Source organism: Balaenoptera musculus, chromosome 16 (assembly GCF_009873245.2).
Source record: "Balaenoptera musculus isolate JJ_BM4_2016_0621 chromosome 16, mBalMus1.pri.v3, whole genome shotgun sequence".
In the NCBI taxonomy this organism is placed as follows: domain Eukaryota; kingdom Metazoa; phylum Chordata; class Mammalia; order Artiodactyla; family Balaenopteridae; genus Balaenoptera; species Balaenoptera musculus.
Genome location: NC_045800.1, coordinates 75,322,363 through 75,463,923, shown reverse-complemented (window position 1 = coordinate 75,463,923; position 141,561 = coordinate 75,322,363). Strand labels below are relative to the sequence as shown.

The 141,561-nt window shown below is 54.2% G+C and overlaps 1 protein-coding gene and 1 long non-coding RNA gene across 2 annotated transcripts; both read left to right on the top strand.

Annotated features, from left to right (window-relative positions):
• Positions 1-56,367: 56,367 nt before the first annotated feature.
• Positions 56,368-72,985, top strand: LOC118882838. Its single transcript, XR_005016876.1, has 3 exons — positions 56,368-56,470; positions 61,993-62,116; positions 72,518-72,985. It is a non-coding gene; the product is annotated as an uncharacterized LOC118882838 (long non-coding RNA).
• Positions 72,986-77,050: 4,065 nt separating this feature from the next.
• On the top strand, positions 77,051-138,116 carry RET (ret proto-oncogene). Its single transcript, XM_036829601.1, has 20 exons — positions 77,051-77,306; positions 107,301-107,564; positions 109,691-109,978; positions 112,211-112,452; positions 113,572-113,767; positions 115,097-115,296; positions 117,403-117,661; positions 118,419-118,544; positions 120,533-120,643; positions 121,219-121,341; positions 122,997-123,253; positions 125,898-126,045; positions 127,518-127,625; positions 128,734-128,948; positions 129,032-129,154; positions 131,376-131,446; positions 132,755-132,892; positions 133,969-134,068; positions 136,135-136,282; positions 137,611-138,116. Exons 1-20 carry the CDS (start codon positions 77,240-77,242, stop codon positions 137,766-137,768), a joined length of 3,342 nt encoding a protein of 1,113 aa, XP_036685496.1. The 5' UTR covers positions 77,051-77,239; the 3' UTR covers positions 137,769-138,116.
• The last annotated feature ends 3,445 nt before the right edge of the window (positions 138,117-141,561 follow it).

Sequence of the window (141,561 nt, the reverse complement as noted above, 5' to 3'; positions counted from 1 at the left end):
GGGTATTTTCTGCAGATTGGCTGTTGGATCCACGGGCCACAGGACTTTTACGCCTATCACAGTGTGTGCTTCTAATTCATGGGGCTGGTGAACTTTTCCTTGAAGGGACAGGCAGTAAATATTTTCAGCTTTGTGGGCCATGGGGTCTCTGTTACAACTACTCAAGCAAAAGCAGCCACAGACAATGTACAAACAAATGAGACTTTAGTTATACAGACTGGTAACCCCCTGGACAAGGCCCATGGGTTGCAGTTTGCTAGCCCTTGACCATGGAGCACAACAGCAGGAAAAGCCCCCTTGACTCTGCCCGATGTGGGCCCATGCCTACTGGGAATGACGTCCAGTAGGAGGACACGAGGGCAGCATAGAGGGCAAGTGGAATCCTTACCGTGCTTCCCATTTCTTACATGAATCTGATGTCTGCCTGCTAGAAGGATCCCCAGGAAAAAAAGACTTCTTCCTCTGAATACATTCCAAGGGCAAAGCTAATGGCCTGGGCAAGGGGCTCTCTCTTGAGCAAGCTGGCGACGGTGACGGGAACAAGAGACGGATTCCCTGGCCTTGTCACCTGCCTCTAGCTGCCACACAATCACTACTACAGCCCTGGCCTTCCCAGGGCCATCCTGCCAGTCCCAGGTGCCCAGGCCGAGGCAGCGTACCCCAGGGATGCTTGGGGTGCTGCCTCTTTGGGGCAGTGGTAAGCAGCTCCTCTGCTGGCTTAGTGGGACCTCTCCAGGTATCCTTCTCGGTATGGGGTCCTGCTTTCCTACCACCTGTCTTTTAGGCTCCGCCCCCTCCACCAGCTGACAGGCCACCCAGAGAGCCTACCTCTCCTTCCTCTGCAACCTGGACCCCTACAGTCAGCATGGATGGTGGGGAGGTCTAGCTGCTCCGAGAGGCCCAAGGAGAGTCCCAGAGAGGCCACGGTGACGCTTCCAGTGAGTTGACCTCGGCAGGCCCCAGGGTGTTCCTGGGGTGGACCTGTCCAGGTGCAGAGGTTGACGAGGACCAGCAGGGTCCAGGTGGACACATGGTGGGCAGGCATCCACAGAGAAGCCAGGTCCAGAGGTGCTGGATGGGAAAAGCCAACCCATGTACTCGTCCACGCCCTGTACCCCTGCAACCTCTGGGGTCCCAAGGTGAGCGAGGCAGAGCTGGCTTCTAGGGAGCCCTGGCCCCTCTTTGCTGGCACACAGGGCTGTGGAGTGGACAAAGGGGAGCAACTCGGAGGCCAGGGGGACCCCAGGAGCCCCACTCACCTGGGGCTGGCAAATGTCCTCCAGACGTCCCATCTCAGACAGCTCAGTGCGCAGGTAGAGGCTTTGAGCTTCACTTGTGAAGGCCTGGGAATCCTGAACCCTGTTCTCGGAGGACATGGACGGTATCGCAGTCAGGTGCCATATACACATCCACACATACACACACACTACATCCACACACCACACACACTGCATACACATATGTATATACACACCATATGCATACCCATACCACACATCACACATACACACATATACACCCGCTAAATACTTATGGCACATACACACATTTATACATACTACATACACCGTACACTTATACATATATCACATGTGCCATACACACCACACATGCCACATACAGACATGTACACACCACACACATGCACACATATACACATGCCACATGCACATACATGTACCACACACTACACATGCCACACACACATACATACACCACATACACCACACCTACCACATACACACAGAAATTACACACACACCACACACACATATGTATACACACACCCCATACATACATACGTACATACATATACACACACTACATGCACACAGCACACACAGCACATACACACATCTATGTACATACCACATACATACACATACCGCACACACACATACACACCACACACACACACCAAAAAATGCACACACACACACACACACCCCATGCATATACCTACCACATACCACACATACTTGCACACCCCGAGAGGGAAGTGAGGACATCCCAGCACCACGGTCCCTCATGAGAATAGGCCAGGCCGAGCAACGGGAGTCCTGGGGTCAGAGTTCCTGAGGTGATGCCTCACATCTCAGACCTGAGTCTTTTTTAAAAAATTTTATTGAACTATAGTTGATTTACAATTGTTGTGTTAATTTCTGCTGTACAGCAAAGTGACTCAGTTTTATATATATATATATATATTCTTTTTCGTTCTCTTTTCCATTATGGTTTATCACAGGATATTGAATATAGTTCCCTGTGCTATATAGTAGGACCTTGTGGTTTATCCATCCCATATATAATAGTTTACATCTGCTAACCCCAAACTCCCAGTCCTTCCCTTCCCCACCCACCCTCCCCCTTGGCAACCACCAGTCTGTTCTCTATATCCATGATTCTGTTTCTGTTTCAGAGATAGGTTCACTCGTGTCATATTTTAGATTCCACATATAAGTGATATCATCGATATTTGTCTTTCTCTTTCTGACTTAACTTCGCTTAGTATGATAATCTCTAGGTTCATCCATGTTGCTGCAAATGGCATTATTTCATTCTTTTTTATGGCTGAGTAATATTCCATTTTCTATATATAGCACATCTTCTTTATTCATTCCTCTGTTGATGGACATTTAGGTTGCTTCCACGTCCTGGCTATTGTAAATAGTACTGCTATGAACATAGGGGTGTGTGTATCTTTTCGAATTATAGTTTTGTCTGGATACATGCCCAGGAGTGGGATTGTTGGACCGTATGGTAACTGTATTTTTAGTTTATTAAGGAACATCCATGCTGTTCTCCATAGTGGCTGCACCAATTTACATTCCCACCAACAGTGTAGGAGGATTCCCTTTTCTCCACACTCTCTCCAGTCTATTTGTAGACTTTTTAATGATGACCATTCTGACCAGTGTGAGGTGGTACCTCACTGTAGTTTTGATTTGCATTTCTCTAATAATTAGTGATGATGAGCATCTTTTCATGTGCCTATTGGCCATCCGTATATCTTCTTTGGAGAAATGTCTATATAGGTCTCCTGCCCATTTTTTGATTCGGTTGTTTGTTTTTGATTATTGAGTCATATGAGCTGTTTGTATATTTTGGAAATTAAGCCCTGTCGGTTGCATCATTTGCAAATATTTTCTCCCAGTCCATAGGTTGCCTTTTCATTTTGTTTATGATTTCCTTTGCTGTGCAAAAGCTTATAAGTTAGATTGATCCCATTTGTTATTTTTGCTTTTATTTCTAAGAAATAAAACTGACCTAAGAAAACATTCCTATGATTTATGTCAGAGAATGTTTTGCCTATGTTCTCCTCTAGGAGTTTTATGGTGTCATGTCTTATATTTAAGTCTTTAAGCCACTTTGAGTTTATTTCTGTATATGGTGTGAGGGAGTCTTCTAAATTCACTGATTTATATGCAGCTGTCCAACTTTCCCAACACCACTTGCTGAAGGGACTGTCTTTTCCCCATTGTATATTCTTGCCTCCTTTGCCGAAGATTAATTGACCATAGGTGTGTGGGTTTATTTCTGGGCTCTCCATTCTGTTCCATTGATCCATGTGTCAGACCTGAGTCTTTTACCTCTCCAAACCTCAGTTCCTTCACCTGTGAACTGGAGAGTGTCTGTCTTTGCCCCAAAGCCGTCATAGGGTGAGTAGAGTGGAAGTGTGCATGGTGACACTTCCTACCACGCATAACCACCCCCCTTCCAGGATGGACCAGGGAACGAGAGGCCCCAATCCTGGGTGAGCCTGTGCCACTCAGCCTTCAACATAGGAGGGAAGTGCTTCTCCAGAGAGGGGGACTGGCCCCAAGGTAAGGCCCAGCATGGTGTGAGCCTCTTCCCTTTTGTCAGAGGCCTGGATTCAAGTGGCCTTGACCCCACTGTCACTGCTGGGCCCAACGGCAACCTGTGTAGGGAGAGTTCCAGACTCGGGGGTCAGAGCCCATCATACGGCAATTTTGCCGTGTTTCTGCAGGTCCAGGGTTGGGGCTCAGCTCCAAGTGTGCCCAAAGGGAGGAGGTGGCCCTGTGCGGCTCAGGCCTGGGGTCCCCTCCAGGGACAGCTGGGTGGGCAGTCAGGGGACCCAGACCACGGGCTGCCACACCGGGGTCTGCTCTGCTGAGATCTGGATGTCGAGGTGGGTGCCCAGTGCCCCCAGCAGCTCACGCCCTTCTCTCTGGCAGGGCCCGCAGTTCTGGGTGGGCCTTTCGGGGGCTCCTGTGTCCCACGTGAGCCCTGGTGGGTCACTCTCTCACCTGGGGTGCGCTGTGCCGGGTGCTGGGTGCAGCCCTCTTCAGCCAACCCTCCTGAAAACCTACAGAAGCAATAAACGGGAGACAGAGGCTCAGGGAGGTCTCTTGGGGTGATCGTAAACTGGGGTTCCCTCACCCTCACCTTGAGGAAGGGAGGGGTCAGGGGCATCTTTCTGGCTCACCAGGAAACCAGGAAGCCTGCGCTTGGTGGTCTGTGTCCCTGCCAGGAAACGCAGCACCTCTGACTTTCTGTGCTGCCTGGAGGCCAGACTTTCCTCTTGGCCAAGGGGAAGCCCAGGGAGGCCGACGAGCTGCAAATGTGCCTGTGAATCAGGGTGAATGCTGACCCTGGAGAGGTGTGAGGCCCCGGGGCTCGGCATCCTCGGGTCTCAGGCTGGATGTGACTGGGGAGGGCTCGGCCAGGTTGCATGGGCCCTGCAGCAGACCACACACAGGCTGAGGAGCTGGTCGGGCAGTTCAGCGCCCGGATCTGGAACTCTCATTCCTTTATCAGAAGATTGCCACGTTCCCTATTAGGAAGGACTGGACATTATCAAATTTAGTTCTATTGACTTCTTTTCAGAACATATTTAATTTGTGCCAAATGAAAAATATCCTTGAACGGGGTGCTGTGTCATGTGGAGCTGCTCTTGGGCCCTCCCAGGTGCTTTGCAGGGAAAGGAGCCGCAGCCCCAGGGAGCCCACCTTTCACCTCCTTGGCCACAAGGAGCCCCACCCTGGCAAGGGAGGAGGGGACAGCCTAGGTGGGCGTGTCCAGAGCCTAGAGGAACTGGGCTTTGCTGGCTCCAGGACACACCAAGGAAGCTTCATCGAGGTGTGACCCAAGCAGGCTGGGGCTTGGTCTTTAGAGCAGCATGGGAAGCATATGACCCAGGGTGGGAAATGAGTGATGCCCACGGTGTGCTGGGGTTGCCCGGACCAAGCCTGACCCAGGTCAGTGCAGTCACATCGGTGTGGGGAAAGGACTGAAGCTAGCGAGAGGGAATGGCCCCGTGGCTGGTGTTGGCTGCCCAGCACAGCGTCCCCAGTCTCCCTTGGACCTCATCGCCGCCGTCAGTGGTCCCCAGTCATCAGATCCTGGCCTGGCAGAGAGCATCCCAGTCACTCTGGCTTGATAAAGGCGACATCAAATGAGAAAGGACAGGACCATGTCACGGGGCTGTGCCCACAGTGCCTAGCAGCCGGGAAGGGCCCCCTGGTGAAGGGATGCTTACAGGCATGAAGGGTGGAGTGGGGTTGAGGGAGGAGGGCTCCAGGCAGGGAAGAGCAGGGATGGGACTCCAAGGCCAAAGGCCCCTGCTGCCTAGGGCAGGACTGACAGGCCCGGCACGGCGGGAGGGGACGTGAGAAGAGAGCAGACAAGCAGGGCCACCTGGCTTCGGCTGGAAGAAGAATGCCACCCAGGAACGGTGGCCAGAGGCACGTGTCCTTGGAGGGAGAGCTTTATGTCTGGCGGGGCTGGCCCACATGGCACTTTTGTACCCCACGTTTTATTCTGAAAAGTATCAAACACAGATGTTGGAAGAGTTGAAAGAGTAGCACAAGCCCACCTGGACTGAGCAGCTGTGAATACTGTTAATGTTTACCATGTTGGCTTTTTCTCTCCTATCTCTCTCCCTCCCTCTCTCTCCTTGCACACACACGCATACACACCTGTACACACAGATGCACAGATAATTTTACTAAATGATTTGAAATTAAGTTGCAAATATCCTGACACTTCATGCCTAGATATTGATATTTCAGCCTGCATCACACAAAAGTGAGGATATTTTCTTATATTCCATTATGATACCTTAGAAAATTAAGAATGACTCCAAAATATCATGCAATCTCCACTCTATGCTCAGATTTCCCAAACTGATCTAAGAATCTGTTTATGTCCTTTTTAAGAAGTCCAAATCAATCTGGGACCATGCTGCCATTTGGTTTTGCCCCTGTGGTCTTTCTAGTTGAGAAGAGCCCTTTTTATGATGTTGTCTTTCCAAAGAATCCAGGGCCCATTGTCTCATGGAAGACCCACGTCCAGGATCTGCCTGTTTCCTCATGGTGTTATTGAACTTGTTCCTCTGTCCCCTATATTGCCTGTAAACTAGAAGTTAGGCCTGGTAGCTTGATTAGATACTTCTTAGCCCATCTGAGGGAGACTGTCCTGCAGGCAGGGCTTCCTTGGTGTGGACGAGGGGTCCCCAGTGAGGTCACCCACCGCCGGTCCCATTGCACGGTGAGGTGCTGACTGCCAGGCCTCCTCATTGTAAGGGCTCAGTTTCCTTGAAGGGACATTTTCTGTCCCATCTCTTGGATCGACAGAGCTGGGGCCCCGTAGGAGCTTCCAGCTTGGGACGCCAGCCTGCCTGCCTGGACCAGAGAGTCAGGGCCTCCATTTACAACTGCTCAAGATACCCCGCCAAGGGACAAGTAGAGGCTGAAATCCAGCCAGGTGCTGCTCTCCAAGTGGGCACCTGGCTGAAGACTGGCTTGATCTAGGTAGGGTCGAGTCAGGAGGGAATGTCCTGTCTACTGTGGGCCATACCACTGGCTCTGACACCCTGGGGTCAGGAGAGTGGTGTCCCGAGTCCCCACCCCCACTTGCCAGGTCTCTTACACCATCCAGTGGACCCACTACCACCCTGAGTCCATGCTCAAAAGGTAGATGCCTTCCTCTGGGGTAGAGTGGAGGGGCAGGCAGCAGGGAGTCAGCATTTATTACTGCTCCAAATCACCCCCTAATTTCCTGGAGGCTCCTGCACGGATGCACGCAGAGCTGGGCCGGGTGAACAGAGGGTGGGCTGGGTGGGAGCAGCAGGGGAAATCGAGGAAACAGGCCCTAGGCTGGGACACCCAGAGAAAAGGAGAGGTGGGTGGAGTCGGCAGTTTGCGTGGGGTCTTCCCTTTCTTGTTTCTACGCCCTCCCCAACCCGTGTAAGAGCGGGAGTTGGCCACCAAGACCATGACTCTCCGTCTCTCTGTCTCTGTCCTTGACACACACAAACTCACACAAACAATACACCCATGTTCGTGGGGACTTTCATCACTGGGAAGGCGGGTGTTTCTTGGCAGGGGTCGGGGGCACAGAGCAGGTGGCGAGAGGTGAGAGGGTCTCCCTGGGGCCCTGGAGAGAGGGGGCTACAGGCAGCAGCTGGTGAACTGGGAGCAAATGAGGCCCTGCAGCTTCGGGTCGGGGCTGCTGGGGCCCCAGAAATGACTGCGGAGCCCTGTGGAGAGGCTAAGAGCACGTCATCGAAGGCTTTGGTGCCTCAAGACAGCCCATTCTGAGGGTCTTTGCTGTTCAGAATTGCCCCTCCAGGACGGCTCTAGTCCCGCTTTACAGAAGAGCCCGAGCTTCAGGGGAAGGAGCCTCCTCGTGGCTCTGCCGTCTCTGAGTTCCAAAGCCCATGGCCTTCCCCTCGGCCTCCCTCAGGCCTTTCCAGAGGCCTTGCCCAAGGCCAGGACGCTGGGGCTCAGCCCGCACTCCTGAACGAGCGAAAGAGAAAGCTGAACACTGAGGGCCCAGTCCCCCATCCTCTCTGGGCTCTGAGTGCCTGGGGGTGAGGCGGACACCCCGGGAGGAGGGGGCTAGGCCCTGGCGCACCTGCGACGGTGGGCAGCCTGCAATGGCCGCTGGACCCCCCCCCCCCCCACCATGGTGAGACCAGGCCTGAGAGGCCGTGTGGGACGGGGAGGGGAGGCTGCTTCTCCAGCAGCGGTGCCGGCCTTCCTCCAAGCTGCCCTGGGCCGACCCTGAGCGATTTGAAAGGACCCCTGAGATTTCCCGCCAGCACGTGCCCTGGAGCTGAGCACAGCCCAGAGTAATCAAACAGGCCGTCAGTCTCAGGAGCCTGGAACCTCCCCTGCAGGCAACCCGACCCTGCAGAGCCCCAGACACCCCCATGTCTCCTCCCTGAGGCTCTGCACCTCCCAGAACCTCCAACACCAGCTCAGAGCCACTCTGGAGGGGACAGGCGTGGGGCAAACAGGGAGAGGGACGGTCCTGGGGGCAGAGGGCAGAGGGAGGCAAAGGTAGGGAAGTGCCCTGACCTGCAGTGGGAGTCAAAGGTGTTTCCCACCCACCCTGGGCCCAGTGAGCCACCCGCACGATCTACTTCCCCAGCCAGTAACCCCCGGAGGGAACTGGAAGCATCAGGGCCTGCGAGAGACAGACCGGCAGCCCTCGTCCCTCTGAAGTTCAGAGAAGAGACCACAGAGTCAGGAGCAGGATTTAAAGCCAGGACGCCCCCTGCCCCCGCCCCAGTGCCAGTGGGCACGGGCTGATCCATCCCTGGGGACACGCACAGGGCCACCATTGACACATCAGTGCCCGCAGTCCCAGCGTGAGCAGAGCAGAGGCGCTGACCAGATGTGAGCTGGTAACTGCCCAAGAGGGAGCTCAGGCGTGCGGGACACAGGGTTCCTGGGCAGAGGTACACTCCGCGGACCAAATATCCCGTCTTCCGGAAGGACAAGGAACACGACACCTCCAATGAGTATAAGAAGACCGTTTTACCAGGCTGTGCGTTATGGATGGGGTCGCAGATTGGACCTACTGATAAACACTCGCCTTGGGGACACATCATGGGCAGATGAGAAATTCCCGATGGCTTGATGGTCAGGGTCCCTGTGCCCCCGTATATCAAGGGGAGGGAGATGGATTCCCCCACCAACCACTCGCCCACCCAAGGCCTGTGTGTCGACAGCCGACAGTGTATCAGCCCCTGCTGAGGGCGATTGATGGGGTCTGTGACTCTGACTGCAGCCGCTTCCTGAGAACAGGGAGCATTTCAGGCGGGCTCTGGGGTTAATGCAGCCCTCCTTATCTGCAACTCCACTGGGAGAGGATGCTTTTCTGTGATTCAGCTGCCAGCTCTCCCTCCTGCTGGCAGATAAGACTGATAGAGGGAGGCTGTGCCCCTGAGAAGCAGAGCTTGTGGGGGTAGCTCTGAAGGGGACAGAGGCTGGGCCCCGGGCAAGGGCTGCCTCGCTGTCTGGAGGGAGGGCCAGGGGCAGGCTGGGGCCAGCGTGTGAGGGTGGAGGCTGGGAGGCAGGGTGCCCCATTCAAACCCGCACTCCATCTTCCTGCACTGGGCTCCTGGACAGGTTATTTATCTTCTCTGAGCCTTAGTTCTCTCATCCATGAAGTGAGGGTGGTGATGCTGATAGTATCTCATGGGGATGGGTAAGGAGGAAAGTATTGGGTAAAGAGGAAAGTATTTGGCAAGGAGCTAGCAGCAGGGTGACGTTTTGTGGAAGCGCTTGTTATTAGGAGGCCTGAGGAAAGACCAGGGCATTTGGCTCTGTTCCTGAGAAGACCCCAAGAGGGCAGACAGTGGAGCTTGGGGGTAGCGCCTCCCTGATTCAGATCCTTTGGTGGGAACTTCTGCTTCCTGCAGACCCCTGGAATCAGAGCGCCTAGATGGACACTAGACGGGGCTGAAGGCCACAGCAGGACATCACCCTGTCCTCTGAGCCCTCTATCTTGTGGGGAAGCACACTCCCCACTGGGGCTCTTCTTCACATTTGGGGAGGTGGGAGTGCAAACTCCAGGTTCCACTTCCCTCTGTTTTTAATTTTAAAACTTTAGAACAAGTTGAGTGAATAAAGAGCTGGGCAAGTGCTCACTTGCATTAAACTTCTTACATGCTACTTCATGTTGATTCTCATACGTTACCTAGAGTTTTATGGTTGACCAAGAGCTTGGTCATCCTCAACTCCCCTTTGCTTGCTTACCCTGGGAAGAAGACAAGGCAGAGACAGGCAAAATTACTTGCCACTGTTTTACAGAACACAGGCTGTCCAAACCACAAGGCCTTAGAGAGTACCTAGGTGCCCTGAGAACTAGAGGAGAAAACTCCACCAGGGCCAGAGATCAGACCCGGAGGGACAGGGGAGGTGGGGGGCACCCAGGTGCCTGGGTTCTTAAAACAGGGTTTCTTCCTTCCTCATCAATTTCATTAGTATTTTAAAAAACAGAAATAGCGTTCAGCCTTATTTGTGCTTGTTTCTTCTTAATTTTTTTAAATTAATCTCTGCCTTGTAGCACTGCTTTACTTGCTTTTTCTGTTTTTTTAATTTAAAAACTTTAAAATCTTTCTTGCTGTTCAATTAATGTATTCAAGGCTATACATTTTCCTCTAAATACCAATTTAACCACATTCCACAAGTTTTAATATATAGTAGTTTATATATTATATCCTGCACTACTATGCTAAATCGTTTGAAATTTCATCTTGAATTCAGTCATTTAGGAGTACATTTCTAAATTTCCAAGAACACTTTTATGTAAGTACTTCTTAGTTTTTGATTTCCAACTTATTGCACTGTGGTCAGAGTGCGGGCTGTATGATATCATTCTTTGGACGTTCATGAGACTTTCTTTCCTTTTACTTACTAATTTTTTGTCTCCTTGAGCTATCCATTTCTGATTTTAAAGTATTTTAAAGCTTCCACTGAGGGGTGAATTTGTTAGTTTTATGCAAATCTTGCAAATTTGCAAGATTGTATTGCTAAGTGCACACAAGTTCATGGTCAGTGAGTCATATTGGTGGACATAACTGTAGTGTCTTTCTTTATCCTCATTAATGCTTTCTGCCTTGCGTTCTGTTGTGTCTGAAATTACTATTGCCATGTGAACTTTTTTTGACATTTTGGTCTAGGACTTTCAGGGTATATATTTTATCCCTTTACCTTTTTCTGTGATCTGATTTTAGGTGCATTCATGGGAACCAAGTTCTGCTCTGATGTAGGGACCTTAACTGGTCCTGAACCCTCAGGAATAAGGAGCCTAGAAGTGTCTGTGCTTCAGTTTGTGCTACACGCACACTCCTGCACATACACGCCTCACACACATCTACACTCTTATACAACACACACACACACACTCGAAGCAGTTTTAATTAACAGAAAATTTCCATTTAAAAATAGCTACTGGTTCCTACCTGGGCATTATAGACCCTGGAGGAGATGAAGGAGATAACTGTAATTAGCACAATTCATTATACAGAGAAGGAGCTTTGGTGTGACCCTTCTCTCTGGGGCCTTTGTTTTCCCTTCACTAAATGAGGCCCATCGGAGGGCATTTCCTGCTGAGCCGCTTCTAGCCACCCTGCTGGGGCCTGCTGGGAGGGGAAGTGCTCCCTGGGGGCTTTGGTTAGAAGGATGTTAACTGCGGGAGGAGGGGTGGGAGGGACTTTGGAGCAAGTGGCCAGTGAGGTCTGTGGCCCCCTTATCAGTCAGCCACTGGCCAGTGGGGTCTGTGGCCCCCTTATCAGTCAGTCAGACACACACTGTGGATGCATGGACACAGGGTTCTGCCTCCAGGTGTCAGACCAGGCAATTTAGTTAAACAGAAATTAAGCAGCCAGCAATGTGACATCATGGTTCCTGGAAACTGAATTGTAGCCATAACTCTAGCAACTTTTTATGTCCTTTAAGTGTTCTAAAAATTTTTTTTTTAACGTGTCTCTTTTCGGTGCTCTGGGCTTTGTTTGGTTACCTTCACAGGGGCTGGCCTTCATGGGTGAGGCCCACCTGCTTGTTGGCAGCCTCTCTCTGGCCTCACTGTGGTCCCACCAGTAATTAAGCCTTTTAAGAGATGTGGGAGCTTCAATATCAGTAATTCAATCTTCCCTGTTTACTGATCTCTGCCATTAGTAGAGTTGAAAGCAAAATGTTTTAATTAAAAAGATTGGCAATAAGTTGGTGTAATGCCATAATTTGCACAGGGCCCTCTAGAAAATGACTTCGTCCTGTCTGGGTTGCTATGACAACTAATGGACGTGATCGTTCCAGTGTGAGAAGCAGCGGGGTGCGGTGGGGACAGGGAGTGGGAAGAGGGCCTTCTGAGGGGGACAGAGCCACAAGGTGAAAAGGCCAGGCCTCTCCATGAGCTCCAAGGGAGTCTTTTTACTCAGAAATTCCTTCTGGCATCTTTGCTGCCATCCCGTTTGGCTTGGAGAGCCATGCCCCTGGCTGGGTGACTCACCAGAGTCTCTAGGTACCTTGGCTAATGCTGTCACTGGCCAGTGCCATCCGGGCTGGACAGCCTAGCCCAGAGTGGAGGGTGAGACCCGAAGCAGCTCATCTTGGAACAAGCTGGGGGAGCCTCCCTGCCTCCAAGCTGGGGAAATCCACAGAAGGGCAATGGCAGTTTCAGGTAAAGGCACTGTGTGCTGACCCCTCCCACACCCCTCTCCCACACAGGGGAAGGCCACGGCCACGTAAAGGGACACTGGTACTGGTACCTGGCCTCAGTTGCTGAATGGCAGCCGGGACAGCTGGGACAGCCAGGGCGCAGACACGGGAAGACAACATACTGCAGGTCTCCCTCAGATGCTTGGCGAGCTGGACAGGAGACGCTCAGTGTCTAACTATGGGGGCAAAGCCCCTTGTGGGAGCAAAGGAGGAGAGGCCTCATGGAAAGGGACCAGGAGGGTCTGGATCTTAATTCCTCATCTGTGAAATGGGAATAACTGTATCTCTCAGCGTCACTCTAAGGATTGACCAAGACCCCACGTTGAGTTCTACAGCTCTGCTGGTGCATGCATGGGGGTCGGGGGAGGGACCAGGGCCTCTGCCAGTCACACTCTAAGGTCCCTGTCCTCCACTCAGCTCCGGTCTGCATCGAGGGCCACAGGGAAGAGTGGGGGGCTCTGAGACAGCAGATGCAAACCGTTGGAAGTCTTGGCTTGAGCACCAGGAGAGGGGCTCACAACCTGTCCATCAGGAGCAAAGAGGGTGGGGGAAGTGAAGGGTACACAGGTGAGATAGAGAACAGAAAGGGCTGGTCCTCGATGCCTTGAGCTACAGCTGAGAGGGGAGCAGGCACTGCTCTTTTCCAGGCACCCTGAGTTCGCGCTGTGCCACACCTCCCCCTACCCTGCCGGGGCGGGGTGGGAGTGGGACGCTATTCTGACGGGTCCAGGCCAGGCAACACTCGCCAAGGGGCGGCCCTGAGCATGGTGAGGTCGTGATCTTGCACAATGGGGGGATGACCCGTGGGCAGAGGCTGGGCCGTTTCTGCGTGGTAAGCTTAGGTGTGGGCCCCAACGGTGGTGGGCTTCATGTGAGGGCAAGTGGCTCTCACTCAGGTGGCCTACGGTTGTCAGGCACCCCAGCGTCCTCCACCCCGACCAGGGCCACTTCATTCGCAGACCAGCCCCAAATCAGATGCCAGGGACTGCTGTGTCCCCACCCTGTGTTGCCCACCATAGGTGCTCATGCACATTCACCTCCACTCCCTTCTGAGTCATCCCAGACTGGAGGGCAGGCCGGCAGAGGGCAGGGCTTTCTGGAGCTGGGGAGGTGGGGAGTCAAGGAGGCCGGGGTCCTCAGCTCCGGCGCCTGAAGCCTCGTCTGACCGAGCGGAGAGCCCTCCTTATCAGCAGCCAGGAAGGCGATCGATCACGCTCCGCCGTGCTGGTGTGGAAGGACAATAAAACAGATATTGACCGCGATCCTAATCTGGCACGCGTGCGCCCCACAGAATAGAGCGCGCTGAATGATGGGCCCAGATGCAAGTGAAGGCAAGCCCACTTCTGAGCAGGAATGAGATAAGAAAATGCCCTGGTTTATTCAATTTAATGGAATAGCATTCAGAGGGTCTACTCTTTGCTAAGTGCTATGGGGGTACAGAGACAAATGAGATAAAGTCCAGCTTTTTCTGTCCTGACAGGCAGGCACAGGGCCCCATCCTGGTGGGAGTCAGAGGAGGCAGGGTGACTTATGCTCTGGGGCCCCCCTGGGGTCCAGACGCAAGGCAGGTGTAGGAAGGGCAGCGTGTGTGTGGGGCGGGGGAGAGCTGTGTGCAGCTGTGTGAACTGGCGGATCCCAGGTGGAGCCAGGCGGGTGAGCCAGAGCTGGCTGCAGACTCCGCCTTTCTCTCCATCGCTCACATCACATAAGTCGGACACTTCGATTCCATCCCCGTCCCCTTGCCCTGCTATGGTCTCATTCAGCACCTCCACTCCATTGCCACCTTGTGCTGGCCATCGGACTCGTGCCCTGGGCCCTCCTCTCCCTGGGCCCTGCCTCTCTTCAGCTGGAGACTCACCTGCCAGCTGCACGCTTTGCATCCCCTACAGCATCTGGTACCCAGGGCCCAGAACCAGACTAAGGTCCACCCCAGATCTCCCTGCCTGAATTGACCCATCCCTGCTACTCAGGTCAAAACCCCTTTGAGTCCCCTCACCACTGTTCCCTCACCCCTACATCCAATCCAAGGAAGCTCTGTTGCCAACCTCCAGAATACCTGATCACAGCCACCCTCACCTGGACGCACCTCCCTTGAACCCTTCTTTCACGTGGACTCGTCTACCCTGTCACCTCAGCGGCTACCCTGAGTCCAGTCCAGCCAGACTCTGCACACCCCCCTCCCACCCCCAACACCTGCAACACCAGGATCTTCCCAAGTGCATGTTGGTCCCGTTGCTTCTGGGCTTCACCCCATCAGCAGCTGCCGATGCAGCCAAGACAAACCCACCCACCTCGCTCCTGCACAACCCTCCACCAGCTCTCGCTCACCTTCCAATTCCATCTCCTCTCCCACCTCTGCACCTGCATCAGATGCTCCAGCCGCTGCTGCCCTTGTCAACCTCACCATGTCCGTCCAGCCTCTGGGTTTTGCTTGGCTGGACCTTCTGTTTGGAACTCTTTATCTCGTATCTCCGCAGGCCAGCTCCTTCCCTCCACTCAGATGTCCCCTCGGGGGCTTTCTCTCCAGCCCAGCCAGAACCCCTCCCTGGGGCCCCCTCTGCACACTCTTACCACCGCCTGAGCCGAGCTGGCTCGTGTATTCGTTTACACACCGATGGCGGGTCTCCCCTTTCACCCTGACGTGTCAGCTGTTTGACTCTTTATCTCATTCGCCGTGATGCCCAGAGCAGGACCGTGAAGGTGCTCAGTGCCCCAGATATGCTGACTGAATGGCCTCCTGTGCTTCTGTTTCCTCATCTGTAAAACGGGGGCAATTATAGTCATGGGGATTAAATGAGGGATGCATCTAGGGCTGTAGGCCAGTGTTTGGTCTGATTACTATTAATGCCATTAATGTTGAGTCGCTTAATCTGTTTGGGGCAGTGCAGTCAGGGAGCACAGGGAGAGCAGACAGCACAGGGCCATGAGGCCACCGTAGACTTGGCTTCACTCAGAGCAGAATGCACCTTAAACAGAGTCCCTCTTTTTCGTGTTTCTTGTGTCTGCCTGCCATTTCCTCCCTCACTCAGCAGTGTTCTTGGTCAGCCTGCCCCACCCCACCTCTACTGGCTGGGGCTCCGATCTCTTTGGTTTGGGGCTGGGGGAATAACACGGGTGGCACAGTTGAGGGTCCCGACGGTCCCCACGTACATATGTGCCACGCGGACCCCAGTGCCAGACTCATCTCCAAAGAACCAGGTCCCTGATTTGATTTGGCTCTGGCCTCCCAGCACCTCTCGCCCGTAGCCCGGGGCCTGTCTTTTTAGAGGATAATTGTAGGAAGTAATTCTATTTGAGGAACAATCACTCCAGCAGTATGATGGTGTACTCAAAGCTAATGGATCCAGTGTCCTTGCATACTAAGGACATGTTTCCACTGAGCACAGGGTGTTCTTCGAGAGAAAGGTCTCATTATCCATCAAGGCTCTGCCCTCTGAGCTATCAGCAGGCAGGCTGAGGACAGGAGCGTCAATGGGAGGCCGGGGCTCAGAGGGGCTGTGTGCACTCAGCCCCTTCCAGGGTCCGGGGCAGCCTGGGGCAGAAGCTCAACCTGCAGGGGCCTGGGCTGTGGGCAGGTGCTCTGCGCACCTACCTCATCTAACTTCATTCTGCCCTTGAGAGATTCCCACTGTTAGCCCGTTTTACAGGTGAGGACATTGAGGATGGGAAAATAAAGGAACATACCCAAGTCCACGCAGCTGGTGAACGGGGAAGCTGCGAACCCTCTAGAAAATTGCTCACACACCTCCCCCACCCCCCGCCGCCCCGCTCCATCTCCTTTGGCCGACTCAGTTTCCCCCTTCCTGCCTGGCTCATGATACTGGCCCCTCACTGTTCTCCCTGCATTTTCTCTCCCCTCCAATCTGTCCTGCCCACCACCAGCTTAAACCTCTAAATGCAAAATGTTCTCACTCCCTTCTTTTTTGGTGTCTTTTTAAAATTTATTTATTTTTATTGACGTATAGTTGATTTACGTGTTAAGTACTGCTGTACAGCAAAGTGATTCAGTTAAACATACATACACATTCTTTTTTCTTAATATATATTCTTTTCCATTATGGTTTATCATAGGATATTGAATATAGCTCTCTGTGCTGTACACTAGGACCTTGTTGTTTATCCATTCTACAATATTTATAAAAGCTTATATCCGCTAATCCCAACCTCCCCCTCCATCCCTCCCCCAACCCCCTCCCCCTTGGCAACCACAAGTCTGTTTTCCATGTCCGTGATTCTGTTTCTGTTTCAGAGATAGGTTCATTTGTGTCATAGTTTAGATTCCACATATAAGTGATATCATATGGTATTTGTCTTTGTCTGTCTGGCTTACTTCGCTTAGTATGATCATCTCTAGTTTCATCCATGTTGCTGCAAATGGCATTATTTCGTTCTTTTTTGTGGCTGAGTAGTATTCCATTGTATATATGTACCATATCTTCTTTATCCATTCCTCTGTCGATGGCCATTTAGGTTGCTTCCATGTCTTGGCTATTGTGAATAGCGCTGCTATGAACATACGTAGGCATGTATCTTTTTGAATTATAGTTTTGTCCGGATATATGCCCACTCACTCCCCCTGTTAAAATTCTTCCCTGCAATTCAAGAGGTGTTGGAGCTCCACGATGCTGTGCTTGCACCCCTGGGACTAGTCCCTGCCTGTCTTGAGCTCACATTCGCCAGCCCTCTCCTGGCCACACTGCACCCCAGGCAGCGTCCTATTCAGGCCTGGACACTTTCATTCGACAGTCGTTGATTGAGGGACCACTGTGTGTCAAGCCCGGCTCTGGGCACTCGGACACCGCAGTGACAAAACAAACAAGAATCCTGCCCAAAGGGCTGCAGTGTTCACCGAGGACAGCCCTCATTGAGGCACCAAGCAGGAGAAGCACCGGAGCCAGGGCCCTGGCCAGGCGCGGCCTGGAGGATTAGAGATGAGCACGGGGCCAGCGGAGCACAGGACCTGGAGGATGAGCAGGGCAAGGTCAAAGAAGTTGCTGTGGGGAGGAGGGCGGCCACTGCTGGGTTCTGACTTAAGCCTAGAAGGACTACTGTGGCTTCTGGGAGAGGACAGACTGTAGGGCAGGGAGGCACAGAAGAACAGGCATTGGCTAGTGCAGGAACTGAGTAAGAGATGTTAGGGCTTTGGTGGGGTGGGCAGGGAGGTGAGCAGAAGTGAGATTCTGGTGTATTTGGAAGGTACAGGCCGCAGGATCTGCTGGAAGATGCACCGTGGGGGATGCGAGGAAAAGGCGCTGGGAGACACCAGGACTTGTAACTTAAGAAACTGGAAGGTCGGAGCTGCCATCAGCTGGGGTGGGGGGAGGGGGATGCTTGCTGGGGAGGGAGACCAGGCAGGTGCCTTTTGAAAACCTACTGGACACCCCAGTGGAAGTGTGTGTGACTGGACATTGGATCTGTGAGCCCGCCGTGACATCCCCGCTCTGGGCCCTTGTCCCTCGCCTCCCACAGGGTCAGCACAGCATCAGTGCAGCAAATCCCCTAGGGACCCTGGCAGATGTGATGGGACCTGGGTACCACACATGGGCCTGACACGCAGGGGTGCCTAGTGCCTGTATTGTCCCCGAGGGCTGTCCCTGCCTTAGTGGACATTCTCTGGGAGCCAGTGCCCTGACGGTGGTGAGGTGAGGGACAGATCTGTGCCTTGGACTGGAGCAGGGGGAGGGCAGCCTGGAAGCCATGGCCCTCAGACACCTGCTGACCCCTGTGCATCCAAGCCCTCCACTCCCAGGATTGCTGCTGCATGCCTTCCCTGGGACCAGGCCCCTGGAGGTTGAACTGTCACTATTGAGGGATGACTTTTCTTCTCTTCACAAGTGGGCAAATTAATTCATACCATCTATTTTCCCGACTCAGATCAAAGGTTGTCAAATTCCTTTACCCACTTAATGATCTGTAATATACCTTTCTATTTCCTGACCAGGCTATTAGATGAATTAGAATTCATAATAGCCTCCCGACAGCATCTGTGCACCTGTGTACATGTGCAGGGTCAGGCAGGACCCTAGGAGGCCCCTCAGCCAGGATACAGCCTTTTTCAAGAGATTCTTCAAACCAGGTCTCAAGCCATGTGGTATTCTTGGTACCAAACAGATTCTGTGGTTCACTGAAGCTAAAAATATATGACATATATTTTTATGTTCCACCACTGCCTACTCCATGCCCATGGCAGACATTATTAATCAGTTATAGGCACTCTTCACCCCAGAGTTCAGACATGGCTCCCCTACACAGCCATCAACAGATGATATTAGTGAGCCTGGACAAGGAAACCTCTTGACCATCTAGACAAGAGAAGTTAATTAATGGCTCTTACCACCCTTCCTTCCTCCCTCCCCCCTTACTTCCTTCCTTCCCTTCCTTCCCTCCTTCCTTCCTTCCTTCATTATGACTTCTGAGCATGGATAACATTAGGTGACTGGGGTCCTCCAGCTGAACTTCCTCCAGGCTGTTAAAGTGGGCCCAGCCCAGGACTGTATTCCAGGGTCAGGAAAGAGCAGCCCCAAGCCTGCCTACCTCTCATCCTACAGGGCTGTTGTGTAGACCACCCCAGATCCTTGGTAAACAAGGCCGGGATTATTGGCAGTCACCAGCAAACAAGCCGTGCTCCGTTGGTTTTATGATATTGAAGAGTGAACATCAAGGCTGACAGTCAAAGCTGAGGGAAGCCTATGGCCACCTGTGCTGCCTTCTTCCCTGCGGGGAGGGCTTGCTCTCAGCCTGAGTGTGACAGCGGGTTAGGGCACAGATTCCCCACCAGCTCGCTGGTTGTTTGAGAACCGTGTCAGCACTGGCCCCTCTGCTGGCCTTGGCCCACTTGGGCCTGCCCGCTCCCTCCCTTCTGTCCGGCTCACAGGGCACGCCTCCTCTCCCAGCTCTTCTCAGCTGGGCCCGAGGGACGGGCTGTTGGGAAGAGTAGAGGAGGCCAGGACGGGCGCCTGCGAGTGGGTGAAGCGTTGCCTCCAGAGGAAGCCAGGACCTCACTGTCAGCCCGGCTCCTAGAGAAGGGCTTCAAGAAGAAGAGGGGAGGACGGAGTTAGAGGGAAGTTTGGGGAATGGAGGCGACCCTGAACTGGCTGCCAGCTTGCTACATGTCCCTTTGTCACCAGCCCCTTCTGGACCCTGGTGGTTTCCGTCGACCACAGCGTGGTCTTCCTGGACCTGCAGCCATGCTCTCTGGAGCCGTGAGGCCCGCTTCCCTCACCCCTGCCTCGACCTGAGCCTTTTAAGCAAATCAGCAATGTAATTATTGATCCGTAAGAGAAAAGGAATTAATACGGCCGCCCACATCCTTTGTACAGAAGAGTATTTAACAATGAACTCTGCTTAAACTTCATAAAAGCCTCTTCAGCAAATCAGCACACAAGTATTGATCTGGAAGCCCGCCTGTGAATCCTAGCTATCTGCCTCTCCCACCGAAGGGCCATTAGTTTGTCCTGCTGGACTCCTTTTTATGTTTATGGCCTGGTGCTTACCTCCCGGGACGTTTCTGCTGCCTCTCAGCGAGGGCTGCGCTGCCCTGTTTTGCTGACCCTCCCTTTTCCTAGAGTCCGGGCTATCGACTCAGGAGCGCCGGGCGGGTGCTCTCAGGCCGGGAGTCCTGCAGGCTCGTGCTGGGTCCACACCCAGAGGCTCACCCCCGCCCCTCCCGCCCCACAGCTGGGGCACCTGAGCCCCTCTTCTCACTCAGCGTCCCATCAACCCCAGGCATTCCGGTCTCCACCTTGCAGAGCAGAAAACCAAGGCTCGAGGTGTCCCCACCCTCCCAGGATTAAACAGATGGTGAGGGCCGGGCGCCGGAATTCAAGCCAATAGCCTGAGCAACTTTCTTCTCGGAAATGGGAGTCCAGGGTTGGCATTGCCTACAGTAGAGCAAATTGGGCCAACTGTCCATGATACCACGGGCTGTAGAGCAGACATGTCCCTCCCCATGCAGGCCAAGGAGTCCAGCAGGGCTCAGCCTGGGCACCTGCTGAACCTGCCTCCAACAAGATGGCTTTTTTTTTTTTTGGCTCAGGAAAGAATCTTTAATTGATGCTAAATCTAGAAGAAATTTTGATAAAGATCAGGATGTTTTTATCATCTTAAATTGTTCTCTCATTGTTTTTCAATATTTTCTTTGTTTTAATTGAAATATAGTTGTTTTGCAATGTTATATTAATTACTGCTGTACAGCAAAGTGATTCAGTTATACATATATATACCTTCTTTTTTTTTTAACTGTATTCTTTTCCATCATGGTTTATCATAGGATATTGAATATAGCTCTCTGTGCTATACGGTAGGACCTTGTTGTTTATCCATTCTATATGTAAAAGCTTACATCTGCTAACACCAACCTCCCACTCCATCCCTCCTCCAACCCCTTTCCCCTTGGCAACCACCAGTCTGTTTTGTATGTCTATGAGTCTGTTTCTGTTTCACAGATAGGTTCATTTGGGTCATATGTTAGATTCCACGTATAAGTGACATCATATGGTATTTGTCTTTCCCTTTCTGACGTACTTCACTAAGTATGATAATCTCTAGTTGCATGCATGTTGCTGCAGATGGCATTATTTTGTTCTTTTTTACAGCTGAGTAGTATTCCACTGTATATATATGTACCACATTTTCTTTATCCATTCCTCTGTTGATGGCCATTTAGGTAGCTTCCATGTCTTGTCTATTGTGAATAGTGCTGCTATGAACATAGGGGTGCATGTATCTTTCTGAATTATAGTTTTGTCCAGGTGTATGCCCAGGGGTGAGATTCCAGCAGGATGACTTTGACCCTTGACACTTTCCTGACCACCCTGGACACTTTCCTGTCCATCCTGGACCCAGCCTATCAGCCCACCCATATGCCTATCACTGCATATTCATGGCCAGGGGGCCCCGTCCTGTCTAACTGGGGAGTGGCAAGGGCCACCTGTGGGGAGGGTCAGTCCTTCCCTCCATGGCAGTGCTCTGAGCCCCTCGTCTGCCCAGCCCCGGGAGCCAGGCCACCTGTGCCTCTTGGCCTTTTCATGTCCACCCTCTTAGCTTAGGCTTTGATTTGAGTGGGGTGCCAGCGGGAGCCTGGGTGAGGAGTCAGGGTCTCTGGGTCTGGCCCAGCTCAGGGCTGACTTCAGGGGGGTCCAAAACCCATGCTTCTCTGGCCGCAGTGGCTGCCTCAGTGAAAGGGGCTCAGGCTGTGGTCTCTAAGACCCCTCCAGCCCTGGCACTCTGCACGGCAGGAGAGCAGGGGCCCAGAGAGCCCCACACTAGGACCCCAAGTCACTGGTCCAGTCCCTCAGAAATGCCCAGCGCCTAAGTGTGCAGCCCTGGGAACTGGCTGCAGGATCGTCCACCCCCTCCTCTCCACGAGACACCCGCTCCCTCCTGCCCTTGTCCTGGCTTCAGCCTCAGTGCCTCTCTTCCTTCTCTGGTCTCCCTCACACCGTCCTCTCTGTCTCTCTTTCTTCTGTCTCTGCCTCCCTGTCTGTCATTCTTTTTCCTTTCTCTTAGTCTCTTTCTTATTTTTCTCTGCTTCTCCTTCTGACGTCCTGTCTGTCTGTCCAACCCATCCCCACGATGGCCCATGTCCAGTTTTCCCTGGACCAGGATTGGTGATGTTCACGGCCAGGTCTCGGGAAGGCCCTCGGTGCCGGGATGCCGGAGCCTGGACCGGGTGGTGGGCTGCCCTGCACGGGGGCCTCTGCCCCAGCGGCTCGGAGAAAGCTCCTCCTGCCGGGAGGCTCCTGCCCTGCCGCGGCCTCACGGGGAACCACGCTGGGTAGGCGCCCCCGAGGTGAACTCACATGGTGCCCTCCCTGCCCCTGCTGGCCTCACTGCTCCCACCCACGTTTGCTGTGCCTTACAGGCCTGAACAGCCTGGAGGCATGGGTCTGGATTCTGGAGAATCTCCCCAGCATTCAGTGGATACCATGTTTCACAGCACCCCTTCCTCACCCCCCTCCACTCCTGGCTGCTGCTGGCAGGGAGAGGCAAGGTCAGATTTGAGGGGTGACCAGGACCCTGCCCCTGTGTGGACCATCAGGGGCTGAGCGTCACTGCCAACTGCGGGCCAGGCTGGGTGAGGTGCCGTCCTCAGGCTCAGACAGCTTCTGTAGAACGCCGGTTCCCAAAGGCATAAGCTTTGGTGAGAGAACATTTAGAGGCCCTTGACATGTGGGTACTGCACCCTACTGGGAAGGGGGCCCTACTGGGCCATGGGCTGGGTGCTCAGGCCTTAGTGGCCTGCACCCCTCTGGGAAAACTGGGGTGAGCCAGGCAGGGGCGGCCTGGGTGCCAGGCTTCATACGTGTCTGCAGTTGCGGGAGAAGGGGTGCCATGCCTCAGAGCACCCTGCCAGCTCAGAGGCTGGGACCCCAAGCTTCGTCAGGCCGCCTTTAGGGCCTTCCTTAAATTCAGGCTGCACTAGGAGGGTGTTCAGACCTCGGCACAGGGGATCGGGGTAGCATCAGGTCCTCAGATTTCTCAAGAAAGAAGCTGAGGTGTGGGCAGCTGAGGGGGTCTCTGCTGGCGGGGACAGGTGGCCCAGAGGGGCCGTGCAGGAAGCATTTTGATGAGCCGCAGTGCAGCTTGTTCCGTTCAGCCTGTCTCCTGAAGGTTGTAACTGCTGCAAGGGCAGGGAGAGTTCCAAGAGGGGCTCTGGAAAATGATCGGCCCCCCCCTCCCGGAGCTGCCAGCCCTCGTGGTTGGCCAAGGAATACTGGGGCCCGCTGAGCTCGCTCTGGACACCCTCCCCGGACCTCCCTAGGCTGGGCCCTTCCTCTGTGGACAGTTCCATCTAGGTCAGGGGCCTGCCCCCCAGAGCCCCGCCCTCCCGTCCCCTCTCCTGCCACCCCCAGGTCCAGGAAACTCAGAGAGCCGGTCAACAATGGTGTGTGTCAGGAAGGGGAGCCCCCCTTCTTGACTCCTCTGTATCCTGCCGCCCTGAGATCAAAGGGTGTCTCCTGGGTGGCAGTTCCTGTCATCGGCCTTAATGGAAGCTCTCCCTATTAGCACACGGGCCGGAACGAGAGGCAGCCAGGAGGCAAGTGCAAGCCTCAGAGCTGGGCCCTGGCCTGGGAAGGAGAGAAGGGGAAGGCTCAACCCCCGCCGCCCCAGGTCCCGCACAGGATTTAAGAGCGCTTACGCCCTGGGCCTTTCCAGAACACGGTCTGCAGGCGGGACTGCCCTGGGCCCCTGGTGTCTCAGAGCCGCCTACGTGGAGGGGACGTGGGGTGACGGGGTAGGGGACAGGTATATCCTGCCTCTGCTTTTCAAAATTTCAAAAGGGTGGCCATTCCCCACAGCGACCCTCATGAGTGTGCAAGAGCATGGTGGGGCAACAGCCTGGGCCCGGGCCTGGGTCCTCTCTGCGGCCCGAGGCCTGAGGTCCCACCTTCCTTAACCCATCTCCCCATGGGTGTAGCAAGGATGGGTCTCATGGCTGTCTTTGCCCTTGTCCTTCTGTGAGCCCCATGCTCAGGCAGGCACAGCGTGTCACAGACAGCGGTCGAGGCCCTGCCCGGAAAAGCTTGTTGGGGGCCCACACCCGCATCCCTGGCAGAGTTCGATCTGGGCTGTGTCCTAGGCAGGGCACTTGGGGACAGCTCCCAGGAGGGCTGTGAAGACCTGACAGGTAGCCACGGGGAGAAGTGAGGACCCCTGACATTTCTGCTGCACTCCAAAGGCCTCAGGGCCCGTGGTGCATAAGATAAAGGACAGGAGGGACGAAGGCTGGTAAGGAGGGTCTCTGGCCAGGCCCGGAAGGGCCCTGCATGCCCACTCTGAGACGAAGTGTCCTCAGTGGTCTTGGAGGTGAGGGACGGCCACACAGCACTGCCCCTCAGCCCTCACTTGACTCTCCTAAGTGGGCCTCCAGCAGGATGCTGTCATCATTCCCACAGAAGCACCTGCTAACAGCAGCATCCAGCAGAGAAACTGGTCCCCTTGTGGCCAGTGCAGGGCTTGGGCGATAAGCCCGCCCTCATGGCACCACCATAACCAGCACCCCGCTGGCTCCAGGCTGTGAAGCTGGAGGGCCGCCAGGCTGGCCCAAGGGCGCTAGAAGGCCCGCGAGACACACAAGCACCTGGACGTTGAGTCCGACCAGGGAGTGGAGCCCAGGGCGGGCAGCAGGCGGACAGCTGGCTCACGACTCAGGGATCCGCAGCCTGGCCAGGCCCAGCTGGCTGTGTGGCCTTGAGCAGGCCCCTCCCTAGCAGTCAGGGCCTGAGGGTCGCGGCACAACCCCATCCTTTGGACACACTGTGGGCTCACTGGGGCCAGGGGCCCTTTGTCCCTCGTCCCTCCTGGGCTGGGTCTGCTGTCTGGGCCTTGGAGCCTCGCCAGTCCGGGAGGATCGTGTCTGTCAGCTCCTAGCATTTAGCTGCCTCTAGCCAGGACCCCTCTGTAATTCAGTGCAGTGATATGTGGAGACACTTTTACTGACAACAGGCCTATCGGGAGAGAGACGGGGGAGGGTGCTGACCAGCTGCACCTTCCTCCATGTTGCCTGGCCAGGGGCTGGCATCCCGTTTTCACAGATGGGATGTGGTAACTCCAAAGACAGGGGGTTGATAGAAACCCATGTGATTATTGCGTGTGACCTCCTTTCATTCCTTGGGAGTGGGGGGTGGCACAGGGGCAGTGGCTGGCCTCTGGGACTCCTGATTCCAGAATGTCTGGGTCCCTGCACTGGCCAGGCTGGAGGCTCAGGCCAAGGGGCCGTGGGTAGGCTGCACCCTGGCACCCAGGGCCAGACCAGGCCAAGGAGCCAGAGGGCTTGTGCAAGGTGGTGAGGCAGCCGCTGTTAGGGCTTCGCTGTAGCGGGGAGGGGGCGCCGGGGGGTCCGGTCAGCCCCTTGGAGGAGGAGCCCACATCTCAGCCACACAAGCGGGTACCTTAGCTGTGGACCTCCTTCCCGCATCCCCAGCTCGCACCACTACCTGCTCTGGGCCGCAGGGCGAACCCCGCGTGATTCAGAGGCCAACGTCACTTCCCCTGAAACACCAGCTTGAGAGCTTAACCCCCAAACTTTCAGCTCAGGAGGACGTGAACACTCCGGGGTGGACCCGAGAACGTCGTGAGGACCCCTTGTCACCTCTAGGCAGGGGCAGGCACAGAGGGGCTCACCGTGGGGGGCAGATGCAGATCCACAAGGAGGAAGGAACTCCTGCTCGACAGCAGGCCCATCACACCCAGTGGTCAGCCCGCCCAGACCAGCTCGCGGTGAGGTGTCCCCTCGGGGCCTGCTCTGCAGCCCTGCAGATTGCTCTCCGGCCTGCGTGGGACATGCACCCAGGGCCACCCATGTCCACCGCCTACGCTGGGGGCTGCTCCACAGAGATGACCGAAGGGCAGGCCTGAGGGGCAGCAGGTGGCCAGGGACCCCCAGAACTGCCCGCGTCACCACCAGGAACCAAGCCCCACCTTGTCTCTTCATCCACACGGGTCCAGGTAAAGGCGGTTTCCGTCACGGGAAATGTGGCTGGTCAGGAGGCAGGAGAGAGCCTGCACGGTCCTGCAGGCCACAGAGACCAACTGTGGTCAGCTCTGGACGGGACGAAGCCTGCAGGCCAGCACTCCCGTGAGAGCTCCCCTTCCACAGGTGGGATCTGCCTGGCGTGTCAGCCACCCATGAGGACAGCCTGTGACACGTGTCACCTGAGCTTGCTCAGGGTGAAGGTGAGCTTCAGTGACTAAAAGATCAGCCGATTGCAACAGCCAAGCCTGAGGCTGGGGGGTGGCACAGATGGGGGGTGCAGTCCCAGGCAGGGGAGGGTGAGGTGAGGCAGGTCAGAGAAGGTCATGGCGGCCTGTGGCCGCCAGTCGGGGGGGCGGGGACTCAGAGCCAGCCCCCCACGTTCACCTGGCTCTGGGCTGCCAGCTGGGCACAGCTGTGCCCAGGGGTGGGAGGGAAACCTGCTCCTCCAATGCAAAGCGGTCAGGGAGGAACTCAGGCCCGGCCCAGCCTTTCCAAGGTGCGATCGACCCGACGACCAAGCTACTGGGACCCTCTGGGCATTGAGCTCAGGGGCGGGTTGCCTGTAAGCAAGAGTCCCGCGTGCTTCATCAGCAGGCTGCCCCGTGCAATAGGTAATAGCTCATCAACCCGCGCTCCCCGGACGGAGCCCGAAGAGGCACAAGAGCAGGCCTGGGCGGGTCCACGGTGCGCCAGGCTGGGGAGAGGTCTGCGCCCCACGGCAGAGCCTGCGGGCCCTCTCCTTCTTGCTGCCCTTCCATCGCTGCCAGGCCTGGAGTCGAGGTGGGCAGCAAAGCTGGCACCAGCACCAGCACTGGGGGTCACTTACAGCCCCCCCTTCCTTCTGAGCCCAGATGAGTCCTCAGGATCTTTCTCAACTGGGGGCCCTGGGGGCCTTGGGGGGCTCTCAGCCCCTCCTCCTCAAAGCCACTTTGTGAACCTTGACGAGGACTTGAATATTCAACAGAAGATCCTTCACCGTCCGTTGAAGAGGCAGCAGGAGGCAGAGCCAGGATCAAATCTCAACTCCACCCCTGTCTCTTTGCGACTGTTGTAGGGCGGGTCTCCTGCCGCGGGCCTCAGCTTCCCTGTCGCCAGAAAGGGCACAGCAAGCTCCGTTCCAGCAATCCTGGAGACCTTGGAAATCCTCTCCCTTTACCCCACCCCCTCCACACAGGGCTTAGAAAACCTGGGCAACATATAACAAACAACATTTAAACGCACAACTGAGCTTTCGAGGCAGCGAGGGGCATTTCCAAGGACAGAGATGAAGAGCGAGAAAGCACTACATGTGAACCCAGGCACTGATCTGATGCTGTGCCAATGAGAGCAGGGCTGGGGGACGGCTGCCTCGCCCAGGACTGGGGCTTGAAGATACACACAGAAGACCGACTGCACCCCACGACCTCAGCATCCAGCTAGCTGGACCTGCCTTAGAGGGCTGCCAGCAGGCTAAACAACCGCCAGCTAAACGTTCACAGAAAGCTTTAGAAACTGTTAACAACTCTATCACCCAATAGCTGCACACTTCATTTTCATCAAGGAAACAAATGTTTCTTAAATTGGTAAGTTTGCCATATTGGTCAGCTGGCAAAGTCTGTCTTCAGCAAATTGATTTTTTGAAAAATCGACTTTCAGCAGATTGATTTTCCACGAATTAGCCCTTTGGTGAATGTAGCGTCTTGGCCTGCTTCCAGTTTTAAAGGTCCTCACAGGAGAGGAGTCGAGAGGTTGGGCCCCTGAGAGAAAGTGGGAATGGATATACTGAGGAGCAAAGTCCAGCACCCTCGCGAGGAGCAGGGCAGAGATGCTGACTGTGTCTAAGAAGAGTCTGCATGTTCTAGAAGACAGGGAAAGAATTCCAGGGCAACTTATTAAAGTAGTAGAAGTAGAAAATATGACCTCTGTGTTAGTTTCCTGTGACTGCTATGACAAGTTACCACAAAAATTGGTGGTTGACAGCAACAGAAACTTCTTCGTCTACAGTTCTGGAGGCCAGAAGACAGAAACCAAGTGTCAAGAAGGCAGCGTAGCGCTCCCTCCTGGGGATTTATGGGAGAATCTTTCCTTGCCTCTTCCAGCTTCTGGTGGCTGCCCTAGCTTTCCTGGGCTTGTGGCCGCATCACTGCCGTCTCTGCCAGTCCTTACAAAGCCTTCTCGTCTGTGTAGGTCTGTGTAAAATCTCCCGCTGCTTCTCTCTTATAAGGATATATGTGATTGCATTTAGGGCTCACCCAGAGAACCCAGGATAAACTCCTACTCTCGAGAGCGTTAATTTAAGGACATCTTTTGCATATAAGGTAATATTCACAGGTTCTGGGAATTAGTGCGCGGTTGTGTCTTTGGGAACTATTATCAGCCAACCACGACTTCCAAACCATTAGGAAGAGGAAAAGGGAAGACAGAAAATTTAGTCACTCTGATAGGAGTTAGGAAGGAGAGGGAAAATAGAAGTCTAGAAAAATCCAGGACAAAAATTAAGAGCTGGAATGAAGTTCTCATAGATCAGTAAAAACAATAACCACAAATGTACTCCACAGAGAGTGTCAGATTGGACACAAAAGCAAAATCTAGGCTTCTGTTGCTGACAAGTGTCACACTGAAGCATAAAAAGGTAGAAGGCAAGAGGTTAGGGGAATCCTGTCACGTGAATACTAAATGTGAATGTGTTCATCCCCAAACAATATGGACTTTCAGACACCAAGTGTCATGGGGGTAAATATGGCCACTCAGAGAAGACACAGGAGAAAGTGAAGCTCGCTTTCCTCTACTGAACCCTCACACCTACGAGGTCAAGTCAGTCATGGCATGTGGCCTGGCTTTGCAAAGAAAAAGGCATTTCCTTGAAGGTTGTGGTGTCATGGTCAAGATCAGCTCAGGACAGCCTGGCTCCCAGAGAACAGCCCGACCAACCCCGTCCTTCTGGGGACGGGGCCGCCCAATGAGAGGCTGCAGAGCAAAGCTTGACTCCTTAAGTCAGGAGCTGCCTGAACCATCTTCATCTCTATGAGTCATCTTCATCGAGACAGTGTATGGAGGGAAAAGAAACCCAAGTACGTTGAAAGACTGTTTGAAGGCTGACGTTGCTTAGGATGAGACTAGGTTAAAAAGTGAGTTGATTTACAGGAAGTGATAACAAAGCTAAAGTGATATGTGGACAAGGCAGAAAGGGAGAAGGAGGGGCTGACCCCTGGGGTCCAGTGTGGGGCAGTGACCAAGCACCTGGCTGGTCTTGGCATGCGGGGCCTGGCAGGAACCTGCTCCTTTCCCTCAGGGGCCTCACCTGGAAGACAGAGGATGGGTGTGCGGGTCTCTGAGGCCTGGAGGGCGTGAACTGTGTGGACCTGGGTCTCGCTGTGAGCAGCCGTAGGCCAGAGTTTTCCCTGCCGGGGATGCTCGTTGTTTTTCTCAACAGCCTCCATCTCTGGGTCCTGAGCCCTCAAGGACCCTGTCAAAAGTGTGCCAGCCTTAAGCGGAACCCTGGATCCACCCTCCAGGACCTCGAAGTCCATCCTCTGTGGTTGGAAGCCTGCTTAGGGCCACACTCATCCCCGCCACACACACACACACACACACACACACACACACACACACACACACCAGGACTTTGGACTCAGTTCTACAAATCTCAGCATGTACCAGAATTACTTCAGTATGTAATGGCCCGTACTGATTTTTAGAAGGAGCCGTTCTTAAACTGCATGTGAAGATCATTCTGTCTGGAATCTTATGGCAAGTCTAGGGGTTGCCATGTGGGGGTCATCTCACCACGGCATTGGGAGACTTGCCCCCTTCGAGGACATCCAGCCTGCCTCTGACTGCGTCTCCTGGACAATCCCCTGCGAGGCCAGCCCCTGGTGGGTACAAGGGAGAGACATGGTCCTCTCTCGGCAGGAGAGAGTCGTCCTCTTCACCCTCAGGGTCCCCCACTCTGCATCAGCTTCCTCTTCACATCCCAGACTGTTCCAGGGACCCTAGGCTGGCAGGCCGCCCAACTTCAGAAACAGCCGTGAACCCGGTGAGAGTGGGGAAAGCACACCACCCCCTAGCGGGAGGCAGGCAGCAGAATATTCTGGGGCTGGGAGCCAGAGCACCTGGGTTCAGATCCCGGCAGCACCTCTGACTGACTGTGGGACCTCTCCGAATCCCAGTGCCCTGGTCTACACTGCATGGGTCACTGGTCATGGACAGTACACCCATGTACGGAGGAGGAAGGAGGCCCAGAGTGTGGAGGGCATGCCCAGGGGACGTGCTGTTAAGTGATCTCATCCACATCCAGGCCATACAGCCAAAGCCTGTCCCAGAGCAAGGTGTACGGCTGGGAGCTGGCGCACACTCGGGGCTCCTGGGCCTGGAGTCTCAGAACCTGTGATAGTGAGTTCTATGTGTCAGCCTGACTAGGTCAGTGGGGTGCCGGGATATTTGCTCAAGCAGTATTCTGAGTGTTTCTGTGAGGGTGTTTCTGGATGACATTAGCATCTTTTAAATTGAAGTATAGTTGATTTACAATGTTGTGTTAGTGACATTAGCATTGAATCAGAAGACGATATAAAGCAGATTTCCCTCCCTGATGCAGGTGGGCCTCATCCAGTCAGCTGAAGACCTGAATAGCACAAAAGGCTGACCCTCTCCAGAACAAAAGAGAACTCCTCCTGCCTGACAGTTGAACTGGGACATTGATCTTTTCTGACCTTGAGATTTGAACTGAAATACTGGGTCTCAAGCCTATCAGACTAGAATCCCATCAGCATTCCTGGGTCTCCAGCTGCAAACTGCAAACCTTGGGACTTCTCAGCCTCCACAACCAGGTGAGCCAATTCTTTATAATAAATCTCCCTAGATAGATGCATAGATAGATAGATGATAGATAGATAAATAGATAGATAGATAGATAATAGATAGATGATAGATAGATAGATGATAGATAGATAATAGATGATAGATAGATAGATAGATAGATAGATAGATAGATAGATAGGTATAAAGGGTATCTTACTGGTTCTGTTTCTCTGGAAAACCCTAACACAGAGCCCAAGAGTGGGGGATGACCCTGGGCCCACTGTACCCAGAAAGGATCTGCTCTTCTGTGCGTCCTCAAGTAGGGCAGGACCACACTGCCTAGGCCAGCACTTCCGGGGTCTGTGAGGTCAGAAGCCATGGGCTGAGGGAACCACCCCCAAGGTCAATGCTTCTGTGAAGAGAGGCAGCCTGGGATGTGAAGTTCAGCGGGTTGAGGTGTAAACCTGACTCAGACCCTCAACCAGCTGTGGCCTGGGGCAAGCTACCTACCCTCAGTTACCTCTCTGTGAAATAGGGATGTGAGAGCTCTTGCCTCACGGGGTTATAAATACCCAGTGTAGTGCTTGGCACACAGCTGACACTGGATAAGTATTAGCTGGTGGCAGAAAACCTGGAACGCAAACAGCTGGCCCCCATAAAAGGGCCAGACTTGTCCCATATCTAGCCATGGACAGAGGGTTAAGCCCCATTGCTGAAGAGCCCAGGACTGCATGCCAAGAGGCACCTGGCCCAGGACACCTGCAACTGTCCATCAGATGCATCTACTGGGAGTGGGAGCCCCAGGGGAGACAGAAGGTGCAGCCTCCAAGACCCCGACCTTGAAATCCTTGTTCCTCTGCGGTTTGTGTGCCCAGCACCTCTGGGAGTGCCCAGGAGGGTAAGTGCCTCCCCACTGGGAGGCATCCAGGGCCTGCATCTGTGCCATGGGTCATACCCTGGAGGTTGGACCTCATGGAAACCTCAGGTCCCCAACCAAGAGTAACACCCGCAATATGCCTGTCCCATGACAGCTGGCCCAAGAGCTAACTTCCAGGGATGTGTTGGTCACCTTGCACTTTCAACCCTCAATGCCAATCTTGTCATCAGCTTGTCATCAGTGGTCTCAGACACCTTTGAGGACTGCTCAGCACCACGACCCAGCTCCACAATGGGCCCAGTATGTCCCTGGCTTCAGAGGGGTTCTCCAGGGGAGGGGTCCTGCAAGCCCCAGTCCATATATGCCCCACTTCCAGGCACCTGTGCTGTCTGTGCCTCTCGCTGATCATACCCCTGCTGCCCCAGACTCACAGCCCAGAGCATCTTTCTATGTACAACATTCCTACTGGGGCCATTGTATCAGTCAGCTAAGGCTGCGAAACAACAGAAATTTATTTCTCACAGTTCTGAAGGCAGGGTTGGTTTCTGGTGAGGCCTCTCTTCCCAGATTGTCGGCAGCCACCTCCTCCCGTGTCCTCACATGGCCTGTCCTCCATGCATGCGGAAAGAGGGAGAGAGAGAGGTGGAGAGCTCTCTGAGGTCTCTTCCTCTTCTTATAAGGACACCAGTCCTGGGACTTCCCTGGCGGTCCAGTGGTTAAGACTTTGCCTTCCAATGCAGGGTGTGCGGGTTCGATCCCAGGTGGGGCAGCTAAGATCCCACATGCCTTGCGGCCAAAAAACCAAAACATAAAACTGAAGCAATATCGTAACAAACTCAATAAAGACTTTAAAAATGGTCCACATCAAAAAAAAAATCTTAAAAAAAAAAAAATAAGGACACCAGTCCTATCAGATTAGGGCCCCACACTCATGACCCCATTTAACCTTAATTACCTCCCTTTAGGCCTGGTCTCCCAGTACAGTCACTATAGGGGCTAGGGCTTCAACATATGCATTTGAGGAGGACACAGTTTAATTCATAACTGCTCTCACGGCATGTCCCCTGCCCAACTGTGTGCTGGTGACCCCCAGGGGATCCAAGGCCCTCAGACAGAGCCGGGACAAGTCCAGGGCACCCCCAGGGGTCCTGCCTGCCCTCCCTGGAATCCAGAAACCCTGAGCCAGCCTCCCTTTAGAGGGATGGAGGTCATCAGGCACCGAGGGCCGTTAGTCCCCAGTTCTCCTCTCCCTGCTGATCCCACCAATGCTGTGCTGACCCCATGCCTGTGAGCCCACCTGGTGACCCCGACAGGAGCTGGTGTTTCCATGAGACACGTGGGACTTGCCATGTCCTGGAGAAGGCAAGGCCCCGAAAGAAAGAGGGCCTGGGAATCTGCATCCCAACTCCGATGCTCCAGAGCAGGTCCAGGAGCCCCATGCAGTCCATCCCCAGACCTCTGGCCTTAGGCCCTCTCCTGAGAGCTCCTTTCTGCGCTCTGCAGCTTTGGGGCCTCACCCAGGAGCTCCTCAGGGCTCCCCCAAGCGGCGGTGCTCAGCTCTCACCCCTCCCTAGACTAGACTCCAGGCTTTCTGGCCCAGTACGGACGTTCCTCAGGGGCTCCTGCTTGCAGCTGCAGGCTGAGGTGGGGGTGTGGGGTTGAGGGTGGCAGGGCCTGAGACCCAGAGCACCCCGTACCTCCCAGGCCCCTGAGCCCTCATCCTGCTGGTGCTCTGCACCCTAGGATCCCTTTGGGGGAGGACACCCATACCGTGCTCTCCTCAGCTGGGCATCCCTGATTGATTCACTTATGGGGGTGCAGATGAGAGAGCCCCATGGAAGGCCAGGTTGCAGAGCCATGGCCCTCTGTGTCCCACAAGGCTCCTGCCTGGGCAGAGACCATTACTTCCTTTTAGAGAGAGCTCTTTGAAGAGGGAGGGCTTTAGAAGGAGCGTTTCCCAGCAGAGATCTCAAATCAGGCCCTGGTGTGGGATTCGTATCATTGATTTTATTGATACACAGAAAACACAGCTTGACAACAAACAAGAAAGGGCTATTATAAATACATGAAGATGGAGCAGAGCCTATTTTCTGGAGGGAGTGGGGCTGTCAGACTGGCCCTGAGATGCACTTGACTGCTGCCTGCCTGCCTGGATCTGGCCCCTGCCTGGGGAGAGGCAGTGAGAGGCACTGCGGCCCCTGACATTTGGTGGTGACCTCCTCGGGTGGCCTCACCTGCCTCCCTGTGAGGCCCCCCAGGTCTGCTGCTCTGAGCTCTGTCCTCAGGGGTCTCCTTCCCCGTGCGGGCAGCACCTGGCAGGGGTGATGGGTCTAGAGATGATGTCAGGGCTGGAATGCAGCGAGAAGGGCTGCGTTTAGGGGGTGGTGCCGGGGCCCCGGCAGGAGGGGGCACGCAGCAGAGGGGACGCTGAGGTCGGTCCCAGGAGGGCAGGGTGAGGGGTGGGTGCTCGGGGGACCTCCCCACCACCACAGGAGCCAAGCCTCGGTGGAGACACGGCTACTCACCCCTAGGAGGGGGCTGGGACCCCCACCCATCTCCAGGTAAATGGGCCCGACCAGGTTGGCTGGAGGAGGCTTCGCTGGACTCTAGGGAGTGAGTTAGACTGTGAGCAGGAGGGAACGTCCCGGGTACGCCAAGGCCTGCCTCAGCCTCCCAGCAGGGCTCCCAGGGCCGCAGAGCCAGGGGAGAGCAGTGCAGATGATGCCCACTTCCGTGCGGGCTGGAGGAGAAATGATGCCGTCCAGCTGCCAGGAGGTGAGAGCACCACCTGGTCATGGCATTTTCCAGGCTGTGAGATTGCTGGGAGGGGAAGGCCTTTCAGAAGGACATTCAGCCCAGCAGGGAAGGGACACTGCCTCAGACAGGCTCCCTGTATGGCAGGGGCAGGTCTCAGGCCAGCATCTCCTGGCCTGGTTGTCACCCCGAGTAAAACGAGGTGACACCAAGGCTGGTGGGCAGCTGGGAGCAGAACCCCACACAGCAACCTCCTGGCTCCAGGGAAAGACAGAGCCCTGAGTAGCAGACTTCTAGAGGCAGCCTCTTAAGTTCTCTCCTGAAGCTTCTCACCTCATGTTCAGGCTACTTTGGCCTGAGTGACGGTATTTAGCTTTCTTTTTGTGAGGAAAAAACCCGTGGAATTGGGTTTTTTATATTTTTTTTTATATTTCCACTGGGGCTGCAGCCTACACCTTAAATGTGAGTATGTCAGGATAACAGGGGGTCAGGGGACTTGCTGAGTGACCCCTTCTCTGAATTGTCCATCAGGGCAATGGGAGCATGCCCGAGCTCTGCTGGCCTACTTGGGGATGGAACAGCGTGCTGGCTGACTTCATGATGGTGACTCAGGCTCTGTTGAGAGGCTCCTGTGGGCCCCGGTGAGATCAGAGCTGCCACGGAATTCCCGAGCCACAAGGCAGAAGCTGCCACCTACCCAGACAAGCTGACGCTCGGAGAAGCTCACCTGTATGGCCATATTTCCTTCGAGGTAATGAGGTTGTTTGTTTCTAAGGGAATCTGGGGTTTTAGGGAGATGGGGATTCTGACTTTGATCTTTCAGCTCAGATATTTTATCTGCCCCTTTTCTGATTAGTTTTTGTCTGACAGGAGCCTCAGGGCCAGCACTCAGTCCCAGGATCTTAGGGTAGGAAATGTCATGCCCCAATTTTCCTACAGAATATTTGATCATGGTGGAGGAACCATAAAACTTTCAGTTAAACTTGGCTGATTGAGCATCTCATTTATTTTCGCTCTCTCCCCAAATCCTACCAAAGTGACCATAAATAAAAAGAGAAGTTTGAAACCTACAAAGACAAATAAACAACAAGTCGATCAAAACACAGGGGAAGAGACAACCGAACAACTGATAGCAACACACTGTGGGAACATGGAAAGCAGGTGATTTGGTGGAAACAGCCCTGAGTCCCATGGAGGGAAATGGGTGAGAAGCAGTGACGGAGCCCCAGTGTCAGGCCTCAAGACCCCCCCACATGCCTGCAGGAGGTAGGAGGTGTGTTCCCAGGGAAAGTGAGCCAGAGAGGTCCTGTGTTGGGAACATCAAGAACCTACTGAGAAGGCGAGGCATCATGTTGGAAGTGAGGGACAGGTGAGTGAACATCTGCCTCCTGAGCAATGACATAGGCTCCCCACCCACTTCCGCCATGAAGCAGCAGCCCAAGTACCAGCAGCCAGTCCTGTAGTCCCCAGGCCAGAAATTAGAGGATTTTTCTCCAGGGAAATGAAATCATCCCAGAGAAAAGGCATTTAGGGAAAGATCCTTTACTTAAAATGCTGGCACATCGATCACATCTCTCGATACAAAACTTCCAATCCATTTTTTAAAATAAGAATTTTATTTTAGAAGAGCTTTAGATTTACAGAATGACTGTGAAGATAGGACAGAGAGTTCTCATATACCCCACACCCAGTTTCCCCTATTATTAGCATCTTATGTCAATATGGTACACTTGTCACAACTAAGGTACCGATATTAATACATTATCATTAATTAAACAGTACATCTTATTTGGATTTTCATGGTTTTACCTGATGTCCTTTTGCTGTTCCAGGACCCCATCCAGGATACCACATTACGGGTAATCATCATGTCTCCTTCAGCTCCACTTGGCCGTGACTGTTTCTCAGACTTTCCTTGTTTTTGATGACCTGGATAGTTTCAAGGAGTACTGGTCAGGTATTTTGTAGAGTATCCATCAGTTGGGATATGCCTCATGGTACATCATGATTAGACTGGGGTAATATGTTTTGGAGAGGAAGACCACAGAGACAAAATGCCCTTCTCATCATATCACATTAAGGGTCTTTGCTGTTAATATGGCTTAGGATTGTCAATATTGACCTTGGTCACTTGGCTGAGATAGTATTTGTGAGGTTTCTCTACTATATAAAGTTACTCTTTTTTTTCTTTCTTTCTTTCTTTCTTTTTTTTTTTTTTAACAAAGTAGAATGTATTCTATAAAAGAAAGTAACTGAGAACAGCCCACATTTAAGGAATGGGAGTTATACTCTACCTCTAAGTGTGGAGTATCTACAACAATTGTTTGGAATTCTTCTGCACAGGATATTTGTCTATTCTGCCCATTTGTTTATTTATTTAGTAATTTTATTTATATCAATAAAGAATCATCAATATTTATTTTATACTTTGGGTTCTAATCCAATACTAGTTTATTTTGTCACTCAAATTGTTCCAACTTTGGCCATTGAGAGCTCTTTCAGTTGACTCCTGGGTCCCTTTTAGCCCCATCATTATGGTTTGTTTTTTTTTTTTTTTACCACTTTCTTACTTTCTGGTACTACAAGATGCTCCAGGCTCATCTTGTATATTTCCAACCCCAGCCTAGATTCAGCCGTTCTCCAAGGTGCTCTGGTTCCTTTTACTGGAGAATGGTTTTAGAAATCAAGATCTGGGGGCTGAGTGTGCTCATTGCTACTGTGGTGTTGTTGCTTCTCGGGTCTCTTAGCTGACAAAGCAAAGAAATTAGAGCCCGTACTACATGTGATGGTTAATTTTCTGTGTCACCTTGGCTTGGCTATGGATCATTCTACCTTTCCCCCCTTGTTCATCTGTAACCTCCCACTCCGACAGTGAGAAACCTGGCTCCCACCATCAACCATCCTTATATTTAATTGTTCAGTTTCAGTATACATGTAGAATGGCTTCAGAATTGTTAACCCATACTTCTGTGAGGAACAACTATATCAACTAGAATACAGTGCTTATGTACACTTCCTTTTGTCTTTAGTCTTACAAACTCCACTCATTTCTGAAGTTACTTAGGTCAGCACCTTTTCTCCCCATCCTCTTCAGTGAAATAATGTCTGACATTTTTAGTGCCGTTAGATTCTTTTTGTCACGTTCTGCATTCCATTCTAGGATCCTCCATAAATGATTTTTTAAAAAATCAGGGCTCACTGCATATGAATAGCTCTATGCCTAAGGTGTTTGTTGACAGAAATGACCAGCAGGTGTTCTACACTGCAGCTGTTTAAGGTAGCAATAGTAGTTGGGGCCAACAAGAGGCAGAACAAAAAAACTGCAAAAGAAAACCTAGGGAATGTGATGTCTATAGGGGGCTTTAAAAAGCTCTGACATATTCCTGGGAATCTAAAAGGTCATATGCAAGTGCAGGGCTATGCACATGCGTAGGAAAAACCTGTTAAGGACCTAATCTCTCACTTCTGGTGTAACTTGAGGCTCTCTGCAAGCAGAAAGTGAAAGTTAAGGCAGACTTGTAAACTGCATGCCTGAGCATTGAAGGTGAGCTCTGACACACACACACACACACACACACACACGCACACACACACACACACACAGTCCCTCAGCAAAGGCTAGAGGATTTATTTGTTAAAAGCATTGAAGGAAATCTCTTCCCAATCATTAGCTGATCATTAATGTGTTCATTGTAATCTGCAGGAACCCATTAAGAAAATAACTTTAAAAATACAGTAAAAGAAACAACAAGGACACTAAAACAGTATGTTAGAAAATATAACACAAAAGAAGGAAGTAATGGAGAAATAGAGGAACAAACCTTAGGTAGACTGATAGAGAAAGAAAGGACTCAAATTACTAAAATCAGAAATGGAATAAATAGGGAACTTTACTACCAACCTTACAGAAACAAAAAGGATTATAAAGGAATACTATGGATAATTGTGTGCCAACAAATTAGAGTATCTGTCTCACAGACTACCTAAATGGACTCAAGAATAAATAGAACTTCTGAATAGACTTATAATAAGTACAGAAGTTGAATTAATAATCAAATTATTACTCACAAAGAAAAATCAAGGCCCTGATAGCTTCACTGGTGAATTATACCAAACATTTAAAGATGAGTTGCTATCAATTCTTCACACACTCTTCTAAAAAATAGAAGGGATCACTTTCCAACTCATTCCATGAGGCCAATAATACCTTGAATCCAAAACTCGATAAAGACACCACAATAAAAGAATACTACAGACCAATATCCCTTATAAATATAGACACAAAAATACTAGCAAATCAAATCCAGCAACATGTTTTTTAAAAAGGATTACATACTGTAATCAAGTGAGATTTATCCAGGAATGCAAAGTTGGTATAACATACAAAAAAGAATCAATGTAAAATACCATATTAAATAGAATGAAGGGAAGAGTCATATGATTATATCAGTAGATGTAGAATAAGTATTAGACAAAATACAACATATTTTCATGTGAAAAACAATCCACAAACTAGGAACAGAAGGGAACATCATTAATCTTCAGAAGGGCATCCATGAAAAGCCCACAAAATCATACTTAATGGCAAAAGACTGAGTACTTTCCCACTAAGATAAGAAACAAGGCAAAGATGCCTGCTTTCGCCACTTCTATTCAACATTGTACTGGAGGTTCAAACCAGGGCAATTAGACAAGAAAAAAAGGAAGGAAGGAAGGAAGGAAGGGAGGGAGGGAGGGAGGGAGGAAGAAAAGGCATATAGCTTGGAAAGGCAGAAGTAAAACCATCACTATTTGTAATCTTGTGCATAAAAAATTCTAAGGAATCCTTAAGAAAACTATTAAAACATACATGAGTTCAGCAATCAACAGACAAAAATCCATGTACTTCTATATACTTGCAAACAACAATTTGCAAATGAGATGAAGAAAAATTCCATTTAATAGAATCAAAAAGAATTAAATACTAAGAAAACATTTTGATAAAAGATGTGCAAGATTTGTTCACTGAAAACGACAAAACATTCCTGAATGACCTGAAAGAGGATCTAAATAAATGGAAAGGCATCCCTACTGCCCCTTGGTCAGTTAAACTCACATGAAGATCTGAGATGAAACGTTGAAAATCCCTGACACAGAGTCGGTGCTCTGGAAACAGCAGTTGCTCTGATAATAGTTATGAGAACCCATGTGAGGATTAAATAAATGAGGTAATGCATTTCGAGAGCCCGGTCCAGCATGGCTGTGCAGGAAGCCTGAGTTCTCTTTACTTCTACTTCCTTAACCAGCCGGCCCAGGCCCACCTTGCTGACCTCACAGAGTGGCTGTTAGTATCGCACAAGGTCCTGGGGCGGCGTGTGTGTGAGTGTGAGAGACCCCTGAGGAGGGCCCAGAGCAAGAGCACAAGGGAAAACCATGTGCCACTTCGCCCGGCGCTCATGGAGCCGCTTCCATCACCCCTGACCTCGGCTTTAATCATCCACACTTTCTAGTGGAAGGCAGTACTTCCCAGACACCAGACAGGCCATCATCTTCCAACTCGGCGTGCAGAACAGGTCTGATGAGTGAAAGGAGAGATGCTGGACCTTCCTCGCAGGCAGAGCCCACTCGGGGCCAAGATTGCCTCCAGGCTGGGGGTGGGGCGAGGTGTTCAAATCAAATTGCTTCCCATAACCCCAGCTCCCAGGGGCCCTGGTGGGGAAGGGGTGTCCCGTGCCCCCAGATAGCTCTGGGTGCCAGGCTGGCAAGGGTCAAGTCCAGTCCTGAATGAGGCCCAGGGGTTGCCTTCTCCACAGGTCTCCACACACTTCTTAGCCTCAGACCATGTTCAGGTGAAATGTTACATGGAGGCCCAATGCGTAAAAGCTGCTCTGGTTGACACCGGGCGGGGGGCTGCTCCCTTTCTGCCCTGCACCCCGACTCCCAGGCTGTCCCTAAGAGGGCACTAAGTGGCACACTTGAGGGGTCCCCTTCTACCCCGCTCCGCCTCCCTGCAGTGACCACACCTGGGGGCCAGCCACCATCCCCCGAGGCCACACTGGGCCCCTTCTCACAGCCTCCTCTCTGACCACCCCCTTCCCGCCCACATCCTCCCACCTGCCCTTTGCTGGCACCGTGGCTCTGATACGACGCTCACCCAGGCTTAGTGCAGAGTGAGGTGTGGGCCCCGCATTCAAAAGGCAAGGAACACGTGTGCTTAAAGGTACTGAAATGTGAAGCTTCTTCCTTTCTTTCTCCATCTTCCTTTCTTTTGCAGTGTTTTAATTTGCTATTTAATGTCATTCTAAGAAAAGAAAAATTTTTAATTTTAATTAGTAGCATGAATTTTACCATTCACCTTTCTATTTTTCAATGCCAGTTTTAAATGCAAATATAAGAGCATTTAACTGATGAGTGGAATCACCAAAATTTCTATAGCTCATACATGCATGTGTATTTTTTTTCTCAGCAGAACGGTGCAAACGCTTCACACAACTAACTCAACTGTTTTAATTTCACTTCTTGACACCAGGGCACATTCTACCAACACCCTCAACCTCAGCTTACCGGCGAGGAAGGAAGTCCCTCTCCTTCTGTCATCATTTTCATCCACGTGGTTGGCTGATATAGGAAGTGACGCCAGAGAGAAAGGACATGATGGGCCCCTTGTTTGGGTTTTAAGAAACCCTGCCAGTGCCGAGAGCATCTGGATTCTACCAGAACGCGCGGCCCCTCGGGTCTCATTGCCACCCTGACTCAGTCATCGACGTGACAAGCTTTCCTTGTCCTCGCTGAGTCACACACCGTCCACCAGCACCCTGTGCTCATGAGGCTTCGTGAAGATAATGAGGATGGAGCTGCACACGTATTCACATGTCTCCCCAGATCACGCGTGCTCCATTGTTCCAGAACCTCACTCAGAGAACACAAGTTCAAAGGTAAAATTTTAAGAATTTCAAGATGGCCATAGCCGAGATTGGCCATGCCTTCTGTCCCCTGCTCTCTGCCTTGGCTGATTCCGTGTCCACGTAATTGGGACTTCACAGGGCAGGGGTCCTCCCGTGCCCCGGGGCCTCTTCTCTCAGGGATCCCTCCTGCTGCCCAGGCTGCTCCGTTTATGGGTCTGGCTCGCCCACTAGAACACGAGCTTCCAGGAGCAGGGCTGTGTCTGTCCTATCAGCCACTGGCCCCAGTCCCACGCCTGGCACCTGTGCTAAATAACTATTGGCTGAATAAACGCATCAACCACCCACTGAGTATCTGTCGAGCACCTAGGATGGGACGGGCACCTCCAGGGCCCAGAGATAGAGACGACGCAACAGCTTCTGCCCCCAGGACCTCCCACCCTTATTCCCACCTGGATGGCTTCTAACTTGCGGCTCTGTGAGGTGAGTGGGGTCCGCAGGGTTGACCCATCTTGCTGATGTATAATACAAGCCTGGTTGCCAGGAGCAGAGCCAGGCCATGTGACGGCTGCCCTTTCGGCCCCAGGACCTCAGGATGCAGACACACAGGAGTCTGAGAATGAGAAGTGCTGGGCAGGCCCCTGGCCCAGCACCCAGCTCACCCAGGCCTCCCCCACTGCCCTGGGCTACCGGGTTGGGGAGGAGCAGCCTGTGTCCGGAAGGAGACCTCCCCGACTTAGAGCCGACCTCCTCCACCTTCCACTTTCCACTGCAGAGCTCCCAAGCCCGTGCAAGACCAAACATGGGTCTTCACCCGGATTTTGCAAAACGATTTGCGTTTACTGATAGAACACCTGCTGGTGTTCAGCTGTCCTGTTTTTCCTGTTTGTATACTTTTTCTTTTTAGCTCAGCCTTGTTTTCCCAAAGACGATGATGACTATTTCTAATGAACTTGAGCATACTAACATGAATTTGTCAGATTTACTTCTCACAACTTTCCTCTGAGACACTGGTCATGTAAATGAGATGCCGTCTGAGATAGGAGAGTTGGCTTCTTGCAGGGGCAGTCAGACAAGCAGATGTCTGGGGGGATGTGGCCTCTGAGCAGGGCCTCTGGCTCAGAAGACAGCCATCCTGGGAAGGGGGACCTGCACGAGCACAGTGTGAAGGTGGGAATGAGCACAGGTGGTCCGAGAAATGTTTGTAGGGGGCGCAGCACGAGCTAATGCTGGACAGATGGAGGGTGCCAGCCCCAGAAGGGCCTTGGCCACCACCAGGGCTCCCCGTCCAGCCGTGTGCTGGGGTCACGAGGCACGAACATGATACTGTGACGAAAGCTCTCTGCACAGGGTCTCAGGGTGGTGATTGCATTACTATCCTTTCAGACTCTCCCAGCTCTGAGCCTCCCTCCCTGGGGTCCACTGTGAGCCGACACCATGGCCAGCTTCTCAGGGGGGAGATAGGGGGTGCAGTGCCCAGAAAGGCAACCCCAGCTCCATCACCACTGCACTCTGATGTGCAAACATGGATGGGCTCCAGCAGGAAAAAACAGACGTGACCACAGAATTCTTTGAATCTAGAGAGTGTCGTGGGCTGTGGAGAGCACGGCATGATGCTGGGTCCCTGGAACGTATTTCTGTTCATGCCGAGTGCTGGTTAGAAGTCAAGAAACCAGCTCCTCCCCACTCTAGGGGTGGCGCAACCCTAGCCCCCGCCCCTGAGACTTGAGAAGACCAGCCGGGGGCAAGGGTCAGGTGAAGCCTCTGGGTGCCCACGCCGTGGGGCTGTGAGGAGGGACCAGAGCTGGAGGGCAAGGGGCCCAACAGGTGACACCCCAGGACACAGTGCAGTGCCTACCTCACTCAACAGTGCTGGCCTGGACCCTACCTCTCCTGACCGTAGGGCAACTCTTTCCCTCCCCCAGCCCTTCCTCCCAAGGCAGGAGGATATTCCATTTTTATTAATCTGTATTTTCTCAATAGTTAGTGATGTTGAACATCTGATTTCATATTTTTTATTGGCCATTCATGTTTCCTCTTAAGCAAATTGCTCTTTTTTTATCCTTTGTCCTCTTTTTCTATAGGTTATTTGTATTTTTTCTTATTGATTTTTAAGTTGCTAATCTTCAGTTTGCTGTACGTACAGCAAACATCTTCTCCCTGTTGGTTTCTTTTCTTATTGAATTGTTTTTGAAGTGTAGCACCACACAGAGACTGCATAACTCCAAATATGTAGCTCCACAAATTCTCCAAACTGCATATGTCTGCGTCACCCATCCAGGTCAGAGCACTGCCGGGTCCTGAAGCCCCTCCGCACCGTTCCAATCGCTGTCTGCCGTCTGATCCATTAACGAGTAGACTCTGTTAATAGCCTTCCTTACAGTGTACAGCCTTACTCAACAGAGGGATGGCCTCCTGGTTGTGGCATATTATTCCATTTGCTAATAATTTATTTAAGGTTTTTGCATCTGTCTTCATAGAGGACAGTGGTCAGTGGTCTGGTGATCTCCATTTTTTGCTGTTTATCGAGTTATGGTGTTCATGATGGGCTGGTTCTGTAATAACTATTTTTCAAATATGACTTTGTAATTAATCCTGGAAGCTGTGTTAGCAATAACAAAAAGCAGCAAAGAAATGCCTGTCTAGCACTGGGCACAGAGTGAAGGATTCATCCCATCAGCAGAAGCCTGCAGCCCGGGGCAGTTCAGGCTGGGAGCTCAGGGACCTGGGACTGTCTGAGAGGAGAGAGTGACACATGCCTCCTGCCCATGGCTCGTGAACCGACCCATCCCCAGGCAGGGACCAGGAGCTTGGCCTGTTGGATGGAGTCTGTGATTCTGACTTCATCACCAGGTCTGTGACCCACTGGCCCAGCCCAGCAGGGCTTTGGAGAAGATGGAGGCCTGGCCACTGGGCACTCATTCATTCAACCTGTCAGCATGGGCCTGGGGGTGGGGCAGGTGACCTGCTGCCCTTCCCTGGAGCAGAACAGCCTGGAGACACAGAGAGGCAGGGAGCTGGCCCTCTCCCCAGCCCTGCAGTCACAGGAGAGGCACATGTGGGGACACAGAAGGGACAGTGCAGACAATGCCTAAAGCCAGGACACACGCGAGGCTGAGAGAATGGGGTGCCCCAGGATTGCAGTGGGAGGGACCAGGGTCATGGCTGGCCACTGGGTGGAGGCTGTGTGTGGCATAATGGGGTGCTGATCCCCACCTCAGAGGGAGCTGGGGTGACCTCTCCAGTGTCTGCACCCTGCCTGTGTGACGACAGTCCCTCTGTGCAGAACCTCTGGGCCTCAGAGCTATGGTGGGAAGCACAAGGCTTCTGCCCAGTGCCCTGCGGTGCTGGGGAAGGAGGGGCTCAGAGGCTGGTGCCTGGTCTATGGTCCAGGCCTGCCTTCAAGGAGTCCCACCAAGCAGAAGGCATAGCCAGGTAGCCTCAGTTTGGCAGCTGGGCTGTCTCATGCTCTGGGAGATGTGCCCAGGCCATGGGAAACATGGGGTTCAGGGGTTCAGTGTTCTCCAGCTCCCATCCCCTGAGATGGCATGTACACCTGCAGAGCTAGAACAGTCCATGCCATGCCTCAGGGAAAGCCAACTTGGAAAGACCCCAGGGAACACAGGAAAAACACAGCCCAATTCAGAAAGGAAGAAAGCTCTGAGGCAACCCCATTCCAGTGCCCCAAATCACTGCGGTGCGTGGGCTTCTCATTGCGGTCGCTTTTTTTTGTTGCGGAGCACGGGCTCTAGGCGTGCGGGCTCAGTAGTTGTGGCTCGCAGGCTCTAGAGCACAGGCTCTAGAGAAACCGAGGAGGAGAAACCGAGGTAGAGAGGGTGAGGCTCATCCACAGACCCACACGCAGAGGCTCGGGGACTGCCCTCCACGCACAGACTGTGGCGCCCTAAGCTGGGTTTCTGGTCGGCTGCGCACAAAGGAATAAACTGTCCATCGTCTCATTACACAGGAGGCATTCAGCTCAGCCCAGAGCCAGCGGAGTCAGCGGAACAAGGACATGGAGGGCAAAATCATAACCTGTGCTGGCTTGTTTTTATTACCTCTATCCTTTCACACAACACTGTCACTTGGACCTCCAGTGGCCCTGGGAGCAGGCAGGGCAGGCCATACTCCCATGAAACAGCTGAGGTCTGGGAGGTGCAGGGACCTCCCCCAACCCTGGGTGGCTAGAGAGCCTTTCCCGCTACTGCTCCTTTTTTTTTTTTTTTTTAATTGGAGTAGAGTTGATTTACAATGTTTTGTTAGTTTCAGGTGTACAGCAAAGTGAATCAGTTATACACATACATATATCCACTCTTTTTTTAGATTCTTTTCCCGTATAGGCCATTACAGAGTATTGAGTAGAATTCCCTGTGCTATACAGCAGGTCCCTATTATCTATTTTATATATAGTAGATTGGGATTGACTGCTCTTGTTTTTCGTCCTTCCCACATGCCAAGTCCGACTGCTGAAGGAGGAGAAGAGCACCTTGGAGAGCGACATGGACCCTGAGCCTCCAGGGCACATGCCCTGCAGACCTGCCTACAGCCTCCCGAGGCCTGCCCTGCGGAGACCAAGGGGTCGGGGTGTGATCTCAGCTACCCCCCTGCCCCTGCCCCGGCAGCCCCAGAAAACCCCTTGGCCTGGATGGAGGGGCTGGTGCACACTCCCCCTGCAGCGGAGGGCAGGTTCTGAAGCTTCCTGCTCCTCTCCAGCTCCCAGGGATCCCCTCAGCATCCCTGAGGGCTGGTGCTCTCCATCTTCCCAGGCTGGAAAATCTCAGGAGTTCCCAGGGAAAAAGGCAGTTCCCCCAGATATGCCCACACCCAGCAGCTGAGGCCTGAACAGAGCTCAGATTTCAGCCATGAGAGTAACTGTCTCTGTAACTCCTGGCACCAGGCTGGGCTTCTTGGGCCTGCCTCCTCATGGACCTTTACAGCTGCTTCCTGAGTAGTTGGGGAAGAGGTCACCTCTGAGGTTACCGGCTTCCCTGAGGTCCCTCCACTAAGTGGGCTGAACCCCGAGGTCTCCCTCCTGCCCCACCCCAGTCTGCTCAGTGACATTTCCCAGCACCTTCTCCGGGCGGGTGTGGCCCTCAGCACTTGTCATGCATTTTCATCCTCACAGCGAGCCTGAGAACAAGGTAGAGTTGTTACCCTGTTTTATGGAGGAATATTCTGAGAACCTTGAGAGGCTGAGCCACTTGTCAGGGTCGGGCACCAGGAAGCAGGGCCTCTGAGTTTCCAAAATGCTTAGACGGCCTGTGACACATTCTCTTTAACAAGAAGTCCAAACTGTGCTGCCTCTCCGCCCCAGACCCCTCAGTCCCCGAGGAGCAGCTCCACACACGCACGTGCACACGCGCGTGCACACGCACACCTGCAGGGGAGCCTACCCTCCGCCCACCCGCAGACGGCCATTCCCCAGGCTCCGGGGAGCAAATTACATCACAGGAAATCGCAGTGTGAGGGACGTCCCCAGTGGAGGGTTTGAGACAGAACACATGTGGCAGAGCGGCGGGTCAGGCCCAGCTGCTGCAGATGTCCGCCACAGCTGGAGGGCCGCCAGGCACCAGGCCCTGTGCGTCTCGTCGGGGGCAGGGCCTCGGCCGGGGGTCCGCAGAGCCATAGCCGCACAGGCCTTCCAGCCAGCATGGGCCCTGTTGCTTCTCCACTCGGGAGTGCCCCTCCAGGGCACGGGGGCTTCAAGGCAGAGTTTCCTCATCTGTACAATGGGGAGAAGATCAGCACCATGACCTTCAGTGACCGGAGCCCACGCAGGTAAGGGCCTCACGGTGCCCGGCTTGGAGGCGCAAGGAAAGATGTCTATGACAACGGGAAACTCGGCCTCTGCCCTCAATGAGCTGACAGCCTGTGGAGGGGGGCGAAACTGACATGCCTGAAGCTGCGGCCACTCAGTGCCCGGGGCCAGACAGGTGAGCCCCTACCTCTCTCAGCAGAGAGAAGGTGAACAAGTCAGTAAGGAAGATACCGGCCGACTGTGAGGAGCAGGTGTAGAGGAGGGGGCAGACAGGCGAAGGGGACGGAGACTGCTGGGAGGCGTGATTCACACAGAATGGCCGGGCGTGCTCAGGGAGGGCCCCTCTGGAGAAGCCACAGCTGAGCTCAAGCTGAAGAGAGCGATAAAGCCAGACAGGTGAGGAGAAAGGGGACCCGACAGAAAGAAAAGTACAGGGGCCGGAGGCCAGAAGGACGGGCGGCAGTGTAGTCCCAGGGAAGGAAGTGGCTGAAGAAGGAGAGGGGCCAGGAGGCCACGAAGGGCCCTGGGGGCCATTGGAAGGAATGCGGAATTTATTCTACCGGCGACAGGAAACTACTAAGAGATGTGCATGAAGGTGGGTCAGTCTCCATCGTTTTGGAAAGCTCGCTCTGGCTAATGTGTGTGTGAGTGGGGGAGGTGCTGGGGGCGCCCAGAGGGGAGCAGGGAGGCCAGGGAGAGGCTTCTGCTCGGCTCTCAGACAGAGGTGGTGGTGCTGTCCCTTCCCTTTCTTCGCCCGCCCCCCTCCTGTGAGGATACCAAAGTTGCCCAGGCCTGACCCCTCAGGCAGGCTCTCAGCACCTGGGACTCCGCCCCCCACCCCCATATGCTGACAAGACTAAAACTTTGTCCACAGGGGAGCTTCCTGGCAGGTGGGCTCATCCCCACATCGGGCAGGTGGGCTCTGGGCTGCAGCAGGGAGGCATTCCCACCCCATCCCACCTACTCAGGCTGCATGGCGCCCTGGGCCACCCCAGGCCCAGCTCAGTCTCCTAATCCGCAAATGTGTAGCCCTTTCCTGGTGACTGAGACAGAGGATCCCTAATTGTCAGCAGCTGATCTCAATTAAAATAGAAACGCCTCCCGTGATTTGCAGGTGGGAGCTGGAGTAGAGGGCGTGGGGATGTTTACACAGACGTGGAAGGATACTTCCAGAAATGGGTCCACAGGAGTGAAAGCAATTTATCTCGATGAGTTGGGCCAGTGGGTGATTTAATTAAGGCCAAAGCAGCCCTGGGCTTTGGCCCTTCCTGCCGGGCGTTGCTGGATGAAGGTGCTGAGCCGGCCCGTCTTTCCTCCTCTCCAGGACACGAAGGTAGGAACGCAGCCTCGGAAAGTGCCGATGTTCCCACTGCTTACCAGCTCGGGTTCCAGGACCTTGTACCTAGACTGCATTCCAGGCATAGCGGGGAAGACGGGGACCCCTAGGATGCTGCCCTGGGGAGGGTCAAGCATGTATGTACGGTAAGCACCCTAGGGCTTTCCACACGGCAACTGCGCAAGAGGGCACAGCCAGTCAGGGGCAGGGCTGGGACCCACACCCCAGTCAGTGTGACTGACACCGTGGCCTAGTGCTGGGGAGGACGCAAGACCGGAGTGCAGTCACGTGCGAAGTGCCTGGGTGAGGGCTGAGGGAGAAGACTATTCCTCAGGCCACAGGTGCGCCAGGCTGGGGATGCCTCGGGAAGGAGATAGTCCTTGAGATGGATCCTGGAGAATAATTAGGACTGTTAGCTCAAAATGGAGTTCACCAGCAGCCAACCCACCCCTTTGGCTACCAGGGCCCCTGGCAGACGCTGACAACAAAGACGCAAAGGAGAGGAAAGGGTACAGCGCGCCAAAGCCCAAGACAGGCTATGGCAGGGCACAGCTGACGGAGCTGGACGGCAGTCACGGAACCACTGCCCCACGGAGGAGGAGGCCATGCTCTTACATGGCCTGTCTGTCCTGCCCCTCAGAGCACAGCACAGGGCCAGGCAGAGACCTGGAGGGTCCTGTGCCCGGGGGGCGCGGGGGCTGCCTACCACCCCTCCTTGTCAGGAAAGAAGGGCGGGGGAGAGGCCGCCCACTCAAGGTGTGCAGGCCCAGCCACTCCGGGGCGCTGGGGACCAGAGGCGGAGGGTGTAAGCTCTGTGCAAACATCCTGCCTTCTCCCCAGGATATTTTCTGTAATAAAAGACCATGGAAATGTCAGCTAGTCTAAACAAATAGCCAGGTTTTACAGAGGATGAGCGGCCCGCTTTTTGAGGTGGCTTTGAAAAATTGTGTGCCAGGAAGGAAGCTCGGAATCCTTCCTGGTGGGGCAAGCATTTAGGGCCCAGAGAGGTAAGGCTTACAGGGTTTCTGGGGAGGAAGGGGCGGGTGGACCCTGGGCCTGGTGTGGGGCGACTGTCTCAGGTGGCCCTGAGGAACTGACGGGTCTCCCTCCTGAGGACCCTCAGGCAGGGCTGGCCTGTGCCCTGCGGGCAAGGGGATGGGGGAGGGGCTGACAGCAGACGACTCAGGCTCAGGGTCTCTCCCTTCCTCCCCTCCCCCTACAGGGGTCCACTTCCTGTAGCCCCATCTTCCCTCCGTCCACCTCTGTGTTAGGGAAGGCCCCCGGGGATCTGATCCTGAGGGACCTCCCAAGGTGAGCTGGGCCTCACTGCATCCACTGGACAGGGAGACAGGGAGGCCCAGAATGGGGGAGGAAACTTAACACCAGAGCCTGAACATACTGGGGCCTTCGCCTGGTTGGGGTGCTGGGGGAGCCGCTAGAGCCTCAGCGCGCACAGCGTCCAGGGAGCTGGATCCGTTAGGGGCTGGGGGATCCCCGAGACCCTGCCGCACACAGCGGGCCCTAGGTGCCCACACTCCTTGAGGGGAAGGTCCAGCTGCAGCCACTCACAGGGCGGGGACGGACTGGGCCCAGGCTGTCACCACAGTCAAGGAAGGTTGTCAGGGTGCTGGGCCCATGTGGGTTCACATGACCCCTGTGCATTGTGTCCAGGCAAGAGCCACGTGCAGGGAGAGCCAGCAAGTCGGCAGCAGCTCAGGAGTGTGAGGCCGGCCGCTGGTGGGCAGGCTGGAGCTGCTCAGAGGGCCAGGAGGTCGTTTTCAGGGCAGTGAAGGTGGGCCACCTGGCCCTGTGGCCTCATTGCAGACACTCACACCTCCTGTCACTGATCCGGGAGGTTGAGCCCACCACAGGCAAGGCTGCCAAGGCTGAGCAGGTGGGCAAGGAGCCAGGACCAAAGCCAATGGTCAGCCCCCCGGCCAAGGCAAGGCCTCTGGGCCGGAGGCACGGGGAGAGGGGTGCAGACTCTAGAGCCCTGTGGGCCGGGCTAGAATCCCAGCTCTACTCCTGTGTGCCGGCAGGGGGACCTTGGACCAGTAAGTCACGGAGCCTCCCAGATCCCCATTCCTCATCTGTGGAGTGGGGAAGTAATTTCCACCGCACGTGCTATGAAGAGGAGACAGTAGGATAATTTGCTTGGTGCCAGGCACGGGGCAGGGCACTCAGTCAGTGGAGGTTCATTCCCCTCTCATGATGTCTCTGAAGTGGGTGCCAAGGCGGGTGCTTCTCATGACGGAGGACACCTTCCTTGGGCCTCTGGAAGAGACGGTCCTGTGCAGCAGGTGAAATTTTCCAAAAACGGCCACGAAAGTATTTCTAGTTCCACGCGCTCTCTCAGAACCTTGCCACTTTCCGCCAAGAGGGAGTCTGTTTCCTCTCCCCTTGAACTCGAGGTGGGTGCTGAGCACGGGAGGCTGAGTGCCTCCATCACCCGGTCCACCTCTGGTCAGATGAACCTGGGAGAGCCCTTGCCCGGTGCAGCCTGACTCAGGAGACAGGCCCCAGTGACCGCTCTGTCCCTCTTAGCCCACGGCCCCAGGGCCAGGCTAGACTTGGAGCCCAGAATTCCTTGGTCCTCAGGAATACAAACCCACCTGTCATGAGCCAGAGGCTGGGCCACTCACCATTCAAACTCTGTCTCATTTAATCCACAAGAGAATCCCATGCGGTCAGCCCTGTTATTTTCATGTGAGAAAATGGAGGCTCCAAGATCAGCTGAGTCCCTTGTCTAATGTGTCCCGAGTTGACCTTGGAAGAGGCGCACTAGAAAATGATGTAAAAGCCCCCACTCTAGATCACTTCCCGGTGCCCCTGTGCCAGCCGCTGCCCCATATTGCTGGGGTGAAGCAGCAGCTCTCAGCCACAGGCGCTCCCATCAATCAGTATTTTTAATTACTTACATGATTGACTAATAAAATTCTCCACCGACTAATTGATTTTGTGATCAAGCGAGAGCCTCTGTTTTTATTAAAAGGTTACTTAGGTGAATTTTTTTTCCCCACTGAAATGGGAGGTTGTATTTCTTTTGGTCATTTTGGAAGGAGAAAAGTGGGAGGGGCCAGGAACAGGAGGAGACCCAGAGGCCAAGAGGATTACAAGCCCAAACCAAGAGGATTACAAGCCCAAACAAGAGACCCTGTGACAAATTAATCAGCAGCCACTCACCTATTTGTCCTGCCAAATACCCAGAGGCTCCAGCAGCGGGTCAGGCGCTGGCCAGAAGGACCCTCGGGCACACACTTTACCCAACCCAGGCTTAGCCAGAGCTGCTTCTGTTGTTTTTAAAAGTAACCTGTAAACTTTCCCTTGCATTTTAATGAAAGTATTGGCTTTTCAGTTCTAAAAGTAACTCACTCTGTGTGCACAGTTTGGAAAAGACAGGCAAAACTAACAAAACAGCAAAGCGATAAGAGGGTTCTCAGCCTGGAGACTTGGCCTGAAAAGGCAGTTGATGGAGATGCTGTGAGAAGAACTGCAGGGCTGACTCCCACTTTTCCAGGGGTCCAAGGCCCCAAAGAAGCATCACTATAGAAATCACCCAGGTCCCAGTGTCCAGAGAAAGCTACTCACGGTTACCACGTCAGCGGGCTTTTGGTTTTGATTTTCTGCTTTACCACATTGGTGTTTGACAGGTTTGGTGATGTCCTATGACTTGCACTGACCTTTAAAACTGTGTTTGTAAATGACTCGGTGTGGCCTGTCCTGTGGAGGAGCTATTGCCTGTGACCTGTCCCTGTGGTACACAGCAAGGTCACCTTTCCTGGGGGGTGCCAGGCGTTGATGGGGCCAGGGGCATGGAATAGGCAGTTAGGGTGAGGGAGAGTGGAGAGTTTGGTGAAGGAGGGGCAGGGAACAGAGAGTGGGCCTAGGCCCTGGGAGAAGGGCACCACTCACGGGCCTGGGCAGCCCTTCCCTCTCCAGTCCTCAGACTCCTCACCCGGTGTGACCATGCTTCTACAAGGGGGCTCTCGGGCCTGGCCACTCCCAGTTCTCAACAGATCGGACTGCCGCACCAACTCAGCTCTGGGCCCCAGGCCTGCGTCTGCCTGTCATGTCCACGGTCACAGCCATCCCACTGTCCCTGATCTCACTCTGACCGCATCTCCTGTTAACTCCTACATACCCAGCAACCAGAACGGTGGACGGCACACGGTGGGCGCTCAGTGACTGTGTGACAGGTGAATGCTGAATAAATCCATGTTAACCATGAACACTCGTGATGGCTGCCAAACGGTCCTTCTGAGCCGGCGTTGGAGCTGGGAGACGATGACCTCCGCGCCTGCCCTCTTAGGAAGGTCACGGCAGGTGAACAGAATGACAAGCGCCGACACGCCTCTGCCTCGTGCCAGCCTGGTGTGCAGAGGCCTCTCTTCCATCCTCGTGGACAGAGGCAGGAACAGCCAGAGAGGGGCCTAGGGACTCCCCAAGGCCGCACAGTCGGTCTGAAACGGGGGTCTGGTTCTCTGCAGGGGACGCTTCTCAGGATCACCCAGAAGTCCAGCCCCACTGAACCAAAGCCCAGGTGACCTGCCCTCACCTGGGTGTGAAGTCCCCAGACCCATGCAGGAGCCGTGAGGCTCTCACCAGCCCACCACCATGCCTATGGGATCCAGAACATCTCTGGAACCTAACTTACATTTAAATAAAGTAAAATTCATTTTTTTTTCCTTACAAAAAAATAACATCTATTCAAAATGGAAAATTGAGAAATTTAAAAAACATAAAGAAAAAAAGGTCAGTTGTCCTCCTGCCCTGAGTGCTAATGACATGTCAGAGATGCAACGGCCCATGAGGGAGCTGGCCACCCCTCTCTGGATCTCAGGACGTCTGAGGGATGTACTCATATCCAGGCCCGTTGCGACCTCCACGTTGCTGGCTGCCCTTGATGCGGTGAGTCACTCCCTCCTGGAAGTGCTTTCCTCCCTGGCCGGGACCCACGGATCAGCAGCGGGTGGTCATAGCAGAATCCCGGCCCACACAGATGGCCCTGGAGTCTCACCTCACCTGCCACCCACCCCCGCTGGTCCCCTGGCCGGCTCCACCCTCTCATCCTGACGTGTGGACTCTGGAATGTCCCGGGAGCCTCTGTTCTTGGTCGTCTTCTCTCTCCCTACTCCCTCCTCGGTGAGCTCATCCAGGCCGTGGCTTCGTGCATCTGTGCACTGATGCCACCCATGAAGATCACTCTGACCCTCTGAAAGGCACCTCCAGGGTGACTTGTAGCAACTCCTGCTCCATCCCTGGCACTCACGCCGCTCGGCCCAGGCCTCTCCTCCAGGGCAGCAGGTGGCAACCTCGTCCTTCCCAGTGCTCCATTCAAAAGCCTGGGGGCAAAGCCACTGTGACTCTGCTGTTGTCCCCCACCCTCCATCAGCAAACCCTCCCACCCCACCCAGGGGTCCCACCCATACTGGCCCTCAACTAGACCACAGCAATCGCTCCTGACTGGTCTCCCAAGACGCATGGCCCTCCTGGAGCCCCTGGAGCCCACCAAGCATGTTGCCTCAGTCCCCCAAAGCCGGGCCTGAGACAAGGACGTGGGGTGGGTAGTTGGTTTGGAAGGCGAGGGCAGGAGGCGGGAGTGAGAGAGAGGAGAGGGGTGGCCATCAGTGGGGGCTGCTGGGCTCCCCCTGGGAAGCTTGAAGGATCATCCACGGAGAGGATGTGCGGCTGGAGCACTGACCGTCCCCACTCCCACAGCCACACCCCACTGCACAAGGGCTGCCATGACTTTATCTCCCCAGACCCCTGTCTGCCTTGGGAAGGCCCCAAGTTACTACTTTTCCTTTTGTAATAAACAAGTACAGTGATTCCACTCTTGCTGCTCAAATGTTCACCCACAAATGTAGCATCTGCTGATGACCCCTGTCTGAATCAATTATTATTACAATTGTTGCCAAATGATAATTTTTCTAAATTCCATCTACATTTATTAGCTGACGTTCTACTACAAAGACTAGCTTTTGCTTTTCTATTTACTTATTTAATCCCATTATAGATGCATGGAGTTTTAATTCTAGTGGTTATAATTCATTACTGTAATTATTGATACTTACTTTAATGCTCAAAATGTCCTGATTGGGTCAGTGGGAGCGCCTTCAAGTTGTCTCCTGTGTCCCTTTGACACGTCCCCATCATAGTTTGACTACTTCCTTACTTTCTGTCACAGCAAGCTATCCTAAGCCCATTTTTAAGTTCCCTGTCCCAGCCATGGAATCAGTCATTTCTCCGAGGAGCCTTCATCCCTGGCTCCTTTTAGTGGAGGCTGTATTTAGAAACCAAGGTTTGGGTACTGGATGTTGTGACTGGGGTGTTTGCAACATTTTTAAAGACTGAAAGTATCCAGGATTAGTGAGGCATGGGTGAGGAGCACGCTGGGAGAGTGACTAGAGAAGCAGTGAAGAAAGGCATTTGGCCCTACCTGTCATACCTGTCAGATGGTGATAGGCGTGCACATGGACACAGCCGTGCCACTTGTAGGAGTCTCTTCAACCCAAACCTAGAACACAAGCACACAAAAGCAACACGTCGGAAACAACCAGTGTCCATGGACACAAAGTTAACTAAGGAAATTGCAGTACTCCTTCCTAAAGAACACCCAGCATACATTGAAATCAATGAACCAAATTTAAGTCCATGAATTATTTTCAGAGAAGAAGCAACTTACAGAATGCCATGTATAGACGGATTTTTTTAAAAAATTTAAGATCAGATGTGTGCATCTTACATAGGTGAGTCTGTTTGTGTAGGGAAAACTGAAAGGACACCCTCTAATCTCCTAGGCAATGCTATCCCTCTGAGTTGTGGGGGAAGGTTGTGGAAGTTGAAAACATGGGAGCAGAAAATTATACTTTTCATTTCACACACTTGTGAACTATCTGAAGGTTTCATAGCAGCCACGTATTACTTTCACAATAAAAAAAAAAGCTTTAAGTGATAATAGGTGAAGAAGAGACAGCCAGCTCCCCAGCTATAAGACTCTACAGTATTACTGAATACTCAAGTAACTTTAAAAATAAAGAAGGGGCTTCCCTGGTGGCGCAGTGGTTAAGAATCCGCCTGCCAGTGTAGGGGACACGGGTACAAACCCTGGTCTGGGAAGATCCCACATGCCGCAGAGCAACTAAGCTCGTGCACCACAACTACTGAGCCTGCGCTCTAGAGCCCACGAGCCACAACTACTGAAGCCCTGGCGCCTAGAGCCCGTGCTCCGCAACAAGAGAAGCCACCGCAATGTGAAGCCTGTGCACCACAACGAAGAGTAGCCCCCGCTCGCAGCAGCTAGAGAAAGCCCACGCGCAGCAACGAAGACCCAACACAGCCAAAAATAGATAAATAAATTTATTTTTAAAAGACTTTTTAAATAAAGAAAATGATGTTCATCAGAAGTGAGGTCAATCAGCTTTGGAAATGCAAGAAGAAGGAAGAGAAAATCTTGGTAGTGTTCGCTCATACATGCCCTGGAGCAGAGGAGAGGCCTTAGCCCAAGGTCTCGGTTCTCTGTGAAGTATCCCCACAGGCTCCCCAGCCTGAGGCTCTCAAACATTTTATTTTTTTAATTTTTTAAAAACTTTTTTAAAAAAATAAATTTATCTATTTATTTATTTATTTTTTGGCGGCGTTGGGTCTCGGTTGCTGCGCGCGGGCTTTCTCTAGTTGTGGCGAGCGGGGACCACTCTTCATTGCGGTGCACGGGCTTCTCATTGCAGTGGCTTCTCTTGTTGCGGAGCACGAGCTCTAGGCACGCGGGCTTCAGTAGTTGTGGCATGTGGGCTCAGTAGCTGTGGCTCTTGGGCTCTAGAGCGCAGGCTCAGTAGCTGTGGCGCAGGGGCTTAGTTGCTTTGCGGCATGTGGGATCTTCCCGGACCAGGGCTCGAACCCACGTCCCCTGCATTGGCAGATGGATTCTTAACCACTGCGCCACCAGGGAATTCCCTCTCAAACATTTTAGATGGCACCTCCCCAGCTCTGATCCTGGCTCTCCACCCTCCTTTGGCAGGTAGCTGGGTTCCCCAGAGCAGTGCGTGGAGGGAGGGAATGAGGTGGCCGTGAAGCTCAGGACAAGAAGCCTCGTCAGGGCTGTGCTGTTCTTCCCTGCCTCCTGATCGTAGAGATACATGGTGAGTACCATCTGTGATTGTGAGGATGGATTCTAGAGCCAGACTTTCTGCATTCACATCTTGGCTCACTGCTTACCAACTTGGGCAAGTTCCCTCAACCTCTCTGTGCCTTAGTTTTGACACCTGTAAAATGTTCCCCCTTGGGTTATTGGAAGATCAGATGAGCCAATATGCCAAGTGTTTAGGATAGTTGCTGGCATGTAATGAACACTCAAAAATGTTATTTGTATTATTATCATTCCTAGTGGTTACAGTGGACACACCCTTGTCTCAAAATGCGATGGGAATGCAGCTAGGGTTTCACTGTCACATGTGATACTGGCTGATAGCTACAGTGGTGTGCATTAGCCAGCAATGCTTGCAGCTGCAGAAATTCCAAACACAACAGCTTAAATTAATAAGGTTTCGTTTTACCTCAGTTTACAAGAGTCCTGCAAGTTGACAGCTGCTGGCCTGGGTTCAGCAGCTCAGCCATATCAGGGCCTGTCTCCGCAAGTGCTTTGCCTCTTTTTCATACATTCTGCCTCAGTGTTACAGTATGGCTGCCTCAACTCCTGACATCACATCCACCTGCAAGGCAGGAAGTAGGGAAATGGAGAGAAAACTGGAAATACCAGCCACATATGGCTCTTTTATCAAGAAAACAAACCTTCCCAGAATCCCCCAGCTGACTGCCAATCATATCTCTTTTACCAGAACTGTGATATTTGACCACACTTAGTTCAAGACAGGCTGGGAATATAGTTAGCTTTTCAGCCTCAATAGCACAGATCACAAGGGAGAGGAGGTTGGGAATGACCTTGCAGAGCCTGCCATTCTTTTCTTTATCCCATGAAAGAAAAATCTGTGTGACCATGTTTAGTGAATCGGAAGTGGGTGGTGAGGTTCACCAAACATTTTCTCCTGCTCTTGGGGTCCATCTAAATAGAGGCCCACCCACTGTGAAACAAGAGGCAAATGTCCAGCTATGGGGACCAGCTGAGAGCTCACATTTTCTTGGGGACTTAGAATTTTCTTGGGGGCTGAGAGCCTTGCAGAGCAGGAGCCAGGGCTTCCAAAGCCCCCAGTTCCAACTTCCAAACCCAGGCACCTCTCTGCCAGAAATGGCCATTGCTGCCAGCTCCAGGCCAGTGAAGGAGCCAGAAGCAGTCAGGTTTCTAGACCCAGCCCTTGGCAGCAAGGGCATCTCTACTCCTTTCCTCCTGGACTGGTAACCTGCTTTCCATCTTCTGGGCTATTGGGAGCACTGGGCAGGCCAGCCAGGGAGGAGGCGGCTCCCATGTGTGACCGCCACAGCTTCCCTTCATGTCCGCTGGGCAGGCCAGGCTGATGGTATCTAGTTCCTGAGACCCTGCAGTGAACTCAGACCCCAGATACTGTTTCTTGATAACAGCTTCACCTTTTCCAACTCTTTTAACAAATATCAACTCCTGGCTGAAACCCAAACTCCTGGCTGAAGACCAACTCCTGGCTGAGACCTCCTTGCTGCTTCCCAGAAAAATCCTGGTCTGAGATGGCCGGGGGAAGAGAAGCAGGCTGGGCGCCCAGGACTCCCTGCGTGCCCCGGGCAACTCAATGCCTTCTCTGGGCCCCAGTTCTGCAAAGCAAATGGGGTGCATCAGGTGCTTCCTGGGGTTGCTCTCCTCTGCACACCTTCTGCAGGTTCCCCTGGCTCACACATCATGGCACCTGGGCTCTGCCCCAGTGCCAGGTGCTGGCTCTGTGGCCAGGCACGGACCACCTTCAGCAGGAGGGCCAAGGCCACAGTCCCAGGCCTCAGCGGAAAGGCAGTTCGATATTTCTGAGTTTGTGGGAAGTGCACTTTGAACACATTTGCATCAATGGAGGAAGTAATCTCTCTCCCAAGAGGCCAGAAAAGAAGGAAAATTCCATTTGTCAAGACATCCAGCCCTCGGGTCCTGCTCTTACTACCTGCTTTCTTGGCCATGGAGAGGCACCAAATCCTCCTAGGCCCAGATGAAGAGGAAGGGAAACAGATGCTGTAGCAAACAAGCGGTTTTTCCTCAATTCAGTGGCAAGTTTATACTCTCATAGTGATTTTGGCCCCCAGGCAGAGCAATACTTTGACTCTCCAGGGTACTCTCCCCACCTGCTGGTGCCACCTTGGTCACTCTCCCAGAACTACACAGAGTCACTGCCCCCCAAGGACTCCTGCTCACACAGCCTGTGAGATGGTGTTCTCAGTCACTCCATTTGCCAGATGAAGAAACCGAGGCTTAGGAAGGCCAGCCCCCCACAGCGGGCACCTGGACCTGGGCCTGGTCTTGCAGCCCAGCATGCTCGGACCCCAGACTGCACCCTCAGCTCAGGCCCCCAGAGTCTCTGTCCTGTCCCCAGCACCTTAGAGCTCACTCAAATGTGTCTTGGGTTGGCTGTAAAGCTTAGGAGCACTTTTTTTCCCCCAGTTTCTCACAAACCACATGAGACAAGGCTGTAGATGCAATATGAGATTAAAGGCTGAACCTCATCCAGGTCAGGAAATTCCGAGGGCAGTCGCCCAGCTCGGCTCCAGCTCGCTCTGTCACCCCCAGGGTCACTTGTCCGCCGCGGGAAGTCAGGGGCCGGGCGCGTGATGCAGGGGCAACTGCGTCCTCCGGAACTTCCTGAGGACCAGACGCTCTGATTTCCCGACTGGCTCCCAGGGACGTTTCTCTCTCCCTCTCTCAGGCCTGGTTCCAGCCGCCTCCCTCCCTGCTGCGTCCTCGGTGTTTCCCTCTCCAGCTTGATCATTCCCATCAGGTCCGAATATACTGTTATTTGCCCATCTTTCAGACATCCCTCTGTTGGACTCAGACCGTCAGGTTGCTAGGTCAGCACTCAGCCTCACCTTGTGGTCACTCAGCGCTCCGGTCCCGCTGCCCAACCCTGTGCTCGGCTGCGTTGCAGGCTCTCTGCCCTGGCCTCCCCACCCCTCGGTCCTCTCCTCCCCTCTCCCCACACTCACTCCTGTCCCGTGGCTACAAACACTCTACACGCTGCCTGGCCTAACCGCCTCCTCAGCCCTCCGCCTCAAGGTCGGACAGGCGTCTAGGGCCTGTGAACCCCGACCTCCAGGTCTCCCCAACCTGCCCGCCACCACCTGCCTTTAGATGCAGGAACAACTCCCTCACACCCCACGTCTAATCCTGCGGTCACCTTTCAAGTAAACCCAGGATCTGACACCTCTGGCCATCTCCCTGCTGCTGCCCCCCACCTTCCCTAACACTTATCACCTGCCTGGACCCTGTTAAGATGTGCATCTGCTCAAAGTCTTAAAGGCTCCCTTTCCCCAAGTTCAGAGTTGAAGGTCAAATGCTAGCATGACATCCCTCCACCCTCCCTGCCCTGCCCCTGCCTCTCGCCCCTCTCGCTCTATTCCAGCCACCTTTGTCTCCTGAGCTCCCACCAACTCCTGTCCCAGAATCTAACTCTGCCCCCTGGGATCCTGGGGTTCAGTCTCTCCCTTCTTCAAGTCTTCTCAAATAACTCCTCCCCTCCCACTCTATTTTAAACTGCACCCCCTACCCTGGCACTCTCTACTCCTCTTTGTATGAGTTAGCTACTGCTGAGTGATACATTAGCCCAAAATGTAGAGGCTTAAGACAACATTTGTACATTTATCTCGCAGGTTCTATGGGTCAGGAATCTGGGTGTGGCTTAGCTGTTCCTCTGGGTCTCTCATAACTTCGGTCAAAGTGTTGGCTAGGCTGTGGTCCTCTCAGGGCTGGATCTGCGTCAGGCTGTCTCATGAGGCTGTGGGCAGAAATAAGCTCCTCTTGGGCTGCCCTCAGTCCCTTGCACGTGGGCCCACCTGGTGCTGCTCGAAACATCAAAGTGAGCAAGGAGGAATGGGAGGGCATGCCAATAAGACAGACTCACGGTCATTTGTAACCTAGTCTTGGAAGTGCCAGCCCATCACTCTGCCTTTCCTATTCATTAAAAGCAAGTTCCATGTCCAGCCCACACTCAGAGGGAGGGGATTGCACAAGAGTGTGAGCCCCTGGAGGTGTGACCGCCTGAAGCCACTTCTGAAACTGGCTGCTCCTGCTGGTTTTCTCATAGTATTTCTTCCCATCCGACTTACCATTCTGTTCACTGTCTGTTTCCTCAAGTGAAAATGCAAGCTCTTTGAGGTCAGGGCTTTTCTATGTTGTTGCAGGCTGTATCCTCACCACCTACACCATCACAGCACATAGCCGGCACTAAATAGATGCTTGTTGGGTTGGTGCTGGTGAACTTCAAGAAGTTCTTTACAATGCAGGAAAACAGCCACCCTCAGTGACTGTCCTTTTATTTTCCTGTGTTACAACGTGATCCAGTGACAGGCACTGAAGGTTGATTTCTGTAAGAGTAAAAGAGGCTGGGGTGTGAGACCCCAGTGCTGGAGCCATCCTGGTTACCATGCCCACGGTCAAGAAATCACAGACCTCACGCCCTCTCTGAGACTCAGCCTCACCCTTGTGGAACGACACTCAGTCCCTGAGCCTGATCTCAGAGTCTCAAGGGCTCTAATAAGGGAGTCGTGCTAATTTCATTCTTTTAAATATGTGTTTTCAAATATTTTAAAAATCATAATTTGTTAAAAATACTCTTGGGGGACAGTTTAGCACTATCTCCCAAAGCTTTAAACGCACATACTCCTTGACCCAGCAAGTCCAGAGCCTGGAATTATGGATTTTTCACTATATTCACACATGAATGTAAAGATAGGTATACAAAGACGTGCAATGCAACTTTGTTTATTATAGCAAAAGAATAAAAACGCTCAATGTCCTCAAGTAGGGGGCCAGTTAATTAAACTTGGGCGCATCCACATAATGGAATAGCACACAGCTATTGGGAAGACCCAGGGAAGCCACATGTCCTGATGTGGGTGCATCATCATCTCATTTATTTAATCAGCAGCTATTTCTTTAGCCTCTACTATGTTCCAAGCATTGTTCTAGGCACCAGGGACACAGAAGAGCCAACTCCCTGTTCTTGGAAGCTTACATTATAGTGTAAAACCACACACACACACACACACACACGTGCAAATGAGCATGCAAACAAATACAGCAATGCAAATATAACAGGGTTCTAAGGAAAGCAAAGTGGAGCAGGGAGAGCATGGGAGTACTGCTTCATACAGCGTAGCCACTGAGGAACATCTGAGCAGACATCTGGGCAAAGTAGGGAGAGGTCAAGGGCATGTGGGACTAGCACCTCCCAGATAGAGGAGACAGCCAGTGCAGAGGCCCGAGTACCAGCAGGCATGCTGTATTTAAGGACAAGCACAGCAGGCTGGAGGAGGCCAAGTGGAGTGAGGAGGAGGGGGAGCGGGAGGGGGAGGAGGCTGAGGCCAGGGAGATGGGGTGAGCTGAGGTGGGGAAGCACCCACCCATCTGAGCAGGCTCTGGACCACTCATTTGTAGGCTGCAGACTCAGGGGCAGGCAAACTGGTGCAGCTGCTGAGATATCGCCCCAGCTGGGGTGGGGCCTCAGCTGCCTCCTCCTTGTGATGGGCCTTGTTTTTTTCCCAGCATCACTCTGGGGCTGTGAGGAGGACAGAAGGGGTTGAGGACAAAGGTGGGAGCCCCACAGGAGGCCACTGCAACAGCCTGGGGAGGACAGCAGCTTGGACCAAGGTGGCCATGACCAACACAGGTGGGTGAGATTCTGAATATGCTCTGGAGAACCAACAGAACGTGCTACTGGATCAGATTCGAGGTATAAAAGACAGAAGGGAATCACTCGTTAACTCTTTGGTCTCTGTCCTGAGAAACTGAGTGAATATGGCACCTTTTACTAAGATGGGAAAAACTGAAAGAGAAGCAAGATTTGGGGGTGGGAAAAGCGGAAATTAAGAGTTTGTTTTGGGGAGTTCCCTGGCAGTCCAGTGGTTAGGACTCTGCGTTTTCACTGACGAGGACCCGGGTTCAATCCCTGGTCGGGGAACTAAGATCCCGCAAGCTGCACGGTGTGGCCAAAAAACAAAAAAGTTTGTTTTTGATGCATTAAACCTGAGTTGCCCACTGGAGGCCATGGAGGGCAGGCAGCTCAGTAAGTGGACTTCAAGGGGGAGGAGAGGCTGAGGGAGCAGAGGCGGGTTGGAGGGGAGCGTTGGGGCGGGGTGGGCTGGGTTCAAAGCCGGGCCTGGATGAGGTCGGTCATCCAGGAGCGAGTGTGGGGTAAGCTGACGGCCCAGGATGGGCATCCTTTGAGAACACATCCATGTTTAGCAATGGAGCCGAGGAAGGCACACGGATGAGGAAGAGGAGGGGCTATGTCCGGGAAGCCAAGTGAGGAGAGGTCCGGGGTGGGTGTGGGGCGGCCGGCAGGCAGATGGGCACGTCCAGGGCTGCCGGGCGCTAAGTGCACGTGGACAGCGGAGGGTCACCGCAGGCCCAGTGGGGTGGAGGCCTTCAGCCTTCAGGCTTAGACAAGGCTGGAGTCAGTGCTTCTGGCTGAGCCCTTTGACATACATTGCTGCGAGGTGGGCGTCACCTGTGCGCCAGGTGAGGAAGGAGGCCTCAGGTGAGCCGGTGAACACTGGCCCACACCAGGCAGTGGAAGAGCAGGGCGTGGGCCTGGGTCCTTGTGTGCAACAGCTGTCCCTGCACCCTGGCCAGCTCCCCCCTCGTGTTGGGGTCCAGGGGGGCCTGGCTCAGGGCGTTGTGTCACTCACAAAAGTGTCACAGGTATAGAGTGCAACCTTGGTGAGGTTGCAGCCCTGCCCCACCCAAATACCCTGGCTGGGAGGAGCCGACCACCCAGGGTCCCCCTGAGGCACGTGGGAAGAGGCAGCCCGGGCGGGGGTCACACGTCCCTCCCGTGTGCCCTTGATCAGAGCGTCTGCCTTGGCAGCATCACCTCATGCTGGCTGTGTCGTTACTGATGGAATCACAGCTTGTCAGACGAAGCAACAAGATTCATAAAACGCCCCAGGCATGACAAATCCTCCCTTTGAGTGGGTCATTTGCTGAAGGAGATTCCACCGATGACTCATTCCTTAGATTGGAGAGTCCTGGCATCACAGACGGCCAAAGCTGAGGAGACTTGAGAGAAGATTACGGCTGGTCTTTGTGCTGATGGGCCCACGGGGCCAAAGGGGAACACAGGTGTGACCTGTGGAGTATTGACTCAGACTCACTTCAGCGGCAGTAGGGAGGCATTTTTTGCACTGTGTCCCTAACTCCTGATGGTGAATCATATTGGGAACCTGCCCCCTTGACCCAGACTCCCTGGTGTGACCTCTGGGCCATGATGTGGCAGCCTACATTTTCCCCAAATGACCACAGCAATATTTCTGCCCTACATGCTGTTCCAGAATCTTGCCATCCACCCCACCGCCCCCATTCAGATTCTATTTCCCCTCTCCTTGAAACTGCGCAGGTCTTCATGGCTGCCGTGACGAAGAGAACATGGCAGAGGGATGCAGGGTGGCTTCTGAGGCTAGGACGCAGAAGGTGATGTGACTTTGACCACCATGTTGTAAGGAAGCCCAGCTCCTACAGGGCTGTATGTCTGCGTCCTGGTGGACGGTTCCAGTGAAGGCAGAGGGTCTGCGCTGGCAGCCAGCACCAACCACAGTCACATGAGGGAGAACCTTGGGTGGTTCCAGCCCCGCCTGCAAGCCACCCTAAGCTAAGCGGAGTGGAGCAGAGACAAGCTACCCCAGCTGAGCACTACCCATGTTACAGACTCATAAGCAAAAGAAATAATGGTGTTGTTTTAAGACAGTTTGGGGATGGTTTGTTATTCAGCAATAGACTGAGCAATAGACGTGAGAACAGTGCCCTAGGTGATCCCTAGGTGATCCCTCGCCTTCCCTGAATTTCTCTGTCCCAGGGATGCAGCACTCGCTCTGTGGATGACCTACTGAGGACGTGTGTGGACCCAGGGCTCCTCGTCCTGGGAAGCTCTAATTGGTTTGGGTCTGTGAGAGCCACTCAAGGGGGTCTGCCGTGCATGGGAGGGGAAGTGAATCATGCCTGGAAGCTTTGCCTGGGGGTTTCTATGGGAAATGTTTTCATGGTAGCAAAATGTTAAGTATTAGCCTTCAGAATGAGATATTTGATCATTTTCCCAAAGGTTGTGAGGTCTCTGAATCCCTCCTGTGATCTTACAGCAAGCTGAGCTCTGGCCTGCGGAGAAATTGCTTTTTTTTAAGCCTCCACTGAAAACCACCAGTGGCAGGGCTGCTGTGACAGCAAAAGCACACTGAGCAGGGTGGGTCAATGGGGCATCAAACAACACACTGAAATTCTCTGGAATAAGTTTCACCAAGTGGGGGTCTGTGATTTTGTTTAAAATACATATTGTGTGATTACGCCTACACCAGTAATGCCCGTGAAGTCCTTTTCATTAGAACAACACTGACCTGTTACTACGTGAAAGGACAAGCAAGCACTCAGTAGCCCATTCCTTCCATCTCTTTGGCTGGATGGAGATGCCCTAGATGGGTCACCATGGGGTTTTGGATCAGAGGTCTCTGCCATCAGTGGGTACAGAAAACATCACCAAGACAGCAGGAGATGTGGGCTATGGCTCTCTTGTCCACTCCATGCCTCCAAAAGCCCACATCTCCAGCAATTCTCTGACCTCTATCCCAGCAACATCAGAGCCAACATCCCAAAAGGGCCTCGGCCCCTAGAATGCACCAGGCACTATCAGTTTCCCGTGACTGCGCGGCTTGAACAATAGAAGTTTATTATCTCACAGTTCTGGAGGCCAGAAGTCTGAAGTGAGGGTTGGTTCCTCTGAGGACCGTGATAGAAGGATCTGTCCGAGGCCTCTCTCCTCAGCTTGTGTCTCTTCACCTCAACTTCCCTCTGTGCATGTTTCTGTCCAAATTTCCCCTGTTTATAAGGACACCAGTTATATTTGATTGAGGCCCACCGCAGTGACCTCATTTTAACTTGATTACATCTGTAAAGACCCTATCTCCAAATCAGTGTGACCTCAGGTCACATTCTGAGGTACAGAGGGTTAAGAACTCCAACATATGGATTTGGGGGGATGCAATTCAACTCCTAATACAATGAAAAGAATAATATTAGGGTTTATGTTTGTCTCAGTAGGATTCAGGATGACTGCACGGTAGCCCAGACCAGCATCCTGGGCGATTCAGCGGGCAGAGGGGAGAGGGCACTGCCCTGGGGCCAGGAGGCCTGCTTTACTCTGTGGCCTTGGCCCATCTCTCTGGGGCCTCAGTTTCCCCATCTGTATGATGAGGCTTAGATTGAGTGGTACCTTTGGGCCTTTCCATCCCCGAGATTGCTCGAGGTCACTAGTCCCTGGCTTTGCACCACATAAGGCATGGAGGCCTGCCCCGGGTCCACCCACTGTGAGGGTGAGCAGAAGTGTGGTGATCACCCAGGGCACCCTGCCAGGCTGCTCGGGGTGGGGCACGCAAAGGAGACACCAGTAGGCCTCCCTGGGAAGGGCCAGGCTCTTGTGTCATCAAGAACAAGGGACCAAAATGTCCCTTCCCCCCAGAGTTTACTCACTACTAGCGCTACAGGAGTTTTCCTTGGGGGCTGTACGGTCAGAGTCCAGCAGCAGACGACGACACATCTGAAGAGCAATGACTAGGGTTTCACGTAAGAGCAAAGGGCAGGGCAGGACGTGATGAGAGGCTGGCACAGTGGGGAGCTGGTGTCCCCCCCCCGACAGCTGCCGGAACTCCAGAGTAGACAGTGTGGCTGAGGGACAGTCGGGGCTTGGCAGGGAGGGGCTGTGGGGTCCACACTTTGTCCTCCTTGCATCAGCCTCCTCTGGGGTCTCCACATCGAGGGCCATGACAGGGTATTCCTCTGCCCTGCCCCCCCAGGAGCAGGTCCAAGCAGGATGGAGAGCAGGGAGCCAGCTGGGGGCAACCTGGCTGGCCCTGACACTGGCTTGCCCACCCCCAACCCGGGTGTGGCTGGTGCATCGTGGCGCAAAGCTGAGCAAGCACGGCCCTCACCATGGAGGAGCGAGGATAAGTCGCTGCTCACCTGGCACAGCAGGAAGGCCAGCCCTGCAGCTGCGGTGAGGCCCATCTGCTTCTGGGCATGAACCCCAGCTTGAAGCTCCCTGCAGAGAAGCACCCTGGGGCCTGACCGGCAAGGGCTTAGACTTAAAGCTCCTCGATTGAAACAGCAGATCCTAAGTTTGGGATGGTGAGAATAAACAGTCGCTTAGGCAAGTTCCACCCTAAACCAAGAGTTTGGAGCGGTAATTCTTGCAGAGCAAAGATGGGTGAGTGATTGGTTACCGTCAGGAGGTTCACCTAAGCCCAGCTCCCAGTGGGGGTCCCACTGCTCTGGTCTCCGGCAGCACCTGGCCCAGCCTGCCCTGCCCTCTTCTCCCCCGGCCGCCTCCTGTACCCCCGGAGGAGTTGGGTGCTGGGGTGAGGCCTCGTGAGATGGTGCCATGACCCAGACTTCCAGAAACCCATCAGCTGCAGGCCTGGGGCTCACCAGGGAGGTAGAGGAAGGGGAAGAAAGAGTGGATGGCTCAGATGGGCCCCTGCTCCCAGCAGCCTCCAGGGCAGCCCTAGCCGCCCCCCTGCCGGCTCCCTTCCCCAGCCCTATGGGTAGGCACGGCTGGGTGGCCCCATTTTTCATCCCTATCGATTATACTGGCAGAGGCCTGTAGCACAGAATGTAAATCATCATCCCTGGGGTATTTAACCCAGGGAGGGTTAGTTGGAGGTGGCATCCCTTATAAGTCCCGCATCTGATGTTTTTATATTAATTCCTATAGTGGCCAGATTAATTTTTATTCCACTGACTGTTATCTCTTCTTCATTGACTAGGAGACATTTCTGAGCAGTGCATATCTCATGGAGTATCAGTCATTTAGTGGGGTGCTTCCTCTGGCTGCAAGGTTTTCATTAATGAAAAAGGAATGAAAATTCCTTTGCTCCAAAGACTCAGTCTTTGGAAATAGCAATGCACAGGCCAGCCAGAGTCACTGCCACCGCCACCACTGCCACCTATGTGTGCTGTCTGGAGGGGTCTATGAGACCCTAAGGGTGCAGGGTCCCCTGGCCTCCCCTCTTCCCTCAGCTTCCCCAGTCCCCACCTTGGTCATACACAGGTGCTGAGTCAGGCTTTACCAAGTGACCATGCCTTGGCAGAGACCAAGTCCCCTAGAGCTGTGCACGTGGTCGTCAGGAAGATGGCAATAGCCGTCTTGCTCTGAGGGACCCAGTTGAAGAAATAGGTCCCCTGCAGGGGAGCAAAGCAGGCGTGTTCTGGGTGATGGCGATGGCGATAGTCCTTTTGCTCTGCAGACGGGGGAAATGCGTTTGCTGTAGCCTCCCTGAAGCTCAGTACCGTGCAAGGGTTGGGTCACAGGTCGCAGTAGGATCCAGCCCAGTCACAGAAGTGATCCCCCCCTTTACCTGCACAGTGAGGGTGCTGGGTCCCCCAGTGGACTCCAACGGGCCTGAGTCTCACATGAGGGACCCAGCTAAAGAAATGGGTGTTAGGAGGAGACAGCTGTATGCAAACACAGGTGAGTCCCTGCAGGGGAGCGAAGAAGAGGTGTTCTGGGTGGGCTCCCAGTGACGCCAGGACCACGGGTGTAAGCCAGGGATGGAAGGAGGCTGGGAATAGGGAGGAGACGCAGAGGAGGAGAGGCTCACTGGGGACAGGGCGTGCTGGGGGGAGGGTGAAGCGGGTACCTGCCACCTTGAGACCCTTACCCGCGTCTCTCCCATCCCATCATGCTCTGGGGCAGCGGATCCCACAGTGTGGGCCCGGGACCAGCAGCATCAGGAACCCCTGGGAACTGGTCCTGAGGGCAGCCTTGGAACCTGCGGGGCGGGCTCCCGTTGTGTTTGACCAGCCCTGCACTAGCGTTTGAGAACCAGGAGCAGTGTGGAGTGCGGGAAAGAAGCCCAGAGAAAGAACCCCTGGGCTGGCACCTCACCTGTAAAATGGGATGCTGCTACCACCCTGGCAGGTGCTGTGACCCTGAACGAGTTAGAAGCTCCAGTCCAGGGCTGCCCCCAGGAGGGATGTCCATAGCCATGAGCTGTTCTCACTTGCGCCCACCCAGGACCTGCCTCCTTTTCTAGGAGAGATGATTCGGGCCCCACAGCTTTGCCATCCAGGGCGACCTCACTCAGCCTTTCTTCTAGGGGTCAGACATGAATAATTAAGCCCCAAACCTTTAGGATTTTGAGAATGCTGATAAATTACAGATGCAAATGGGTAACCAATCAACCTCCCCACCCCCTGCCCCAGCCAGGGTATCCACCTGGGAAATAACACAGAGGTCATTCCCTCCGGCCCCCCCACACAGGCAAGGTCATGAGAGACCCCAACAATGTTATGTAGTTTATAGGCTGCTTTCAGTTTGTGGGCAGTTGCTTCCAAGACAACCGTGAAAAAAACAAAAAGAGGTTGTTGTGAATGGGGTTAAGAAATTGGCCGTATCCAAGCGTCTGGATCCTGTAAGGAAATAATTATGAGGCAGGAGCGAAGCTTTAGAAGATTATAGGTGCTTCATCCAAACTCTTCTCATCCATCCCTTAGGCGGACTCCTGATGAGGGTCTTGGCAAGTCCCAGGGGCAGAGGAGGTGACTTAGTGGCCTGGGGTGGGGGGCTGGGTGGGGATAGGGAGGGCCGGCACCCAGGTCCCTGCTCAGTCCCAGCCTCTCTGCATCCATCTCCTTGTTCGTTCATTCCTGACACAGCCTGGGATAAAATGACCAGGACCAGGAGAGGGGTCTGGGGTGAGGAGAGGGTCTGAGACAGGCCCCTGAGGGCCAGGGCTAGGGGGCAGGAGATGGAGGAGCAGGGTGGGAGGGCGGAATTATCCACAGAAATGGAAAAACTGAGGTCAGGTTTCTCAGTTACAGCAGCTGGAGCCGTTGAAAATGTGGTTCCAGGTGTCCTCAGAAGGTCTCCCTTAGGTGTCACCTAAGGGGAACGAGGGGACCTCCTTGCAGTCAATGTGGAGTCTCGGTGTACTGGTTGATGAGAACATTCCTCCTGCCCCCGGGAGATGTCCTGTCTGGAGAACAGCACAGACACAACTGTCCCTTCTCTCCCATCCCCCACTACCCCAGTGCTCATCTCACAGCTGTGCTAGGAAGTGGCCTGCCTGTGCCCCTGAAGCCCGCGCCACCACTAAGTTCACTTGGGCTTCCTCTCAGTTCCATCTGTGTGTTTTCTGCGAGCCAGGTTCTGGGTCTCAGTGGGCCCCTCCTCTTCCCACCTGGGTGCCGTGTGCCCCCGACCTACCCACACCCACTGTGCTGGGAAGACAAGCCCAAGGTCAGTCCAGCTCGGCCAGGGGTCCTCCCCATGTGGCCCAGAGCCACAGCACAGACGACCTGGGGTGAGTTCTTCCACGCTGGCCTCATTCAAGGATGGGAGAGATGGCATCCACCCCCTCACAACGCAGCCCCTGTCTTGGGGGTCAGGCAGAGCGCTGAGCAGCACGCACGGGGTACTAGAAGCAGCCCCACATGTGGCCACTTGGTGCTCAGGCAAGAGCTGGGCAGAGGGCGGCTGCAGGACCCGGGGCTCCCTGGAGGTCCTGGGACAGAGCCCAGGATGGGCAGGTGGGGGCCTGTCTCTAAGTCGGAAGGGAGAAGCTTCCAGACATGATTGCATCTGACCTTCTCCTGTGTCTCCTCTCTGGCATAGGGCCTGTGGTGAGCTCAGCTCCTTCGTACTCCTGGGCTTCAGCGTGAGGGATCTTTGTAAAGTTTCCAATCCACAGAAAATTGCCAACCTCTGGAGGCCTCAGGGGGACCCCCGTCCTCCACACAGAGCCCTTCTCATCCCTGAGGACCAGCCATCAGCCTCCTCTGGGTGGGGGGATTGGGGAGGAGAGGAGGAGTTGCTCTGAGGCAGGAGGATGCTTCTAAGCTTCTAAATCAGCTTCCCGAGAGACCCCCCATCCTCCACCCGCCCTGGCCTGGAGCACTGAGGTCTTCAGAACCTCCCAGAACATTCCTCAGTTGAGCTATCCCAGCCCAGAGCCAACCCCCAGGGAACCGGGAGAAAGAGAAGCTTCCCTTGCTGAGGATCTCTGTATCCTTATGTTTAAAGGGCCGGAGGGAAAAGAAGGATTCTGAGCTTTTAAGAGAAAGTCCCTCAACAAAACACTTCCCGATGCTCGTCTGACACTAAAAACCTATTAAAGTCATAAACTTCTCCTGCAGAACACGTCTCAAAAATGTATTTATCTAAAGGGCATCTGTGTTTGGTCTCAAACTCAAACACTCCAAATGTCAGGCCCCAAATGATTTATTTAGGGTGCCTTGTTCCCTCCTTGTGAGTTGTCTTCCGGCTCCAGCCCCTGCTCCTGTCTCCCCTTCTGCTGATGTTTATAGACTAGACGGGCTCCCACTCACACTGAGAGGGCAGCCCAGAGGAAGAAGGGGCGCAAAGGGGTGTGAGTGTGCACACGCGTGGCAAGCGCTGATGCTGTCACCGCAGACGGCCACGCCCTTCCCTCCTGCCTCCTGAGCATACCTTGTGCCTTTGCCCAGGTTGTCCCCTTGGCCACGAGGGTCATTTCTCACGGCAGGTCACCCGACCGGCACTCTGAGTCCTCAGCAGGTCCCCACGCAGAGGGCTAGAGATAAATACAGCACAGTTAAACCAGGAAGCGGGACTTCCCTGGCGGTCCAGTGGTTAAGACTCTGCACTTCCAATGCAGGGGGCATGGGTTCCATCCCTGGTTGGGGAACTAAGATCCCACATGCCTTGCGGCCAAAAAAACAAAAACAAAAACCAGGACACACACTGGGCCCCTTTCAGATTGTCTAGATGGAGCATCTGAGCACGGACTGGGGAGAGGGGTACTTTGGAGCCGAGACTTCTGAGTGTTGAATAGGAGTTGAACAACAGAAGGGGCCAGGAGGAGGCAAGAAGAGCTTCCCAGGCAGAAGGAACAGCCGGTGGAGGTCAGTGGCCAGAGAACACGTGGGGAGTCTGGGACCACGGGGGGCGCGCTTGGGAGCAAAGGGACAAGGGCCCTGGAGAGGGGCCGGATGCTGAGCTCCCAGCACTAGCGAGCAGGCCCTTGGGTCTCAGGCTGCTGCACAGAGTCCCCTGACAGCCCTTCATCACCGCATCTTAATATGCACGAGCTCATCAGCCCCTTTCCAAAGAGGCCCCTGAGAGCAGGGCCCTGCAGCGCTCACTCTGCCTACAGGAAGCAGGGATTTCAGGAGGCATGGCCACAGAAGACTCCCCAGGGTGAGTGAGAGAGCGTGCCCAGGGTGAACCCCAGCAATGCCACTGTCGTTCTGGGCAGGGGGGTGACTACGGCATCTTCACACCACCAGGAAACAGAGTGGCAGCTGCTGGATCAGAGAGCCCACTGGGGCTGGCGAATCGGCAGGCTCTGATTTCTCCGCTATCCCTCCAGTGGGGGAGGTTTGGGCTAGGAGCCTGCCCAGCCCCCAGAAGCCTCCGAGAGAGGCTGGGAAGGTGTTTCTTAGAGCATCAACGCCCAGCAAGTACACTAGCCGCATGTGACTATTTAATTTTACATTATTATAAATTCAGTTCCTCAGTCACACCAGCCACATTTCAAGTGCTCCACAGCCACACTTGGCCAGTGGCCATCGCGTTGGAGAGCACAGAGCAGGAAGTTACCACCACTGCAGAACGTTCCACTGGACAGCGCTAGGGGATGAAGGCCTGGCTGGCCAGCTTCTCAGCAAGCAGGGAGGGGCCCCATCCAGGCTGGGTAGGGGTCTTCAGCAGGGCTGGGAGCCCCCAGTGCGCCTAAGCTCAGGTAGCAACCCTAGGGAGGTGCTGGAGAGGAAGCAAGGAGGGCACTCTAGATCTACCTGAGAACAGCGCTCCCTCCCACCTGGGGCTGCTGCAACAGCTGAGCGAGGTCTTCGGGGCACTTCCGGGGTGGGGGTGGGGAGAAGGGGGCAAGTAAGTGCCCTGCTTCTCCTGGGCCTGTCTGCAAGCACAGGGGGCTGGGGGAGCCACCCAGGCTGTGCCCTCACACGCTGGGCCCCCCCCAAGGGCAGGTGGCTGGCCCCCCTCTCCCCATCCCCTCCAGCTCACAGCACACCACCTCATCGCCCGCAGGCCTGAGATGGATGTGGAAGTTGCACACTGTGCCTGGAGCTGCAGCCACACCATCCTGGGCAAGGAGGCTTTGGAAGACACCGTAGGGCGTTAAGTCAACGGACTTCCTATTTGTCAGCACACCAAGAGCACAGCAGGTTTTTTCGGCTCCAAAAGACTGCCCAGGCCAGAGTATTCACTCTGCAGATCCTGCAGGCTGTAACCCTCTCAGAGACCAGAGCTGCATCTTCCAGAGGGGTGAGGTGAGGCTGCTGAGAAGATGCTATCGTGGGGAGACAAAGGACGGCCCCTCGTCCCTGCTGGGGCAACGCAGGGAACTCCAGAGCACGTCCTGTCACCTCCCTGCTCCCTGCAGGCAGCGCTGTCCCCACAGCTCTGTCTTTGCCCAAAGTCAGCTCTCCAGGACATCCAGCCCTGATAAACACCCCGCCCCGTGTCTCACCCCATCTGGGGTCACTTCCGACTGTGCTGCATGTGTGCCTTACGTGTTGGTGATTGTCCTTAAGAAGCACCCAGAAGGGAGGGTCTTTGTTTAGTTCACTGTACTTTGGAAAGGGTGCCTGGAATACAGTAAGTGCCCAGAAAATGTTTGTTAAATAAATGAACTTTTCAAGAAGAAGGGCAAATGGGAAATGTGCAGATCGGGTGAAATACAGACCCAAATATGGATTTTTAAGCAAAAACAAGTCTCAGCTTTATGCTGGTTGATCATTTTAGGTTCCATGACTGGGGAGGAGCATCCAAAGCTCCTCCCTGTGGACCCTGGTTGAATACCCCTCCCACAAAGCAGGCTTCCCTGCAGTGCTTCTGGCTCAGACCTCCCCAGCTTTGTGATTCTGCCCTCCCACAGCACATGCTCTCTGTCACCAGTTTTGTTTTGTTTTTTTTCACTGTGGCCCATAGACCAAATCGAGAAGCATCATCCATCTTACCTGAAGGTTTTGCCATTTCAGTCTTGAAACTGGAGAAGTCGTAAATAGGTTTTGCGATGGTAAAGGGAAGCTTAATTTTTCATTCACCTCTAGCTAGTAACTGACGGGGAGGTCCTCCTTCGCTCCCAGAAGCAAAAGGGAAAAGAAAGGGCTTCCCAGGGACAGGATAATTTGTCAGAAAGTTATGAGAGAGCACAAGCAGGGCTGTGTAGGAAGTGTGCATTGAATGATATGACACACCGGCTTCTAATTGCTGCTGCCTTTCTGATCAATAATACATGTTTTCAAAAAGCCTTCTGTTTGCATTTACACAATGTACTGTAACTACTGCAAAGGATCCATTAAGACCTATTTGAAAAAGCGCATTCGTAAAAACTTGTCTAAATCTGCATTACAAGGCAGATTATGAAACTGCCTTGGGAGATGTTTTTTCTAAAAAGCATTCAGGCCATATCTGCCGGACTCGCCAGTTCAAGCTCCCTGTTATTACCACGCTCACTCGTGAGCCAGGATGGGCCTTCTCCTTGTTGTCCTTGAGGCAAGAGGCGGGCACTGCCAGGCCTGAGGCCCCATCAGGTTCCAGCGGCCTCGGGCCAGTGGTACCCTCGGGCTGGGGACTCGGTGTGAGCCAAGCCCCCAGAGTCTCAGTGAGGCGTCAGCATGAATCAACCCACTGGTCCCGAATGTGTAAGTATACGCCCAGATAAGTGCTGCTGTGGCAGAGAGGACTCTGGGGCTCCAGGGTTCTCCCTCCTTTCACTGAGAAAGCTGCAGGTCCTATGGGGAGGGCCAGAGACAGGTGTTGGCTCCTGCAGGCCGGTCTCACTGGTTGCCATCCCCATACAGGTGTGATTTGTTACCTATACAAGTGGGGAGCCAGAGCTGAGGGCAGCAGACAGCTTGATTTAGGGACCAGCTGCTTTCCGTGTTACCTTAGCAATGTCCACTGACCGCTTTGGCCTCGGCCTCAGCGTCTGCAGCTGATGGGAATCAATGATGACAGTGACAGCTCATGCTGATTGCCGGGGACTCACCTGTCTTCAGGCACCTGGGGGGATGGAGCTCTGCCTTCCTGAGGCCCAGAGACGTTGCAAACATGCCGAGGTCACACAGACCAGAGACCCAGCCAGGATACAACTCAGAGCACACCTTCAACCTTCACACAATGCAACTGCCCCCAGCCTACCACCCAGACAGCTCTTTGGACTTCAGAGGACCCTGGAAGAAGAAAAGAAAAAAAAAAAAGCTCATTTTCTGGGGAGCCAGAAACTGTGCTGATTCTGTCAATGCTTCATTTGGGTTCAGCCATAACACTGCAAGGCAGTTACTATATCGTTATTTCCATGTTACAGATGAAGACGCTGAGGCCCCAGTGAGGCAGCTAGCCTGGTTCTTGTGCTGGGGCAAAGGAATGGAGAAGAGATTCTTGCAGAGAATGGGAGGGAAGGAGGGGAATGAGGAGAAGTGGAGAGCAGAGGAAGGAAGGGAGGAAAGGAAGGTGGGGCAGGAAATTCAGAGGAGAAAAACAACTCCATTAGGGGGCCCATGGAAGGGTGAGTAAGGCAAAGAGTTGAGGTCACGCCTTGTCTGAGTCTCACAGGGGGGTCTCTTATGGATATGCAGGACCCGAGGTCAGCAAGCCCAGCGCTTCACCTCTGCGCTCTCCTGGATCCCCCTCTGGGCATGCACGCGGGTGAGGGTATGCGCGCATATCCCTGTACGTGAACACAGGTGTAGGCACATGTGGGTACAGGGGTACACATATGAGGCTCCCCAGACCTTTTTCTAAGAAGAGGGCAATGTCCCCAACATAGTGTCAGATGTCCTCTCAAGACCCCCAAGGGTGGTGCAGGAGAGTGGAAGGGCCTGAGGACCGAGGAAGGAACACAGCCTCAAATGGGCCCTTGAGGTGGTCACACAGAGCACAACCAGACATCCAGCCTGACCGGTGTCAGCCAAGGCTTGGCCAGGGTGGTCCCTGGGGGGCACAGGGGTGGGGCTGGTTGGAAGAATGGGCCAGGCCACCCCTCTTCCTTCTGCATTCTTCTGCCACGGGAGCCTGTTGGTAACAGAGAAGTTCCCCTCAGGCCCTCCCTTCCCACTCAGGTCCCTTCCCTGTGCACAGGCCTGAATGTGCAGCCTTGGTAGTTATTACTAGCACCAGAGGTAGGGCCTGTCTACACCCAGGGGAGTCCCCCATGGCCAACTCCAGCCCCATAAATCCAAGGGCCTGGGGCTCGGGGAGCGTGAGGCAGGCAACACAAGGTCTGGTGGCCGCAGGGTGGCTCTCCCGAGCTGGCAGCACTGTGCCCTGGCCTCCAGCCAGCAGGCCGGCTTGGACATCTCGCCTGGCAGAGTCCCCAGCCAGCCTGTCTTGGCAGCTCCTCCTCCTGCCTGCGAGGGTGACTTCACTTTGACTTCATATCTGCAGAGTGATGTGCAGGGCTCTTATTCAGCCCCGAGCTCAGCCAGGCAAGAGGGCGGGGCTCTGTGCACAGCAGGAAGAAGAGACACTGAAATAGGGGCACCCCAGGCCTAGGTACCCTGGACCCTCCCACCCCAAGGCCCCTTGGACATGCATTCTTCTGTGCCTAGGTGAGGGCCAGACCACAAAGGCAGCTAGCGGGTGGGAGTAGAACAGTGGACTTTTCCCACAGAGGCCTAGAGCTCACCTCCAACCTCCAGGACCCCCCATGTTGGGGACCCAGAGTCTTCCCTTTTTAGTACTGGATGTGTTTATGGGCATCATTTCTTTGGGCAAAAATTAAATTCTTTGGGGCTCCAGTTCCTTCTCGCTACTTGCTCTGCTACCCAGTCAGCCCCCCATCCTAAGAATTCTTCTGTTTGGTTGGGGAGAGAGAGTACCTACCCTCCAAGCACCCCATTAGAGCCAGCTCCAGTCAGTTTCCTGGTTTCATTGGTTGGACCAGTCCTAAAGAGGCGGGTTCACAAACTAACCCTAGGACAACCCTAGAGCGACCGCGGACATTGGAAGCCACAGGCCAGGCTCACCCCTGGCGTGCGCAGAAAGCGCCCAGGTTCCCCTTCCCCCACCCGGGCTCTTCCCCTCCTCCCGCCTCCGGCCCCAAGAGAGGCCGCGCTCCCACCGCGCCTCCCCCCTCTGAGAAATGGCTGAGGATGCGCACCGCGCCCGGAGCCTGGAGGCGGGGCGCCTGCCTAGTCTCCACGTCCACTCGGGAGCACCCCCAGCCAGTCCGCCCAGACCCCGCATCCCCGTGGTTTCCCTGCCCTCTCTGGGTGGCGGGGAATGTCGAAGCGCACAGACCGAGAGCGGGCGCATAGAGTGAGGAAGAGTGGCTGTGCGTGCGGAGGTGCGCGGATTGGGGCTGCGGCTGGCGGGCCGGTACCCCGGGTCCCGCACCTCGCCCCTACTCGCGCCCCGCCCGGCCCGCACCCCGCGTCCGGCACTGGTCTCCTAACCCGCGCCCCACGGGGACCACACCAGGCATCGCCCGGTCGGGTACCCAGTGCCCCGCCCTTACTCCCGCGCCCCGCCCGCACACGGGCCCCGCCCGCCCCGCCCGCCCCGCCCCCTCACCGCCCCGCCCCGCCCCGCCCCGCCCCGCCTCAGTCCCGCGACCGAAGCCCGGCGCGCAGCTGCGGAGAGTATCCTGGAGCCCGCGCGTCGACGCTTTGCGCCCGCAGTGTTCGTCGCGTCCGCCGCGTCCCGGCCGGGCATGGGGCAGCCCGGCTGAGCGCCGCACCCCGCCGCCGAGACCCCCAGCCCAAGCCACCGTCCCTCTCGCCGCGGCCCCAGCGTGCACCGGCGATGGCGAAGGCGACGGCCGGCACCGTGGGGCTGCGGTTTCTGCTGCTGCTGCCGCTGCTCGGAGAAGGTGAGTCCTGCCGGGGACCGGTGCCCGCAGCGGCCGAGGCGAAGTTGGCACCGCGCGCCGAGCGGCTGAGTGGACGCGTTCGGAAACGCCTTTCTGTTTGCGGCGGGCAGCGGGCTGCGCAGTTGCCGGCCGCCCGGGCTCGGCTGCGAGCGGGGTGGTGTGGTGGGCAGGGCGCCTCGGGCCCCGCGCGCTGGGCGGGTCTCGGGCTGGAGCCGGAGTCGGGTCGGAGCGGCACGCGGGCCGGGCGGCCGGGGTCGGTGCCCAGGGCCATTGTCGCAGCCGCGCTCCCCAGCCTGGTGGCGCCTCGCGCCACAGCAGCGTCTTCGAGCTAACCGAACGGAGCTTGTAGCCGTTTCGGTGCAGGTGGGTGAGGACGGGTGAGGTAGCCCTAGAAAGCCTGCGACTTGGGCGGGGAGGAGTTGTGTTTCTGTAAAAGGTTGCTCCGTCCTGGTTTCCTTGTCGCTCTACACGTCGGTGCGTTCTTCCTGCAGCTCTGATACCCTGGCTAGCCGCGGGATGCGGAGGGCATCTGCTGTTTTGAAAAATGGTTGCTTTTCCCTTGTGCGTTTTTGCCGCTCTAGTCCTTAAGAAAACCCAAGAGGCTGTGGTTTCTAGGGAGGCTGCCCTCGAGGGCCCGCTCGGACTGGCCCAGCGCAGCCGGCTGAGGGCCCGCCGTGGCTCCAGTCCCACGCGCGGCTTCCGAGTACCGCGCTGATGCCAGGCGGGGACACCTGAAGGTGCGGCCTTTGGGACCATTTGACGGCTCTGGGCCGACCTGTACCAAGCGCTTTTGACCGTCCTGGAGTGGAGTAGGGCTGTGTGCCGCCAACATCGGTGCTGGGAGGATTAGATGTGGCCTTGCAAAGGCTGGCACTGCCTCCACCCCCAAAACCCTGACGGGATGAGTGAACCCCAAGGCTGTCAAATCTTTGCCCGCCCCCCTGCCCACACACCACGAATTTTAGTTTCCCTCGAACTGTCCTTGACTTCCTCTTCTTCAGTACTCACTATGCACCAAGTTTCCCTGAGAGAGGAGCTCCGGCCACCCTCCCTCACTGCTTACAAAGAGCTTTCTCTCCCTGTGGCCTTTGGGAACAGAAGAGGTGGTGGTCCCCTGCGTCTGGCCCTGGGTCCTGCACAGACTCTGGGTTCACAGGCCTGCCCAAGGCTTCATTTGTGTGACTGGATCTTGAGCTCAAGAGGCAGATACTGAAGCTAGAATGGGCCCCCAGCCCATCATAGGGAAGCCAGGGGAGAAACCCTTTCTTTGACCTGGGGAAGAATGGGGGAAAGCATTGGGAGTCTGGGGGTCCCGGTGCTGTGAGGGGAAAACAGGCAGGAGGAGGCCGAAGGCAGGGCAGAAGTAAACACAAACAAGGTGTTCAGGAGACCTCTTGTAACTCTGGGTTGCAACTTTGTAGTTGTGGGCGGGTGATCAGGTGTGAGCCGGAAGCCAGGGCACGCTGGGCAGCCTCAGAAGCTTGTGGAGGATTTCCCGTGCCTGTCCCACGCTTAGCCAGGGGGCCCAACTGAGGCCTTGTGGGGGCTGGAGTTGGGGGTAGGGGTGCGAGGGCGGCCTGTGACACTTGGTGGGAATGCAGGTGGCTTCTCCACAGCCTGGACGCACGGAGTTGGGTGGTCAGAGAAAGACCCTCCAATCCGGGGAAAGCAAGTCCCCTGCCTCACCCACCCTCCCCATGGGATGAGCAAGAAACCACGATTGGTGGCACTGGGAGTTGAGAGGTGGCCCCGCGATACCCAAGAGGAGACAGCGGGGCCTGTGGAGAGGCCTGCGGGCACCCTCTACCCGGAGTAGCAGTGCCGGAGCTGTTGAGCCTGGCTCTCAGCGAGCTGCTCCAGACCGCCACCAGTGAGCTGGGCCGCTGCTCCCACCCAGACTCCACCAGGCTGGGAGCAGCTCGGCCCCGGGGCGCCCTCTCGTGGACGCAGCCCTCCTGTGGCCAGGCCTGTTGCCTGGGCGATGGGCCGGGTCTCTAGAGGAGGAAAGCCTTTCCGTGCTGGCCCAGACACCTCCCCGAGACGGGAAGCTCTCTTCTGTGCTGGGGAACTGACGAGAGGGGGGTAGGGAGGCAACCAGATGAAGAGGCAGTGGCCGGGGAAGGAAGAGCACCGCCCCAGGGCTGGCACGGGTGGGCTCGAGGGCCTAGGGATACTCAGAGCAAGGTCCTGGGGCATAAACAGACCCTCGCTGTGTGCCCCCCTGCACATGTACACACTCTCATTGTGTGTGAATGCACACACCTTCAGAAAAAGGAGCCAACCCAGACACAGACTCCCAGAGCAAGGCAGGACTCCTCACCCACACGCTGGTGTCCGTGTGAGCGCACGAACGGGCACACACACACGCGCACACCCTTGAATCCACGCTCACACACTCACAGTCACTCTTGGTCATCACTAAGACACACTCCTGCCCTTTCTCAAGGATATGTGATCATGAGGCCTGTGGACACACACACACTCACGCAGCGTGGCTTGGCCCTTCACACTCCACCCTCCCCCAGGGAACCCAGCCTCTCTCCCTGCCACTCACACACTCTGGGACCCCCACATGTGTACACAGGGACACCTGCCCCTCCCCCCTCGTACTCAGGAGCACAGCCCATCAACCCTGGGTATCCTGGAACCAGAGCTAAAGAACTTCCATCTAAAAGGTGTTCTTAGAAGAGTTTCTAGCCTTTTGCTGCTCCAGCGCAGGTACAGGCATCCCTGTGGCATGGATGAAGAAACTGAGCCCCAGCTTCTGGGGATCCCCCTGAATGTCTCAGGCTGACCCCTCACCCATCACCATCTCCCTGACCTCCTGCTGCTCCTACCAGGCCTCACATCTCTCATCTTTCTGGCCTGGCTTCTTGGGTCCCATTTTGCTCAGCACCTCTAGCCGCAAGGAAAGACCTGCCCTCTCTGCGTGCACACCCTGCACACCCTCTGGGCCTTTCACTCCCGGGGACTGAAGAAAGGAAAGCTGGCCATGACCTAGCAGCCCCCTCTCCAGGCTGCTGGGCCCACCCCTCTGCTGTTGGACCTGGGTTTGCTGCTTTTGCCTGGACCAGCAGGTGCCAGAGCAGCCCCTCAGCCAGGAAGGCTGCTCTGCTGACTTTCTCTCTCTTTCAGCCCCTTCCCTCTTTGGCCAGAGATGAATGGTGTCCTGCTTCACCAGGCTTGCCTAGGCCCAGCCTTCTTTCTCCTCTGCCCCAGCGCACTAAACCCCTCTGGCCTCTGGGAGCTACCTGTGTCCCACACTGGCTGTCCTGGGCCCTAGCAGAGTGCAACCTACTCAGGGACCAAGGGGCTGGGTCAGCTGGTGGGCTCCTAAGGGTGGGGTCTGTGAGCAGAAAGCAAATGGGGAAGTTTATTGAGACCACTGCAAAATTGCCTTTATTCTGCAGAATTGCTTTAGGGACGGCTAAGTAAATCACTGTTTCCTTGGTGGTGTGAAGAAAATGGGATGCATTCACCTAATGGGGAGCTAATGGCCTTTCAGCCAGGAGAGGAGAAAACTAATTTAAAATTATGGTATCTCTTAAACTGGAGCATGGGGTGCCAAGGGGAAGGGAGGGCCAGGAAGCTGCTGCCTCCCCTGAGGCCGTCCTGCCTCTGTGACCTGAGAGAGGACTCCTCCATCCCCTGATCTTCACTGGATAAGGCTGATGCCAGCAGTAGCCACCCCCAGGGGGCTCATGGCCTGCCGGTCCTGTGCTGAGCACTGCCTGTCTGCTAGCTCACTGTATCCTCCCGAAACCCTGAGGGATGTAGCCTTGTTTTCCCATTTCACAGGTCAGGAAACTGAGGCTCCCACAGCCTGTGAACTTGAATCCATGGAGAGGACTTTGTGTCTCCCCGCTCCAGTCCTCTGGCTTTCAGCAAGCCCTTTCTCTGGGCCAGTGGTGGTAGGGACCAGGAGTGGGGCTGAGGAGGGGTCCCGGGAGAGGAAGGTGACCCTGAGCCCACTCACCCACTGGTGACCCTCCTGCTCAGGGCTCCAGGGGCCCTAGGGACAGCCTGGCCCGGGTCTGGGAGGAAAGTGTGCCACTGTGCTTCAACACCTGAATCAGGAGCCCGTCGGGGCCTGGCTGATGCTCAGGTGGGACCGCTGCTTTAGCTGATGTCTGGGAGTCCTGCAGGTCCGGGAGCTGCCACCAGCTGGGGTCTGGTCATAGCCAGCCCCAGGGGAGGGGCGTGTGTCCTCTGGCGTGGCAGGAAGAGAGGCCTCTGTGCTGGTGGTGTAGGCTGGGTGTGTGGCCCCTGCACCCACCCTCTGCCTGGGGACCCAGAACCTGACAGGAGCTACTGTGCTGAGGAGGGGCTGGACTTCAAGGCACATGGGTACAACTGTGTCTCCTTGTCCAAGAAAGGGCCCTCCTACCCGGGGCTCCAGGACAGACTGGGAGAAGAAAGTGCCCAACTGGGAAAAAGGCAGAGCTGGAGAAGTGCCCCCGCAAACAGTAGTGATGCCTTCTGTCCTACAGAAGTGGCTACATTTCGGCTGTGGAACCCCTCCCCCTTCCCGTGGGTGTGGGAGAGGACGCTTCCTTGTGTGGGCGCAGTGTTCAGGCTCAAACCCCCGCGTCCTCTCCTCCTCCTGTTTCTTCTTCTTCCTTCTCCTCATTTCTTCTTCTTCCTTCTCATTTCTGCAGTTGTTTTTCTGAGTGACTCAACAGTAACAATAACAGTAATAGTGATGGGCCCACAAGCACTCCCCGAGGGACCACCTGCTGCCTGGGGAGCTTCTCCGGGGCTAGGGATGCACTCCGGGAGACGACAGAAGGTCCCTTTGACCTCAGAGCTGTCTGCCTGTAGGGAGAGATGGGCAGTAAAGGAAGCCCTGAGCAGCCACTTACCTCAAATGTGTGTGTGTGATTTCAGACGGAGGTGCACGGCAGGAGGCCTGCTGAGGGGTACGGTGGGGGCCAGGTGGGCAGCCGGGCAGGGAAGTGGCCCTCCTGGCCCTGGGCCACAGGGCTGTGATGGCAGCGGGGGTCATTTTTCGCCCTCCCCCCCCCCCATTTGCCTCCCGTGGGTCTTCAAGGGCCCATCTTCCGTGCTTTCTCGGTGAGGGTCCTTAGCCCCTGGAAGGCTGGGGCATTGGTATGGCTCAGAGAGACCAGGCCCAGGATGTCCCTCTGAGGGCCGTGACCTGGGTGGCCTGGGGAGGGCGGTCCTGGGGGGCTTGAAGGGGTGAGAAGGCTCAGGCCTCCAGAACCCACACGGCTCTCCTCTCCCTGCCTCAGAGCAGCAGAGAGTGGCGGCGTGTTTAGGGATTCAGGGGAGGCTGTAACTCCTGAGACAGGGCTCCATCGCACCTCAGAGGACCTTAGAGGATGAGGCCCTCTTCGGGCTGCAGCTCCAGGACACCTGGGAGCCCCTATGCACGGGACCCTCATCCTGCCCTCCTCCCCCCTCCTCGTCCTCCCACAGTCCACCTTCCCTGAGCTCTGGGGCCAGGTGATGCCTGGGCTTCCATCAAGCTCTGGCCTTACAGCTATGTAATTGTGGGAGCCCCTGGGACCCGCTTCTGTCCCTGAGGCTGGAGGATGTAAAGCCAGTGGCCCACTGAGCTGTCCACTGGGCGAGGTGGGGGGTGGTGAGAGCAGCAGCGAGGTGCCACTGTTCCCTTAGCTCCTCCCCCACTGGAGCTGACACCCCCAAGAAAGCATGGTTGTGGGCGCATTGACGCCAATGGGACCTTGAGGGAGGCAGTTCAGGCGCCGCCTGGGCCCTCAAGGAGAGCAGGTGGCCGGCCCCGAGCAAACACCTCTGTTTGCTTTCGCCTTGTGAGTGGCTCCACAGAGTGTAGCAGCCAGGGCACCTCTGCAGAAAGGTCACCTGTGCACCTGCACAGGTGTGTGCCCACCTGGTGCTCCAGCTGGTGCAGGCTCTCCATGACATCAGCGATGCCTGGTGGGCTCTGGCAGGCAGGGACCAGTTCTGGGACCTGCTCAGGGGAGATGCCCGTGCCCCTGCAGACCCAGGTCCTGGGGGCCCCAGCCCCCCTCCCAGATTCGGGTACCGGCGGTCACACCTTATCGCAGTCTTAAGCCTTCTCTCTTCTGACATGGGCTGCTGCTGTCTGGGTTCCGCAGGGCCCTGGGCTCCAGAGAAGTGCCTGAGGGGCAGGGTGGTGGGAGAGGGAGGCAAAGGTCCGAGCTCTGCCCTGAGCGCTGGCCCTGACCTGCGCTCTGATTGGAGGAAGGGTTCTGCTGCGAAAACAATCAGAAGGCCCCTGGCAAGACAGTGGACGTCAAAACTGATTGCAGCCCCCCCCTCCCATGTGGCTATGGGGTTGCCAGAAAATTCTGAGGGTTCTCACTCTTACAAAAAGGGGGAAAAGGAACAATGTAAGTTCCTAACCTTTAACTAACAGCCTGGAAAATGCTTGGGAAGATGTGCACTCTGTGTGCCAGGACCTGAGAGCGGGGTGAATGGGGGGGTGGCCTGGGGGCACACAGAGTGATGGTGGGAGTCCGAGTGGAGGGAAGGAGTTTACTCAGTTTCTTACTCAAACTTTCCTGTCTCTGAAACAGCCAAAGACACAGACACAGTGAGGTGGTGGAAGACCCAGAAGCTGGAGGCGGCTCCTGGGTGGGCTTTCTCCTTGCCTGCTCCCCCATCCTGCCCTTCCAGCATTGCCTGTGGGCCGTCCACTGCTGTCTGTTCTCTTCTTTCTGGGAAGGAGAAAGGGTGGAGTTGGGAAGAAGGGCTCCGTTCCAGCCGCCACTTAGCCATGAAGTGGGTGCAGCACCCGCTGTCTCCTCGCCTGTGGAAGCAGGGCTAACACGCACTTAGCTCTCTGGGCACTTGCTTTGCCACTGGGAGGGGTTGAGCCTTGTCAGACGGGCACCTGCGGGTGGTCTCTGTAGGAGACTCATCCAGCAGGACCACACACGTGACTCCACAGAGCCTTGTAAAGTCTCCACTGTGGACCCTCTTGAATCTGCTTCTGCAGCCTCCCACCCACCTGTATCTGTGAGCAGGAGAGACTGTGTACTTGGGGGTGACAGAAACCCCCAGTCTCAGTGTCTCAACACAGTCTGTTTGTCTCCTGTTCGTGGTGTCCCAGCACCCTGCCCCTGTCAGTCACTCCACACCGGGCCGTGTGCACGGGGAGGGGCACAGAGCTCTGAGGAGCCAGGCCTGGAGGGACCTGGGGCACTTTGCCCATGTCCACGGGCTGGTCTGTCACAGGGTCCTTCTCTCTGCAAGGGAGGCTGGCGCCCAGAGGAGAGAGAGCATGGTGGGTGAGTGGGGTGCACGCTGGGGCACCTGCACACGCTCCTGTGGTCCCCTGTGAACTTGTGCCCCTGTGTACCGCTCTTCCAGGTAGGCCTCTCCTGGTCAGCACAGCAGGAGCCTGTGTGGGGCCTAGCAGCTGGGAGTGGGGTGGGGAGGGGGGAAGGATACGGTGTCGAACAATGACAATTCACGTAACATAAAATTAACTGTCCTAAAGTGAATAATTCGGTGGCATTTAGTACATTCACAGTGCTGCATAGGCATCACCCCTGTGTAGTTCCAGAACATTTTCATCGCCTCCAAAAGGAAACCCCATACCCATTAGGCAGTGATGCCTAGTCCCCCCACCCCAGCCCCTGGCGACTGCCACTCTGCGACTGTCTCTGTGGACTTGTCCATTTTGGATATTTAGTGTAAATTGACCTTTGTGTTAGACTCCTTTTACTTAGTTTGACGTTTTCAAGGTGCATCCACGTTGTAGTATGTATCAGTACTTCATGCCCTTTAAGGCTGAGCGATATCCCATTGCGCGCATATATCACATTTATTTATTCATTCATCTCTTGGTGGACGTTTGGGTTGTTTACACCTTTTGGCTCTTGTGAATAATGCTGCTGTGAGCATTTATGTGCAAATATCTGTTTGAGTCCCTGTTTTCAGTTCTCTTAGGTGTATACTTTGGAGTAAAATTGCTGAGTCATATGGTAATTCCAAGTCCCATTTTTTGAGGAACTGGCAAACTGTTTTCCACAACAACTGAAACATTTTAGGATCCCACCAGCAGTATGTGAGAGTTCCAATTTCACTACATCCCCACCAATCCTTGTTATTTTCTATTTATATTTTTAAATTGTATCCATCCTACTGGGTGCAAAGTGGTATCTCATGTGGTTTTGATTTGCATTTCCTTAATTATTGGTGATGTTGAGCATCTTTTGTGTGCTTCTTGGCCGTTTGTATCTTCTTTGGAGAAGTATCTATTCAGGTCCTTTGCCCATGTTTTAATTGGGTGGGTGTGTCTTTTTGTTGTTGAGTTTGCTCTATCAAATTTCCACCAAGTGTTGCAGAGCAGTTTTTGTCCAGAGACATTTCAGTGTCTGAGCCCGAGGTCCCTTTCGAAGAGGACATGGGTTCCTCCAGTGTCCTTCTGTGGGGGCTGAGCCACCATGACCCCACTGGGACCCTGAGGACATTCTCAGAAGACCCAGACCCTGAAGCCACATTGAGCTCAAATGTCCCAGAAGCAATGGTGTCACATCTTGTATGTGAGGTGCCAATGCCCAAAGACCATCCTGTGAAGGACCCAGGGGATGGGAGGAAGGGAGGGGTTCTGGGAACCAGTGACCCACCCAGCCCACCTGACAAGGTGGGACTCAGCAGCAGGGGAACCCAGGGCTGCCCTGTCTCGATAAACTCTCAGTCCAGACTCTAAAAATAACCAGGCGGATCTGGTGTAAGTTGATTACCGTAATTGCAACTGTGTGATGTCATGCTGCCAGTCCCTTGAGGCCGTTTTCCCGGGACAGCAGAACGTACCAAGGCAGTGCAGTCCGCCCGCCACCCAGAAGCTTGCACCCAGAAGCTGCATGAGTGCTGGGGCCCAGCACAGGGTGGGAAGGCCTTGACTGGGCTCAGCAGGAAGCCTTTGTGGGCCCAGGCAGGTCTGATTCGAGGGTCAGGGAGGGAGAAAGGAGAACTGGCTCTGGCTTCCACCAGCAGGTGCTCTGTCCCAGCAGTGCTTCCAGGGAGGGGTTCCTGTCCCAGTTCACAGCTGGGAACAGACCCAGAGAGGCTGAATGCCGAGCTGGCCATACAGCAAGGCAGTGAAGGAGCACGGCTCTGGCCTGCCTCTGCCCTTGTCTCTCTGCTTCCGCAAGTCATACTGAAATCTCTCCTTTGTATCTAGACTCACTTCTCAAGGTGGTACTAGGACCTGACAGGGGCAGAGTGAAGGACCCTCAAGGCTCTCTTCTGTGTCCAGCGGGCAAGGGCACGTCAGGCCCCCAGCATCCATGGGCGCCCGCGCACACAGCAGCCGTGACTGTGTCTGTGCCTGTCAGGCGGGCGCTGGCTGAGCAAACTCCCACCTGGTCATGCCTTCCTGGGCCTTCGCCCTATTTCACTGAGACGTGAAAGAGAAAATTTGCATGAGGGGCTTTTAGGGACTCCTGCCTTTTCGAGGAGGCTGAAGGAGGCTGTGGATGGTTATTTATGGTTGCATTTTCCGCCTGGTTAGCAAGCAGGTGGGTGGGTGGCCCGGAGTCCCAGGTCATGGTGCCCTGGCTTTTCCGCACACGTGTGCACGGCCGTCACTGAGCAGAGGAGCCTGGTGGCCACGTACACTGGCCTGGTTGGGACCCTCGGCTTAAGTCCTGGCGCACTCTCTGTGTGGCCTTGGGCAAGGTAGCCTTTCTCTGCCTTGGTTTCCCCTTCTGTAAGACAGGAAACAAAGTTGTCATTGTTACCTCTGGCTGTCGTCGTTACCTCTGTCAGATGTCGTGTTGATTAAGTGGGACAACGTGCGTGAAGCACTTAGAACAGGGCCTCTCGGGAAGAATGTAGAAATCTCGCCGGTTAATGTTGAATAAGGGCGAGAAGGGTGCTGGGGGAGGGGCAGAGATGGGCAGGACCACCTCTGTTTGAGGAGCTCTAGATAGGTGGGGTGACAGGTTTAAGTCTGAGTCGCAGTGCCCTGCTGGGTGTGAGGGGGGACAGTTGCCCAAGCAGTGGCACCAGGGTCCAAGCCGGGGATGTCCTGACCCGTCACCCCTAAGCCAGGGCTGGCAGAGCCGCCCTTGACTGGGGCTGCAGGGCACAAGAGCCCTGGAGCCGAGAGAGCTTGGTGACCCGCACACAATCATCAGCAGGCCACTTGGGTGGCCAGTCTTTTTCCAGCCAGGCCTTGCCCTGGGTAAGAAATTAATTGTAACCTAATTGGCAGTTTCCTTTGCACAGAAGCCGGAAGGAACTGCCAGTGAGGCTGGTGATTAACTCGGCATCAGCTGGGAAATCACATTTGGGCAGGAGTGTCCGTCATCTGAGCGAGGCCTCTGCATCTGGCCTGGGCGGGTGGGGAAGCGTGGGTGGTGGCTCCGGGTGCGGGCTGGGTGCAGCCTGGGCCCCAGGCCTCTGGGAGCGGAAGGCTGGGGCTTGTGTGCCGGGGATGAGTCTGGGCTGCTGCCTCCCGGGCTGCCGGGCTGCTGCCTCCCGGGCTGCCGGGCTGCAGACCTCAGCTGCACGGCTCACTCCCCCGAACTTCAGCCTCGCCCTGACTCCTTCCCCACTCAGCAGAGGGCTGCGCGCATGACGTGGTGGGGTGTCAGGAGACCCGGGCCTGCTTGTGGTTCCACTCTTGAGGGCAAGAGGTGAATTGCGTTTCCCAGCATTGGATGGGGAGAGCGAGGTCTACAGCGAGAGCTCAGGCAAGGTGTGCAAGGCAGAGCTTTTCGCACGTGTGGAGGAGGGTGCCTGTGCGTGCAGGGCTGGTGGTGCCTCTGAGGCACGGGCTGGCCCTCAGGTCTCTCCTCCTCCGTCCAGCTGCTCTTACAGGCCACCGGCCACCCTGTCCAGCCAGGGCCCAGGAAGACGGGCGTCTGGGGAGACACTGCACCCCCGCATGGGGTCCCCTGCCCTCCCCACCACGGACCACACAGAGAGGGCTCAGGCTGGAGGGATGGTGGTGGGAAGGGCCCGGAGAGCTGTGCTGTGTGCGAAGCCGCAAACCAGCCAGGCAGGCAGGAGCGGGGGCTCTGTACGAGGCAGAGCTCGCAGGAGCACGGAGAGCCTCGGGCACCCAGTGTGTGCCAGGATGGCTGCTTGCTCCTCCCTGTGTGTGGGCCCAAGCAGCTGGCCCTTGCTGGGTGCCCAGGCCAGACCAGGAAGGCCACTCAGACTTGTGGCCACCCTGGCACACGCTGCCCACTGAGGGCTGCTGGCAGCATTTGGGGGAGAAGAAATTTACGACTGGAATCAAGGCTGCACTAGTGGTGACTGGTGTCGTCGTTGGGCATCAGGGCAGAAGATAGCCCTGGCATTTATTGAGCGCCCAGTGTATGCACTAAGCTGGCCATCTGTTGGGTGCGCCTGCAGAGGTCAGAGTTTTCTCGATGATTTTGTAGACAAAGGCTTCAATTCGCAGCATCAGGACTGGGACAAGCTGTCAGATTCCCTCTGCAGGAGGCATTGGCTTGTGACTGAGTACAGCTGAGCTGAGCCAGGGACCCATGGACAGAGGCAGCTGGCTCTCAAAGTGAGCTGCCTGGGCTTCCCTGGTGGCGCAGCGGTTAAGCATCCGCCTGCCATTGCAGGGGACACGGGTTCGAGCCCTAGTCCGGGAAGATCCCACATGCCGCGGAGCAACTAAGCCCGCAGGCCACAGCTACTGAGCCTGTGCTCTAGAGCCCGCGAGCCACAACTACTGAAGCCTGCACGCCTGGAGCCCGTGCTCCGCAACAAGAGAGGCCACTGCAACGAGAAGCCTGCGCAGCGCAACGAAGAGTAGCCCCCGCTCGCCACAACTAGAGAAAGCCCATGAGCAGCAACAAAGACCCGGTGTAGCCAATAATTAATTAATTAATTAATTAAAAAAAAAAAAAAAGGTGAGCTGCCTGTGGACTGTCAAATTACTAGAGCCCACCCAGGCCTTCCCTTCACACCTCCTCTGTGCCAGGCATCAGGCAAGGTTGTGGGGATGCAGTGGTGAGCAAGACAGGCCCAGTGCTGGCCCTGTGGGTCTTTAGAGTCTCTGCTTCTTTTAGCATCGGGTCGGTGCTCTGGGAGTTAAGGGGGGAAAGGCCAGCATGGCTGTGGGAGTGGGGGGAGAGGGCTGAGCTGGGCAGGGGCTCGCCCAGGAGAGAAGACGGGGTGGGGGACCACGTACCCAGGGGTCGTGGGCGAGGCTGGGAAGAGTTAGCACGAGGCCCAGAGCCAGGGTACCACAGTGGGACCTGCGGGCCAAGGCTGTGGGCATCGGGCCGGGCACAGGAAGCCCAGCGAAGGGCTCGGAAAGACACCTGGGAACAGGCGTGTGTGTCGGCTGCCCGGGGCAGGCGGGAGCCCGAGAGCCCTCTGAACCCCGGGTGCAGAGAAGGCAGGAGGGAACTGAGTTGTTGGGCAGGGCGCACTGAGTGGTCACACAGGACTCCTGGGGTTGGCACCTTGGCACGTGTGGGGAGGAGGTGTGGCCACACAGGCAGAGGGAAGGGCTCTGAGCCAAACTCAGCTGGCCTGGGACTCCACCTTCTCTGTGGGGGGGACTCTGGAGCCTGGGCCAGGGCCACGTCATGACTACTGACTGTGGCTTCCGGCCCTGTGACCTCTGTGGGCCCCTTTCCCCATGAAAAAGTAGGATTATATTTCATGACTATTAATATAAAGACAAATATAATCCAGGCTGCTTTATTATTACACAGTCCTTATTATTACATTTTTTTCTTCCTTCTGACTTTAACATAAACTAAAACATTTGTGTGGGCCCCTGGGCACTGTGCCCACTGTGTGTGCTGAGGCAGTTAGAGTGGGGGGGCGCATGCCCCAGTATCTGCAGTGTCGGTGCCTATTGGAAATGGAGGACCCCTGGGACTCTGGCACTAAGGGTGGGCCCACATGACCAGGCTTGTGTGTGCCCTCTCCCAGTGGATGGTGAGCCCCTCAGCCATTCAGGTCTCTCCTGTACCTGGGTACTGTGGTCCTGTGAGCCAAGGCAGGAGCCACAGCGGAAACCTGCAGTGCACAGGCATTTACCTGGCCAGTGGCAGGCGGCCAGGGCAGCGTGGGTGGGCTGCCAGATTGGAGCCAAGAACTTACTGGTTCTGTTCTTACTCGATTCTAAAGGAAGAGTTGTGGGCACATCTTTAAAACATACATGACAGCAAAGCACAGGCAACAAAAGGAAAAATAGATAAATTGTATTGCATCAAAATTTAAAACATCAAAGGACACAGTCAACAAAGTGAAAAGGCGCAACCTGTGAAATGGGAGAAAATATTTGCAAATCATATGTCTGATAAAAGGTTACTATCCAGAACATATAAAGAACTACAACTCAACAACATCAACAAAACCCAGTTCAAAAATGGGCAAAATGGGACTTCCCTGGCAGTCCAATGGTTAAGACTTCACCTTCCAATGCAGGGGGTGCAGGTTCCACCCCTGATTGGGGAGCTAAGATCCCACATGCCTCGTGGCCAAAAAATCAAAGCACAAAACAGAAGCAATATTGTAACAAATTCAATAAAGACTTTAAAAAAAAATGGGTAAAGCACTTGAACAGACATTTCTCCAGAGAAGAAGTAGCCAGTAAGCACATGAAAAGATGCTCAACATTACTGATCATTAGGGAAATGCAAATCAAAACCACAGTGTGATATAACCACACACCCATTAGGTTGGCTACTGTCAAAAAAAATGGCAATGAAATTGAGTTATTTGTAGTGAGGTGGATGGACCTAGAGTCTGTCATACAGAGTGAAGTAAGTCAGAAAGAGAAAAACAAATACCGTATGTTAACACATACATATGGAATCTAAAGAAAAAAATAAAAATGTTATGAAGAACCTAGGGCAGGACAGGAATAAAGACACAGACGTAGAGAATGGACTTGAGGACACGGGGAGTGGGAAGGGTAAGCTGGGACGAAGTGAGAGAGTGACATGGACTTATATATACTACCAAATGTAAAACAGATAGCTAGTGGGAAGCAGCCGCATAGCACAGGGAGATCAGCTCGGTGCTTTGTGACCGCGTAGAGGGGTGGGATAGGGAGGGTGGGAGGGAGACACAAGAGGGAAGAGATATGGGGATATATGTATATGTATAGCTAATTCACTTTGTTATAAAGCAGAAACTAATACACCATTGTAAAGCAATTATACTCCAAAAAAGATGTTAAAAAAAATGGCAAATCACAAGTGTTGGCAAGGATGTGGAGAAATTAGAACGCTTATTCACTGTTGGTGGGAATGTATAACGGTGCAGCCACTGTGAAAAACAGCGTAGAAGTTCTTCAAAAAATTAAAAATAAGATTACCATATGATCCAGCAATTCCACTTCTGAGTATACACTGAAAATCAAGGTCTCGAAGTGATATTTGTATGCCCATGTACATAGCAGAATTATTTGCAATAGCTAAAAGGTGGAAGCAACCCAACTGTCTATCAGTGGATGAATGGATAAACCAAATGTGGTATATCCATACAACAGAATACTATTCAACCTTAAGAAAGGAAGGACATTCTGATACATGCTACAACATAGATAAACCTTGAGGACATTATGGTAAATGAAATTAAGCCAGTGACAAAAAGCCAAATGCTGTATGATTCCACTCATATGAGGTACCTGGAGTAGTCAGATTCAGAGACAAAATGTCACATGGTGGTTGCCAGGGGCTGGAGGAAGGTGGGGAATGGGAGTTAGTGTTTAATGGGTGTAGAGTTTCAGTTTTGCAAGACGAAAGAGTTTCGGAGATGGATGGTGGTGATGGTTGAAAAACAATGTGAATTTATTTTAATGACACTGAAATGTACACTTAATGGTTAAGATGGTAAGTTATGTTATGTGTATTTTACCACAATTAATTTTAAAAACTAGGATCCTCTTTACCCCCAAATTCATTATTTTCAGTAGAGCCTTCCCCAATCTGTGCTTTTTTTCTAAGAGCAAAATTACATTACAATCCCTTGCAAAGCCAGCCTCCAGCTGGGACAAAGCATCGAGATTACAGGGTGTGTGAAGCATACTGCAGGGTGACCCTGCCTGAGAGTGCATACATTTGTGTGTGTGTGTGTGCGTGTGCACGTGCACACATGTGAATGAGCACACATGTTCTGCCTAACGTCTCCCAGTGGCAGTGTTCCTCAGTTACCAGTATGTCATTTCCTGAGCCAGAGTCAGTGATTTTGTTCTCAGCTGTTCTCATGGCTGTTTGCTCAACACCAACTGCTGGCCTCACTAAGGCAGCTAGTGCACTAAAGGGTGCTGCGTGCCCCCACGAAAGCCTTGTGAGCACAGGAGGGGCATCCACGAGGCTCCATCCAGCTTATCCTGCTGCTGACCATCCACCTGTGGCTCCCAGACCAAGCCAGAGTGTCATAGCCAAGTCTGATCTGATCTGAACCACCTCCCTGGCCCCAGCCCCTCTCCTATCCCCAATTCTGACCATTTCCCAAATGTGCCCAACCGTTACCCACATGTGTTCATGAAACCATTTATGTATTAGTTTGTTCCTTCCTTGATTCATTCATTGGTTCACTTATTAGTTTGTTCTGTCAGACAGTTCTTTCAGGCAGAGGGTGACGTGATTTGACTAACCCTGGCTGCTCTGGGACAAGTGGCCTATGGGGTCAAGAGTGGGCTCAGAGAGACTGGTTGGCATCATGGTGTTGTCCAGGTGAGTGAGGTGAGGGTGCACAGCAGCTTGGGTGAGGGGTGGCAGAGGGCAGTCTGTGGGCTGGTGTAAGGGATGGAAGAGGGAAGGGCTCAGAGCGAGTCTGAGGTGCATGGTGCCTGGACTGGGGTGGGGAGGCTGTGTGGTTCTCTAAGCTGGACTGAGACAAGAGAGAGGATGGAGCAAGTTGGTAGAGGTGCGTCTAGCACTCGGGAGGAGGTCAGGGCTGGTGAACGTGGCAGTCCTCAGCCCAGAGGCAGTCATTTGAGCCATGGGACTGGCTGCCGTTTGCTAGAGGAGAATCTGGAGAGAGAGCACCCAGAGGATAAGCCGAGAAGGAGGAAAGCCGCATGGGGGTGAGCAGACTGGCTAATCGGAGTGAAACTGGAGAGCACCAAACACAGGAGGTCCTAGAAGCAACCAGAGAGAAGAGAGAACACCAAGGAGGGACAATTAGAACAAGCACAGAGCTTTCAGAAGCAGGGCAGCGGAAACATGCCTTTGAAGGACAGAATAACAGTCCTGCAGAATTCTCTACCCAGCAAAAGTGCCTTCCAAGAATGAGATAAAAGGGCTTCCCTGGTGGCGCAGTGGTTGAGAGTCTGCCTGCCAATGCAGGGGATGCAGGTTCGACCCCTGGTCTGGGAGGATCCCACATGCCGCGGAGCGGCTGGGCCCGTGAGCCACAATTACTGAGCCTGCGCGTCTGGAGCCTGTGCTCCGCAACAAGAGAGGTCGCGATAGTGAGAGGCCTGCGCACTGCGATGAAGAGTGGCCCCCACTTGCCACAACTAGAGAAAACCCTTGCACAGAAACGAAGACCCAACACAGCCACAAATAAATTAATTAATTAATTAATTTAAAAAAAAAAAAGAATGAGGTAAAAGGAGGTAGGCAACATTCCAGAAAAAGAATTCAGAATAATGATAGTGAAGATGATTCAGGACCTCAGAAAAAGAATGGAGGCAAAGATCAAGAAGATGCAAGAAATGTTTAACAAAGACCTAGAAGAATTAAAGAACAAACAAACAGAGATGAACAACACAATAACTGAAATGAAAACTACACTAGAAGGAATCAATAGCAGAATAACTGAGGCAGAAGAATGGATAAGTGACCTGGAAGACAGAATGGTGGAATTCACTGCTGTGGAACAAAATAAAGAAAAAAGAATGAAAAGAAATGCAGACAGGCTAAGAGACCTCTGGGACAATGTTAAACGCAACAACATTCGCATTATAGGGGTCCCAGAAGGAGAAGAGAGAGAGAAAGGACCTGAGAAAATATTTGAAGAGATTATAGTCGAAAACTTCCCTAACATGGGAAAGGAAATAGCCACCCAAGTCCAGGAAGCGTAGAGAGTCCCAGGCAGGATAAACCTAAGGAGAAACACGCCGAGACACATAGTAATCAAATTGACAAAAATTAAAGACAAAGAAAAATTATTGAAAGCAACAAGGGAAAAATGACAAATAACACACAAGGGAACTCACATAAGGTTAACAGCTGATTTCTCAGCAGAAACTCTACAAGCCAGAAGGGAGTGGCAAGATATATTTAAAGTGATGAAAGGGAAGAACCTACAACCAAGATCACTCTACCCAGCAAGGATCTCATTCAGATTCAACGGAGAAATCAAAAGCTTTACAGACAAGCAAAAGCTAAGAGAATTCAGCACCACCAAACCAGCTCTACAACAAATGCTAAAGGAACTTCTCTAAGTGGGAAACACAAGAGAAGAAAAAGACCTACAAAAACAAACCCATAACAATTAAGAAAATGGTAGCAGTAAGATACATATCGATAATTACCTTAAATGTGAATGGATTAAATGCTCCAACCAAAAGACACAGGCTTGCTGAATTAATACGAAAACAAGACCCATATATATGCTGTCTACAAGAGACCCACTTGAGACCGAGGGACACATACAGACTAAAAGTGAGGGGATGGAAAAAGATATTCCATGCAAATGGAAATCAAAAATAAGCTGCAGTAGCAATACTCATATCAGATAAAATAGACTTTAAAATAAAGACTGTTACAAGAGACAAGGAAGGACACTACATAATGATCAAGGGATCAATCCAAGAAGATATAACAATTATAAATCTATATGCACCCAACATAGGAGCACCTCAATACATAAGGCAACTGCTAACAGCTCTAAAAGAGGAAATTGACCGTAACACAATAATAGTGGGGGACTTTAACACCTCACTTACACCAATGGACAGATCATCCAAACAGAAAATTAATAAGGAAACACAAGCTTTAAATGACACAATAGACCAGATGGATTTAATTGATATTTATAGGACATTCCACCCAAAAACAGCAGATTACACTTTCTTCTCAAGTGCGCACGGAACATTCTCCAGGATAGATCACATCATGGGTCACAAATCAAGCCTTAGTAAATTTAAGAAAATTGAAATGATAGCAAGCATCTTTTCTGACCACAACACTATGAGATTAGAAATCAGTTACAGGGAAAAAAACGTAAAAAACACAAGCACATGGAGGCTAAACAATACGTTACTAAATAACCAAGAGATCATGGAAGAAATCAAAGAGGAAATCAAAAAATACCTAGAGACAAATGACAATGAAAACACGTTGACCCAAAACCTATGGGATGCAGCAAAAGCAGTTCTAAGAGGGAATTTTATAGCAATACAAGCCTACCTCAAGAAACAAGAAAAATCTCAGTCTAACCTTACACCTAAAGGAACTAGAGAAAGAAGAACAAACAAAACCCAGAGTTAGTAGAAGGAAAGAAATCATAAAGATCAGAGCAGAAATAAATGAAACAGAAACAAACAAAACAATAGCAAAGATCAATAAAACTAAAAGCTGGTTCTTTGAGAAGATAAACAAAATTGATAAACCATTAGCCAGACTCATCAAGAAAAAGAGGGAGAGGACTCAAATCAATAAAATTACAAATGAAAAAGGATAAGTTACAACAAACACTGCAGAAATACAAAGCATCCTAAGAGACTACTGCAAGCAACTCCATGCCAATAAAATGGACAACCTGGAAGAAATGGACAAATTATTAGAAAGGTATAACCTTCCAAGGCTGAACCAGGAAGAAATAGAAAATATGGACAGACCAATCAAAAGCAATGAAATTGAAACTGTGATTAAAAATCTTCCAACAAACAAAAGTCCAGGACCAGATGGCTTCACAGGTGAATTCTATCAAACATTTAGAGAAGAGCTAACACCCATCCTTCTCAAACTCTTCCAAAAAATTGCAGAGGAAGGAACACTCCCAAACTCATTCTATGAGGCCACCATCACCCTGATACCAAAACCAGACAAAGATACTACAAAAAAAGAAAATTACAGACCAATATCACTGATGAATATAGATGCAAAAATCCTCAACAAAATACTAGCAAACAGAATCCAACAACACTAAAAGGATCATACACCACGATCAAGTGGGATATATCCCAGGGATGCAAAGATTCTTCAGTATACACAAATCAATCAATGTGATACACCATATTAACAAATTGAGGAATAAAAACCAAATGATCATCTCAATAGATGCAGAAAAAGCTTTTGACAAAATTCAACACCGATTTATGATAAAAACTCTCCAGAAAGTGGTCATAGAGGGAACCTACCTCAACATAATAAAGGCCATATACGACAAACGCACAGCAAACATCATTCTCAATGGTGAAAAACTGAAAGCATTTCCTCTAAGATCAGGAACAAGACAAGGATGTCCACTTTCGCCACTATTATTCAACATAGTTTTGGAAGTCCTAGCCACGGCAATCAGAGAAGAAAAAGAAATACAAATTGGAAAAGAAGAAGTAAAACTGTCACTGTTTGCAGATGACATGATACTATACATAGAGAATTCTAAAGATGCCACCAGAAAACTACTAGAGCTGATCAATGAATTTGGTAAAGTTGCAGGATACAAAATTAATGCACAGAAATCTCTTGCATTCCTATACACTAATGATGAAAAATCTGAAAGAGAAATTAAGGAAACACTCCCATTTACCATTGCAACAAAAATAATAAAATACCTAGGAATAAACCTACCTAGGAAGACAAAAGACCTGTATGCAGAAAAGTATAAGACACTGATGAGAGAAATTAAAGATAATACAAACAGATGGAGAGAAATATACCATGTTCTTGGATTGGAAGAATCAATATTATGAAAATGACTATACTACCCAGAGCAATCTACGGAGTCAATGCAATCCCTATCAAATTACGAATGGCTTTTTTTTACAGAACTAGAACAAAAAAATCTTAAAATTTTTATGGAAACACAAAAAACCCTGAATAGCCAAAGCAGTCTTGAGGGAAAAAAACAGAGCTGGAGGAATCAGACTCCCTGACTTCAGACTATACTACAAAGCTAATCAAGACAATATGGTACTGGCAGAAAAACAGAAATATGGATCAACGGAACAGGATAGAAAGCCCAGAGATAAACCCACACACCTATGGTCAACTAATCTATGACAAAGGAGGCAAGGATATACAATGGAGAAAAGACAGTCTATTCAATAAGTGGTGCTGGGAAAACTGGACAGCTACATGTAAAAGAATGATTTTAGGATACTCCCTAACACCATACACAAAAATAATCTCAAAATGGATTAGAGTCCTAAATGTAAGACCGGACACTATAAAGCTCTTAGAGGAAAACATAGGAAGAACACTCTTTGACATAAATCACAGCAAGATCTTTTTTGATCCACCTCCTAGAGTAATGGAAATAAAAACAAAAATAAACAAATGGGACCTAATGAAACTTAAAAGCTTTTGCAAAGCAAAGGAAACTACAAACAAGATGAAAAGACAACCCTCAGAATGGGAGAAAATATTTGCAAATGAATCAATGGACAAAGGATTAATCTCCAAAAAATATAAACAGCTCGTGAAGCTCAATATTAAAAAAACAAACAAACAATCTAAAACTGGGCAGAAGACCCAAATAGACATTTCTCCAAAGAAGATATACAGATGGCCAGGAAGCACATGAAAAGCTGCTCAACATCACTAATTATTAGAGAAATGCAAATCAAAACTACAATGAGGTATCACCTCACACCAGTTAGAATGGACATCATCAGAAAATCTGTAAACAACAAATGCTGGAGAGGGTGTGGAGAAAAGGGAACCCTCTTGCACTGTTGGTGGGAATGTAAATTGACACAGCCACTATGGAGAACAGCATGGAGGTTCCTTAAAAAACTAAAAATAGAATTACCATATGACCCAGCAATCCCACTACTGGGTATATACCCAGAGAAAACCATAATTCAAAAAGACACATGTACCCCAATGTTCATTGCAGCACTATTTACAATAGCCAGGTCATGGAAGCAACCCAGATGCCCGTCGACAGGCGAATGCATAAAGAAGATGTGGCACATATATACAATGGAATATTACTCAGCCATAAAAAGGAACGAAATTGGGTTATCTGTAGAGACGTGTATGCATCTAGAGACTGTCATACAGAGTGAACTAAGTCAGAAGAGAAGAACAAATATCGTATATTAACGCATATATGTGGAACCTAGAAAAATGGTACAGATGAACCAGTTTGCAGGGCAGAAATAGAGACATAGATGTAGAGAACAAACATGTGGACACCAAGGGGGGGGAAAGTGGCAGGGCGGGGGTGTGATGAATTGGGAGATTGAGATTGACATATATATGCTAATATATATAAAATGGATAACTAATAAGAACCTGCTATATAAAAAAATAAATAAAATAAAATTCAAAAATTCCAAAAAAAAAAAAAAAGAATGAGGTAAAAGTGTTTTAAAGTGGAGGGGGATAAGAAAAACACAGACACAGATCCACGTTTGCTGTGAGTGGATGAGGTGGAAGGTGAGGGCGTGGGAGGGACAGCAGCAATGCCAAGTGTCCAGTTAGGTCAGCCATGGGCTCATGGATGTTTGTCACAGAATATACTTTCGGCATAAATGTTCTGCAAAATATACTCTTTGTACGTATCAAATATTCAACTGGAATAAAGAGAAAACGTGAACGGGATATGGGAGGAGGGGCGTGAGGTGGACGAGGAGAGGGTGATGGTGCCAAGCACCCTTGTCTGGGCCTTGGGGCTGGAGGGACCCCCCCTATGGGGACAGCTGGCCCGCAGGGGGAGGGGCCGCCCCTGGGGAGGAGTCCACGAGATCTGGTTCCCATTCCCAGTGAAGATGATGGCATTAGGAAACCGTCTGTTAAGGAGGTTCTGCTGGGCCATAATAAAACTGTCATCTGCATGATCTGGCGCTCATCAAGGGCAGGAGCGGAGCTGCCCGGTGAGTGGATTCTGCAGGAAGGGCCTGCCTTGCACACAGATTCAGGCACTGCTGTAACCCGACACGGTTCCCAGATCATACCATCTCACAATGTTTTTTCTTTCTTGAGAGCCCCAAATTCTGGCTTTCAAGGTGTAGTCCTAGGACATTTCTAGTTGTCTGGGGCCCTGGGTGTGTCCATGACCACGGTGAGTGTGACTCCCTCTGATTAGCCAAGGGCACCCGGTTAGGAAATAACTGCCTGGATCTGGCCTGGCATGGTCAGATGGCAGCACATCCTCCACTGAGGGTGGCGAGGAGGTCGAGGGAACCTCAGGGGAGCTGTGTGTGGCCCCTGATGGCCTTGGCTGATCAGGAGAGCTGGTGAGGTGAGCCTACAGTCAGGGCTGGGCAGGCTCAGTGTGTCTCACTAAATGAACGAGAGAATGGGGAAGGGGGGGTGAGTGTGCAACAATGTGAGAGTGTGTAACCACGTGCATGTGAGATAAGAAGTGTATATGTAAGAGGGAGATGTGTGTGTATCATTCTGCGTCCAGTCAGGAGACAGTACCCACACAGCAAAGGAACCAGGAGAGGTTAACATAAGAGTTGGTCAGCAGTGGTGAGTGTAGGAGAGCTCTGTGGGCCCCCCCTCAGGCTAAGGGCGGACACCCAGGGAAGGGGCCCCCTCCCCAGGCTGGGGTCACAGCCCACTGCACGTGGAGAAGTTGGCTAGGTTGTGCAGGCTAGCAGGAGGCGACCCTCCAGGCACAGGGGAATTGAGGCTGTCCGCGGGCGTACAGAGGCGTCTGGTCTGGGAAGCTGTGGGAAGGTGATCGCGGGGTAAGGGCGTGGGCTGCGCCGGCACCGAGGGACGGCGTGCGCCTGGCATGTGACTGAGGTGGAGCCCAGAGGATGTCCCCACACCCTGTGCCGCAGAAGCAAGGGATGACAGCCAGAAACTCTTGTCCACGTGCGATGTCCTCCACCACAAAGGAGGGTGCTCAGAGCATCCCGTGCACGTCTGAGAACGTATGCCCCTGTGACCAGTGCGGGTAAGAGTGCCTGTGTGAGTGTGCACGCACGTCTGAGCTTGTGGAGAGTTAAATGAACGAGAGTGAGGTGGGGACTTGGGCCTGGTTCTGTCTGCATCCAAATACAAGTAAATGACACATCCCAGCCAGGTATGGAACGTTGAAAGCTGCCTTTCCGGGGTACAAGAAGGCTGGTGCCTGCATGCACCGAATGAGAGCGTCAGTGCCCGGGTCACTCTACTTGTAAAGATGTTGAAGGAGGCCCTGCTCGGAGCAGAGCAGCACCTCACCCCCACTGAACCTCAGTTCCACGTCTTCTCCCTGCAGGGGTGGGGCAGGGTGGGAGCAGATGGGGTCTTGGACCCATGCGCCTCTGCCACCTCCTGCATGCCCGGGCATACACACACACACACACACACACACACACACACGCACACGCCGTGAAGGTTCTTGGGGTCTCTCCAAACGCGAGCAGCGACTTGGGCCTTTGGCAGTTGTGTCATGAGCAGTGCGGGACCCGCCCCTCCTGTGTGAGCAGAAACCAGCTCCTCAGCCCTTGCTGCGGTGCCGGGGCAACCTGAGGAACCAGAACCTTGAGGTGATGCGGACCATCACCTGTCCAGGCAGAAACATGAACCTGTGTGGGGGGAGAATTCTGTCACCCGGTGACATTCAGGGATGGAAGGCATGGGTGGGACAGGCTTTGCAAGTCCTGCTGTGTTGACTTGCCCGAAGTTCCAGGGGAGGCTCTCACCAGAGGCAGGTCCGAGCTCACAGGCCAGGAAGACCTTCCTGGCAAAACGATGCCGGCAGGGAGGAGTGGTCAGCTGGCAGGGCCCTGGGCTTCCCAGCGGGACCAGCGTCTGCCCTGATCCTGACTTCCACCACCACTTTGTTAGCCATTGTACCAAACCCCGAGATGCAGAATCTCCAGCTGTTTGACCTTGGGAAAGCTTCTCACCTCCCAGCCTCAGTGTTCTTACCTGTGAAATGGGGCAGTGCAGGGATTTGCACACGGTGATTGTGAATCCGAAGTGAGAGCTTTGTACAATATGTACCTGTCCAAAGGTGCGCCCTGTCTGCACCTGCTCCGGCTGCTCCTCCTCTCCCCAGCCTGCCCTCCTCTTGTTCACAGTTGAAGAAAGCGAGGTCCAGAGGAGGCCACCACTCTGCAGAGGCTGCACAGCCCCACGAAACTGGACACCCGCGACGGCCCATCCCAGGCTCTCCTCATTCACCCACCGGGATTGGCCGCATCATTTGTGGGGCCCAGCGTGGAATGAAGATGTGGGCCCCTTGTTCTAGAATTTTGAAGGATTTCAGGACGGTGACAGCAGAGCATTAAACCAAGCATGGGGCCCTGTGGTCTCCCCAGGCTACACCCCCTTGAGGCCAGCCCTGCACCCACGTCCTCATTCCCCACCTCGGAGCATGTGTTTTTCCATCTAAAAGTGTTTGTGACAAGGAGGAGCATTAAGGCAGCCATGCCCTGAGCAGGGACCACCTGGGAGGCATTTTAAGTGCATTTAAGTCTGTTTCTGCTCACAAGCATTGCCCAGCCCACAAATCCCTTTAGGCAGCAACCGACTGAGCCCCACACGGATCCCGTAGGGCCTGGCTCTGTGAGATGAGAGCGGGCAAGGCCCATTCTGTCCTGCACATGCGGTCTGTATGGTGGGGACTGGACCAGCTTGGAGGTAGGGGCTCCCGGGAGCTCGGGCCCCTCCTACCTCCCGGACCCCGGGCCATTGAAAGTGCATGCACTCCAGGGGGCCCCGGAGGAGGAGCCCCGTTCTGGATCTGCTCCTGCCTACCTGGCAGGTGGGGCAGGCATCTCCCCCCGCCACAGCAGACCCATCTGTAAGGTCCCCCCCTCGGTGACTCCAAGGGCAGCTGGTTCTTGCACAGGGGTGTGTGCATGTTTGTCCCCAGAGGATGAGCCGGCAAAAGCTGTGCTCCTCTCCTGACATAGGCTCAGTCGTCACACGGCACACTCTCACTGGTACGCCGGGGGCCAGAACGCAGACCTCACCTCTCCACGGAGGGGTCTGGCAGACCACGGACAGCTGGTGGCCTAGCGGGCTGGCAGACACAGGCTGCCCTTGGCGATGTGCTGTCTGTGGACCAACATCCACCCTGGGCTCCCCACCGGCAGAGTTGCCTGCAGCTCTGTGAGACGGGACCCGCTGGCAGCATCCCAGATCACTAGCGGTCGGTGCGCGCCTTTCTGCCAGGGTGAGGAGGACGCTGGCGGCCCTGGCCCTGGCTGAGCCCCCTTCCCACCCAGCGTGGTGTCACGAGCCTGGGCTGCCACCAGGCCACCACCCTGTCAACCACTGGGAATTACAGTCTCTCACCCTCTTTGTGGCCGGGAATGCAAGCTTCCCGAGAGAAGGTGAGCCCTCGGGGACCGCCTTCCACTGCAGGCTGGTGTTGCTGACTTGCGGTCACCACGCAGGGCTCAGCAGGGCAGCGGGCATGGTGGCTGCAGGGCCTGGCCCGCTGTGAAGTGGGGTTGAGCAGGCCGGACAGGGGTGTGCTGCTGGAGAGACTGCCGTCCGAATCCCAGTTCTCTGGCTGGTTGTGTGTGTGCCCTTGAGCGTTCAGACAGCTTTTGTTCCCGCCTCAGTGTCTGTTTGCAAAGCAGTGGTCCCGTTGGCACCTCCATCTGGGATTGCGAAGAAAATGGAGGGTCGGTGTGTTGGTGGGGGGGCTTGGCCTTGCACTTTGTCGGTCCAGCCGGCTGTGCTCACTGCACACCACACCGCTGCGAGGCGGCGGGGAGCTGCGGTGGGCCAGGTCCTCTGGAGAAGGCGGTGGTAGAGGGAAGGGAGACCCTCCCTTCTCCTGTCCACGGGGCAGTGAGCAGCAGCTTCCGGGCCCCTTCCCCCTGCCCGTCCACCCCCCACCCCAGAGCTCCCACTAGACCCTCTGACTCGCAGCCTCGTGGACTGTGGGTTGGAGGGAAAGGGAGCCTGGCTCTGTCGTGATTCAGGCCCTTGTCTTGGGGCAGCAGAGCTGTGCCTGGTTCTGTCCCCCTGGATAGGCTGGGGGCCCGTCTGATTTCTGTGAGGAGCACAGACCCGGGATTACTCTGCCAGGCGGTGCGGTGGGGCTCCAGCACGCTCCTAGTGGGGGACGAGCCCCATCAGGGACCCCTCTGTGGCTGTCCCTCCCCTCCCGTTGGGTGACTCTCCTCTCCTGTTGGATGAGGAGACACCACAGGAAGTACTCCTGCCTTTGTCTCAAGAGCAGTGATGAAGATGTTAAAAAAAAAAATCAATATGTAAGTCATAAATTGGAAGAAGATATTTTCAATTGAAGAAAAAAGAAAAAAAAGAGCAGTGATGGGCAGTGTTGTAGGATCCTCTTTGGGACCCCAAACTATGAGCTTCTCCCGGGAAGCTCGAGCCTGTGGAGTGAATCCTAGCTGTGTGGGAGGACCTGTCAGCCGTGGCCCATCACTTGGCCCAGCTTGCAAAAGGCCTGCTCCAAGCCGGTGCCATTGGCTGCCCTTTAACAGGAGCAGGGAAGAGTCCAGTCTTGTGGCCTTTTGGGGCTGACACAGCCCTCTGAGCTGCCTGCCTCTCTGTGGGCATCAGCTACTAAATCCCAAAGAAGTCAGCCCTGAGTGCATCTGCGGGGCAGCCTGTGTCTTCTTGGGCCATTAGGGAGGGTGTGGGGACAGGAGGGTGACATTCAGCCACGTGTGGGCAGCTCCTGCCGGTGGTCTCTGCCAATGAGACCCCAGGGTGGGGGAAGCAGTGTCTCAGCTCTCCCTCCCCAGAGATCCCCAGCGTGACTTCTTCTTGCGGCTCCTTGAGCTGCCTCCCCCTTGGATGGCAGGCAGTGTGATGCTCTGGGGTGGATCCTCCCCCAAGAGGCTGCAGAGCAGGAAGGCCACAGCACAGAGCCTATCTCAGGGCACAGGGCTGGCTCCTGGAGGTCCTAGCCTGCCCTTCCCTGTACCGCACCTGCAGAGGCCCAGCAACTCTGGGTCCCGCTCCAGGGACAGCGCTCTTAGGGAGCAGATTTCTGAAGGTCTAGTGGGTCAGCACCAGGCGTGGCCCTTCCCTCCATCTCTGTCTTTAGTGTGGGGTGTGCGGGGCCAGGCCTTTGGCTCTAGCCAGAGCATCGCTCTCTTTCCCCCCCTTCCTCTCCCCCTTTCACCTGATCCCCTTTCTCTTTCCGCTCCTTCCCTCCCTCTCCCTCTGTTTCTCTCCTGCTCTCTCCCTCTCCCCCTTGCTCTATGGTCCAGGCCTGTCTGGCAGGGCAGCTCCCACACTGGGCACTGGGCCGGCAGGACCGAATGCACACTTCCCTCCAAGTTGGCATTCCCAGCCTGGCTGCCTTTGAGGTCATCCTTGGGAAACCTTCCACAGTGCAAGCAGCCTTCTAGTTTTCTTACTGTTTTACCACTTTGGGATCCAAAAGGTCTCACCTGTTCTCTTCACCTGACTTCACCTGGCACTTGATTGTTTCCCACACCCAAGGGAGTCCTCAAGGACCCAGGCAGACCCAGGGTTCCTCTGCTGGTGTGGAGTGGACCGGCCACTCACCCCCATGGCTGCAGGGGAAGCGGGATGTAGGTGGAAACAAACCGATTGAAAGGAGAAATCGATTACACACAAGTACAGTGTTTCTCATGTTTGCTTTGTGCGTTGGTACTTTTTTGTGCTTCATAGAGTAGGTTTTTAAGCATTTGCAGGTTTTTTAAGCATTGCTTGCCCATTTATCCACCTTTTAAAAAATTCTTAGGGGCTTCCCTGGTGGCGCAGTGGTTGAGAATCTGCCTGCCAGTGCAGGGGACACGGGTTCGAGCCCTGGTCTGGGAAGATCCCACATGCCGCGGAGCGACTCAGCCCGTGAGCCACAATTGCTGAGCTTGCGCGTCCGGAGCCTGTGCTCCGCAACAAGAGAGGCCGCGATAGTGAGAGGCCCGCGCACCGTGATGAAGAGTGGCCCCCACTTGCCGCAACTAGAGAAAGCCCTCGCACAGAAATGAAGACCCAACACAGCCATAAATTAATTAATTAATTAATTAATTATTTTTTAAAAAAAATTCTTACTATTTTTTAAAACTTTTTGTGATGAAAAATGCTGAACATACACAAAGTCAGCAGAGTTAGTAGGATGAGGGCTCCCGTGGGCTCACCCAGCGCAGCCATGGTCAGCATCCACCTTCCTCGTGGCATTTACAGCTCTACCCACAGTCCCTTGGCGATCAGTTTCAGCAAAATCTACATAGGTTGAAGTGCATAAATCTTGGCTGTACACTGTTAACCAATGGATGTGCCTGTGTGAGCCATGCCCGTATCGGGATACACAGCCTTTATGTTCCCCAGAACATGCCTCCTGCCCTTCCTGGTGTGTTGCCTCCCCCGCCACCAACAGGTAGCCAGTCTGATTTCTGTCACTTAAAATCAGTCTGGAACCGTGCCACGTGATTCTTTCATGCTGCTCCTTCTACTTGGCAGGATGTCTGTGAGATCCGTCCAGGCTGTCCTGTGTGTCAGTGGCCCTGATGGACCACCGTTTGCTTATCTGTTCACCCGCTGGAGCACATCGGGACTCTTTCCAGTTCTTGGCTCTGTGAATAACCCCAGCATTTGTGAATAAGTCATTTGATGGACATATGTTTTCATTTCTCTTGGGTAAATGGAGTGGAATTTCTGGGTCATATGGTAGGAGTGTGATTGACTTTAGCTAAAGATTTATTAGTGCTGTGTTCATCTTTGGTGACTCCTGCCTGCCCTGCTTGTCTGGCAGCGTCTTGTACACTTGAAAACTCTGGCTCCAGGTGATTTGCTCAGAAGCCTGGGTGAGCTCCCAGCTGAGTGGTTCACCTGCTTATCAAACTTGGGTAATCGAGAACGATTTTGCAACGGTTTTAAGCTGCCTCACTTCCTCCTTTTTCTGTTTTAAAGCGGTGTACTTTCAGCTAGTGTTTTTTATTTAATATTTATTTATTTAGTTAGTTAGTTAGTTAGTTGCGTTGGGTCTTAGTTGCAGCTTCCAGGCTCCTTATTTGTGGCTCGCAGTTCTCCTTAGTTGTGGCTCACCAGCTCCTTAGTTGCAGCAGGCGAGCTCCTTAGTTGTGGGATGCGAACTCTTAGTTGCAGCATGCATGTGGGATCTAGTTCCCTGACCAGGGAGCAAACCCGGGCCCCCTGCTTTGGGAGCACAGAGTCTTAACCACTGCGCCACCAGGGAGGTCCCTCAGCTAGTGTTTAGCTATATAGATAATTGTGTGTTGATGTACTTAGGACTACAGGTGAGAAAGACCTACTAAGATCAGAATTTTAAATTAGTGAAGTTTTCTTTTTTGGTCCACAAAGAATCTATTATTAAAATGTAAAAAGGGGGGATGGGATGAATTGGGAGATTGGGATTGATATATATACACTTTGCATACTATGTATAAAATAGATAACTAATGAGAACCTATTCTATAGCTCAGGGAATTCTACTCAGTGCTCTGTGGTGACCTAAATGGGAAGGAAATTCAAAAAGGAGGGGATATATGTATACATGTAGCTGATTCACTTTGCTGTACACCAGCAACTAACGCAACATTTTAAAGCAAATGTACTCCAATTTTATTTATTTATTTGTTTTTGGCTGTGTTGGGTCTTAATTTCTGTGCAAGGGCTTTCTCTAGTTGAGGCAAGCGGGGACCACTCTTCATCGCCGTGCGCGGGCCTCTCACTATCACGGCCTCTCTTGTTGCGGAGCACAGGCTCCAGGCGCGCAGGCTCAGTAGTTGTGGCTCACGGGCCTAGTTGCTCCGCGGCATGTGGGATCTTCCCAGACCAGGGCTCGAACCCATGTCCCCTGCATTCGCAGGCAGATTCTCAACCACTGCGCCACCAGGGAAGCCCTCCAATTTTAAAAAATGTGAAATAAAGCCGCTGGGGAATACTGGTCTGCCTAGGAGGCCTGCTCTGGGCTCTGTCATCACCGTCATCACCCCTCCCTCCCTCCCTCCCTCATGTGCTTCCCTGCTTCCTGCAGCCCCGCTGGGACTCTACTTCTCAAGGGATGCTTACTGGGAGAAGCTGTACGTGGACCAGCCGGCCGGCATGCCCCTGCTCTACGTCCATGCCCTGCAAGACGTCCCCGAGGAGGTGCCCAGCTTCCGCCTGGGCCAGCACCTCTACGGCGCCTACCGCACGCGGCTGCACGAGAACGACTGGGTCCGTATCCAGGAGGACACGGGGCTTCTCTACCTTAACCGGAGCCTGGACCACAGCTCCTGGGAGAAGCTCAGCATCCGCAGTAAGGGAGCAGCCCTGACCCCTACGCACCTCACTGCCCCCACCCCCCGCCCTCGCCTTAGCCTCACACAGCACACATCACACCGAGGGTGGCTCCCCTACGGCTCCTGCTGCGTGAGAGTGGAGAGAGTGAGATGAGGCTGGCCCGCCTCTGTGCGCAGAGAGAGCGAGATGAGGCTGGCCCGCCTCTGTGCGCAGAGAGAGTGAGATGAGGCTGGCCCGCCTCTGTGCGCAGAGAGAGTGAGATGAGGCTGGCCCGCCTCTGTGCGCAGCCAGTGAGGGAGCCAGGGTGAGCTTGGGGACCACTGATGACCCTTAGGCCGTCTGAGGCTGTCTGGATTTTGGAGAAGCCATGTGAAGGATTTGGGTGCTCTCTCCATGCAGGCTCCAGATGCCTTTTCCAGCTGGGTTAACAAGGAGTTGGGGTTGTGAGAGAGGCGTTAAGAGGAGAAAACTCCCAAGATCTTGCTTTAGCAAATGGTCTGCAACTTGCTGGAGAAGCAGCAGTTCCCACGGAAAGTGTGGCTCCCAGTTCTCCTTAGTTGCGGCTCACCGGCTCCTTAGTTGCAGCAGGCGGGCTCCTTAGTTGTGGGATGCCAACTCTTAGTTGCAGCATGCATGTGGGATCTATTTCTCTGACCAGGGAGCAAACCTGGGCTCCCCTGCTTTGGGAGCACAGAGTCTTAACCACTGCGCCACCAGGGAAGTCAGCAGCAAGCTGCCCTTGACACCTGGCAGGGACTTGGGCCTGGTGCCAGAGACGGAAGTAGAGCAGGAAGAAGGCCTGGCCAACTCCTCAGAGCAGAGGTCCGAGCTGGAGTGTAGGCCACGTGGGACCCTGGGACTTGCGGGGAGCAGGGGTCGTGGAGCAGAGTTGTGCCTTGTGGCACCAAATGGTGATCACACACCCAGTAGCGCCCCCCTCTGAGCCCCTCCACCATAGACACGGCCTCCCTGGACCCTCACGCCAACCCTGAGCCCCCGTGTGCGCTGAGAGACAGGCGACATGCCTGGGAACACAGAGTGGGCGGCTCTGCCTGGCAGGAGCAGAATGACCGCACCCATCTGCCAAGTGAAGCCAGGGTCCCCAAGTAACGATGCCCCCCGTCAGGGCACCCCAGGCGGCTCCTGGAGGAGGCAGCACCTGACATAGGTCTTGGTTCCGCACACACTTAGTTGCCGCCGTCTGCCTCTCGATCCCCCAGTGGGGAACTTGAAGAACCAGGGCCACTGGGGTGGAGGCCAGAGTGGAATTTGCTGAGGATCTGAGTTTCGTAGGAGGCCTGTTCTGTTCGTGTTTGGAGAGTGACCTCGGGTACCTGTCGGGTCCAGTCAGGAGAGAAATCAGTAATTTGAACAGGGAAAGTTTGTATAGAGAATTATTAACCACAGCAGGAGATTGGCGCAATGGAGGACAGGCTAGTAAGAAGCACAGAGAATGAATGAATATGTGAGGGGCCGCCACTTCCCCAGGGCTGAGATAGAGGGCCCGGGAGGAGCCCCCGACCCCAGCTGAGATCCAGACCAGTTGGAGGGGGAGTTGCTGTGGTGCCTCCATGCTGGAACTTGCCAGAAATCCCCTCTCTAGGTGCTGGGGAAGTGTGTGTCTACGAAGACAATGAAACTGCCTGGGGGGCGGGGGTGGGGACATGGATTCCCTGGTGGTCCAGTGGTTAGGGCTCTGCGCTTTCACTCCCAAGGGCCCGGGTTCAGTTCCTGGTCGGGGAACTAAGATCCCGCAAGCGGCGTAGCCAAAGATAGAAAAATAGAATAGAATAAATGAAAGTGTTTTTAAAAATTAAAAAAAAAAAAGAAACTGCTTTGGGGAAAGGGGCGGGGCAAGAGCCCTCCCTGGGGAAGCTCTCCACTTGGTGTTAGACCTGGGGCTCAGGGCACCTCCCTGAGGAAGGGTATTCGAGCTGAGACCTGAATAACAAGAGAGGTGGGCCGGTGAGGCACCCCCAGGAGGTGGCGGCCGGGCCAGAGAGCCCAGAGGAGCCCTGTGGACCCTGGTGAGGACTGGGCTTTGCACCAGCCCCGAGCTCCTGCCCCCTCCCTGCTCCGTTCCCCGCCACCGGGCAGGTGTGGCTGACCCCCCGGCGGGCCTGACTTCTTCTCTCTCTGCAGATGGTGGCTTCCCGCTGCTCACCGTCTACCTCCAGGTCTTCCTGTCGCCCGCGTCCCTTCGTGAGGGCGAGTGCCAGTGGCCGGGCTGTGCCCGAGTGTACTTCTCCATCATCAACACCTCCTTCCCGGCTTGCGGTGCCCTCAAACCCCGGGAGCTCTGCTTCCCCGAGACGGGCCTCTCCTTCCGCATTCGGGAGAACAGGCCTCCCGGCACCTTCCACCAGTTCCGCCTGCTGCCTGTGCAATTCCTCTGCCCCAACGTCAGCGTGGCCTACCGGCTTCTGGGAGGTGAGTGCCCGCCGCGTGGAGCCTTCCTCGGTGCCTGCTGAGTGCCAGGCACGGCGCTGCGGTCCCTCTACACAAGCCGTCGAGTTTACTCTGCACCACCCCGTCATCCGTTCATTCAGAAGTCCACGAGTATCTCATGTACGCCTGCCATGGGCCAGGCACTGTTCTAGGGACCAAGGATGAGAGAGTGAACAAATCAGGCCAAAATCCCACCTGCCTGGAGCTTCCATCCCGTGGGAGATGGAGACCACACACGTGCTAAGGAAGTCGGGTGGCCTCTGAAGGGACTAGGTGGGACGAAAAGCTGAGAGGGTGTGGAGTGGTGGAGACCACTGTCTCACGTCAGATGTGGGAAAAGGGGACGCTGGAGCAAAGGTGGGAGGGTGCCAGGCAAGCAGGGTGAGCCCCTTCAAGAGCCCCAAGGTGGGAGCCCCATGTAACTGGAGTGCAGTGAACCGCAGGGCAGGGCGGAGGCTGCTGAGGGCAGAGCAGTTCCAAGGGAGGGGGCAGGGCTTCCTGGCGAGGGACTGGGGAGCCATGGAAGGTGTTTGGGGGGGGGTCATTGACAGGACATACCTTTAAGAGCTTAGTCTGGCTGCTGTGTTAGAAATGATTTGGGGTGGGTGGTTTAGGGGGAAGCAGAGAAACAAATTAGGAGGCAGGAGAAATCCTTGAGTGAGAGGATGAGGTCTGGGGTGAGAGTGGAAACCTTTGGGCAACAAGAAGCAGGCAAGTTGTGGGCATGCTTGGAAGGAGGATCCTGCAGGATATCCTGGTGAGTTGGATGTGGGGTGTTGAATGAAAGAAGGGACCAAGCCTGGTTCCAGGATTCTGCTTGAGTAGCCGCAAGGACAGTGGACCTTGCCACAAGATGGTCCTGCCACAAGATGGCCCTGGGGAGGCCAAGAGCACGTATGTGGGGAGGGGAAGGGAATTGGATCCCAGTGGAGATGAGAGAAGGCAGCTGAGGTGCCATTAAACCATTTAAAGGCGAGGAACTGGGACTCAAAAGGGACACTTAAAAGCTGGACTTACTAGTAAGTAGAACCTGGATTCACACCACGCTGATGGCATACACCCGGTAATAACGTTGAAGAAAATCTCAGTAGCGTAAGGAAAGTAGTCACTCACACTCTCCCAGCATCTTTTCATTTATCCTGCAGCAGGGATAGATGTCTTTATGCAGAATTGCCGGCAAAGTTTATGATTTAGCTGCCTTTTTCGCTAAAAGAAAGGTTTTTTGTAACTGTAAACAATAGAGGGAAATGTTTGCGTGATAAGCATTTCCCACATGTGTAATTCACATGTAATGTGTGGCTCTGATGTGATTTCCCACTGAGTGGAGTTGACAGCCCTCCCGTGGTTGGCTGTGGGGTGGTCAGTGTTGACCTTCAAGCCTTCAGCCTTTCCCCTTTTTTGGGTCATTTCTGGAGGATGAATTCCAGGACAGGCTTGGCTTGAAGAGTGTATTGTTGTTAGCGGTCCTCCCTCATCGGGTTGTGGGAAGACACGTGAGTCACTGAACGTACAGCAGTGTCTGGCAGGGAACAGACACTTTTGCCTTCATCATCTCCTCTTCTGTGAGGAAACTGAGGCACAGAGAGACAGAACCACCAGCCTTGGGCCACACAATCCCTGTCCTGTATATAGGACAGGGATTCAAACCAGGCAGTCGGAAATATTTTTGTGTTAATATAAAATCACACCAAATGTCCACCATGTTTGTTTCCAAGTGGTGGAATAGCTTTATTTCTCACATTCTCTAAAATAAGCACATACTGCTTCCATAATTTAAAAAAAAAAAAAAAAATTCCTAAATTTTTTTTTTTCAGAAACCAGCAAATGCTGGCAGCTGAATCTCTGGGCTGAGCTGGTGCCAGCCCTCCCCACAGCAGAGGCAAGGTGTGTGAAGGGGTGTGCCCAGCCCTCCTAGGTGATGAGGATGAGGGCCTGATGGCAGGCCTCCTGGTCCCTCTGTTCCCCATCAGCACCAGTGCAGGCTGCAGCCACAGTGCAGGTCAGGGCACAGTCTTCGCTGCACACTGTGCTTGGAGCGCCGTGCCCCACTGTAGAGCCGAGGAGGGGCCAGGGCCCGGGGCCAGCAGGCACCCCAGCTCCATCCACAGGACCCCCTCCCGTGCCGCCACTCCCGCTGGGCCCCTGAGGAAGGCAGCTCACCCTTCCCCCCGGCCCGGGGGTCAGCCCGGGGTTCCTGGTCTGCTTGGTGCACAGGTGAGGGTCTGCCCTTCCGCTGCGCTGTGGACAGCCTGGAGGTGAGCACGCGCTGGGCCCTGGACCGCGAGCAGCGGGAGAAGTATGAGCTGGTGGCTACGTGCGTGGTGCGCGTCGGCGCGCGTGAGGAGGAGGTGATGGTGCCCTTCCCCGTGACCGTGTACGATGAAGACGACTCTGCGCCCAGCTTCCTCGGGGGCGTCGACACCGCCAGCGCCGTCGTGGAGTTCAAGCGGAAGGAGGTGCCTGTCCGTTTGTCTGGTGCTTGTCTGGTGTCTCTCTGTTCGGTGTCTGGATTCCTCCACCCGCCATTTATTCCTCGGTCTGTTCAGCGGTTCCTCTAGCCATCCAGACGTGTGGTTGACCGTCCATCTAGCTATTCGTCTTTCATTTGTCCATCAGTCTGTCTGTCGGGGTTTTCTGTCGGTGTCCAGGACAGCTGAGGAGGAGAGAGGAGGCCAACCCCACCGGCACCCAGCTGACCCCTGCCTTGGGAGGCCGGGGGCCCTGAGTGCCCAGTCTGTGTCTGACGCCGCGGGCGGGGCCCCAGGGCTGACATCGGCAGGGATCTCCCTGCGCCCCATCCCGGCCCCACCCTTTTCTGGTCCACGCATGTGGAGCGTGACTGCCACCTGCTGGGCCTCGGGCTGTCCTGCAGCCGGCAGGCCAGCAGGAGCAATGGAAGGGTGGGAGCGTAGTATGCTGTCACTGCCTGCTTCTCTGGGCACCCCAAGAGCAGGTTTGGTGGATGAGCCGGTGAGAGGAAGGCACATGACACAGGGGACTGTCTCATGAGCCTGGCAGGACCCCCCCGTGGTGACACTGGGGAGCCTGGTTAGCAGTGAGAGCAGAGATGCCCTGTGACTTTGCTCAGAACCTTCCTCGTGACCCTCTCCAGCCTGGCATACAGAAGAGACTTGGAGGAGAGCATTAAGATGCTCGGAGGAGAGCATTCTGGTGGATACCTGGGCTTGGATCCCAGGTCTGCCGTCTGTCACTTTATGACACTGAGCTAACTCCTCCGCCTTGTGGAGCCTGGTTTCCTCAGAGAAGAGTAGGAGTGCTTGCTCCACTCTGTGGGGGCCTAGATGAGGTCCTCAGCAGAGCACCAGGGCATGTGTTCTAATCCATCCTTACGGGGCGTCTGTAGATGCCTGTCACACCTGTTGCACAGGTGAGCTGCAGTGGCCCGGGAAGGGTGACTGGGGCAGGCTGACTAGGGGCCCCAGGGAACTTGAACCCAGGTCAGTCTGTCCCTAGAGCCAGCTCTGACTGCACACACCTGGTCCACTCGTGGGGCACGTGCCTTCCCATGGTCTCTGGCTTTAAGGGCCCTAACTGGCACCCCCTATTCTCTGCAGGGCACTGTTGTGGCCACACTACGTGTCTTCGATGCAGATGTGGTGCCAGCATCCGGGGAGCTCCTGAGACGGTACACAAGCACGCTGCTCTCCGGGGATGCCTGGGCCCTCCAGACCTTCCGAGTAGAGCACTCGCCCAACGAGACCTTGGCCCAGGCCAACGGCAGCTTTGTGCGGGCAACCGTGCATGACTACAGTAAGCGAGGCCAGGTGTGGCCTGGCTGGGCCCCTGGGGAACCGGTGGCCCACTCTCCTTGGATGGGGCAGCACCCTGCACACACAGACGCTTGTCCTGGCCCTCTGAGCACCAGGCAGCCGCCCCTTCCACTCCTCCTCCCAGCCTTTGTCTCTGCTGGGCTTGCCTGGGCCACCTTGGTGGGTGTTCACAGGCTGTCCTCTCCATGAACTGTCCTGAGGCCAACCCTGGCAGGACACCACAACACCTCCCCGTGCTGACCACGCCAGGACTCACTACAACACGTGTGTTGTCACCGAGGCCTCCCTCTGGCCCCTGGCACCTGCTTTGCCACCTCCCAGGTGCCCGAGTGCCCAGGGGTTATTGCCCCCTCCCCCCACCAGCAACTCTCTACTCACAAGGGGTTGATGTATCCATACAATAGCAGCTCAGTGTCCTAGAGTCGGAGGGTTCCACGATGATTGTCCTGTCTGGCTCCTGGAATGCGCCCACCCTCAGGGCCGAGCTCCAGGTGCCTGCAGTGCTCACCTGCAGGACGGGGCGTACTCATCCTCAAGCCTCCCTGCCTCCCTCCCCTGCCCTCCTGCCCGTGTTTTCTAGGATCACCTTTCAAATAACTCACTTGCACTTGGGTCCTTGTTTGGGGGTCTGCTTCTGGGGAACCCAGGATCACTGGTGCCTTTACCCCTTTCTGGCTGGCCTGATCCTATGTGTTTCTCCTCCTCCCCTCCCCCACCAGGCCTCTGAAGCCCTCTGTCCTGTGTGAGGGAAAACGTCATCCTAGCCCCTGCATACTCACTCTGGTGCCATGTGCACCAGAGCCCCCCCTCCCCCTTTCTGTCTCCACTAAACTAAAACTTTAACCTTGGCACACGGCGAGTGCTCAGAAGGGTGGAGGCTCCCGGGTGCTGGAGGTCTGTGGAATCCAAGGGTCCACAGGAGGCTGCTGCTGTTGAGAGTTCTCAGGGGCCAGCACGGTCTTCCCAGGGCCTTGGTGGTGGTGGTCCTTTACCTTGTGTGGCCTGCCCCGCACTCACATCACACACACACACACACATCCCCAAGGTTACCTCCCAGCTGAGAAGGGTCTTCTGGGCTCCCAGCTCAGCACAGCGACTCACTTTTAAATAGTAGTTCTACCTTAATGCCTCCCGCCAGGTCTGTTATCTGTGTCCGTGTGGGTGGAGGTACCTGTTTCCACATGTGCGCGGGGAGCACATTGGGGAGGAGGCATGCAGCGGTGTGGGACAGTGGTCCCAACCCGCAGGGCCCCCGCCCAGCATCACCGTGTCTTGTCCACACAGACACATACCCACCCCCCTCCCGCAGGGCTGGTTCTCAACCGGAGCCTCCCCATCTCGGAGAGCCGGGCCGTGCAGCTGGCCGTGCTGGTCAACGACTCGGACTTCCAGGGCCCCGGGGAGGGCGTCCTCCTCCTCCACTTCAACGTGTCCGTGCTGCCCGTCAGCCTGCGCCTGCCCAGCACCTACTCCTTTGCCGCGAGCAGGCGGGCCCGCCGCTTCGCCCAGGTGAGCCCCCAGCCTGCTGCCTGCCTGGGGAGGGGTGTGGAGGGGCAGGAGACCCCCAGGGTGGGTTGCTCCATTGAGCAGATTTCAAGCAGGGCTGGGGGGTGGGTGACACCCCCTCCCTGAGCTAAGTAGTACACAGAGTGGCCCCAGGGAGCTGCAGGCACGGGGCCAGGAAGGCTGGGGCCATGGAAGAGTGGGACAGTCATGAGCAGGGCTCGTGGGCTTTGTGGGCCCCTCTTCTTTGCCGTCTCCTTTCTTGGCGTCTTTAAAACATTTTGTACTCATGAAGGAGCAGCGCCAGGTAAATCTATGTATGCAGACCTGGAAAGACGTTCCTGGTGAATTAAGTGAAAAAGTGGTTTGCGTAAGTGTTGGTCTCAGGTGGCTCCCTATGTTCAAAACGAAGTCCTCATTGCTGGGAGTTTGCAAGTGTGCAAATGCAGGCAGCAATTAACGGTGGCGCCCTCTGCAGGGAAAGATAGGGAGCGCTTCTACTTTCCACTTTTCTGCAAGTACGTTTACTAGAGCTAATTTTGCATTTGTCGTTGGAAAATAACGATTAGAAATGGAAAAAATAAAAGTAATAAGTATTCGTCAAAAGAGATAAGGGATAGACAGGAGTGATCTCTTTTTCTCATATCAGCCAGTGTGTAACATTTTGGTGCAGTTCTTCCGAGAATGTTTCTCTTAAGCGCTTTTGAAAGTTCACTTGTGGTTACAGCAAGCATATGACTTAACGTACTGCGTTCTCCTAGTGGGGCAGCTGTGGCCACATCCTCTTTAGAATGTCCCGTTTAGGGCCGTCTCCTATTTTCCAGTGGTTTTGCCAGTTTCTGTGGTTGGTTCCCTTACCTCCTGGCAGCCACCCGGGGCCAGCGGACGAAGAACCCAACCCTTGGACACATCCAGGCTCCCCACCCTGCCACCCAACCTCAGGCCTTTCCTGGAGGCAGGGGTCAAGGGTGGTGGGAGGTGACAAAGCAGAGGGGCCTGAGGGGTGTCTGGGGGGCTGAGCGGGAGCAGGCATTGCTGGAGGTGGGTCACCTGTGCTCCAGGAGACTCAGGAGGGCACAGGGACCCGAGTCCCAGTCGGGCCTCAGACTCACTGTGGTCTCTCACCGGCTCCCCAGTTTTTATGATCGTAAATTGAGGATGATGGCCTTGGGCAATTTTGAGAGTCACTGCAGAGAGTGGAAGTGAGCCCAGGAGGTGGTTTTGTGTGGAGCCCAGGAGGTGGTTTTGTGTGGAGCCCAGGAGGTGGTTTTGTGTGGCATCAAGCGTGGGCTTGGAGGAGCCTGGCTCTGCCCTGGGCCTGAGTCGGGCTGAGCAAGGGCATGGTGCGCGGCTGCAGGCAGGGCCCTATCCCCGCTCCCCCACCAGGCCCCCAGCCCTCAGCCTTGACTAGTCAGAGCTTCTGATCTCAAGCCACCGCAACCCTTACGGTGACCCGAGTGGCTGAGGGGGTAAAAAGGAGAGTTCAGCTGACCAGCTCCGGGCCCCAGTGACCACAGCTGCCAGCCTAGCATCCCTTCTCTCCCAGGGGTTCCAGCCCAAGTCCCAGGAAGGCCCCCTGGGTCCTGTGTGGGACAAACAACCATGCTGCATGAATCGTGGCCGGGGTGACATGCTCTGACTAACCAGGCGAGTGACCTGGCTCGGGCGTGGACCGCCCCAGCCATGTGCACTAAGGATGGGAACTGGTGATCCCCAGAGCAAAACTGGCCTGGCCGGAAGAGAGGGAGGTGTGTAGGAGGCATACAGGCTGCCTTTGTGCCTGAATGAGTGAGCAAGTGAGGGCTGAGCTGGGCAAGCCAGCAGCACCTCCCTGGAGGGCCAGCCCCAAAACCAAACCCCAGTGCCCCGTGCTCTTTCACCTCCGGCTCTGAGGAGCAGGTATGGATGGCGGTCCCATGGTCTGGGCAGGGCAGGACCAGGCAGGCGCATGGCCTGCAGGTTCCGGGGGCGTGGAGGATGGGGAGATGGGGAGCTACCATCCTGGGCTGAGTAGGAAACTGTCCTGGGACTCAGGCTGCCAGGGAGCCCCTCCAGCCACCATCACAGGTGGTCCAGCCACCCAGCTAAGGATTCCCTGTGTCCCACGCCTAGATTGGGAAAGTCTGTGTGGAAAACTGCCAGGAGTTCAGTGGCATCCACGTGCAGTACAAGCTGCAGCTCTCCAGCGCCAACTGCAGCGCCCTGGGGATGGTCACCTCGGCCGAGGACACCACGGGGACCCTGTTCGTGAACGACACGGGGGCCCTGCAGCGGCCTGAGTGTGCCCAACTCCAGTACACGGTAGTGGCTGTCGAACGGCCAACCCGGCGGCAAGCCCAGGCCCCGCTGCTCGTCACGCTGGAGGGGACATGTGAGTGCCAGGGCTGCGGGGAGGGTCGGGATGGACGGGGCGTAGTAGAGCCTCGGGCTTCTCCCACAGAAGGGGCCCGGTCCTGCTGCCCCTCCCTAACTGGTGGCTTCCCTGAGCCTGAGCCTTCTTCCCTGTAAGATGGGAAAACGGTGCACGCTGCACAGCCAAGCTGGAAGGATGACAGGGGGAAAGTGTGAAACAGTTTAGCCCAGAGTGACAGCATTGCGGACGGTCGCTGCTGCCCATCACCTCTGTCAACGCGTCCTACCCGGGCACTTGCTTTAGGGCTGCCAGATACAATAGAGGACCCTGGTTAAACGTGAATTTCAGGTAAACGACAAGCAATTTTTTTGGTGTAAGTACGCCTCGTGCAACTTTTGCAGCGTCTCTTAGAAGACAAACTTCCAAGCGTGTCACCGTGATATTAGGGGATATTGTGATATTTACACAAAGCAGGTGTTCACCGTTATCTGAAGGTCAGGTTTAACTGGGTGTCCTGTGTGTCACTGGCCGAGTCCGGCCACCTCACACCCTCCCTCCATACTTGGCCCAGTAGCTGTCCCCGCTTTGTGACCGTGGTACCACCCCTTCCCCAGCAGCCCCCTCACTGCCCTGCGCCCCGGTGCTTAGTTACTACCTCCCCTCTGGGCTCAGCCCGTGGGGACAGCTCAGCCAGCGCTGCCCTCCCCCGTGGGTGCTGGCGGCTGGACACAGGGCCCAGGCTGGCCCCCTGTGACTTGCTTTCTGCCCCCCCCAGACGTGGCAGAGGAGCCAGGCTGCCCCGTGTCCTGCGCGGTCAGCAAGAGGCGGCCCGAGTGTGAGGAATGCGGCGGCCTGGGCTCTCTGACGGGCAGGTGCGAGTGGAGACAGGGAGACGGCAAAGGTAGGCCCCGTGCAGAGCCGGGTGGGTGATCGGGAGGGTGATGACGGCTGAGTGGAAAGGGCGTCTGTGTGGGCCCTGCCAGCCTCTGCGGTGCCCTCCACCCCCGCCCACTCGGAGTCTCTTCCCCAGCGCCTTGTCCCCTGCTGTGACTCCTGATGCCAGGAGAGGGTGGACGTGAGTGCAGGGTGGCATGAGGACATTGGGGCTGTTTATCACCGTGGGATCACAGGTGCCTGAGGCTGGACTCGCTCTGGGCTTGGGAGGGTCTGGGCCAAAGTTGGGATGTGCGTGTTGTCTTTTTATTTTATTCTAAATTTCTGTACATATATTTGTCCCAAAACTAGATGTGAATTGGCATCTGTGTCTCCATTTCTCTACCCATATACACATAAATTACATGTACAGTTGTGAATATATTGACCCAATGCTTTTATTTTTTTTAACTTTTTATTTTATGTTGGAGCATAGTTTTGTTTTTTTTTTTTTTTAATTAATTAATTTATTTATTTATTTATTTATTTATGGCTGTGTTGGGTCTTCGTTTCTGTGCGAGGGCTTTCTCCAGTTGTGGCGAGCGGGGGCCACTCTTCATCGCGGTGCGCCGGCCTCTCACTATCGCGGCCTCTCCCGTTGCAGAGCACAGGCTCCAGACGCGCAGGCTCAGCAGTTGTGGCTCACGGGCCCAGTTGCTCCGCGGCATGTGGGATCTTCCCAGACCAGGGCTCGAACCCGTGTCCCCTGCATTGGCAGGCAGATTCTCAACCACTGCGCCACCAGGGAAGCCCCGGAGCATAGTTGATTAACAACGTTGTGTTAGTTTCAGGTACACAGCATAGTGAGTCAGTTATACACATACAAGTATCTATTCTTTTCCAAATTCTTTTCCCGATTAGGTTGTATGTAATATTGAGCAGTTTCCTGTGCTATACAGTAGGTCCTTGTTGGTTATCCATTTAAAATATAGAGAGTGTACATGTCAATCCCAAACTCCCTAACTATCCCTCCCCCTAACCTTCCCCCATTCACCCACTGCTTTTATTTTTTTGTATTTCTTATAAATTTATTTTATTTTATTTATTTATTTTTGGCTGCATTGGGTCTTCGTTGCTGCGCACGGACTTTTCTCTAGTTGTGGCGAGCAGGGGCTACTCTCCGTTGTGGTATGCGGGCTTCTCACTGCGGTGGCTTCTCTTGTTGTGGAGCACGGGCTCTAGACACGCAAGCTTCAGTAGTTGTGGCACATGGGCTCAGTAGTTGTGGCTCGTAGGCTCTAGAGTGCAGGCTCAGTAGTTGTGGCGCAAGGGCTTAGTTGTTCTGCGGCATGTGGGATCTTCCCGGACCAGGGCTCGAACCCGTGTCCACTGCACTGGCAGGTGGATTCTTAACCACTGCGCCACCAGGGAAGCCCTCACCCACTGCTTTTAGACACATAGTTCACAGACCCTTTTCAAAGATCTAAAAGGTGGATGAGTATAAGGTAGGTTACACTGTGCACATCATTCATAGTTGGCTTTAGTTCATAAAAACACAAACCCTAAAAAAAATTCAAAATATCCGAAACGATCTTCAGAGAAGCTCTACCTGGGAGATCCCAGCCCAGGGAGAGTGGCCCCAAGCAGGAGGGACCTGCACAGCCTTGGGCTTAGCCTGCTGCTGGCTCCAAGCCACGGCCACCGATGTGAGGGTCCCACTCATGGTACCGCCTTGAGAGGGTCCCAGCCTTGTCTGGTCTCTTCTGGCCTCCTTGATGTGAGCCCAGGCAGAGCCCTGGGACTGCCCAGCTCCTCCAACCCTCACTGCCCGGGCTGCCCTGTACACCCCGGACCCCCAGGCTCTCCTCAGGGATGGGCTCCACGTGTGGTTTTTCTCGGCTCAGGCCTCGGTTTGCTTCTCCTTGGGGGAGGCCCTGGGGTGTGGCCCTCGTGGCTCTGGCAGTCTGACCAGGCTGGTGCTCCCTCATGGTAGTAACTGCCTGCTGTGTGCCGTAGGGATCACCAGGAACTTCTCCACCTGCTCCCCCAGCATCAAGACCTGCCCCGATGGCCACTGTGACGCCGTGGAAAGCAGAGACGCCAACATCTGCCCCCAGGACTGCCTCCGTAAGCACCGGGCCTGCGCGTGTACCTGAGCAAGGGCAGGGCCTGGGAAGGGGGTGTAGGTAGCAAGCTGGAGGGGCTTGGACTCCCACCTGCACTTCAGCCAGGCCAGCCGACTTCCCGGGTTGCGTGCGCTGAGCCTTTTTCTAACGTTTCATCTGAACAAAGGGCTCTCCTCCCCCAAGACTAGCGCCTGCTGGCCTGACCCACCCTCTCCGGTGTTGCCCTGGCCGACTCACGGGGGTGCGGCGCCCTGTCCCCCATTCCGCTGGCTCCCGGCTGCCCCTGCTGCCCGTGCTCTGCTTCTGAAAAGTAACCGTGTGTGGACCTCAGCAAGGGCCCTGGGCAGCCTGTGGGTTCCTCCTCTCGCCCGCTGTGGCCAGGGGACTGGTTTGGGGGCCTGTCGTGCTGAGACTCCTGCCTGGGTGACACAGACTTCTGAGCTCACTGCGCTCCCTGGGCCTGAGAGTCCTGACATCAGGTGGGGAGGGGCCTCTCACGCTCCTGTCCGGGTGGTCTGGCTGGTCAGGTCCCCCCGAGGCTGAGTGGGCTGCTGAGTGGGTTGTGTCCATCATCAGGGGGCGGCAGCATCATTGGTGGGCACGAGCCTGGGGAGCGCCGGGGGATTAAAGCCGGCTTCGGTATCTGCAACTGCTTCCCGGAGGAGAAGAAGTGCTTCTGCGAGCCGGAAGACAGCCAGGGTGAGCTGGCTGGGGCCACGTGGGCAGGGATCCCCACACCTCCCTGAGCCCCAAGGAGCGAGGGAGGAAATTGCGGGAAGGCGCGGAAACCCAGGAGACCTTTTGCCTTCCCTCGGGGTCTTGGTTCCCCCATCTGTGCAGACAGGGAGCTGGGTCAGGACCTCTAAGACTGCCTTCTGGCCTGAAGTTTGGTGTTGTTTTTGGGGTTTTTTAGTCCGCGCCATGCAGCTTGCAGGATCTTAGTTCCCCAGCCAGGGATTTTTTTTTTTTTTTTTAACATCTTTATTGGAGTATAATTGCTTTACCATGGTGTGTTAATTTCTGCTTTATAACAAAGTGAATCAGCTATACATAAACATATATCCCCATATCCCCTCCCTCTTGCGTCTCCCTCCCACCCTCCCTATCCCACCCCTCTAGGTGGTCACAGAGCACCGAGCTGATATCTCTGTGCTATGCGGCTGCTTCCCACTAGCTATCTATTTCACATTTGGTAGTGTATATATGTCCATGCCACTCTCTCACTTCTTCCCAGCTTACCCTTCGCCCTCCCCACGTCCCCAAGTCCATTCTCTACGTCTGTGTCTTTATTCCTCTCCTGCCCCTAGGTTCTTCAGAACCTTTTTTTTTTTGTTTTTTTAGATTCCATATATATGTGTTAGCATACGGTATTTGTTTTTCTCTTTCTGACTTACTTCACTCTGTATGACAGACTCTGGGTCCATCCACCTCACTACAAATAACTCAATATCGTTTCTTTTTATGTCTGAGTAATATTCCATTGTATATATGTGCCACATCGTCTTTATCCATTCATCTGTCGATGGACACTTAGGTTGCTTCCATGTCCAGCCAGGAATTATTGAACCCGTGCCCTCGGCAGTGAAAGCACGGATCCCTAACCACTGAATCACCAGGGAACTCCCTGGCCCGAAGTTCTGTGGTAAAGGGTGGGCTGGAAAATTAGTTCTTTCACCAGATAACTCAGTGTCTGCTCGGACTGTCCCTGTGCAGGGCCTTGCTGGGCCCATGGCATTGGCCAAATGGGTCCCCATCCTCCTAGCCAGAGCCTCTAGGTGCTTCTTCTGGGACAGCACGTGCCCCACTGAGCACATGCGGAGCTTTCCTGCCTGAGCCCAGGGATGCTTTTCTGGTATTTGGGTTGTTATTGCACAGCCCTAGGTCCTGGGCCACTTTTCTTTCCTCCCTCCTTTATATTGACTTTAAAGAAAATACAAAATACATCAGGAACACAGGGGAAGAGCTGCACTTCCCCACCAGCGCCCCCGGGCCTCTGGCTTCAGTGCAGCATTCTAGGGTGGGTGGGTGCAGGTGTGCATGACCTCTGCTGTGTGACCTTAAGCAGGCTGCTTATAAACTCTCATTCCTTCTGGAAAAGGGTGGTAACAGTCTCCAATAGCAAAAACGTACAGAACCGTACCTGCTGTGGGCCGCTTCTGTTGGAGGGTTGGCAATTACTCTCAGACCTTCACACCAGCAGTGCTCTCCAGGATGCTCAAAGCTGGTCACAGCAGACACTTCCCGGCTGTCCTGGGCGTGGCGGGCTGGAGAGCTGCTCTGTACCAGCTCCTGTGGGTATCCGGGGTCCCCCTCCCGGGGTGTCATCTCTCACGGCCCACCCCCGCTGCCTGCAGACCCACTGTGTGACGAGCTTTGCCGCATGGTGATCGCGGCAGCCGTGCTCTTCTCCTTCATCGTGTCCGTGCTGCTGTCCACCTTCTGCATCCACCGCTACCACAAGAACGCCCACAAGCCGCCCATCGCCTCAGCTGAGATGACCTTCCGCCGGCCCGCCCAGGCCTTTCCCGTCAGCTACTCCTCATCCGGTGCCCGCCGGCCCTCGCTGGACTCCGTGGAGAACCAGGTCTCTGTGGACACCTTCAAGATCCCGGTGAGGTTCCCCGTGTGGCCTCGGGGCTGGGGAGGCAGCGCCCCCCCCCTCCGGGGGGAGGGGGCCTGCAGGTGCCGCCGGCCTCTGGTCTCGGGCAGCTGGGAGGGGAGGAGGGGACGGGTCACCTGGGGCTAATGCGTTCTCACCCACCGGGAGGACACCCTGAGCATTCCAGCAGCCCCCTGCCTTCACTGAGCGGCCTTCCAGGGAGGGGCGGAGAGCATGGAGCAGGGTGGAGGATGATGGGTGCTGATTTACATGGTCTGAGATCTGGGCCGTTAGGGTACGGGGAGGGTGGGCCGTGCTGAACCTGACCGGGAGCTATCCTGCAGATGCCCCAAGCGCTGGGAGGAGGAAGGCTTGGCGGAGGCGCTGAGGAGGACCATGGATTTTATTCTCAGAGGGTGGGACTTTGGGGGTGGGGCCCGTGTTCTGCCTTCATTTCAGCGGGCCGCTCTGTTGGGAGTCTGTGGGGTGGGAGCCCCGTGGGGAGGCACTGTCCCCACCCCGGCGAGAGAGGCTGGCAGGCCGGGGCTTGGTCGGGGTGGCAGCAGCAGAGAGGGGAGTCTGTCTCTGGCCCCGAGGGAGGGGGCGCTGAGGGGCCCCTAGGGCACCTGCGGGGGAGCCAGGCCCGGGCCTGTGACCGGCCGGCCGATGAGGAGTGCCAGCCAGAGCCAGCATGCTTCCCAAGCCCCTCCTGCATGGCAGGGCCTGGGCCTGCGGTCAGCGTGGGCGCCTCAGACACCACCCCGACCTGGCCAGGCCAGTCCTCTGCCTGCCGTGCCCTTCATCGCGCTTGCTGGGAGCGCCCAAGTTGCTGGCAGCCGGGTGCTGGGAGGGGCTGAGGGAGGTGGCCAGAGCTGAGGGTGCGTGGGGACAGAAGTTCTACCCACGAGGCTGGGTAGGGAGCGTTGCGCCGTGTGCAGGAAGCTTGGCACCCTGGGGCCACAGTCCGCAGCCCAGGGTAGGAGGTAGCCAGGGTTCATAGGAAGTGCCACCCAAGGGGGGCTGGCCCCTCGGTGAGGGTCTGGGCCGTGAGGGCTGTTCCCCGACGTGGTGGCCACAGAGGCCTCCCTCCTGACTTCCTTAGTTCCCATCGCTCCGCAGGTGGGGTTCTCCAGCCCCAGCGGCATCTCAGCCTCCACAGCAGGCGCATGGGCGGAGCCGTTTTGTTCCTTTAAATGCCCTGGCGGTTTGGGCTGAGGCGCACGGCGAGAGTGGTGCTGGTAGGTGCGTGCGCAGGGGGAACCCCTCCGCAAAAACCACCCTCGGCCCACGTTACCTCCAGCCCAGAGCCCAGAGCAACTCAGAGCCGGGCCCGAGGCCCGGGGGCCCCGCTGACCAGCTCCGAGGTCTCCGACGTGCTACGCAATCTTTTGGCCTTTGTTTTGTCTTATGTAAAGTGGGGGGAATGGTTTTTAACGTTTTTAAGAGGATCAGATCAGTGATATCTACCTTAGCGCAGTCTCTGTGAGCAGTAAACTGTTATCCAGTGCAGGGTGGACACCAGGGCGGTGGTGACCGTGTTGTCAACATTGACCCTGACTATGGGTTCTTGGGGAACCTGAGATACCAGGAAGCCCGGGAACTGGCTGGAAGGCACCCCTGGCCGTGGTGCTGAGAGGAGGCTGCCTTGCTCCCAGATGTCAGAACACAAGGCTCTGTTCGCTGGGGGGCATTGCGTCCCCAGTGGTGTCATCTCTGTGTGTTAGGCGAGCCTGGCAGGGCACAGCGTAAACAGCACCTGAAGCCACACCCACTCGCCACCCAATTGCAGCAAGGCTTGGGGTAAAGGATGCCCAGTGCTGGCACAGGAAGGCAGGTTCCAGACTGGATTCAGCATCCCCAGAATTCAAGTGCATGAGCCAGGCTGGGGGTCTGGGAAGGTGCCCCGGTGTGGTCTTGAGTGGGCATGGTATGTGGATGGGACTTCGGTGGGAAGGCAGGGGGGTGCAGGTTCAGGGTAATGCCTGGGCCTATGGGAGGAGCAGGGTCTTCCACGTATTGGGGTGGAGGTTCCCAAGGAGCATGGTGGTACCTTTCCACGGGCTGCCACACAGGGAAGGTGTCCTTGACACTCCCACCAGTAGCCAGGGGTCCTGGGCTTGTAGGCAACTTGGGCCACTGGTGCCAGTTCGGTTCTCTTGGGAGTCCTGGGGGGGGTCTCTGGAAAGGGCACCTGGAGATCTGGGCTGCTGGCCAGTCAGTGCCTTGTGGCCTGGTGTCCAAAGCGGAGACGGTGCTGAGCAGCTTGGGCCTGACTCCCAGGGAAGAGGCCATGCTCCCCTGTGAGCCCCTGTGGGTGCTGAGTAAGCCCTGAATCCCTCATTGGACAGACAAGGGCACGGGCCTGGGGTGGCACAGGGCATCTTCGTTAGACAGGGGCCAGCGAGGGTACGGACATACGGAGTCCAGGCTGGTTTGTGGCAACACCTGCCTTCCCATGGGGGAGACACATCATGTCACGACACCTCAGGGCCTGACTGTGGGGTCCTGCCCTTGGACATGGTGACTCTCACGGGCTGGTTCAGGTGACGGTCAGTTGTCTGCACACTGGAGCTTGTCCACCAGGTCTTGCCTTTTTCCTTTTCTCACCATCTTTCTTCCCTCTCTTCTTGTCTCCCTTCCTTCGCACCCAACATAGGAGGATCCAAAGTGGGAATTCCCTCGGAAGAACTTGGTTCTTGGAAAAACTCTGGGAGAAGGAGAATTTGGAAAAGTGGTCAAGGCAACGGCCTTCCGGCTGAAAGGCAAAGCGGGGTACACGACTGTGGCTGTAAAGATGCTGAAAGGTATCTGTCCAGGCAGTACACAATGATGGTTCTGCCACACACACACCTGCGGGAGCCCCAAGGGGTGGATGAAACCACGCGACAGCCAGGGTTCTGGCAGCTGGCCTGCTGCCTCCTGAAGAGGCCCCCCCGTTGCTCTCCCTGAGCGGCTACAGTCTGGGGATCCCCACCGTGGATGACGTGGGCTGGCGTGGTCCCTGGAGAAGCAGGGTGAGGACGTTCCTCCCTTGGAAGGTTCTGGAGTGGTGCTACTTCTGTACCAGTGTTGGGTAAAGATCCGAGTTTAAATTAAAAGCCCTTTTGGTTTTGGACTGACAGCTCTCCCCAACCCAGTCTGCTCCATTCATTTCTCTCAGCCAAGCATCCGCCAGAGTCCTGGTGAAGAGACCACCTGTAAGGACCAGTCCCTGCCCCCTAGGGCCCTGCCTTGCCCAGTCCCCACTGGTCCTCAGCGGGTCTGCCCCGCCCCGGTCTTGCTGCAAGCTAGGCGTCCTCACTGGTGTTTCTCAGCAGAGACTGGGTAGATGGCCCTCTGCCACAGCTGGGCTCTGGCCCAAGTGGACCAACGGAGGGCCCAGCGGCCGTGCAGTGGACACAGTCGGCTGATGTACACGTGGGTTCAGCAGTCAGGGGGCTATGCAGTGCAGAGTGCTTCTGGGTACTTGCCCAGGCCCTCAGACTGGGGTCGCCCCTTGCCCATGAGACCCCAGGCCCTAAGGGGCACAGTGAGACTGGCCCTGGGTCACCCACATGTGGTCCAGAGAGTCCCAGTGCCCCATCTCCCAGCTGTCTTCTCATCTCCAGACAAGTCTGCACCCAGAGGAGGTGACACAGCTGGGCACTGGGCTGTGGGACCACTGACCCAGCAGGACTGTGTAGCCGCAGCTTTTGTCTCAGAATACCTCCACACCCAAGCTTCTGGTGGGAGCCCGAGCACGCTCCGTCCACCCTTGGGACACGCGTGCTCAGCGTGGTTGGAGGACTTCTGTGATGTCTGGCGGTCTTCACCTTTCTGCAGGGCCTCACCCGCCAGTGTTGAGTGCTTGGTCAGCAGGTGTCCGGGGACAACAGGGAGTCCCTTTACCTTCCCAGAAGGGTTAACGAGGGGGTCTCTGTGCACCACTGTCTTTGAGAGATGGTGATCACAGGGAAATAATGCCATTTGTGAGCACAGCACAGCCCTGGGAGGCTTTCCATGGAAAGATCCGCTCACTTGGACGTGTGCTTCTTGGGTTCTTACTCCCCGGAGACACACGAGGCTGCTGTTGACCCTCCCACGGGCTGAGAGTAGCCCCAAGCAGTGGGATCCTTGCAGGCCTCGTCTGAACCTGGGTAGGATGTCTCTGAAGGGAATAATGGGTCTGAGCAGACCGCCCCCCACCCTCGGTGTGGGTGCCGTGACCCAGCAGGGCTGCGGAAGGGGCTAACAGAAGGGACCGCTTTGCAACCTGCTGTGTTTACGTGCATTTCAGAGAACGCCTCGGCGAGCGAGCTGCGGGACCTGCTGTCAGAGTTCAACCTCCTGACGCAGGTCAGCCACCCGCAAGTCATCAAGCTCTACGGGGCCTGCAGCCAGGACGGTAAGGCCAGCCTGGGACGAGCGGCCGCCAGGCGCAGGCCAGGGGCCTCCGGGCCGCCCCATCCTGCCTCCTTCCCCTTCCCCATCCTTTCCTCCTTGGGCCCCTGTTCTCTCTCCTCCCGGAAGCAGGGTCTGCGGCTCTGGCTCCTGCCTGGAGCTTGCGTGCCAGTGAGAGGGCCGAGAGGGGTGCAGCAGGAGTGCTTGTGTGAGGCCTTCCCCGCGGTGTGCTCCCTGGGCCTCCCAGTGCTGCCATGAGGTCTCCGGGGACATCCTGGTTGTCAGCACCCTGCTCCAGGCAGAGCCCCCAAGGCAGGGAGCTCCAGAAACGAGCAGTACCTCCTGGGCACGGGGAACCAGACATGCCATAACCTCCGGGTGACCCCAACCCCAGCCCTGCGTGGCAAAGGCATTGTCACCGTCTCTCACATAAAAGCATCCTGCTCTGCTGGTATTCCAAACCTGCTGTGCCACCCAGGGCACCTCCCAGTGTGTGTGTGTGTGTGTGTGTGTGTGTGTGTGTGTGTGTTTGTGTGTGTGTTTGGGGTGCGAGGGAGATGGGGCTGACAGGGAGAGGGCAGCAGGGACACTGGTCAGCGCCAGCGGAACTCAGGGCTGGGCCTCGGGCAGGACTGCAGCCCAGAGCTGCTGAGAGCAGGCAGGAGCAGGGAGCAGGTGGCCACGGGCAGATCCAGACTCTGCCTCTGTCAGCCGTCCCCAGGCCATGCTGTGGCAGGACCGAGGATGCAGAAAGGCCTGACATCCTAGCAGCAGGGGGTGCCTCCCAGGACAGTCCTGAATGCAGTGACTGCTTGCCTGGGGCACCCAGGGAAGAGGTCACGCTCGACCACCCAGGCAGCTGGCTTTGGCATGGCCCCCGCAAGGCGGAGAGCCAGCGATGTGCGAGTGAGCAGGGGCTTAAGTCCTCAGGCTGCCAGAACGCAGGTACTTGCCCCCCAGAGCAGGGCTGGGTCTGTCTGCCCAGGTGCAGAGCCTGCCCAGGGGCCCTGTGGCCTGCTGCGTGCTCTGGGAAGCAGTTGCCCAGAGCTGGCCTGACTTCCGCCTGCCCGGGGCCCCGCAGGCAGCCAGCCCACAGCCCCCTCTGCCCCCAGGGCCGCTGCTCCTCATCGTGGAGTATGCCAAGTATGGCTCCCTGCGGGGCTTCCTCCGAGAGAGCCGCAAGGCGGGGCCCGGCTACGTGGGCAGCAGAGACAGCCGCAACTCCAGCTACCTGGACAACCCGGAGGAGCGGGCCCTGACCATGGGCGACCTCATCTCCTTCGCCTGGCAGATCTCGCGGGGGATGCAGTACCTGGCCGAGATGAAGGTGTGTGCTGCCCCAGCTCTGCCCTCCCCTCCGCCTGCCATGGGCCCGGGTTTCAGGGGTCCCTGCCGTTGTCTTCCTTGCAGCTCGTCCATCGGGACTTGGCAGCCAGAAACGTCCTAGTAGCCGAGGGGCGCAGGATGAAGATCTCGGATTTTGGTCTGTCCCGAGATGTTTATGAAGAGGATTCCTACGTGAAGAGGAGCAAGGTACCAGGTCCTGGGGTGTGCCGGCCTGGGGCTCCCAGGCTGGGTGTGGGCAACCGTCAGGGTCCCCGCAGGGTAGGGGCAAGATATTTATCTGGAGAAGATAAAGCAGATTTTTAGAGTATAAATTTCCAGCCCTCATCCCCAAACCCTTCCCTAGTCCTGGGTCCCCAGAGACCCAGCTCAGGACTCAGCCCCAAGTCTGTTCCTTCTCTTCCTCAGGGCCACACGTGGTCTTGCAGAGCTGCCCGCTGGGTAGTGGGGACCCTGCAGCTTCTCTCGCTTTTGATCACTATCCTTTTCGAAGGTCACCTAACACTGCAGAAATAACAACCTTCTTCTCTGCAGTTGTTCCTCTTGATTCTACAGAGCGAAAGTCACTGTTTCCTTTAGTCCTTTGCTTAGAGGAGAGAAATGAAATAAACCCGAGCTTGCTATTCATTCCTTGTAGAAGGGAATGAATCGCTTTACAGGTGGGGATTCTACTGGGACGAGGGCCTGGGAACCCCTGCCTAAGAGAGTTTGGAAGATGCACCAGGAGACCCTGGAGACAGGGTCTGGAGTCGCAATGTAGGGATTTCAGAAGCTTTTTCCAAGTCACTGAAACAGGTGGTCAGGGGCCCTTCTCGGGAAATCTGGTTCCCTGGCGTGGTCCAGTTCTCTGTGGCATTGGTCTTGACCCTCTTAGTTCTGTTGCCCTCTCAGCCCCTCTCCTGCAGCCTCCCTGTGACAGACTGGACAGGGCCAGCTCACGGGTACCTTCAAGACACACAGCTAACCTGGCATTCAGAACATATGCTGCTCAAAAAGAAAAACACAAAAAGTGACGGCGTACACTTCAGCTTTGCTCTGAGGGTCAGGAGAAGACCTGGTGTTGCCAGGGGCTGTGAGGGTGATGTTTCATTTCTTCTGGGGTGTCCGTTGTGACAACACATCTCAGAAGTGCTGCAGGGGAAGTGGAGAGCGGCTGCTCCCTGCCCTGTGGAGGGCGGTGGACAGAGCTTTCCTGTTGACGCATAGGTCCTCAGGAAAGCCCCGTGTCACGAAGCAAGGAGCACAATGTGGCCAAGCACGTCCCCCAGGAGCACAGGCTGTAGGCAGCGTTGTTGGGAACACACACCCCCGAAACAGTCACACTTCATTAAGGACATAAATCCTAAAAAAAAAATTTTTTTTTAGTTTACTTAATGTATTTATTTTTGGCTGCATTGGGTTTTCGTTGCTGTGTGCGGGCTTTCTCTAGTTGCGGCGAGCGGGGAATATTCTTCGTTGCGGCCCGTGGGCGTCTCATTGCGGTGGCTTCTCTTTTTGCGGAGCACGGGCTCTAGGTGCGTGGGCTCAGTAGTTGTGGCGCACAGGCTTCATTGCACCGTGGCATGTGGGATCTTCCCGGACCAGGCTCAAACCCGTGCCCCCTGCATTGGCAGGCGGATTCCTAACCACTGCGCCACCAGGGAAGCCCAAGAATACTTTTTTAAAAAGGAATGATAGTAAACGTTGCATTGAAGTCTCATGCATGCCTTTTTTTAAAAAAAAATTGATTTCTGCCTTAACGCTGACCTATTTGTACGGAAAAGCTATTTCTCAAGTTGCATTAGAAAGGATTTGTTAGGTCTGACCCCAGCACCTCTGTGGTAGGGGGCACTCTTTCAGAGGATGCTAAAAGGGCCCTGGGATAAAATAAGAGGTAAAAACCAGCCCGAAGGCACACACACAGGTTTCTTCCCTCAGAGCTTCTCAGAAGAGCCTTTAGTGTGATTGTTTGCATCCGAAGTCCCCAAGATGGAAAATGCTGGATGTCAGTTTCCCAAACTCGTTCACCCTCAGAAATCAAAGGAGACCTCGCTGCGTGGTGTTCCTGGCCCACCCACTGGGCAGCAGCAGCCAGGGAAGCGTCCACAGGGGGACCTGGCTTGTGCTCGATATCAATTTCTTGGGTCTCTTCTCAACAGGGATGCGGTGCGTGACAGCCACACGTTGCGTAGATGTGGGCAGGCCAGCTGACTCCCTCTGGTGTCTCAGTCAAGCCTGCGAGGGCCAGGCTGGGGCTCCGGCCCCTGCGAGGCGCCAGTCCTGTACCCAGGACCACTCTGGTGTCATTACTCAGCATCCCCTCAGAGCTGGAAGAGCCTGGGACGTGGCCCCCCCCTCCCCCCTCCCCCTCCCCCGCCAGTTCCCAGGATGTCAGAGCTACGTTAATGCCTTTCTTTCACACCCTCTTTAGGGTCGGATCCCAGTCAAGTGGATGGCCATTGAGTCCCTCTTCGATCACATCTACACCACCCAGAGTGACGTGTGAGTGGGTGTTGCCTTCCCGGGGAGGGGGGGAGGTTACACGTGTATAGGGCCATGCCACCTGTCTCAGCAGCTCCACTGGGGAACAGTGCTGGCCCTGAGTGCCTGTCGGCTCATGCCAGCCATCCACAGCTCATCCCGGCTCGAAGCTGCCAGGGCTTTGTGTATTCACTCAGCAGTTGGCGAGGGCCCAGGCAGTAGTTCTGAAAGCTACTACTTTCAGAGTGTAAGGGTGGAGTGTAAGGGTGTGAGCCATGGCTGCAGACCCCCTCGCCTCCCTCGCTCTCCCCTCCCCTCTCCTCTCTGGGTGTCTCTGACACACAGGCTCAGCCAAACAGTTCCCCTCCTGTGGGCCTGAGCACAGGCTGGGCTCAAGCAGGTCCCTGGGGACTGGTCCCCGCCCACAGGCAGGGGTGGCCTTGAGTGAGTTTCTAGGCAGGTGCCCCAAACTACTCCAAGATGGGAACCAAACCTAAGTCTTCCAGGTCCAATTACATTTTTGATAGTTTTCAAAAATACAACAGACTTGTTTCCAAGTGTTCTGCTCTGAACAGGCTTGCATATTTTGAACAATGTGGGCTGTGAAAAGGCAATTCTTAGACAGTTTTAACAACTGTGTTCTGATTACAAAGTTGACTGTAAGACAATTGGAAATGCAGGGGAAAGCAAAATGAAGAGACTAAAAACCACTAGGATCCCACCACCCCTAAGTAACTACTGCTGGCCCTCGCAAGCATGGCCTAGAGTTTTCTGTGGCGTGCAGGTATATGCTTTTTGTGACTGTAAGTGGGCTCGTGTGATAATACTGTTTTGTGATATGGTTTTGTCCCCCCTTCACAGTAAATTTTCTCTCACAGTTAAGCATGTTTTCTATAGCAGTGCTTTTTTTTCTTCTAAGATCTTACGAAAATTTGCAAGCACGCAGAAAAGGTGAAGGAACTGTGCAGGGAGCCCTCTGCCCTGTGGCCTAGGTCCCGCCTACGTTTTGATGTGCTTGCTTGGCTGCCCTGTGCCATCTGTGATGCTTAAGAGCATCACCTCAGGGGCCAGCCGTGTGCCCTTTCGGGTGAGGGGGCTGAGCTTGGGCGGCGGCTTGGCAGGGGTGGGGGCAGGGCAGGCAGATGGCTCATCCCCACCTCTATTCCCCATCCCATCTGTTGGGTCAGCACAGGCTGAAGCTGTGAGCGCTTGGGCCGCTCTCTGTACTGGGGACTCGGGGTCAGACACTGCGGGGGGGATGAGTGTCTGGTGCACAGAGGGCACTGCAGACCCAGTACAACCACTCACTGGTCCTCTTGCTCCCTGCAGGTGGTCCTTCGGTGTCCTGCTGTGGGAGATTGTGACCCTGGGGGGCAACCCCTACCCTGGGATTCCTCCAGAGCGGCTCTTCAACCTTCTGAAGACAGGCTACCGGATGGAGAGGCCAGACAACTGCAGCGAGGAGATGTGAGCAGGCTTTGCTCTGGCCCAGCCTTCCTCAGACACAGACACACTGGACTTTGGCGGGCATGAGACACATGCACTCATTCTTTCCCGCTCCTGGGCAGCCCTGGGTGCCAGCCCAGGGCGAGCTGGGTGGCGGGTAGTGACAGGCAGGACATGATGGGGCAGAAGTCAGAGAACCACCCTTGAGTGTGACGGCAGATGCTGGGGACCCTTGACTCCACTGGGGGCTGGGTCGGCCTCCTGGAGGGACTTACAGGGATGAGGGGGAGCAGGACCTGGGGAAAGGTGGTGGAAGGATGAGAGGGTGCTTCAGACTGAGGGAGCAGCTTGAGCCAAAGGCCAGAGACCTGTCCCAGGATGCTTGGGGCGGGGTGGGTAATTCAGAATGGCCCCAAGGGCGCATATAGGGGAGTACACAGGTGGAGGCACAAAGGCAGGCAAGGAGTGGGCAGGGGGCGCCTGGACTTTAGCCCTAGGGCACCAGAATCTTCTCATCTGATGGTGGTTCCATCAGGTGATTCTCAGAGGACAGGTTGAGAACACATGAGAAGGGGTCATCCACAGGCAGAGGGACACTGGTCCATTCATTCTACAGAGTCTGTCGTGTGCCTGCCACGTGCTTGGCTCGAGGCTAGATGGGGGAGTGCAAGGGTGAGTAGGTGCCACCTCCCTGGACGGCCTGGGCTGACAGGCAGGGGCCCAGCGCACACCCACGTGGTAGCTCCGGAAGCCCTGCAGCCATGCCAGGGCCCCAGGGGAGGGAGGAAGGTACAAGTCAGAGTGTGATTGGCAGGTGTTTGTGTTCATACCCAGTTCGTCCTTCCTAAGAGTTTTAATGACCAGCATTTCTGCCTTAGCCATCATAGCGGACACAGCTGAACCACAGCGCCAGACGCTGTGAGCCCCTCCTGACCCCTCAAGCTCTGACCCACCTCAGGGAAGGATGTCAGTGACACAAAAGCAGCTTTGAGGTTCGGGAGCAGAGCCCCCGGGGCCCAGGGCACTATACTGAGTTTGGTGGCTATGACCGGGCAGTCCTTGCTGGATTGTCACCGCCCACCTGTGTGTCCCATCAGGTACAGTCTGATGCTGCAGTGCTGGAAGGAGGAGCCAGACAAGAGGCCAGTGTTTGCCGACATCAGCAAAGACCTGGATAAGATGATGGTTAAGAGCAGAGTGAGTACCTGGAGCCCATTCCTGGTGCCGGCTTCCCGCGGGCCTCCCACCGGCCCGTGGAGTTCCCAGCGCGGAACGCAGAGCGAGGCTGCCTGGAGGGAGTTGGTCGTGCTGCCCCCAGGGGGAGCCAGCGACTGAACACTTGTCCTTAATCCAGGCCTTTTGTGCTTCTTTTTTTTTTAACATCTTTATTGGAGTATAATTGCTTTACAATGGAGTGTTAGTTTCTGCTGTATAACAAAGTGAATCAGCTATACGTATACATATACCCCCATATCCCCTCCCTCTTGCGTCTCCCTCCCACCCTCCCTATCCCACCCCTCTAGGTGGTCACAAAGCACCGAGCTGATCTCCCTGTGCTACGCGGCTACTTCCCACCAGCTATCTATTTTACGTTTGGTAGTGTATATATGTCCATGCCACGCTCTCACTTTGTCACATCTTACCCTTCCCACTTCCCATATCCTCAAGTCCATTCTCTAGTAGGTCTGTGTCTTTATTCCTGTCTTGCCACTAGGTTCTTCATGACCTTTTTTTTTTTTTCCTTAGATTCCATATATATGTGTTAGCATACTGTATTTGTTTTTCTCTTTCTGAGTTACTTCACTCTGTATGACAGACTCTAACTCCATCCACCTCACTACAGATAACTCCATTTCGTTTCTTTTTATGGCTGAGTAATATTCCATTGTATGGAAGAAACCAAGATTTTTACCTTGACCCTTAGGAAGAGCCCTCCACAGATAGGGGTGGGAGGAAAATATTCCAAAGCCAAACAGAATCATTTTCAATAACAGAACATGAGGAAGTAGAGTTGAAATGACTATGTCCTAAATTCATACGCTATCAGGGGCCCGGCTGGGGGTGGGAAGTGACTAGAGAGCAGCGGAGACTGTGACAGACAGGAGCCCACCAGCTGCCCCTGAAAGGCCCCTCACTGTGGACACCTGTAACCTGTAGGGACATGAGTGCCGGCATGTGTCCTGGGAGCCCTCTGAAAGGCCCCTCACTGTGGACACTTGTAACCTGTAGGGACATGAGTGCCGGCATGCCGGGTCTTCTGAATTTTAAGGGATATTTATGTTGTTTCCCAGTTTCTAATAGCAACTCATTTAAATTTCCAAAACCTCTGTGTGGGCCAAACAGTCGTATCCGTGTGCCTCCAAGTTTACAACTCCAGGTGACTGAGGAAGTCAACAAAGTCTCCACTAATATTGATTAAGCAATCGCTGACTCCCACATTCTGTGTTAGATGCTGGGCATACAAGTAAACAAAACAGGCACAGACCTTGCCGTCGTGGTTTTGTCCTTCCATCGACACATTTACTAAAAGTTATTTCTTCAGAGCAAGATGCATGGACTCGGCCACTTGTAATAAAACTCAGCATCGAGCATCAGTGTACCGTTTGGGTGAACCCTGTGAGTGCAGGGTTGTCCTAAACACAGGCTATAGCTGATGCCAAAAGATGGCCTTCCTAGAGCGGTGCTGAGAACCAGCCAGCAAAACGCTGGAACCGTTCTTTACACATTTAACCAGGGAAGTGGAAATAGCAGGTATTCAAGAATCGTCATGCTTGGGAGCTGAAGCCTATCTGTAGCAGCGTCCTCTGCAAAACCCACATCAGTGCCTCAGATTGCTGAGTCCTGACATGATGTTCGAGATGCTTGGAGGGAAGCTGGAGAGTGCTTCTTGGCATTCCTGCAATGAGTCATGGGGCTGCAGCGAGCTCTCCCAGAGCCTTGGGTTTTGCAAACAGGCCGATTCTCCAGTGCTGGGCCTGGTGCCCCCAGTGCTGCAGAGAGAGAACTAGGACAGTGAGGGAGCACATTTGTGCCCCCGAGGAGGTGATTTTCTAAGGGGGAGCGATGAGGACCACGGAGCAGGGCCAGGCGAGGCAGGGGCTGGAGGAGCTCAGTGCTGGCGCCCTGGCGAGGGGCTCAGGTCTCACAAGAGGCCAGTAGGCATGGGGTGGGACTCTGCCAGGGCTTCTGCTCTTGGGCAGGGAGTGGCGGGCGTGTCCAGTAGTGGCCTGCGCCAGGGGTGACCAGCCGTCTCTCCCTTCCAGGACTACTTGGACCTGGCCGCGTCCACCCCATCCGACTCCCTGCTGTACGACGACGGCCTGTCGGAGGAGGAGATGCCCCTGGTGGACTGTAATAACGCTCCCCTCCCTCGAACCCTCCCCTCCACGTGGATTGAAAACAAACTCTATGGTAGAATTTCACATGCATTTACTAGATTCTAGCCACGTTGTTCCTCTCTGCACTGTCCTTACTCTCTGTAATGCTTTTTAAGAGTGTTTCTGGTCTGAATGAAGCCAAAGTCTGCTCTGAACCTTTTTGTTTGTAAATGTCTGACTTTGCATCCGTTTACATTCAGGCATTTTTACTATTCTGTTTTTTTAAAAGGATGTGAAAATACGTGTAATTACCACACTGCCCAGCAACTTAGGACGATAGAGAAGAAAGAGGGCAGGGCAGAACTCTCAGGGGATATTGAGAAAATGATGACTAAGTCATTTCCTGGGTGGGTATCAAGTCATAGTACTTCTAATTTAACTACTGGGATAAATTTACCTGATCTGGGGAGGCATTTAATTTAGAAAGGAGGAGCCAGCACCACTCTGCCTGCACTAAGAGCGCAGCCAGTGGCCGTTCCCCCAGACCCCGCCTGGGTGGAAGGCAGCTCTTGGAGGCCACCTGGTGCTGGGGACCACCATGGCGGGGGGAGGGGAATGGGGGGACACACGCAGACTGCTGTTTTCACATCCTTTGCGTTACAAACTGTCATGACAGTTGTCACTTATGAAGTCAGTGCAAAAAGCTGGAGCAAAATGCTTTTTGAAAGAACGTAGTGTGTGGTGCTGTGGTCTTGCAATGGACAGTAAATCCGGTTCTTGCCAAAACTCCTTCTTTTGTCTTCGATTCAGTACTTGAAATTTTTTCCTGTTTCCTAACTTCATCATGGATTGTTTTGAAATCTTGGAGTTTCAAGCATTTTTCTGCCGAGATTGTTCCTTTTGCATGCCTCCTGGGTCACTGATTCCTTGCTGGTTAGTGCTACTTGCCATTTGTCCTGTCGACGCTGTGGGGCTCGCCTGCGTGCACCCTTGGTTTGGAAGATCCTCTCCTCCGTGGTAGGCTGGGATGGAAGACAAGCAGCCTCCTTTACATTAGAGAACTTTTTATAGAAAGTTTCCTGCTGCAGTAAGCCATGTATTACAGCAAGGTGCTGATGCTTTATGCTGCCTTAGAAAAAGAGTTAAACAGGTCAACAAATATTTATCAGATTTGAGAGTCTGAAGCTTATAAAAGTCCAAATTGGTAGTTTCTGGTAAGCTGCAGTTACCAGAGAGCACGTGATGTTTCCCCCCAAATGTTACCCATGTTTTGGAAACCTGGAGCACGAAACTCTGAAGGCAGTTGGCCCAGAAACCAGAAGTTTGGTTTGAACCTCAAAGGGAGTTTTGCCAAGGCCTTACTGTCTGCACATGACGTTTGGGTTCTTCAGTGCAGAACAAATGATCTGTTTTCATTTTTAGGCATGTCAGACCCGAACTGGCCTGAAGAGAGTCCTGTACCACTCACGAGAGCCGATGGCACCAACACTGGGTGTCCGAGATATGCAAATGATAGTGTATATGCTAACTGGATGGTTTCACCCTCCGCGGCACAATTAATGGACACGTTTGATAGTTAACAGTTCTTTGTGAAAGGTAATGGACTCACAGGGGAAGAAACATACCGAGAACAGAAAGTCTGCTGGCCCCTCCTTGCATATTTCACACTGGCTGGTGGTTTTCCCTCCCAGCAGACGTAGCGCTCTGGACGAGTGTTCTGAGTCCAGCATGTAGGTGTCCCTTCCTCTTCAGTCCACGGCAGCACCCAGCGCTGGTCTGGGTTCAGCAGTGAGCACCACGTACTCCGTGCTCACACGTGTGGGTCCCTCACGCACTATCCAAACTGTTTGATTTTTCCAGTTGCCGCCAAACGAGGCCACACGATTTAAACATGAAGCACACACACCAAAAAGGCAGCAGGAAAAAAACAACTGGCCCAGACGACCTGTCCTTGTTCAGAATGAGAGCCCGGCCAGGCCTCATAGGGTTGTCAAAGCCCAGCCAGGGCTGGAGAGGGAGAGGGGACCTCGGGACAGGCCTCGGCTCAGCCTTCGAGATCCTGAGAATGTTTTTTTGTTTTGTTTTGTTTTTTTAAATCATGTAACCTTTTCTTAAGGAGACATTTGATTTTTATCATGATTAAAATGATTCCTAGATTTAGCACAGTGGAGAGACGTGATGCCACGTTTGCTGTGTAGGTAGGTGGTGTGAGGGGAGAGGGCTCCCAGGACACAGTTGTTCCCGTCGCTGAGTAATCACTAACCCCCTGACGAGAAGTGTATGGAGGAGCGGGGCCACTGAGTGGAGTGACCTCGTGTCCAAGGACTGCTGACGGCAGAGACTTGGCTGCTGTGAATCCCTGCACCCCACAGCCTTCAGCGTCCCCCCGTCCAGCGCTGAAAAGTGACGGAGGCTCATCTCACACATTAGTGGGTGGGACTTACGCTCAGTTTCAAAGGGACAGTTCAGCTAGTTAGGTTAGAAGTACCATCGACAGTGACACCTCTGATTACGATTCTGATGTGGAAAAGACAGTGTTTTGGCTCTTATAGAGCTTGTGTGAAAAGGTACATGTATCCACTCTTCCTGTGATTGTAACGTAATGCTGCTATGGTAAGACGTTTCTGTTTTTTAGGTTCTGACCATGACTCATAAGCTTCTTATCGTTCTTTACTGCTTGTTTGTGGTCACAGACACTCAGCGCTCCTCCCATCCTGCCAGGGTGGCTTTCAGGAAGTCCCAGCGGCTCTTCTTTCTGTCCCAGCGCTGTCACTTTGCAGGAGAGTGTCAGTTACCAAAACACTGCCTGGGCTTCATACTTAAACCACTGTGAAAGGATTTAATGTCGTCTCATTAAAATACTGGATTTTATAGCCATTTCACAAAAGCAGTAAAATTATGGCATTTTTGTGGCCAAGAAGGCTTGGATGAGTATGTGGAGGAACCGTGTGTGTGTGTGTGTGTGTGTGTGTGTGTGTGTGTATGCACGCACATGCCCTTGTGTGTGCACACACACCCAGGAAGAGCGCTGGAGAAACACTTACTGCAGATGCAGTGCAGCTTTAGTTTGGGCCATTGTTCAGACACGCTGTGTGATACGTTCCTTTACAAATATCTAGTTGTGGTAAACTTTTGTGTTTCAGATGTGCTTAATGATAATCTTGTTAAATGCAGAAGTGGGGATAAACTTCGTCAGGTTACTAAGAATGCCTCCTCAGTGTGAGCGGGTGCAGCAGGTTTGTCCTCGGCAGGGTGAGAACTCCAGGTCTAACTGGCTGACCCAGTGATGGGGAATTAACCCTTGACTCATAATCTAATTGTCTATTCCTAAGTTATAAAGGTACTCATACTTATTAGCCCTATCAGACAAGAGTTTTCATATGCATATACGCAAAAATTACTAACTATTAAGCATTACTGGAGTATTAAGTAGCAATCTGTCCGTTATTGAAATCTGTTAAATCTATTTATGAAAGGTTATTAAACCATACCATGTTAATTTGCTTTTGTAATCAAGGTGACTAAGAAAATAATCTCAGTTATGTAAATAAAATCGTGTATCTTCAAATGTGTAAACTTCTTTTCTCTTTTTAACTTCCTGGTTGGAAACATCAGGTTTCTGATTTTGAAGTTTCAATGTAAGGAGTAAGATGTCACAAGGGAATCTGTTGTGGTGACCACCGGGGAAGTGATGCCGATTGAAGGACCAGGAGGGTCTTGGTGATACTATTGACTTGTCTTGCATAATATGTACACGAACAGCCACATTTATAGTCATTGTTAAAACTCAGCTCATCCTGCCATTCAAGGGATTCCTTCCTTTAGGTTTCCTTCCCTAAAATAGAGCAGCAGCCGATGTCGAGTTCAGGTATTCTCTAGCGATTTGCTGACTGCTTATTTCTTGAAGCTGGAGTTGGACAGTTGTGGGAGAGAATGTAAAATGCATAGACATGACTGAAGGTCCATTAGAGGAAAAATTTTGACCCGAACCACTATGAAACTTAAAATACTAAATGCTTCTGTTTATGTCTTCCTGTCGGGTTGTGTAGGAATGGTATGAGCTCCTCCTCAAAAACCTGGCAAGGAGCAGGTGGGTCAATAGGGAAACGTGAGTTGTTACCAACATAAATCTGATTTGTGGTTGCCTTGTGCGTTGGATGCTGAGGGCCTATGTCCTGTCCCGGGTGCACATGTGCACACACAGTCACGTGCCTGCATCACCCAGGGGCTGCCCCAGGCCCACGGTGCTACAGCTCCTGCCCTCAGCACCTGCATCTGTTCTCAGCTTCCTCCTTCAATCTGGACCACAGGGACAGGAAATAAACGTAATTTCTAGGGTCAGTTACTTGCTACAGCCTTTGCCTCTGAATGTTTAGAAACCCATGCTGAGAAAAGCTTATACTAAAATACTAAAAACCCCTTTTTCAAGAGCAGAGAACTTCCATTAGGGGAGAGAGGGAGTGTGTGTGTGTGTGTGTGTGGTTTATTTTTCTGAAAAAGCACATTCTCCACCAACCTCCACAAAGGATGGCACGAGGCCGGCTTATTTGGGTGGAAATGTAGTTTGAATATAATGTCTGAGAACAGGTCTTAGACAGATACTGAACACATAAGAGAAAATTCAAAGGGAAAGCATAATTTCCCCCACTACAAATAGAGCATTTTCCCAGGCAGAGGAGCAAATGGTTTCCTCTCCTCCTTCGAGCATGTTAACATGTAGGATATTTGGATGGTGGTATTTAGGGTGGTTCTAGAAAGTGCCTAAGAAATCCTTATCTCTGTAGCCCTGGAAAAGATGTAGTAAGAGTGGGCCCGAAGGGCACGTGCAGCGGTTAGGGCACACCTTCCCTTCAGCGTGAACTTGCACGTGGTGCTTACCCTCTGGGTGGGCCTGTACATCCAGAAAACACCCTCCACTGAGGCTGCCTGCCCTGCCCCACCCCGCCCCTTCTCCACGGCAGCAACCTTGGTAGCCTCATTCCGAACACTGTAGGGACTTCCCTGGCTGTCCAGTGGTTAGAACGTTGAGTTTCCACTGCAAGGGGCGCGGATTTAATCCCTGGTTGGGGAATTAATATCCAACACGCCGTGCCATGCAGCTAAAAAAAAAAAAGAACTTTGTAGAGTCTCCTACCTCTTTAGGGAACTGGGATTCACATGAACGATTCTTGGCTGAGATCATGAGAAACCAGAACCTGTATGTAGAGAGTTTTTCAATGTGGGGTGCATTGCTGTGCCTGCAGCTGAGGCTGGATGGGTGGCTGGGTGACAGCTGGGAGAATAAGCTTCACACCCAGAGTTAAAGAGGCACGTGTATGAACACTTGAAAGAAATCCTGGTTAATCTGTGCAACTCAGGCTTTTATTGCTGTGT

Bases quoted from the DNA above. Each gene is read 5' to 3' on its own strand.
- RET (XM_036829601.1), top strand. From the start codon at position 77,240: ATGGCGAAGGCGACGGCCGGCACCGTGGGGCTGCGGTTTCTGCTGCTG. The intron at 120,644-121,218 runs GTAAGCACCGGG...GTCCATCATCAG, and splicing joins CTGCCCCCAGGACTGCCTCC to GGGGCGGCAGCATCATTGGT. The intron at 134,069-136,134 runs GTGAGTACCTGG...TCTCCCTTCCAG, and splicing joins AGATGATGGTTAAGAGCAGA to GACTACTTGGACCTGGCCGC.